Source organism: Mytilus galloprovincialis, chromosome 8 (genome assembly GCF_965363235.1).
Source record: "Mytilus galloprovincialis chromosome 8, xbMytGall1.hap1.1, whole genome shotgun sequence".
NCBI classification, from domain to species: domain Eukaryota; kingdom Metazoa; phylum Mollusca; class Bivalvia; order Mytilida; family Mytilidae; genus Mytilus; species Mytilus galloprovincialis.
In genome coordinates this window covers 94,431,162-94,575,340 of record NC_134845.1, presented here as the reverse complement: position 1 = coordinate 94,575,340, position 144,179 = coordinate 94,431,162, and the positions used below count along the sequence as shown (strand labels likewise).

The 144,179-nt window shown below is 31.2% G+C and overlaps 3 protein-coding genes across 3 annotated transcripts; all 3 read right to left on the bottom strand.

The window, feature by feature from the left end:
* Positions 1-12,355: 12,355 nt before the first annotated feature.
* LOC143043839 (transcription intermediary factor 1-alpha-like) lies at positions 12,356-17,224 on the bottom strand. The gene is made up of 3 exons (XM_076216020.1): positions 16,430-17,224; positions 13,444-13,491; positions 12,356-12,407 (listed from the first exon to the last, which is right to left on the bottom strand). Exons 1-3 carry the CDS (start codon positions 17,194-17,196, stop codon positions 12,356-12,358), a joined length of 867 nt encoding a protein of 288 aa, XP_076072135.1. The 5' UTR covers positions 17,197-17,224.
* An 11,432-nt stretch (positions 17,225-28,656) lies between these two features.
* Positions 28,657-35,445, bottom strand: LOC143042876 (uncharacterized). Its single transcript, XM_076215368.1, has 5 exons — positions 35,252-35,445; positions 33,414-33,569; positions 31,816-31,836; positions 30,914-31,090; positions 28,657-29,882 (listed from the first exon to the last, which is right to left on the bottom strand). Exons 1-5 carry the CDS (start codon positions 35,342-35,344, stop codon positions 29,673-29,675), a joined length of 657 nt encoding a protein of 218 aa, XP_076071483.1. The 5' UTR covers positions 35,345-35,445; the 3' UTR covers positions 28,657-29,672.
* A 6,029-nt stretch (positions 35,446-41,474) lies between these two features.
* LOC143043838 (E3 ubiquitin-protein ligase TRIM9-like) lies at positions 41,475-142,248 on the bottom strand. The gene is made up of 4 exons (XM_076216019.1): positions 141,462-142,248; positions 75,608-75,655; positions 74,449-74,496; positions 41,475-41,694 (listed from the first exon to the last, which is right to left on the bottom strand). The coding sequence occupies exons 1-4, from the start codon at positions 142,226-142,228 to the stop codon at positions 41,475-41,477; spliced, it is 1,083 nt and encodes a 360-aa protein (XP_076072134.1). The 5' UTR covers positions 142,229-142,248.
* Between the last annotated feature and the right edge of the window lie 1,931 nt (positions 142,249-144,179).

Below are 144,179 nucleotides of genomic sequence, written 5' to 3'. Positions count from 1 at the left end.
TGTCCTCTTATATAAAAAAATATGTGGTATGACAGAGGGACGAAAGATACCAAAGGGACAGCAAAACTCATATTGTCAATTAAACAACTCTCCACAAGAGACACAAAAAACACAGAAATAAACACCTAATGGTCACCGTACGGCATTCAACAATAAGAAAAGCCCATACCGCTATAAAAAGCCCCGAAATGATAATGTAAAACAATTTAACCGAGAAAACTAACGGCCTAGTTCATGTACAAAAAATTAACAAAAAACAAATATGTAACATATAAGCAAACGACAACCACTGAATTACAGGCTCCTGACTTGTCACAGGCACGTACATACATAATATGACGGGGTTTACTATAGTTGATGTGTTTCACTCAGTTTTAGTTTGTAACCCGGATTTGGGTTTTTTTCCTAATCGATTTATTAATTCCGAAAAGCGGTGTACTACTGCTGTCTTTATTTGTAGAATAAAGGCAAGACTAGTATACCGCTGATAGAAATTCATAAATCAATAGAGAAAAAATAAATCCGTGTTACAAACTAAAACTGAGAGAAACACACTAAGAGGAGAATTGCAACTTGTTAAAATGTATCACACACAGAAACGAATTATAATATAACAATGGCCATTTTCTTGACTTGATTCAGGACATTTTAAGAAAAAAATGGTAGGTTGGACCTGGGTTTTTGGCCTTCCAAACCTGCCGCTGTTATAACAATGTTAATCATCACAGTAAAATGACAACATCACACGATAGGACTAAACTACAAATAAATGGGAGAGCATAAAGAACAGAGAAACACACGAATAATAGCTAACATTAGTCGCCAGGTTTAAAATTTTATACGCCAAACGTGCACCTCGTCTACACAAGACCAACCAGTGTTGCTCTGATGAAAAAAGTTCGAAAGCCAAAAAAAAAGCTACAAAATTGAAAAGCATTGAGGACATAAAGTTCCAAAAAGTTTTGCCAAATATAGGGTTTTCTGCCTAAGATAAGAACATCCTTATCATTTAGAATAATTCATACTTTTGAAAACAGTATTTTTTATAAAATAACTATACATGTACATGTATAATAGATATTAATGATAAAACCAGCATATACAAATTCGCAGCCGCGTTAGCCAAGTCGATAAAAGCACAAATTTAAGTGACGTCACAGTGGAATTTCGAAAAAAATCCTAAACAATAGGATAGAATTCAAGATTGGGTTTGTAATGTTGATATAACATTTATTAATAACAATAAAAATTGCAATACTAATTAATATCAAAGTGTGATACATGTAGTAATTAGATAAACAATTTATTATCTTAGCTTTGTCGGTATTTCTCTTAATCAAACTGCAAACCAAATATATCGTATAAATTTAGTTGAACCAAATGAAGTGGATGATTAATTATCCTACCATAACACACGAAAACAGAAGAAAAATAAGATTTACAACTACAAACGATAAAACATTTGACAAAATCCGATTAGAATAATAAATATTACATCAAAACTAAATGCATGGATTTCGGAGAGAAAAGTACCGTGACACGTCTATAGCAACGCGAATTCACACTCAGCAAAACAGTCACAATCGGGTATAAGTCACGTTTGGTAATTAACGTAGAAAATATGAATATCAAAAAGAAAAACAGCTGGTATTTTTTTTCCTCTTTCAGTCTTGATTCCTATAGATTGTAAACTTTGTAGTGATATTTCAATCTCATAAAATTGTAAGAATGTCGGTTTAGAATATTTAACATTTACCAAATATTACGATTCCCATCACCCTGTTCGTCATGCTGCCTACCGTCTTTGCTTTAATTCATGTATTCAACCAAAATATGTGTCAAGGAGTTAATTTACCACCAAGATAGCTACCTAAATTCTACAGTACCGTATACAGATTATCTTGCATGGTCATTGTGTTTTTATTATGTGGGAACTTTACATGAATAAATTGTATAACGTGCCTTCTTACGACATTGTTTACAAGACGTTAATACCAATATTCCTAGTGGAACCTTTTATTGGTTGTATAACAATTGTTTCTCTTAACTTGGTGTACCACAGTTTGTTTACACAAAGAAAGAGTGTCCCTTTATACACAGAGGTTTCAGACTTTGACAAGTATCCTCTAACAGTAATAGGTCTCACTTATGAACTCAATGATTGATTGTTGATCATTTGTCATATTTCTGGTATAATTAAATTTTCTTATGTATTATGATGCTTATACTTACAAAGGTTCTTTTCTGAAACAAAATCAATATGATGAAAAATTAAACTGCATCAAATTATAATATAGTAAAACATAATGAATAAAAATAAATAAATTTGTCATAGTTTTTGCCACTTACAACTATGAATAAAATGGATTGTAATACTACAGTATACGTTACAGTAAATGATAAACTATGTCTTACATCTATGATCAGTCCCTGGAGTGGGTGTCCACTCGTAATATAAAAGATGATAGGACATGCCGCTGGAATAGTTCACCTTGTCAAGCTTAATAATATGTGAATAGGTCGGGAAAACAATTAGAAATATATGAAAAGGTCAATAAAGTTCCCATAGCTTTGTCTTTCATCTTTATTGGTGTTCCTGGCTGTGTTTAAACAACCATTATTTTTTTTTATCTTTTGGCACCTTGGTTTTCCACTGTCACATTATACACCAAATAAAACCCAAACAATATGAGAAAAGGTAACATTTTTACCTACTCAGTATATGAAAAGGTTACAATTTTACCTACTCAGTATATGAAAATGTAACATTTTTACCTACTCAGTATAAGAAATGTAACATTTTTACCTACTCAGTATATGGAAAGGTAACATTTTTGAAATTTGAATTATATAAAAAGGTTGAGGTTACAGAAACCAAGCGGCACCCCTATCAACTAAGTATTGAATTGTGCACCAGCCCCCGAGGAGCGGTCGGTCATATTGCTCCTTTAACTCCAAATGTGTTGTGTTTATAAACATTATTTCAACTATAAGATATGATCAATATATTTGTGTTTATGTCAGATACTCAAATATATTAGTATATACTGGTGTTAATAATGTTTTTGTGTGAAAATGTTATTGCAAGATATTCTTTGCGTCCATCAGATAATCATTTTTCTAAACCACGTTCGAGAACAAATTTCATGAAAAAAAACATTTCATATTCCGGTACAGATCTTCGGAACGGTATTCCTGTAGAAATCAAAATGATAGAAACGATAAAACAGCTCAAACAAAGTCATTATAATTTCTTGTTTTTAAACTAAAAATGTAATTATCAGATGAAGTTTGTCTACTTTTAAAAAATCAATATATATATTTGTCTTGCATATCTGACATTTATAAAATATGTTAACGAAACGATTCTGTATGTTTTTCGCTATTTGTTTTTGCATAAAAAGTTGTTTATATGTCAACGTATATATTATATTATTGTAAAATTTTGAGTAATTCAGAGGGCATCGGGGATATTAGTCATGTTCTTACTGAGTTTACCCTCTTTAGATAAGGTATTTATTTTTATTATGTTATATCACCTTTCTGTATCAAGTCAATATGAATTTTCAGTATATTTTTCGTTAATAAATTTAAATAGAAGTACTTACTCAGAAGTTATTTCTGTCCTGAAATGTACACAATTTAGAGTTAAAATTATGTTTGTACATCAAAATACATATCAAAGAACCTAAGACAAAACAATAAATGATAGACACACGTATGTTTGTTTTGTAAAAGTATGGTCTATTGCTATTTATACACACTGATGTGATCATACCATTTATTGTTTACTTTGGGGACGACATCAAAAGATCGATGTAGGATATAAAAAAAACTTAAATCACATTCTACAAGTTTTGTATATCTAAAATCGATTTTTACATATACATGTATCCCTATTGTTACATCAATGTTTCCCAAATTAAGTTAAGAGGGGGGTTTGCGGGTTCAGTGAACAAACTATGTGAATTAAGTTTCTTATCCTACATTGAACTTTTGATATCGTCTGTTACGAGTTACAGGTAAATAAATTTAAAAATACAAAGCTTTCGGATAATACATCCTTCTCCTTAATTAATAAACATTGATCAACATAATAAGATTAGATAACTAAAATAAAATTTTGGATTGAAACAGTTACTTGTAGCTAATGTGGAAAGCACCAAATAATACTTTGCAGTTTATAATGAAAAATGGATCAAGAGCCAGTCTTTAATGTCATTTAAGTCTACCAAAAACTTAAGATGTTTGTTATGCACACAATCCAAAATGTAATGTGCAATAACAAGACTTGTTAAAAATCATTGTATTGAGACTAGAAAATTTAAAAAAAGTCAACGTGAACCATCATATAGAAATAAAAGGATGTGTTATCCTTGTCAATAAAACAACTATTTATCATAGTTAAAATGATGGAGACACAATCCCCTTGTTGTTCAATGTTTCTGTTATAATGATGGAGACAAAATCCCCATGTTGTTCAATTTTTCAGTTATAATGATGGAGACAAAATCGCCATGTTGTTCAATGTTTCTGTTATAACGATGGAGACAAAATCCCCATGTTGTTCAATGTTTCCGTTATAATGATGGAGACATAATCCCCATGTTGTTCAATGTTTCTGTTTTAATGATGGAGACAAAATCCCCATGTTGTTCAATGTTTCCGTTATAATGATGGAGACAAAATCCCCATGTTGTTCAATGTTTCTTTTATAACGATGGCGACAAAATCCCCATGTTGTTCAATGTTTCTGTTATAATGATGGAGACAAAATCCCCATGTTGTTCAATGTTTCTGTTTTAATGATGGAGACAAAATCCCCATGTTGTTTAATGTTTCTGTTTTAATGATAGAGACAAAATCCCCATGTTGATAAATGTTTCCGTTATAATGATAGAGACAAAATCCCCGTGTTGTTGAATGTTTCCGTTATAATGATGGATACAAAATCCCCATGTTGTTCTATGTTTCCGTTATAATGATGGAGACAAAATCCCCATGTTGTTCAATGTTTCCGTTATAATGATGCAGAAAAAAATCCCCACGTTGTAAATGTTTCCGTCATACTGATGGAGACAAAGTCCCCATGTTGTCGGTCAATGTTTTCGTTATAATGATGGAGACAAAATCCCCGTGTTTTTCAATGTTCCCGTTATAATGAATGAGACAAAATCCCCATGTGTAATGGTTCCGTTATAATGATGGAGACAAATTCCCCATGTTGTTCAATGTTTCTGTTTTAATGATGGAGACAAAATCCCCATGTTGTTCAATGTTACTGTTATAATGATGGAAACAAAATCCCCATGTTGATCAATGTTTCTGTTATAATGATGGAGACAAATTCCCCATGTTGTTCAATGTTTCTGTTTTAATGATGGAGACAAAATCCCCATGTTGTTCAATGTTTCTGTTATAATGATGCAGACAAAATCCCCTTGTTGTTCAGTGTTTCTGTTATAATGATGGAGACACAATCTCCATGTTGTTCAATGTTTCTGTTATAATGATGGAGACAAAATCCCCATGTTTTTCAATGTTACTGTTATAATGATAGAGACAAAATCCCCATGTTGTTCAATGTTTCTGTTATAATGATGGAGACAAAATCCCCATATTGTTAAATGTTTCTGTTATAATGATGGAGACAAAATCCCCATGTTGTTCAATGTTTCTGTTATAATGATGGAGACAAAATCCCCATATTGTTCAATGTTTCTGTTATAATGATGGAGACAAAATCCCCATGTCGTTCGATGTTTCCGTTATAATGATGGAGACAAAATCCCCATGTTGTTCAATGTTTCTGTTATAATGATGGAGACAAAATCCCCATATTGTTCAATGTTTCCGTTATAATGATGGAGACAAAATCCCCATGTTGTTCAATGTTTCTGTTATAATGATGGAGACAAAATCCCCATATTGTTCAATGTTTCCGTTATAATGATGGAGACAAAGGCCCCATGTTGTTCAATATTTCTGTTATAATGATGGAGACAAAATACCCATATTGTTCAATGTTTCCGTTATAATGATGGAGACAAAATCCCCATGTTGTTCAATGTTTCTGTTATAATGATGGAGACAAAATCCCAATGTTGTTCAATGTTTCTGTTATAATGATGGAGACACAATCCCCATGTTGTTCAATGTTTCTGTTATAATGATGGAGACAAAATCCCCATATTGTTCAATGTTTCTGTTATAATGTTGGAGACAAAATCCCCATGTCGTTCGATGTTTCCGTTATTATGATGGAGACAAAATCCCTATGTTGTTCAATGTTTCCGTTATAATGATGGAGACAAAATCCCCATGTTGTTCAATGTTTCTGTTATAATGATGGAGACAATGTTGTTCAATGTTTCTGTTATAATGATGGAGACAAAATCCCCATGTTGTTCAATGTTTCTGTTATAATGATGGAGACACAATCCCCATGTTGTTCAATGTTTCCGTTATAATGATGGAGACAAAATCCCTATGTTATTCAATGTTTCCGTTATAATGATGAAGACAAAATTCCCATGTTGTTTAATGTTTCTGTTATAATGATGGAGACAACATCCCCATGCTGTTCAATGTTTCTGTTATAATGATGGAGACAAAATCGTCATGTTGTTCAATGTTTCTGTTATAATGATGGAGACAAAATCCCCATGTTGTTCAGTGTTTCTGCTACATTGATGAAGACAACATCCCCTTTTTGTTCAATGTTTCTGTTTTAATGATGGACACGAAATCCCCATGTTGTTCAATGTTTCTGTTATAATGATGGAGACAAAATCCCTATGTTGTTCAATGCTTTCGTTTTAATGATGGAGACAACATCCCCATGTTGCTCAATGTTTCCGTTATAATGATGGAGACAAAATCCCTATGTTGTTCAATGTTTCTGTTATAATGATGGAGACAAAATCCCCATGTTGTTCAATGTTTCTGTTATAATAATGTAGACATAATCCCAATGTTGTTCAATAGTTCCGTGATAATGATGGAGACAACATCCCCATGCTGTTCAATGTTTCTGTTATAATGATGGAGACAAAATCGTCATGTTGTTCAATGTTTCTGTTATAATGATGGAGACAAAATCCCCATGTTGTTCTATGTTTCTGCTACATTGATGAAGACAAAATCCCCTTTTTGTTCAATGTTTCTGTTTGAATGATGGACACGAAATCCCCATGTTGTTCAATGTTTCTGTTATAATGATGGAGACAACATCCCTATGTTGTTCAATGCTTTCGTTTTAATGATGGAGACAACATCCCCATGTTGCTCAATGTTTCCGTTATAATGATGGAGACAAAATCCCCATGCTGTTCAATGTTTCTGTTATAATGATGAAGACAAAATCCCAATGTTGTTCAATAGTTCCGTGATAATGATGGAGACAAAATCCCCATGCTGTTGAATATTTGTTTTAATGTTGGAGACGAAATCCCCATGTTGTTCAATAGTTCCGTTATAATGAAGGAGACAAAATCCCCATGTTGTTCAATGTTTCTGTGATAATGAATGAGAAAAAATCCCTTGTTGTTCAATGTTTCTGTTAAAATCATGAGACAAAATCCCCATGTTGTTCAATGATTCCGTTATAAAGATGAAGACAGAATCCCCATGTTGTTCAATGTTTTCGTTATAATGATGGAGACAATGTTGTTCAATGTTTCTGTTATAATGATGGAGACAAAATCCCCATGTTGTTCAATGTTTCTGTTATAATGATGGAGACACAATCCCCATGTTGTTCAATGTTTCCGTTATAATGATGGAGACAAAATCCCTATGTTGTTCAATGTTTCCGTTATAATGATGAAGACAAAATTCCCATGTTGTTTAGTGTTTCTGTTATAATGATGGAGACAACATCCCCATGCTGTTCAATGTTTCTGTTATAATGATGGAGACAAAATCGTCATGTTGTTCAATGTTTCTGTTATAATAATGGAGACAAAATCCCCATGTTGTTCAATGTTTCTGTTACATTGATGAAGACAAAATCCCCTTATTGTTCAATGTTTCTGTTTTAATGATGGACACGAAATCCCCATGTTGTTCAATGTTTCTGTTATAATGATGGAGACAAAATCCCTATGTTGTTCAATGCTTTCGTTTTAATGATGGAGACAACATCCCCATGTTGCTCAATGTTTCCGTTATAATGATGGAGACAAAATCCCTATGTTGTTCAATGTTTCTGTTATAATGATGGAGACAAAATCCCCATGTTGTTCAATGTTTCTGTTATAATAATGTAGACATAATCCCAATGTTGTTCAATAGTTCCGTGATAATGATGGAGACAAAATCCCCATGCTGTTCAATGTTTCTGTTATAATGATGGAGACAAAATCCCAATGTTGTTCAATAGTTCCGTGATAATGATGGAGACAAAATCCCCATGCTGTTCAATATTTGTTTTAATGTTGGAGACGAAATCCCCATGTTGTTCAATAGTTCCGTTATAATGATGGAGACAAAATCCCCATGTTGTTCAATGTTTCTGTGATAATGAATGAGAAAAAATCCCTTGTTGTTCAATGTTTCTGTTAAAATGATGAGACAAAATCCCCATTTTGTTCAATGATTCCGTTATAAAGATGAATACAAAATCCCCATGTTGTTCAATGTTTTCGTTATAATGATGGAGACAAAATCCCCATTTTGTTCAATGATTCCGTGATAATGATGGAGACAAAATCCCTATGTTGTTCAATGTTTCTATTATAATGATGGAGACAAAATCCCCATGTAGTTCAATGATTCCGTCATAATGATGGAGACAAAATCCCGATGTTGTTTAATGTTTCCGTTATAATGATTAAGACAAAATTTCCATGTTGTGCAATGTTTCTGTTATAATGATGGAGACAAAATTCCCATGTTGTTCAATGTTTCCGTTATAATGATGGAGACACAATCCCCATGTTGTTCAATGATTCCGTTATAATGATGGAGACAAAATCCCTATGTTGTTCAGTGTTTCCGTTATAATGATGGAGACAAAATTCCCATGTTGTTCAATGATTCTGTTATAAAGATGAAGACAAAATCCCCATGTTGTTCAATGTTTTTGTTATAATGATGGAGACAAAATCCCCATTTTGTTCAATGATTCCGTTATAATGATGGAGACAAAATCCCTATGTTGTTCAATGTTTCTATTATAATGATGGAGACAAAATCCCCATGTAGTTCAATGATCCCGTCATAATGATGGAGACAAAATCCCCATGTTGTTTAAAAGAGGGACGAAAGATACCAAAGGGACAGTCAAACTCTTAAATCTAAAACAAACTGACAGCGCCATGGCTAAAAATAAAAAAGACAAACAGAAAAACAATAGTACACACGACACAACATAGAAAACTAAAGAATAAACAACACGAACCCCACCAAAAACTAGGGGTGATCTCAGGTGCTCCGGAAGGGTAAGCAGATCCTGCTCCACATATGGCACCCGTCGTGTTGCTTAAGTGATTACAAATCCGGTAAATAGTCTAATTCGGTAATGTTTCCGTTATAATGATGGAGACAAAATCCCCATGTAGTTCAATGATTCCGTCATAATGATGGAGACAAAATCCCCATGTTGTTTAATGTTTCCGTTATAATGATGGAGACAAAATTCCCATGTTGTTCAATGTTTCCGTTATAATGATGGAGACACAATTCCCATGTTGTTCAATGTTTCTGTTATAATGATGGAGACAAAATTCCCATGTTGTTCAATGTTTCTGTTATAATGATGGAGACAAAATCCCAATGTTGTTCAATGTTTCCGTTATAATGATGGAGACACAATCCCCATGTTGTTCAATGTTTCTGTTATACTGATGGAGACAAAATCCCCATGTTGTTCAATGTATCTGTTATAATGATGGAGACAAAATCCCCATGCTGTTCAATGTTTCCGTTATAATGATGGAGACAAAATGCCTATGTTGTTCAATGCTTTCGTTTTAATGATGGAGACAAAATCCCCATGTTGTTCAATGTTTCCGTTATAATGATGGAGACAAAACAACCATATTGTTCAATGTTTCCGTTATAATGATGGAGACAAAATAACCATGTTGTTCAATGTTTCTGTTATAATAAAGGGTACAAAATCCCCATCTTGTTCAATGTTTCTGTTATAATGATGGAAACAAAATCCCCATGTTGTTCAATATTTCTTTTTTAATGATGGAGACAAAATCCCCATGTTCTTCAATGTTTCTGTTGTAATGAAGGATACAAAATCCCAATATTGTTCAATGTTTCCTTTATAATGATGGAGACAAAATCCCCATGTTGTTCAATGTTTCTGTTATAATGATGAAGACAAAATCCCTATGTTGTTCAATGTTTTCGTTATAATGATGGAGACAAAATCCCCATGTTGTTCAATGTTTCTGTTATAATGATGGAGACAAAATCCCCATGTTGTTCAATGTTTCTGTTACAATAATTAAGACATAATCCCCATTTTGTTCAATGTTTCTGTTATAATGATGGAGACAAAATCCACATGTAGTTCAATGTTTCTGTTTTAATGAAGGATACAAAATCCCCATGTTCAATGTTTCTGTTATAATGAAGGATACAAAATTCCAATGTTGTTCAATGTTTCTGTTATAATGATGGAAACAAAATCCCCATGTTGTTCAATTTTACTGTTGTAATGATGGAGACAAAATCCCTATGTTGTTCAATGCTTTCGTTTTAATGATGGAGACAAAATCCCCATGTTGTTCAATGTTTCTGTTATGATGATGGAAACAAAATCCCCATGTTGTTCAATTTTACTTTTGTAATGATGGAGACAAAATCCCTATGTTGTTCAATGCTTTCGTTATAATGATGGAGACAAAATCCCTATGTTGTTCAATATTTCTGTTCTAATGATGGAGACAAAATCCGCATGTTGTTCAATGTTTCTGTTACATTTGAGACATCTATTCTTCTATTCAAAGATCTAAAACTGCGATTGCATGGCACTTATATAGAAAATTGAGACAAAAACAAATGGGGATAGTAAAACATTGATCTTAAAACACTGTCTCAACGTTTTTGTGTTAGGAGCATCGCCACCTCCTCTTTTCAAAATAATAATGACCTTTAACTGGGAACATGTACGAGCATGACATATAAATTGCGACAGACAAGTATCGATGTTTAAATTGATAAGCTGTAATCAGTCCCGAGATAGGGAAAAGAGGATATTAATAAATTAATAGATTTTAATATAAAACAACCACTGACTAAGTTACTGAATGAGGACATGTATATTTTATGTCTTACATGTTTGAGGTTCAGTATTCACATAAACAGGGCTTAACATATTAATGCTGTCTGCTATAATCACAATGCTTTTTTTCCAAAAGTTAAAAAAAAAGTTCTACGGCTCTACATTGTTGAATTAACTATTGTGCCCTCTTTATCATGATGGTATAGTTGTTTACTCAAGAACAGTCTTTTATATGTATTTATCAAAGTTCGAACATGTAAACATGTTGTTTGTTTAAATTTGACACGTGTTTTGTTAATTATAGTAATGTCGGTTCAATTGGAATATTTAGTTATATTATCAATTGTCCGGTTTGTAGGCCACTAGTATGGGGAAACCAGTACAAGCTGCCTAATACATGTGTATTTTTACGAACTTTCCACAATATTATACTTATATTTTTGCCATGTGATTATGATGTCCGTTCGTTTTTGATGCGTTTTGTTATTTAATTTTTCCATGTGATTATGGACTTTCCTAATTGATTTTCCTCTGAGTTCAGTATTTTTGTGATTTTACTTTTTATTATGAAATGTGCGCTTGTCTCTTCAAGTGGCGTCTCCCATGTTAGAGTTTATGGTTATTTGATAAATATCTTATGTTCGTTTGAGTTTAGAATACATATTCCCGAATATATCATATCACTTTAAATAGGTAAAAGTCCAAGTCTGACGATAAATAACTAATTAAGAATGATAAGTCGAAATGAGTTTTATCATAAATACTCAAAGATATAATATTTGGACCTATGACTAATAAAGGGTCTAAAACAAAATATGCCATGTTGTAATCTATATATACTTTACACGCGTTTTGATAATATCATTTAGGAAAGTTGAATCAATGTGTATAGTATTGACAATAAAGGTTATAAATTGATAGACACAGATCTGTTTCAATAATTGTTTATAACATCTTTAACATCAAATGAAATTTTGTTAGAAGGGAAAAACTTGCTTCGTGCTTTTCATATCTATGTCTTTCAAATTTGCATATCTGATTTCATAATGAACTGTTGACTTGTACTTAGTCTTTTGTACTCTTCTGAAAGAAAACTACATAACATCACACTTACCAGCAGTTGTAGCATTTGTATCTGTATTGTTTAGCTGTTCTTGTAACTCTATAAAAGATATCATATTTAGATATTCTCAAGGGAGATGTCTAACTTTCATAGCATTTGATCTTATATAAATATTTGAACGTAACTTATTATTTGAAATTTCACCTTTAATATTGATCAGACAATTGAATCTCATATCAAAAAGTAAAATCACAAAAATACTGAACTCAGAGGAAAATTTAATCGGAAAGTCCATAATCACATAGCAAAATCAAATGACAAAATTAAACACATCCAAAAAGAACTGGCAAACTCCTGATTTGGTACAGGAATTTTCAAAACTGTAATTTCATGTCTTTGATCTCTTTTCTGGACAAATTTTTATCATGAATACTTTAAGGTATGATATTTTGGAAAGCTAAACTGAACGAATAACACATATTTACATTGTTTATATATGTCGTGCAAACCTCTAGTCTGATCTATCAAAAGTAAACCATATGTATATTCTAAAACCAACATCGCTAACATTAGTCGATTACGTGAAAAAAGAGACACAATTTAAACCCATTTATGGTACTGCAAATCACTGAATAGTTTTAGGGTTTGCTATATAATAATAACATGTCTGCAAGAGAAAGAACCATTATTTAACATATAATAACTTAGTATTACTTTAGCCGTATTTGGCACAACTTTTTGGAATTTCGGGTCCTCAATGCTCTTTAACTTTGTACTTGTTTGGCTTTATAACTATTTTGATCTGAGTGTCGCTGATGAGTCTTATGTAGACGAAACGCGTGTTTTGTGTATTGAATTATAATCATGGTACTTTTGATAACCAATAAGTATACGTGCGAATGGTTAATATCATACGCATCGGTTCTATTGGAATCAAAACCAATTAAACAAAGGATAAGTATAGAGATCACGAACAGTACAAAGAAATATTATATGTTAATATAACTTACAATGACAAACCTAGGTATTTTGATTAGTTGTATTAGTGTAGCAAAAGTCAAATCCACAGAAGAGATGAACACGAAAACGGGAATAATAGAAACAACTTTGTTAAATGTCTATTATAAATACAAACCTGACGTTCTCCTTAGGTTTTGGGTTTTCTTCTTTTTTGACAGTTTCTCTGCGTAAAAAAAATGATCTTATTAACAATTTCATTCACATCTTATACATGTTGTATTGACGTTAAAATTGTAAATTATTATAAAAATCAAATAAAACAGTGTATTTCTAAATATAAACAAATCGAATTAGCTATGTTATGAGAATCCAAAAATATCGCAAATTAGTTTTCAAATTGCATTTAAAGTACTGCTTTTTTTATTTTTTTTTTTTTTTTTAATTGTTAAATAAAGTTTGAACTACCACTTTTTAATTGAAAACTGCAGGTTCAAGTATGTCTATTATTAGTTTGTACTAACACTTCATATATATGTCTATTAATAGTTTGTACTAACACTTCATATATATATGTCTATTATTAGTTTGTACTAACACTTTATATATATGTCTATTATTAGTTTGTACTAACACTTCATATATATATATGTCTATTATTAGTTTGTACTAGCACGTTATTTATATGTCTATTAATAGTTTGTACTAACACTTCATATATATGTCTATTATTAGTTTGTACTAACACTTCATATATATGTCTATTATTAGTTTGTACTAACATTTCATATATATGTCTATTATTAGTGTGTACTAGCACTTCATTTATATGTCTATTAATAGTTTGTACAAACATTTCATTTATATGTCTATTATTAGTTTGTACTTACACTTCATATATATATCTATTAATAGTTTGTACTAACACTTCATATATATGTTTATTATTAGTGTGTACTAACATTTCATATATATGTCTATTATTAGTGTGTACTAGCACGTCATTTATATGTCTATTAATAGTTTGTACCAACACTTCATTTATATGTCTATTATTAGTTTGTACTAACACTTCATTTATATGTCTATTATTAGTTTGTACTAACACTTCATATATATGTCTATTATTAGTTTGTACTAACACTACATATATATGTCTATTATTAATTTGTACTAACACTTCATAAATATGTCTATTATTAGTTTGTACTAACACTTCATATATATGTCTATTATTAGTTTTTACTAACATTTCGTATATATGTCTATTATTAGTTTGTACTAACACTTCATATATATGTCTATTAATAGTCTGTACTAACACTTCGTATATATGTCTATTATTAGTTTGTACTAACACTTCATTTTTATGTCTATTATTAGTTTGTACTAATACTTCATATATATGTCTATTATTAATTTGTACTAACACTTCATATATATGTCTATTATTAGTTTGTACTAATACTTCATATATATGTCTATTATTAGTTTGTACTAACACTTCATATATATGTCTATTATTAGTTTGTACTAACACTTCATATATATGTCTATTAATAGTTTGTACTAACACTTCATATATATGTCTATTATTAGTTTGTACTAACATTTCATATATATGTCCATTATTAGTTTGTACTAACACTTCGTATATATGTCTATTAATAGTTTGTACTAACACTTCATTTATATGTCTATTATTAGTTTGTACTAACACTTCATTTATACGTCTATTATTAGTTTGTACTAACACTTCATATATATGTCTATTATTAGTTTGTACTAACACTTCATATATATGTCTATTATTAATTTGTACTAACACTTCATAAATATGTCTATTATTTGTTTGTACTTACACTTCATATATATGTCTATTATTAGTTTGTACTAACACTTCGTATATATGTCTATTATTAGTTTGTACTAACACTTCATATATATGTCTATTAATAGTCTGTACTAACACTTCGTATATATGTCTATTATTAGTTTGTACTTCATTTATATGTCTATTATTAGTTTGTACTAACACTTCATATATATGTCTATTATTAGTTTGTACTAACACTTCATATATATGTCTATTATTAAAGACCGTTTAGTTTTTCTTTGGTTCCTGACTTCTTGGCGAGAATCCCAAAGTCTTTTGATAAAACTTCAACTAGAAATGCCAATGATTCAATGAAACTTAAACACCTAATACAGTCTATACCATGTATACGGAATAAAATTATGTATAGGTCTTAGTCATAATAATTTAAAAAAAAAACAGTTTTGAGATGTCTATATTACCGTACAACAGGATTCAGCAGGACCCCAAAACAACCTTTTATAAATTGGAGTTACAGTTTCCTATGAATTCATTTAACAGCAAAACTTTTTTGCTACAAGTCATTCATTTTTTCTTAAATTTGTTATATCATTAATCAAATTATAACTTCATTTTTGGACTATAACTTAATTTGCTGTTCAATTGTGAGTAATTGTAAAAACAATATTAACATAAACCAAAATGTATTCAACGTATTTGTCATTTTGTCTTTAAGATAAAAAAAATCATAATTATAGTATAACGACGTCTTCTTTGTTTTAGAAGCTATCCTTGATCCTACTAGAAATTTACTACAAATTCAGAATCATTCTTTTACTCATTTGGATGTTTAATGTCCAGAAGTAGATACTTGAATCCTGATTTGTACTGGATTTTAATTACTGAAAGTATAAATCGGAATTCTAATTTCTTTTAGTAGATATTGACATTCAAATGTGTACTAGGAAGATTTTGAATCCTACTGAATTCCAATTTAAACTTTAAACATATATTTAGGATTCTATAAAGTAAACGCATAAATTTGTTTGTTTTGTAACTCGTGAAATGCTGGTTATTTTAATCAATGATCCGAGAACACTGATAATTTGAATAACAGCGTATACTGGCATTGCATTATCGCATATTCTATTAAATCTGGAAAACTTTGATTATCTGAGATTCTCATACATAATATAATTGAATCAAGAAGCGGAAATGCCATAGTTATTCAACCATTTGCAGTTGAAAATAGACTGCTTATATACCAAAGTTCATATGAAAAAGGAGGAAAAGACAATAAGAGTTTTCAAATTAATTTCATAGAATCAATAACTGAGAACAAACTTACCCAAATGTTAGTTCCCCAAACAGTTTGTCTATTTCTCCCTCTGCTACTGTCTTTTTGGCATATTTAACTGATGGCATAATAGGAATCTGTATTTCTTCTATTTGATCGATTTGTGACTTTATTTGTTTTAGTTTTTGTAACAATTTCGTAGTATCTTTTATACCCTGGGTGTCTTGATACAATTTCTGTTGCTCCTTTGTCTTATCCAAAGCTGTTTTTAACTCATTGCCAACAGACTGTAGGGTTTTAACATTCCTTGTGTCTTTATCCTTCAACCTGTTAATTAGACCTTCGACTTTCTTATCAATCATCTCTTTCAAGTGTCTGCCTTCTTCTGTTATAGCATGGATAACTTTCTGTACATCAGCTTGATGTGTATGGGTACCTTGATCGATTTCTGCTATATTTGACTGTAGCTTTTTAATTTTCGTTTCAACATCAATTTTTACTTCAGCCTTGATACTTTCAAGTGATTCCTTAATCTCCGACAGATCATGTTTTTTGTGATTTTTAATAGCACATATCTTACAGACTGGTAAACTACATTCCATGCAATAATATATAAAGTTTTCATCATGTTCTTTACAATATAGTTTAACTTCCGGGTTTATATTTGGGCCACTTAGAAATGTGTGATTCTTGCTCATCTTTGTCCGTAAATGAGATATTTTACATCCATCACAAAACAGCTGGTCACACTGTTCACAGTAGTTATGTCCAGGACTTGAAACACAAATTTCACACGTTTTAGAAGCAGCCTGCGCCATTCTGGTTATGTAGTGTATCACAGGTAGATATATAAATTATGTGTAATAGTATATTATAAATAGATGTACAATACCGAAATGACATCAAAATTACGAATCAAATTAAAAGCCTAACAAATACTGACGCTATTTCTATCATACTTATTATTTATATTATTTTCATCAATCAATATTTATAGTTATTATTATTTTTTAACTATCAATACAAAATACTTTAATTTAAATATTTAATAGCGAAATCTGAATATTCATTTATTGCTTTCCCAGTTATTTTATATTTGAAAGGTATATAATTCCTATTCAAAATTTTTAGATTAAAAAAACATGCAAAGGGGAAAATAAAAATTTACAAGTCAAAATAATCATGTTTAAAAATCCCGAAAAGACAAACGATTTAGCTACATGAACGTAGAAGCATATGTTATAAATATATTTTTTTGGTTGTTAGTCAAACCTAAAACAAATAATTAAAAACATCAAAACGTAGCCTCAAAAATTAATATACTCTTTAGAATATGCTTCTTTTCTATATTTATTCTTTTGTTTACGTGAGATATGTATGCTAAATGTGAAAATACAACAATAGTACATGCGGGCAAATTAGCTTTGTAACCGAGGGGTCACAATAGATCAGCCAAAGAACATCTTCCTTAGACTTAGATTATATCTTCAATTATATAACATGTCGTTTGTCCAATCATCAATTGTGTTTACTTGATCATAGTATATGATTTAAAGATTATATACCCTTTTAAATATCAGAAATATGAAACTGGAAGACACTTTGAGTTCGTTCTTATATTATACTTTTTCCCAACCCTCCATATGATACTCGTTTCACTAACATGTATAACAAATATTTCTTAAAATGTCAATAAATAACTTTAGCTATCAACTCCTATAATTTTGCGATATATTATATTTGTTTCTATATAGGCCTGTACAGTTATATAGCTCTTCGAATATTTATGTACGGCTTTTAATTGTTTTGTTTTGAGTGTTACGGGTGTTAGAAGTTCGGAAAACCGCTTGGACATCAATATTGATAACTTTTTTTTTTTTTTATAATAAAAATACACCAAAAGACAAACACACTAAAAAACACAGCATGAAAAACTAAACACTGAGCAAAAAAACTGACCAAAACTTGCTAGAATTTTCAAAGTGTTTCCATGTGTGAAATAGTAATTTGCACGTCAATATTTTTGTGTCTAATTGTACTATCTTGTTAAGCTCATAATGTTTTTATGATCATTTTATGACCAATGTGTATTAGATTTCTTGATAAGATTCACTGAATGAATTCACGTGTAAACGGGGTCATGTGTGTTGTTTTAATTAGTTACCATGTAGTAGATTAAGAAATATGAAATCTGCAGACGATAATGCTAGAATCCAAACGGAAGCACATTTGAGAAATAAAATAAATATTTTTTTTGCATTTGTATATTTAAAGAAAGTTTTTAATGAAAACGTAGATATTTGTAATTGGTTATATTCAAAAATCAATTTTTATATTAATTTTTATTAATCTTATTAATTATTTTCCCGGGTTTTAATCACGTGGGTTAAGTGAAATTTTAGAGATTTTGGGAACTTGCAGCATACGCACGCTGACTGTTCAGATATCAAGAGGTATATTTTGTCAGTAGGAAAGATTCTCATGTAAAGGTCAGTTTGATAATTTTATTATATGTTACTTAGTTACTTTATTGTATAGATAAAATTGAGAATGGAAATGGGGAATGTGTCAAAGAGACAACAACCCGCCCAAATAAAAAACAACAGCAGAGGGTCACCAACATGTTGTTTTATGTTATATTATTCTTGAAACTACATTTTTTAGAATTAATATGTTTTTTATGAAATGCATAAGAATTGCCGAGTAGAAAAGCCTTGAAATTAAGTTTCATTTTTTTCTAGAATTGTTCGTATGCTTTGTAAATCTGTTATTTAATTTTTATATCTTTCCCGAATTTGTTAACTATTATCTTCTTACTTTTCGCAAGGAATTGTATATTTAAAAGGAATGGAAACGCGGCCGACTTCAAAGAAAATATTATGATGCATCTCTTGCTTTGACCGGGTGTTGATTACACCCCATCGCTCTAACTGGCTCATTATCTGGTAGAAGTTATCGAACGTGGTCATTTAATCTGACACTAGTTATCTAACTTGACAATGATATTATTTTCTTCTTAGGCATGTTTCTGTAATAAAAAATAATAAACTAAAATCCTTCTGAGGGGCATTCTTTTTCAATTTGCTTGGTGTAAAATAAATCATAATTGGTTTTTTTTAGAAGATGATTCGAAATACCTATTTTATTGTAGAGTAATGGTACTTACAGTGTGCAAGTTGCGTTGTGCAGTACGAACGCGGTATAGTAGGTGATAAATCATGAAACCAAAAATAAATTAATCCAAGAAAAAAATATAACAATACAACCACATGCAAAGTTACTTATAAAAAACTTTTTATTCTAGATTTTTTTATCTTGATATTTCACGAAGGTATGTCACAATCAGATGATATCGGACATTTTACGAGTTTTAAATAGTTTTCATGCAAAATAAAGGAAATTTTTAAAATGTAGTTAAATGACTTTTCAATTGTGAAATATGACTGATAAAGAAAAAAGTTAATAAATCATTATGAAGGGAAGAAAAAAGTAAACAACTGCAGTATATTATCTAGATAAAATAACTTAGATTACAGGTGTTATAATAAACAATGGCATGCGGGATGTTCCAAATTGCAGGTATAATATTTCATGTATTAATGATAAGCTAATTTGTGTCTTACATACTTAAGATGTTAAAAATTAAAAACGCCGAGCTCACCTGTTAATTAATGCTAAATTATGCAGAGATGCAATAAATTTTCTAATTAGAAACAGTTAAAACTTTCCCACACTCGCACTTTATGTATTTTAACACCAAAGGAATACTTTTGCGACCTAAAGACTACTGCTCTTCGAGAAAAAAGGAAGGAACAGTTTTGCTGTTGCGTATGGTAATTTGCGGCAACGCTTAATAATGGCAAACTGCATTACCAAACAACGATTTAGTATAAAAAAAAAAGTATTTACCAAAAAATAAATGAATAACATCGTATATGTATATAAAAAGGCACAATCAATCCCAATCGTAAGTCTTTATATATATTTCTTGTCTGTTATTTCCAACTTCGTCGGTGTCGAACTTGACTGAACAAAATGGCGTCAATGTGAACTATAAATATGGAATTTTGAAAAATCATAGCAAATTCGTTTTTATCACCATTTTCATAAAACCAACACTATTTGATAGAAAAAAGATTAAGCTTTAAAATTGTATGTCAATGTCACATCTATTTCACGCAGTTATTTAACTCATACCAAAATACAAAGTGTCGATGTATTTGTTGACGCACAACTTCAAATTTTCAACATGTTTCGATATAAAATAATTTATATAGTACCAATTATATTTAGCTTTCATAATTTAGACCAAACTGTAGGAAAATATTTCTTCTTTAAAGTGATATCTCATTTTCTCACTTTTTTCTTTCTACTTTTCAATATTATAAAGAAATCGTAGTGCACTCCCAGTTTGATAGACATATTTTGACAGAATAATGAAACTCAAAACAGAAATTTCGAAAAATTGTAGAAAACTCAGAAAAGTAACAAGAAACTTTAAAAAGAGCTTAACGATAGAATAAGGTTTCAGCTTCATAATGATATCAACTGTTTTGTTTTGCGCTTCGTAGTTATCGAGTTTTTAGAAAAAAATCAAAACACCGTATTTTTTGTTTTGTAATCCGGATGAAACTCCCTCAAGTTTGAAGACAGAGGTCTATTCTAATGATAATTTACTCAATACAATATTACAAACCTATGTTTAATGAGGCATTAAAATGATACCTAAGGCCTTTCCTTTTTCAAGGAATAAAAGTTTATTCTTGATTTCGGCTTTATCTCTCATTTATATCGTCCCAAGCAAGATGACCCCGTGAATTTAAAGACCGATCTATATGACAGGAAATGGACCACCGTCATGACTTTTCATATTATTCATCATACTTCCGCCTGAGCCAGACACGGATTATAGCTCTGCGGGTGCCCTACGGGTATCCCGATTGATCTCGAGCCGCGTTTCCATTCCTTTTAAATATACAATTCCTTGCTTTTCGTAAGCAGAAAAATGAGTAATTAGATTTGTTAATTAATTAAGTCTTTAACTTGTAATCAATTTTATTATCCATTTAACGGTAAAGATTATTTTCTTATCTTAATGTAAATTAAATAAATAATGATCGGTGGTATTCCCTATTGTTAAATGATTATCTCAGGTCATTATTGTTCCTCACACACGTGTTGATAGTGATTAATGTAATCCGATTTCTCATGCGCTCAGCATGGGATACTGCTGAAACCTTCTCTTATCTTTGGTATGTTAGGAATGCAATACGTCACGATGGTAATGACGTGCAATAGATGCCGGCGCATCCTACTTGTTGTAAACATCCGGTAAATTGTAAACAAACGCACGTGCATTTGTTGATAACAGTAGTGAAAGTTTAAGTATTACAGTTGTATTGTATTTTATAGTTCTGTATATCTTTTGTAATCAGTTAGGTTTAGTTATTATATTAGTTGTTATTTGTTTAAACGGGTATAGAGAAATATTATTACGTAACAGAGGGAGTTCTCTTTTTGAACCTGAATTGTACCATACGCTGAGGGTGTGTTTTTGGTTGAAATATATCTTATATGAATAATGATTTGTCTTTTCACTTTATTTCTTTAATGATATTATTAATTTAAAATAACTGAATGATGGGTAATTATGTCATTTAAAATTAAAACAAACTCTTTGTTTTTTTGTTTGTTTATATATTTTGTGTACTTTTATTATAGTAAAGTGATAGAATGCATTACACACTTTGTACTTTTAAATATTTTATTTCATAGGTTGTTACTTATTTAGTCTAGTAAAATTGTAGTTACAAACAATAAAAATTATGTTTATGTTGACTAGGAAACATATTTACTGTTAATTAAATCGATGATAATTTCACGCTAATTGATAGTTGTTAAGAAGATGCATACGTTATGTTGATAATAATTGCTACATGTATTTTGATATTTTCATTTCATGTCAAATTATTTATGTATTCACTATTGTGTCTTTGTAGGACTTTACTTGCTATTACGATTAAAACCATGTCAACGTAAATAGTTTGTTTTTCTGCCATGAAAGATCTCACTTTCACACATGTCTTACTTACACACTGGCATAGGATTGTAGGGACAATTCATTTATTGATACTAACAAATAGTTTATGCAATTGAATAAATTTATTTCTTAATTTGGCATATAAATATTCGCATACGCTTAGACTCGGTTATTCGGTTTTCACACATATATATATCCAGGTTTCGCGCCTTTTCTCTTGTCGAGAAAATTCACTGATTAGATCGACACGTATACTTTACCTTCATGATATGTGATTAAATAGAGTTATCTCTTTGCCTGATTGAATTTTTTATATTTGTAGATTTCCTACCATTTTTCGGAGATCAGGAGACCATGATTTACATGACCAGAGTTGTCACAATTTAGTTATATTAAACTGGAGTGGTCAGTACAATTTCTCATCTCACATTGCTTTTTGTTTTATTTATGTATTATTAAGACAATATTTGTGTTCGTTTGAGCAAAGCGAAGAAGAACATAAAGAAAAATGATAGTGCACTGACGAACTACTAGATTATAAAGACTTTGCAAGGTTTTTTTAATTATTATTTTGTTTCACCGTCACATTCAGTAGGCTAGTACTTTTCAGTCTACTCCTACGCCACTGTTCCTTATGGAATATGTTGGGGTTTTTTTCAACTCATCCCTGATTAGCCTAGCACGGCTGGTAATCTACACACGCAGAACAATTGGTTCTGCAAATGAAAACCGTGAGAGGATTTTCCGGTTGTGCTTGAGTGGATTAATTCTCACCGCATCAATAGGTATGTACATTTCTAAATCGCAATTTTCTGATTCAACTGATCAAAATATTGAAAATCGGAGAATGCTATGCTGTAGTGAATACTTTAACGAAGAGATGCATGTAATATTCACTGTTTTACATGGAGTTAAACTCCTACCAAATCAGTTGGCCAACGAGAAATTGCAGAAATCTACAAGTTCAAATCTAATTTTTTTTTCGGTCAATAGGTAATGAATGTCGTTTTGGGCGGCGTGTACGCTGACCGAAGTTGATAGACGTCTTAATAAATCTAAAAACTACAAATATCATTATTTCATGCGTGAGGGGATCCGTTCTGATTGAGGACATCGTGAATGCGTGAGGGGACGTAAAATCATATCTTTATATCCAAGCTATTAGTCATTGAAAGTTGCTATTAAAACCATTTTAAATGTCACTTTTTTCGGCAATTTCTAGTCGGCTAACTGATTTTGTAGGAGTTTAACTCCACGTACAACAGTAAATAATACATGCATCTCTTCGTATTCAACACAGTATAGCATTCTCCGATTTTCAATATTTTGATTAGTTGAATTAGATAATTGCAATTTAGAAATGTACATACCTTTTTGAAGCGGTGAGAATTAATCCACTCAAGCACAACCAGAAAATCCACCAATTGTTCAGCATGTGTAGATTACCAGCCGTGCCTAGTGCAAACTTAACACAGAAGTGTATATGCTATATTTATAAAACATCACGTGATTAAAATTCGGATTTAAATAGATTTTTCACAGGTAATACAAATATAAAAGTTAAACAACATTACAACATGGCAGTAAGGCATAAAACTAATATCTACAGCATATGATGGGTAAAAGCCTTTCCATACAGTTGTATGCCTTTACGTAAAAGTCTTGTATATCAAGGAGTGTTTATTCATAGAATGGAAATGAAAGAATAAAAATACCAGAATTAGCGTTAAGTAATCAACATAAAGTTTGAAAATCATTAATAACCGCCTCTCTAACTCTAACAAATAAGTGTGTTTCCAGCAGATTATATATACTGGCATTGAAATGAAATAGATCTAACAGCAAGAATTTCAGTCTAAGGGAGACGAGTGGTATCGACAGGGTAAACATTCCTTATTATCAACCTAGCATCTGCATCAAAAAGTAAAATTAAAAAATACTGAACTCAGAGGAAAATCAAATGGAAAGTCCAAAATCACATAGCAAAATCAAATGACAAAACACATCAAAAACGACTGGACAAGAACTGTCATGTTCCTGATTTGGTACAGGCATTTTCAAATGTAGAAAATGGTGGATTAAACCTAGTTTTATAGCGCTAAACCTCTCACTTTGTTGACAGTCTCACCAAGTTCCGTTATATTTACAATGATGCGTGAACTAAACAAACAAAATAGTCAAAATAGGGGTACAGCAGTCATCATTGTGTAACAATTTTAAAAGGAACACTTTAACAGAACTAAAAAAAAAACATCTATGTACAAGCACATTCATTTCTTCGCGTGTCTGACGTCAGAAAATTGTATACGTCGTTCAATGTTTATACAAACAATTTTAAAATTTCACATGGGCAGTGTTATCATACAGGGTTAAAAAATCAAAAGTATGTGAGAATTAATTTCAGAAATAGTCCAATTTAAAATAGTTCTATAGAATTAATAAGATCCCACAAATAGTTCATTCCATTATTAGTAACTGGTAAGAAACTGGTAACTAACTCAGGATAAAAGTTGAAGAAAGATAAAACATAACAATATACAAAATATAATGTCAATATTAAGACTTTTAGTGAGCTTGTGTAACGAAATCAGTTGAAAAATTATTAGTAACTAGATGTGTCGAAACGCCAAGAATGGCCCCGTCTCAAAAAGTTTAAAAAGCTGCAATTTCAACAACGCATGTGGTAGTCTCACATATAATCAAAGAGTAGATTGCTCTGAGGGATACAATTGCCATTGTTTTCGTTAACACATGTATAAATGTAGCTGGATAATATTATTTTCAAAAGTAATTCAACTGCGCATGTAAACATTTTACGTAATCTGTATAGTTACAAAATATCCAATCTCAGATAAAAGTGTATGAACAATGTACTTTACAGGCCTATTGTGAGTTAGTTTTGTACTATACTATCAATTCCAAGTTTACTTTCAACAGCAGTCACTGAGACCCGGAGAGAAGGTATTTCACTTCGTAAATGTATCTTATCACCTATTTTCCTACGTTAATTCTAGGAGGAGCCCCATTCCTAACTTAAATATTTAATTTCCTTTGGGTCAGTGATCGTGACTCCTTTTCGTACACATTCCTCGGTTTAAATTGCGATCGTTTTCAATATAATACGACGATTATCGACAGAACGAGTTAATTTTTCTCGACGTGCTGTTTTGATTCAGAATTCACAGAAGTTACTTCTGGAAGGGAGATAACTCACAACGATAATATGGAAGACTCCATTTCGCCAGAAGGGGTGTTGTAGTTACACCTTTACAATGTGGACTACATTTATTTTAATCTAAATGATGCATATGCTTTAAAATTATGCAACAACAAAAACCCTCAATAGCAGACATACATACAAAGGATCCAATGAGTTATAAATTAATCAATTGAGTGGGGAATCCAGAGCAACCATTCAATCTAATACCCCTTGAAGTCAAGAATAATATACACATGCGCATAATTACCTAAACAAACCCTGGAGCAAGAACGTATATTATTATTATTATTATTATATTTCTTTATGGAAGTTCAATTTCATAACGGTGACATAAAAGAAAAACTTTACTTCAGTTCTTATATGACAGAAATAGATTTATCGCAATTCAGAAAACTCTCGCATTTTTATCACAACTGGGGAAATCCCTTTGACGTGTTTCTAAATTCATAAAAACAATAAAATAAATACTGCTTAATTCTGATTTTCCGTGTTGTTAAAAACATGCATATCAGTCAAGGGAAATATCAAACATGAAGATTATGAAAAGAACATTATAGGAAAGTTGTTTTAAGTTCAATCCCTTTGTTTGTTTTAACCTTTTCAACGAAGACAATCATACGAATCGGAGGGGTTCCTTAATGTTTAGAATAAAACAGTTGACGTGAGAGCATTGCCCCTGAGCCAATAGTATAAGTCTACAGATTGCTTGAAAGCAATTGTATCCCAAAAAATCAGCCCAATAACTGAAGGCGTTTAGAATAATAGTCTGAATAACTTTGATTTTCAACAATTTATCGAAGTCCAAAGCATGTAATTTCGGCCAAAATTAGCAGAGCGGAATGAAACATGCACATGATCTGTAACTCATCATTGTTAACTCACATACCAAATATCAGACCAATATCTGAAGGCGTTTTAAAAAAAAGTTTGTATTATGGTTTTTTGAGGAATGACAAAATGACGGACAAAGGTAAAACTATATGGCACCGACAACTTTGTTGAGGGGCCATAAAAATACTGATCACTTTAGAGTGTAAATAAGATAAAGGGAAATAATATGTCTATGGGTTGCCTTCTGACCATTCCTTTACTTGATTTGTCCCCAGACATTTGATTGCCTGGAAACAAAAACATACAAGAAATTGACGGTTGTGTCAAATCATTTTTCTCCTGTCTTATTCTGTCAACTATGCAATAAGATCGACAACATTCGAGTTATACAAAAATGTGTCAATAGTACACAAATGCCCAACTCGCAGTATCATTTTCTATGTTCTTTAATTTTAACATTAATTTGACATAAACATAAGATCATATCATATGTCAAGGTAGTTTTTGATGAAGTTGAAGTCATTACAACTTAACTTAGTACACATGTTCCATGTGTACTAAGTTAAGTTGTAATGACTTCAACTTCATCAAAAACTACCTTGAGTTCCATGTGTACTAAGTTAAGTTGTAATGACTTCAACTTCATCAAAAACTACCTTGAGTTCCATGTGTACTAAGTTAAGTTGTAATGACTTCAACTTCATCAAAAACTACCTTGAGTCATTACAACTTAACTTAGTACACATGTTCCATGTGTACTAAGTTAAGTTGTAATGACTTCAACTTCATCAAAAACTACCTTGACCAAAAACTTTTACCTGATGCCGTACAGACCAACACACAAACGGACAGACGAACCAAAACATAATGCCTATAAATCAGGCAAAAAAAAATCAGAATATAGGCAATTATTAAAGTTCAATCACGCCTTTCTGATTTGTTGTGAATATCCAGATTATAATTGGAGGAAATAGGTCATTCTTTAGGATAGTTTGTGATAATGCTCCTTAGTCTTTTTTATCATGCCAAAGCCAATATAATTATCTGGGGCATTTAGGGATACTGTCATTCTGTCATTGAGAAAACAAACAGTTGTCCAGACTGTTACATCTTACCTGCAGAAATGTGAACACTGACCCTAAGATCTATTAAAAAATAATAGTATGAAAGATTTTTATCAATAACTGGAGAGGTTAGGGTAAAAGGCAATAAATAAATGTATAATGATGCAGATTCAATAATTTTATTGATAAACAAAAGTAAAATTACTTTGCTTTGTTTCATGCTGTTAGCTTTATTTTTACACATTTTATTTAAAAAAATGATAAACAAATTTTAAAATTTTAAAATAATCAAAGACATAAAAATGACTTGATTTTATTTTACCAAAAAAACTTGACAAAGGTCAATACTCATTCATATAAATATATTTATGCCACATTAAAAAGATGATCAAAATGTACATATACAACTGGACAATGGTCAATTTCGTTCAATATTGTTTCACTTTAATTGACATTTAAATTTGTGGCAATATCTAAGGAATAACAAATAAATTTACATAAAATGAAGAAAGCTAGTCTTATCAGCAGATGGACCACACAAAATATTCTGAGGTCATGAGGTTCTAATTTCCTTGCATGTCTTAGAAATAGGTGAACCACACTTGAAATGTTTGTCAACAATACCAATTTCATAAAAATTTCAATATAGAATGCGTTTGATGCATAAAATCAATTTTAAAGAAAATCTTTCCAAAATTTATAAAAACTGATATCTGTGAAAACAATGGAAGGAAGTCCTTTAGGGAGAAGAGAACAGTGAAAAATTGTAAAAAAAGAAAAACTCATTGTTGAAGGTCCTATGGTGACCTATAGTTGTTCATTTCTGTGTCATTTTGTTCTCTCGTGGAGAGTTGTCTCATTGGCAATCATACCACATCTTCTTTTTGTATCATATGAGGCTAAACGTTTTAATTACATTGTGTTGTAAATGGAATATTAAGCTTCTCAATGATCAAAATTGATGTTTGTCAAACTACTATATAACCAGTGTAATTTTTCTGACAAAACGGTTGGTTCAAAATTCTAAATTTCTATATTTTTGTTAAAGGGTCAAAGTAAATATTTTGACAAAATTTTATGAAAATTAAACGAGCCAAATTAGTTTTAGTGAAAGTGTTGGGTACCACCTTAAAATCAAATAAAATCAAGTATTAGAGTCTAGAGAAGAATGAATGTCTCTGTTTTCTAGTGTATATCACAAGCTATTTAAAAGTCATGTACACATGATTTGTGGAATAAAATAGTGATACAATGAATTACAGCCGGAAATTAAAATTTTCTTCAATGGGTTCATAACATACATTTTACTTGAGCAGAAACTAGATAAAATACTACATTCATTTCAATTATTCTATTTTATAGAAAGTATAAGAAGATAATTTTGTTTCAAATACAAAGTAGGTACATATTAGCATCATGATGAATTCTGATCACATTGTATTACTCTGTATACTAAAGCTATTAAGATGTAAAATAACTGATCCATTTGTCACTCATGTTACATTTTTAGCCATTGGTCAAGTGGTTTCAGAGCAGAACTTTTTGTTTGTTTGAAAAAGTTCATATAAACCGAAACCAAGAGATGAAAAAACATAGCACACATTGCCCATAGGCCACTGAAGGTGACTTAAAAACGTTTGCTGAACAAATACCAAAATAAGATACAGAATTTACAGAATTTTAAAAGGAATAAAAATTGGTAAAATATTGCACAATCTTTTTTTTCAGTAGAGCTGATTTCTTCTCAGATAGAAGACTAAAGTAACCAGCCATTCTTTTTCCCCATGAAAACATAAACATGATATAACAGATAAATGTCCTTAGAGATAAGCTCTAGTTTATTTTTTATGACAGACATTTCCTTAGTGATTACAGATTTTTAATAGTTTCTAGTCTATTTGTTATGCCTGACTGACTGACAGTCATATGGTAGTAATATATTGTCCATTGTTCCTGGATTACAATCTTCTTCTGAATTTCATAAACTGTTAAGGATAACATTAATGTCTTTTCTCGTTTATTTCAGTCATTCAGTCCAGCTTCTGAATCTAACATTGAACTGGACACTACTGACTATCCAACAAAATAAATCTATCACCAACAACCCTTATCTATGAAACATTGTTTATAAATTTACAACTATAGAGGTTTAAAAAAGCTGTTACTGCCAGTGAGTAGTCTTCTCTTCTTTGTGGCTCCCTCTGTGGATGAGCTTATTTCACTAGTGTTGTTTGTTCGAGATTTTCTTTTAGGAATCATTGGCTCCACAAATTCATTCGCGCTGCTGTTTTGTGATGAAATATGTTCTTTCTCCTCTAAATTGTAGGTGCTGTTTAATGTTGTTGAAATCTACAGAAGAAAATGAAAATTACTCCATTTGTATTTAGTGTAAGTTCATATTGCTAAAGTGAGCTTTTTCTATTTTGAACGTTTCAATTTTCTGTCATCCAAGTGCCTTTTATGGCTTATTTCATGCTACAGATCCTTGCTTATTATAAACAACTCTAGGTTACCCTGTAATTATTCATTTTTTTTGTCTTTGGTCATTATAGATAGCTTTACAACTTTATTGGTCTTAAATGCATCCTTGGATTTCAATTATTCTCCTTTGAGCATTCTTGGTAAGGATAAATTCAGAAAAGCTCTTCAGGGACATGTAATTTACTAGGTGTTTTTTTCATCTTTTGTCTCATTGGCAATCATACAACTTTCTCGTTTTTTTAACAATATGAACACAGCCAATTTTCTGAACTGAAACTTGGTTGTTGATCGTCTGGATAAGTTGTTGATCCTGGCTGTTCTATGTTATGGTATTACCCCCTTGTACTTACACTATCATCATCTGGATTGGTTGTTTATCCTGGCTGTTCTATGTAATGATATTACCCCCTTGTACTTAGGCTATCATCGTCTGGATTGGTTGTTTATCCTGGCTGTTCTATGTAATGATATTACCCCCTTGTACTTACACTATTATCGTCTGGATTGGTTATTGATCCTAGCTGTTTTATTTATGATATTACCCCCTTGTACTTACACTATCATCATCTGGATTGGTTGTTGATCCTGGCTGTTCTATGTAATGATATTACCCCCTTGTACTTACACTATTATCATCTGGATTGGTTGTTGATCCTAGCTGTTTTATTTATGATATTACCCCCTTGTACTTACACTATCATCGTCTGGATTGGTTGTTTATCCTGGCTGTTCTATGTAATGATATTACCCCCTTGTACTTACACTATTATCGTCTGGATTGGTTGTTGATCCTAGCTGTTTTATTTATGATATTACCCCCTTGTACTTACGCTATCATCATCTGGATTGGTTGTTGATCCTGGCTGTTCTATGTTATGATATTACCCCCTTGTACTTACACTATCATCATCTGGATTGGTTGTTGATCCTGGCTGTTCTATGTTCCTACACTGACTAGAACATTTACAATGGTCAGAGCACACAATGCCTTGTTTTGGACAGCCACAGATTTTCTTCAGGCAGTTTCCTTTACAGTTACATTTTGTTATAGAATTTCTTGATGGATCTTTTTTTGGCTACAAAAAAAAATAACTACATATTGTAATATTGATCAAGATTAACAGTGCATTCCATTTTTTGTGGGTAGAAACCAATTTTCCTGGATGAAGGAACAATTGTGTTTTCATGGATATTAAAGGTTTCATTATTTTGTCAAACACTGCATACAAGAGAGGGGTTAGGAGGGGTCCGATCCCGAAATCCTGAGCTTAAAAACACCCAATCATGGAGAACTGATACAGGTCCTATCCCCCTCATACAAGGCTAAAGAAAATGTTTACATTGTTGAACATTTATATCCTGAAACAATAAAAAAAATAGTATCCTACAATTAAGAATGAATCCCCTTTATATCAAATTGTATACGTTTTCATTTTTTCTTCAATGCAGATTTTTAGCAAACATGTAAAGTTCAAATATCTTTCTTGTTTGTCATTACATCATGTAATCTCATACCTTAAATCTCCCTTTAGTTAGTTGTCAATTTGTGGGTTAGAACTGTTTCCCTGATTTGAAATAATTTTATAAACAACCTCACTTGTGTATTACACCTACTTTTAAAATTTTTAAGACATTGTCTTTAATTATACATGTTAATCTCCTGGGCTTAAATTTGAATTCTAAAAATGGATTTGACTGATTTAATTTATGAGAATGATTTTGCAGGCAAATATTTTTACTCAAGCTTAAAGCTTGAAGACAATAATTTTTCACTATAGAAAATCAATAAGAAAGTCCTTACCTGAACTATCTTTGAACTTTGCTGAAAAAAGAAAAAAAATCCAGTGTTAGAATTTTACACAATTTAGCTGTTTTCTAGAATGACTCTTCCTACATAAAAATTAATCAATAGTGACAAATACTTCATAATAATAAAACTTCCTCACTGGAATGGGAAACACACAATCCTAGTTTCCAAACAGATCAGTCAAACATTAAATACACTTTATTACTTTTTTGCCAAGTAACATAAATATAGTTTTCATTTTTTCGAACCCCCCTCCCTAAATAAGATGAGTTTGCCCCATTGTTGTCTATGTTTATTTTCTCAAATCTTGGAGTCTACATTGTAATGAATAAACACTAAACATTTACTTTTACTTTTAATGAGAAGGACTTTTTTAACTTAAAAGGGGAAAATTTCATTATATTTTGAACAATTTTTCTAAAAGAGGGGGCCACTTATTTTTAATAATAAAGATATAAGTTCCGGATTATAACAAAATTCTTGGACATGCTTTGACCATATAATACCAGAAAGATGTAGTTCTTATGGAGAGGTTCTTCAAAAGAAATATATGTGCCCTTTTGTACTAAGAAGTGATTTTACAACAAAAACAAAAGTTTTTATAACTTGAAATTGATCGCTCATTTAAGGGGTATTCATTACATTTTAGGGTTACACTCATTAGAGGGGTTGTTCCCAACCTTTTGCATCGATTCCTTCATAATGACAGTTTTATTTCTAGACCATCATAAATGAAAAAGTTGAGATATAAAACTATGCTTGAAACACATTGTGTCACTCAAAGACTTTAAGGTGGTACCCAACACTTTCACTAAAATTAATTTGGCTCGTTTAATTTTCATTAAATTTTGACAAAGTATTTACTTTAACCCTTTAACAAAAATATAAAAATTTCAAAAATTTTGAACCAACCAATTTATCAGAAAAATTACACTGGTAATAACATATAGCAGTTTGAAAAACACCATTTTTGATCATTGAGAAGCTTAATATTCCCTTTACAACACAACGTAATTAAAACGTTCTGCTGATTTTACAGAGTTATCTCCCTGTAGTGTTAGGTACCACCTTAAAGTACTCTTTTTAATCAATTATCTATATCAAAGTCAAAGGATAAAGTTTTAAATCAGAGATTCTTTTTTGAATATTTTTCGTCATAACAACAGCTTTTTCTGGACGATCATTAAAAGAAGGAGAGGAGACATTAAAAATTTGCTTCTAACACATGCGTTGCAAAGTGGTTAATAAATCCTTTATGTGACATGTGACGGACGCCATTTAACAATATCATTTTGTCAAACAATACAATCAACACCTTTATTAATAAGTCCTATGTTGTCAACAGCTGTAAAATGCAATCAGCTGATTATTGATTTTGTGTCAAAATGTTAACGTGTTCAAGGTGAATTCCGATTATTGTCTGATCAGGTAAATCCTAGAAACCTAAAAAAAGTAAATAAACAAGATGGATGAAAGTAAATCGTATTATAATTTCTTTCACCAAATTATTTTGCAAATGACGAATATTAATCGCCACAATTACTATTTTTTCGCGAATTTCCACAGCACACACAATATGATTTTCAACTTACTTTTCGTTTATATTTGGGTGTCCTCCACCATTCCTCATCACTGTTAACCTCCTCATCCTCCTCCTCATCCACGCCGTCCTCCTCATCACTAATGGCTGCAAAGTATTCACCCTCACTCATAAACGACTCGTCTTTTCCCATGGTTTTCCTCTTAGCCTGTCAAGTCAATGATATTAAATGTCATTTATCATTTTGGATTTTATTATAAGTGTGTACGTTTTAATTCGTTTATATTCGTAAATACCAAATTTCAAGGATTAAGGAAAAATTGAGTTTTTCATGGATATTTGATTTCTTTCTTTTGTCAAATTGGTATAAAAGCCTAAAGAAAATTTGTAAATTGTTGAAAACTTTTAAAAATTGATAATTTTGCTATACAAACAATATCCACAATAACTGGTATTCTATGAATAATGATGAATCATATTATGGAGGATTTAGAGCAAGACTAGTAAATTTGGGAGATAAAGTATTAAAACAAGACATGGCTTTCCTTAGCACTGTTACCTTGTAAATAAGATCAAATCAATACTCAGCATTTCAGTGTTTGTATTTACAGCAAGGGGTAGGGTGTTTGAGTGGTCTAAGTAGGTCATCTACCGTATTACCAGCCTATCAACACTACAGTTTTTGATTCCAATCTCAATTGACTAGGATTTCCAGTTTTGTTCAGGTGTAAGATATGGTGATGCAACCTCATCTTTATATAAACAGCTTCTGGTGTTGGTGTAAGGAATGGTGATGCAATCTCATGGGTATATTTACCTAATCTTTGTATTTATAGGCAAGAAATGGTGAGCCCACCTTATGGTTATATAAACATTACCTTTGGTATAAGGTGTAAAGAATGGTGATGCCACCTTATGGTTATTCTTACCTTAGCTATAGGTTTAGGTGTCAGGAATGGTGATACCACCACATGGTTATATTAACCTTAGCTATAGGTTTAGGTGTAAGGAATGGTGAAGCCACCTCATGGTTTTATTTACCTTAGCTATAGGTTTAGGTGTAAGGAATTGTGATGCCACCTCATGATTATATTTACCTTAGCTATATGTTTAGGTGTAAGGAATGGTGAAGCCACCTCATGGTTTTATTTACCTTAGCTATAGGTTTAGGTGTAAGGAATGGTGATGCCACCTCATGGTTATATTTACCTTAGCTATAGGTTTAGGTGTCAGGAATGGTGATACCACCACATGGTTATATTTACCTAAGCTATAGGTTTAGGTGTAAGGAATGGTGAAGCCACCTCATGGTTTTATTTACTTTAGCTATAGGTTTAGGTGTAAGGAATTGTGATGCCACCTCATGATTATATTTACCTTAGCTATAGGTTTAGGTGTAAGGAATGGTGAAGCCACCTCATGGTTTTATTTACCTTAGCTATAGGTTTAGGTGTAAGGAATGGTGAAGCCACCTCATGGTTTTATTTACCTTAGCTATAGGTTTAGGTGTAAGGAATGGTGATGCCACCTCATGATTATATTTACTTTAGCTATAGGTTTAGGTGTAAGGAATGGTGAAGCCACCTCATGGTTTTCTTTACCTTAGCTATAGGTTTAGTTGTAAGGAATGGTGAAGCCACCTCATGGTTTTATTTACCTTAGCTTAGTTAGCTATAGGTTTAGGTGTAAGGAATGGTGATGCCACCTCATGATTATATTTACCTTAGCTATAGGTTTAGGTGTAAGGAATGGTGAAGCCACATCATGGTTTTATTTACCTTAGCTATAGGTTTAGGTGTAAGGAATGGTGAAGCCACCTCATGGTTTTATTTACCTTAGCTATAGGTTTAGGTGTAAGGAATGGTGAAGCCACCTCATGGTTGTATTTACCTTAGCTTTTGGTTTAAGTGTAAGAAATGGTGAAGCCACCTCATGGTCGGCATCTATACTTGGCATCAAAGCAAAACTTTTCCCTTGATACATGGCCTTAGTCAAATGCTGTTTCAGAGATTCACATTCGTCATTTTTCTTTTGAACCTCCTCGTGCAGTTTACTCAATTTATCAATCTCTTCTTGCTGCAATATATTTCAAAGGATTATTTCATTATTTTGCCACTTTCATTGTTTAATAGTATACAAAACAATATAAACAAGAATGAGGGGTGTGGAAATGCTATGCTGACTCGCCCGACTCATACATTTGAACACCTGGAAAAGTAATTAATTTTGTCTAGGTGGCACCAAGACAAAAAGAATGACGAGTCGATTAGACAACATGAAACACAAACGGAAGACAAGGAGTGTATCAAAAAATACAGAAGCAAGAATTTCAGACATTGTGGATATCAGATTGCCCCTTGGAAGGAAATTCAGAAAAAAAAATTGTTTGTCTCATTTATAGATCAAAAGTCAACCTTATTTGTTGTTTAAGTGGTTAATAGAAGGGACACTTTAATTGCCCATCAACTATCAAGAAAAAACGAAGCGTGTCAGTTGAGAGAAACACCAAAAATCATAAATTATTTAGTTTCCATTTTTTCACTCAGTGTCCTCTAAATTCAGTATGTAGACATGTACCTACAGACTAAAATTTTTATTCAAAAACTGCAACAAAATTGTCCTTTACATGTCATTTATTATTAGAGGTGTTCCTGTCTATAGGAAGCTTATATAAAGAAGAAGTCATTTCATTTTGGTTGGTTTGCTGTTGGGTTTCTGTCCCACTGATGTTAACCCATTTCCTACTTCCTAAATATAAACATATGAATTTTATTAGTTTGTGATCCAAAACAGTGCTAAGAACAATATATTAGCTAACATTAAAATACTTCAATATTTATTGTGAGTAAAATTTAGTTGCACTTCCCCAGGGACAAGATCACAACAAATATTTCCACATCCCTGAGAATACTCTTATTGTTGAGCTAAGACTACTTTGTGGTGAACTACAGTGATATTAAAAAAAAAGAGAATTTAAAACTGATAACAAAAGCCAGAAGAGCATTAGTTAAGGAACAACAAATATATTGATAGGTTATGAGCAAAGATGGGTCCGATTACTTGCAATGTAATTGATTAAATTACAATTACTTTGTCATGTGTACGATTAAATTAAATTAATGATTACATCATTTCTGAAAGTATCTGATTAAATTAATGATAACATTGGCAAAGTAATCATGATTACATCTGATTACAATGAATTTAAAACAAAAAATTTTGAATAATGTGAATGAATAAACGTTCAATATATTTATAGCATTTTTGAGAAAGTATTTTTGTTACATTATAAAATGATAACTTCAAACTTCATCTATTTAATAAACACCACATTACACTACATATACATACATGAACATTGTGTCACTGGTTATCATACATTACACTTTATCACCAATGATCTCTGAATTATTTTGAATAAAATTTAGTTGCGATAAGACGTGTCACGGTACTTGTCTATCCCAAATTCATGTATTTGGTTTTGATGTTATATTTGTTATTCTCGTGGAATTTTGTCTGATGCTTGGTCCGTTTCTGTGTGTGTTAGTTACATTGAAGTGTTATGTCGTTGTTCTCCTCTTATATTTATGCGTTTCCGTCAGTTTTAGTTTGTTACCCCGATTTTGTTTTTTGTCCATGGATTTATGAGTTTGAACAGCGGTATACTACTGTTGCCTTTATTTATAAAGAGTTTTTTGTTTGTCTTCTGACCTCTTTCATACTTTATATGTATTCCGAGGTGCAGTTTATGGAAGTTAAGATATGGACGAAATAAAGGTACCAGTTAAAACTATGTTAAATTTTAATAGAAATTTTTAATTAAATTTTAAACAATATATAAGTACTAAAAATCATTGCATTTTACATGTCCATTCCAAATACATTTTTTTAAAATTTTAAACAACATATTTGTCCAACTTTTAATTTAGTTTGTGCTAATTAGATAAATTTTCATGTCTGATTTATCTTTTATCATATATATTTCCCTACAGCTATACTCAATTGTTAATTGCAATAAAAAAAAACTTTAATTAGTCTCCTACTTGTCAATTCAAAGTTGACAAAAATCACAAAAATTAACAAAAGATTATAATTCAGTGTTAAAGAAAAGTATTACTTAAATATATATAACAGTTATTATCAAATATTAAGATGATCATTAAATGATGAATATAATATGTACAATATTTTTTACTAAGACAAAAGGTATATAATTGTGTTATATGTCTCTGCTTAGGCTAATGATGACTTTTCAATACTGTAACAGTTTATTTTTTTACTGAAGAAGACATGCTAAAAGTAAACCAAACCATTTTAGCATGTTAAATATTCATCAAATATGAATAACAAAGAGGTTCATCTAATGAACAAAAACACAATTTTTGATTTTTTTTATTGTAATCAGAATGTAATCAAAAGGTAATCAGGATTACAGGGTATTTTGAAAAGTAATTGATTGAATTAAATTACATGTAATCAGATTTTTGGCTGATTAATGATTACAGTGATTACTTGATAATTTGTGATCAATTATAGCTGATTAACGATTACAATTACAATTACCCCAAGTCTGGTTATGAGACAAAAACCTGACACATCAGATGTTCATATAAAGAAATTAGTCGTCCATGTGCTCTGCTCATACTTTCCATTTTGAGTGAACTCTTACATCAAGGTAAAAAAATAATTGCTACAAGATTTTTTTAAAGGCCACATCATAATGAACATAGATTATACCGTCGGTTTTCCTGTTTGAAAGGTTTTACACTAGTAATTTCTGGGGCCTTTCGATGTGAGCCACAGCTCCTTGTTTTAAAGGCCGTACCTTGACCTATAATGGTTTACTTTTATAAATTGTGACCTGGATAGAGAGTTGTCTCATTGGCACTCATACCACATCTTCCTATATCTATTGGATAGAGAGTTGTCTCATTGGCACTCATACCACATCTTCCTATATATATTGGATAGACAGTTGTCTCATTGGCACTCATACCACATATTCCTCTATCTACATGTATGTGTACAAAGTTTCATGTTGATCTGATCACATCTTCATTGTTAAATTCTTTGAACCGCGCTTTAACCTGATGAAGGACAGATAGACAGACTGAGAGAACAAACATAACATATAATTCTGTACCAGGAATTTAATTCTCTGTCTGACATCTTTATCTAATGTAACATAACTATCAGAAACATAACCTGATGAAGGACAGACAGAGGGACAGACATACAGACAGAACAAACTAAATCTTTACCTGCAATTTGATTCTCTGTCTGACGTCTTCATCTAATAGTTATCAAAGGTACAAGGATATAATGTCACATTACAATCTACAGCTTTCATCTGTCTTAACAAAAACAAAACCTGAAAAACAAAACGGAAATCAGAATTAGAATTCATTAGATCAGCACAAGAACCTTTTTTTGTAACATTAAAATTTTACTGTAATTTCAGATATTATTGCTAGATTTTTATTATTGTGAAAATGGAACTGTGATAGTATCGCATTTTGATTCCTGATATATATGTCTGTATGCATTATTCCTGAAATTGCAATACATAAACTTACATTTTTGTTCAAAAATCCACAACAATTAACATGATAAATGCACGAAATAATTTCTTAATTTACAGTATTCAGTAAAACCTGTATAAACCAGCAGGCTACGGGACTATGAAAAAGGACCGCTTTGGAAAGTGAGCTGGTTTATTCAGGTTTCCGTTCTAACTGGAAATAAATGACTTGTGAATATGATATTTTGCATGTACAAATTCTGTCAGATTGTAAATTACAAAAAATGTATAGACTGATAAAATTAAAATACAAAACTCTATAACGTTTCAACTTCGTATGATCGTTGTTTTGAATCTTCCTATTCATTGGCTGTAAAAATTTCAGGAACAGGTTGTGCCTTCAAATAAACAAAAATAATATTTCAATCGTGTTTTACATATCCTTGTATGTCAAATAGACCTCGGTAGTATTAGTCTCCGACTTGTCAATTTTTCTTTCACTTTGCTTTTCATTTGCATCATAATATTCGCGTTGTTTGGATTGTAAAACGAGAGTTTCATTTCACTTCCATGATCGTTAATTTCCAACGTTAGTATGACTGAATAAAAAACAAGAATATATCAATCGAATGTTATCACAATCAGAACATTGTCGTACAGTGTACACTGCAAATTGATTGTCGTCATCCGGTTGTTTTTCATTGTCAGGGTTATTCGTTTAGAGGTTAAGGGAACCAAGGATTTTGAAAACACGATGTATAAATTTTTCACTTCGCGATTTTAATAAAAAATATTAAAGTTACAACGTAAGTTCAATCCTAAATATATTCGTTTTTTTTTGTTTTTTTTTCGTTTTTTTTTTAATTTATTAACACGTTAATAGTGTTTTAATAAATAAAACAGCTCACTACTGTGCGATTGTAAGTTCACAGTTTAACACCTGGCTAATTAATTATCCTGAAAAACCATATTGTATAAACAATTATGTTTTCATTGCATATCGGTCATTTAAAAATTATTTAGACAAACCAGTTCTGACAGGTAATAATTGATTTAATTAAGAGTATTGGGACTGCATTATAAGACCGGAATTCGTAATATGCAGGGTCCGGTTTACAAAGGATATTCTAAAACGGGACTTCAAATTTCGGCCGGAATGGACAGGAAACCGGGTTATTCAGGGTCCGGTTTACTCAGGTTAGACTGTATAAAAATTAGTTACTTAGTATACTGTGGATTCATTTATGTTCGTAGGTATCAATTTTTCATGGATTGATGAAAACTTTCATATTCCTGGATATTTGATTTCGTGGTTTTGCCATTCTCTGAATAAAAAGCCTATTGAAAATATGTTATGTGTTTAACATATGAATTCGTGGTTCAACTGTATTCACAAAACCCATGAAAATTGGTATCCAACGAATAATAGTGAATCCACAGTAAATAGAAATAAATGGAGGTGCAGCATATATACTATGGACCGCAGATGTTCCTGCTTGTAAAGATTTATAAGTCAACTTCCACATATAGATCCAGGATTCGCCAAATTTAGACCGTTTTTTGATTAATGAGTATAAGTTTATTAACATGAGGCAAACTGAAGTTATAGAACAGAAACGAAACAATTCAGATTGTTTTCTGTTTATAACGGGGGACAACTCATGCAAGGCAAAAGTGACATGGCCAAATTTGCAATTTGATCTGTTTCTTGTGGTAATAGAGGTCGATCATTTACAAACGTTCCAACCGTATCGTATACGTTGACGTAAAACAAAAAAAATAAGGGGTTCTATCAACTACTTTTAAATGCCGTTAAAAAGGAACCAATGTAGGGCAGGTACACGAATATCGTACACAATCCTTAATAATCTAGTTAAAAAAGTATTGCAAGATCTTACACGAATAAACACCAACAAAATCAAATGTACTACTTATATACATGTAAGGAACTTTGAATATTGTTCATTTGTGATGTTATCATAAGAGGTAATAGAAACACCAGTTGTCTTCATATGTCATATAAATAAACGTACATTCAATAAAACAGTACTGAGTATCACTCTATTTGTCAACTAACAATTTGGTTCTAAGTGAGCACAAGTTCATACACAAACAAACGATTTTACCGTATTCACTCCTATCATGCCTGTAAACTGTTTCAAGTATCCGGAATGTCTTCAAAAGTCGGGTTATATATTCCACAAAAACTCGAAATTTCTTTATTGTTTTGTAAATTTCTGCATTAGAAGAAATTAATCAGTCGCCCAATTGCATTATTGAAAGTACATAAAATTAAATTTTGGGATCACATACTGTTTTTTGGTATATCTGCAGATGCGGATACGTCAAAGTATATGATACGGTTGATACGTCTTTAAATGACCGACCTCTAATAAACGTTATGTCAAAGATGTTGGTTTAGGCAAACTAAGTTAGAGATTGCACACCAATTTTGAGGACAAATAATACGTATGGATAAATGGTACAAAGGGTTACATTCAATGCCCACTCCATTATAGTGGGTGCATGAAAATGATGGGTTTTTTGTGTTGTTTTTTTTTTTGGATCGGGGGGGGGGGGTCATTTAAGTCACTAACCTTTATGGGTGGAGCATCCAACCTTAGAAGATGGAGCAAACTCATGTCTGTCACTTAAGTCACTAACCTTTATGGATGGAGCATCCAACCTTAGAAGATGGAGCAAACTCAACTCATGTCTGTCACTTAAGTCACTAACCTTTATGGGTGGAGCAAACTCCTGTCTGTCACTTAAGTCACTAACCTTGGTGGGTGGAGCAACCTCATGTCTTTCACTTTAAGTAATAACCTTAGAAAGTGGAACAAACTATCACTTAACAACCTTAGGTGGAGTAAACTCATGTATGTTACTTGTTACTAACCTTGGTGGATGGAGCTTATTCATGTCTGTCACTTGCTACTATCCTTGGTCGGAGGAGCATCCTCATCTATCATGTCCTTTTAATTATTCAATGCATCACCATTTCCTCCCGATCAGACAGAAGCCTGTTCAGGTGATATTTGGCCTCCTTGATGCTGACCCTGACCTCCAACTCATGACTCAACCAGGACTACAAAGAACATTTTCGTTTTACGTCATTCTGATTTAAAGTTCCTTGTAACGTGGATAAATAAAGATCTGCGACATGAACCCATGATACGCTGTTGTGTCATATCAAAAATTTATAAAAACTAAAAGGGATATTATTTTAATAGATAGATAAAAAATTCACCAATCTGCGCCACTTGACCTGAGAACTATTTGAACTATTTACTTCATACAACAATCACTTCGTCTAAACTTTAACAAGAACCTTTGTGATGTCCAGTAATGGCAGCCAAAGAGCGATAAGGTGTTTCTAACATTTTTTAGGACATCAATCAAAGCATTCTGGAGTAAGAGCTATTCAATTCAAAGTTTAATTCAAAGTTGATATTTTAAAAAACTACATAAACACAAGCTTTAGTGAGCTGCAATTTGAAAAAAAGTTCTGATTTTTCAAGACAAACAAATTACTACAGTATACAAGACTGTAAATTATTGCATGCATTTAGTATTGCGATTTTGTTCTTTTAGAGAAAAATCCTGTTTAATTCATATATGAAAATTGCAATAATAACCTTGTCACATTTTTCGCAATAATAAAAACCTGGCAATAATTTCTGAATTTATAGTAATACCTTCTTCCTAAAACAGGTTAAACATTTAGTACGAGACCACAATTATTTCGTAGCGCATTTCTTTAAGAACAAAAATAACTAGATAAAGGCATAGAAACACAAATATTGACACATGATAACCTGTCAGATAGAAAGTCAGGATGCCATTTATGCATTAATATTGAAAAAGCTATAAAATGCCTATTTTGACCATAAAATGCCAAAATTGGTCATTTTGGCAGAAGTTCTATAGAATAAAAGTTTAAATCCTTTAGTTTCATGCTATTTGACAAATGGACACCATCAAATCATTTAGGGAAGTTGCCAAAGTACAGACTCTATATTTACAGATTTCACCTCTTAGGTCCGAGACCACAATTATTTCGTAGTGCATTTCTTTTAGAAAATAAAAAAAAATCATACCTGCGCTTTCTCAAAGAAACTTTTACAGTGTGTTGTTCTACTTTTGGGACAAATTATATCAAAATTATAGAAAATTTCATCAGCTCTAACTCAAAATATGGACAATTTTATGTTTAGGGCGTCTTGAAATCTTTTGACAGCTGCCGAAGTGCTAATTTTGAACCTTTTTCAGCTGGATCAAATCACTACTTTCCTCTAAAATTCTGGACCCAAATTTGTTTTCAGTGTAATTTCATCCCCTACTTACAATTTGAGGCATTAAACATGCAGAAATTAATTTGGAAGGGGTATAAAAATTAATGGCAAGTAACCTACTGTCAACACTAGGAACTATGTTTGTGAACAACGAAATTCAAGGGACGACAATTGTGGTCTCTGACCTAATAGGATAGAAAGAGTTGACAAATATTAAAAATTGATAAATTATAACACTGCTTTCAAAGTGAAAAATGACAATAGGATGTATATTATAGACAATAAGTTAAGTTCTATACTCATCTTTGCGTGTAAAATTTTTACGTTAAAATTGAAAAATTTCAACTATCAACATTTGGGGCATTAAAAAGTAAAATATTGCAAAAAAATACTTTTTAAATGCCTTAATATATAACTTATCATGTACTTAAAGTAATAGAGTACTCATTTGATTTATCTGACTTGGCATAATTATTCAAAGGTCAAATTTATATGAGCCTGCGCCGAAAAATTGAGGTTTTTCAATGAAGGGGGGCCTTACATGATGATGTTATATTTTCCAGCAATATTGAATTTGTGAAGTTTTCTGGTTATAAATAATCCTTACATATGTATTGAAAGTACTTTAAATGGAAAGAAAAATTACAAATAACATATCATATTAGTTTAAAAGGGTCTTAGGCCAAGTAAGACTGGAAAAAGTTAAGGGTCAATTTAGGCCGTGCCACATATTTACATTAAAAAATGCATATTGAGGCTATAAGAAATAAAAAATTGTGTCTTTTTTGTCATTTCAATACTCATGTGACATGATACAACAAATCTGAGCACAAAAAGACTCTTGCAATTAACTTTTCTTACAAACAGTATGGTCTGATACAAAGATTTTTGCCTTTTTAGGGAAAATCTTGCATGCAATTTATTCTCAACAGGCTTATATTTAAACCCCTTGCTATCCTACAGAAGACAAGAAAGATATTAAGTGAAAAGGAACATGTACAATAGACATTGTAAAGTGCTTTTGATACAAATTTAGTGAGGTCTTTATTATGGACTTCAAGTTTTATGTACCAAGCTCCCCACTTAAGACTTTATCCAAACAGGGCGTTAGACAAAGGTCATTTATACAACACATTTTGCACATATTGTCTAAGATAATCTTCTTTTCTGTAGATTCAGAGTTCATAAATAAGTAAAAGAACTAGATAAAGGCATAGCAACACAAATATTGACACATGAAAACATGTCAGATAGAAAGTCAGGATGCCATTTATGCATCTATATTGAAAAATCTATAAAATGCCTATTTTGACCATAAAATGCCAACATTGGTCATTTTTGCAGAAGTTCTATAAAATAAAAGTTTAAATCATTTAGTTTCATGCTATTTGACAAATTGACACCATCAAATCATTTAGGGAAGTTGCCAAAGTACAGATTCTATATATACAGATTTCACCTCTTAGGTCCGAGACCACAGTTATTTCGTAGTGCATTTCTTTTAGAACATAAATGAAAATAAAAAAAAATCCCACCTGAACTTTCTCAAAGAAACTTTTACAGTGTGTTGTACTTCTTTTGGGACAAATTATATCAAAATTGTAGAAAACTTCATCGGCTTTAACTCAAAATATGGACAATTTTATGTTTAGGGCGTCTTGAAATCTTTTGACAGCTTCCGAAGCGCTAATTTTGAACCTTTTTCAGCTGGATCAAATCACTACTTTCCTCTAAAATTCTGCACCCAAATTTGTTTACAGTGTAATTTCACCCCCTTCTTGTAATTTAAGGCATTACACATGGAAAAAATAATTTGGAAGGGGTATAAAAATTAATGGCAAGTAACCCACTGTCAACACTAGGGATATAGGGACTATATTTGTGAACAACGACAATCAAGGGACGACAATTGTGGTCTCGGACTTGTTTTAACATGTCACATGTTCCACTGCCTATCTCAAGTCTGAAACCACATCATATGCTATCTTATTTTTTTTTTCTATTATTTGAAGGCTTTCTTTATAATCTAGGGAATTTTGTTTTGTATGCAAATCTCAATAATGGTTAAGTTTTATAAACTGTGACTTGGATGGAGTTGCCTCATTGGCACTTATACCTCATCTTCTTATATCTAGATAAATATTGACGCATTTTGTTTTCAATGAATAACATCGGTGGACCCGAAGTCAAACAGCATTAATGACGTCATTGAACAATCGATTCATACTGCGAGGTTATAACATAAGCTTTATGACGTAGGAAAATGGGAAAGTGCATCAATGTGAAAGTCGTATATATAAACGTACGACATTTATATATGTACGAATAGAAGTAAAACATAATATAATGATTGGTTTTGAAATCACACAATATTGTAAGTTTTTTGTTTTGTTTCTTTTTTCTTTTTACAACTTATAATCACATATTAAACAAAATCTGCTCAACCATTCGTTTAGTGTGGGGTTCATGAACTTAGTGTTCAGTTTTCGATGCTTTCGATGTTGTGTTTTGTATACTATTATTTTTTTTTTGCTAATGCAGTGTTAGTTCAGTTCTCTTTTATAGAAAGTAAATTCACAAAAATACTGAACTCCTAGGTAGAGTAAAAACGGAAAGTCCCTTATAAAATGTCAAAATCAAAATATAAAACACTCCAAACCCATGGATAACAACTGTCATATTCCTGACTTGGTACAGGCAATTATTATGTAGAAAATGGTGGATCGAACTGTTTGTAGTAACATATGCGATACTTATGAAACCACGATAAACACTCTCTCAGGGTAAGTTGACCACTGATGATTTTGGCTAAACGTGATTATACTTTAAATTTTCGTATGGTTTTTATGTTTTCTATCAGAATATATATTCAGCTCTCCACAAGTTACTTGCGAAAGTGCATCATAAACGTTATATAAAAGTCAACTAGAAATGAATATGCGGTATGGGCGTTGAAGGCAGTACGGTAACCTATAGTTTTTATTTTCTGTGTCATTTGGTTTCTCGTGGAGAGTGGTCCTATTTGCAATAATACCACATCTTGTTTCATACATAGAACTATTCTAACCGTTTCAATAGTGATAATTTGATTTTCAGATCAAAATTTATGATTATTTGATTATTTGATAAGATAGGACTATATTGTTAATTATTTGATTATATATTATAATTTAGGACTGTTTTTTTTTATTATCTGGTTTAAAAACAATCATGACTATATTATTATATTGGCAACACATCTGTGATAATGTGATAACTCGGACACCTTATGATATTTCATTTGAACAATGAATGATACCAATGAAAGGATTCAAATAGTGTTTTTCACTATCCTATGTATAATATGAATGTTTTATCTTGTCAATGATAGTTATTTTATTCCAATAGTCAGAACGCATGAAACATGTCCATAAACTTTCATTCCAGTGGTATAGTGGCGTAATGATTGATATATATAATAACGCTGATACATGTTTATCGGAAATGACAAACAACTACTTACTAGTAGTCATTTAAAAAACACGGTCAATTAAAAATCGAACGTTATAACAACATTTTCCCTCGGGTAACATTACATTTTGTGTACCAACATAATAATGCTATTTGTATACGGAGATCTAGTACAAGTTTACTTTGAAATGATATATTTCTCGGATTTCCTCAAGACAAGTCAGATTTTGAAAGATTTTTTATCGTACAATATAAATTATATAAGAGTCATTGAATTGTGTCTATATCTTCTTGCTTAATTTTAACTGATCGCTCATGGAAAGTAGTACTATTTTCCTTAAAATGATGATCTGAATAAGTGTGATAGTTTGTATTCTTGAGACACCAACTATTGACACAATCAGGGTTTCCCTTTGGTCAATTTTCTTTTTGGCCACCTCTTATGCAAAAACAATCAACTAACATAACCATATTTTCCCTTTCTAACAAACAAAAAAATCAGTTTGTCCCGTTGCTGTCTATAATTGTTCTTGAAATCTTTTATTCTAATCTACAGTGTAATAAATAATCCCTAAACATTGACTTTTCAAAAAAGATATTATAAAATTGAAATTGAGATCATGACATCATCGGTTTTCCATCTCGGAACACGAGATTCATCTTTGATAACAAAATGGAATATATAATTCCCCGTCTAGTCGGAGAAAAAAAGACAGATATTTTTTTTTACAATTGAATACATTTCTTCGTAGCAACAGTTTTCTTTTCTTAATCATCGTTAAAAGAAAGTGTCGAGACGTTCAACTATGCTTAAAATGAGTGCGTAAGTAACTTAGTGAAACTTTGATTTGATTCACCGAATTTTTCTTGCTTTTGAACAGTTTTTGTCATTACAACAGTTTTCCGTCTGCATCGCTAAATAACAAAACCAGAAAGGCAAAATTTGCTTCAAACACGTGTGCCTTCGGGCTTAAACCTTCATAAAACATGACCAAAAATTGTATAACCTATAAATAATTGAATCTTTTAGGTTACATATGACACCTTTTAACGTAAAATAATACAATACACACCTTTATTAATTAGTCCATTGTTGCCTACAGCTATAACATGTATAAAATGAACTCAGCTGAATTCTGTTAAAGTCATAACGATGTCAAAGTGAATTTTGAATATTGCTGAGCAGGTAAAGTCCAAAAAAATCCGAAAAAAGTATAAAAGGTGGATATAATCGAATTGTTATATTTCTTTCCCCAAATTTTTTCGCAATTAATCAATTTTAATCGCCATCATTTTTATTTTTTCGTATATTGGCGAGAATGGAGAACGCCAGCTGCAAATACTCGTAGATGTTTTGTCTTGTGTTTTTGTTTGTCTGAGTTAATTGTGCTTCGATTTAATCTGATCTGGCAATTCTATTCTTTCTTATCTAGTTTTTACAATTTCATCATATGTTGCGCCCATTCCCCACTGTACAAGGTCAATCATGCATATACACATATATGTCATGCGCTTGTCGAACGTAAGGAGCCTGAAATTTCGTGGTTGATGTTCATACTTTAACTGAATGTGTTGTCTTTCATTTTTATAAGCCTAAATATACTAGTAATTGCTTCGGTTTCTTGTCTCAATTGCTTCACATTTTTGGATGCTGGAATCCGAACAGCTATCAATTTGGTTTCGGTTTTGATTTTTGTTTACGTCAGTACAATGCCCTTGAGCTGCTTTTATTCAGTATCACTTTTTTTCGGAGATCATAATTTCCCTGAGATTTTGTCATTTACCTGGATTTGTATTCAACGAGTTGGGCCCAGTCAAAGCAAATATATAAAATTGGTATTTGCTAAGCATGCAGCATATAAGCACGCAGCATCAAGCATTAAGAGCAAATACTAGTTGGCTCGGAGTCAGATTGATATGTCCCGCTAGGATGACATGTCTTAATGCGGACTATTGGATTTTGAACTAGCATGACGAAACCGACTTTAAGTGTCAATCAAGTACAAAGCAGGGTAAATATTCATATTGTATTAGCATGTTCTCGTCCTAAATATGTATGGTGACCTTAGTCTGTCATCTGCTTTTTACGTCAGATTGTTGTCTCTTTGATTGATTTGATTTAGAATCTTATCTAAAATGCCGTCGATCATTGAACAGTCATCCACCATCTTCTTTATCTAATGTAAAGTTACAAGTGCTTCAACTAATTATATTTAAACGCTGAATAGACACATATTGTTGGTAGATTCAAAATAAAGCAAATCTGTTTATTTATAGTAATGTATAGAAATTATCTTCATATATTGGAAATGTATTTACAACATGTTCAATGCAATAATAGAATAACACTGTTATATGTATTATATAAAGAGTGTTTGTGTGTCTTAAACATACAGTATATGCATATTTTTGACAAAAAAAAAAATCAATATCTAAATCAGAAATCAAAAGAACAAAAACGATCAGAGAAAGTGGGTATAATAAGTAACCGTAACAATGTAAATAATTGAACCAACTTAATCATGTTAATAATTAACATTAGTTATCAATTTAAAATGCACATGCCTCTAACGTAAAATCAAATACACACATTTGATAATACTCCATGTACTATTATTTCTCAAACAGTTTATGTATATTATGTTGTATTCTACTGTCTTTCTATGTATAAATAAAATATCTACCCAGCGACATATAGAGTATTCGAAAGTTTTATGTTATTTATTAGGCAATATGCCATGTAAACACAAAATAACTTCTAAATATCAAATATCGATCCATTTTTTCTCTGACTTTTCAAGAATATTCGATTTACTAAAACAAAAAAAATCAAATTTGAGCCTTTGAAAAATAGAAAATTATATCGTTTTTAGTATATTTATTACATTTTGGGCATACTTACGTATTTACTCTTAAATGTTAATGACTAACAGTACAATACAACAACCACAATTTGGTATTTGTACTGTCTTGTTCTATATTGAAAAATGTATCAAGTGATTATATGAGTTCACAAACATTAGGATTATAGGATAACAAAAGATATTAATTTGAAGAAAAGCTTGAAAGTACAAAATTTCGAATAATATATAGAATGAAATTCAAAACAGTGTGGCTGTGGCCATTGCTTGACACATTAAATTCATCCATTGACTGGGACAATTTACTGTTAACTACGTACCTACGATAGACATTTAAACTGTGGGGTCACCAAAGGTTTCTTAACGCCTTTAATTATAAATTAATTCGAAAAATTAATCAGGAATAACCTTTATGTTTTGATTTATATAATTGGTATAAATCAAACATCGTGTTATTTCTGATTAATTTTTCGAATTACTTTATTAAGGTGTTGAGAACCTTTGGTGACCCCATAGTTTTAGTGTCTTTAAAAAGTACATAGTGAGCAGTGGTCGTTACATACAAACGTTCACCTAAATTGTCCCAGTCAATGGATGAATTTAATGTGTCAATCAATGGCCACAGCCACACTGTTTTGAATTTCATTCTATCTTTCAAACATGTATTTGCAAAACAATTAACAATAATTTCATCAAGTATTAACATTTACGTAACTAATTTTACAGCACCTAGGGCTTACTTCTTCAATTCATTTCTCATTTTTGATCCCCGAGTGCTCTATATTTGAACATGATTTTGTCATCCTAAACGCAATACAAACACAGAAGATCTGATGATTAACAATCTATAAATAACTACTCGTTAGTCTGTCAAAGTAATTTCAGGTGAAATACTTCGCATGGTCATTCTGTATTACTGTTCGCCAATCAAATCATGAATAGTAGAACTTCTAGAAGTAAAAATAAACCGAGTAAAGTACATTGAGCAATATAAGCATACCATATAGTTCTCTATTAAATAATTATAGTTATGTAATCAAACCCATAATGTTTTCGGTGAAATATAATATTTATAACACTAACACATGCTCTTTATGATAAATATATCAAAAAGTAAAATATAGACCATCTCGATTTGTTTTTTTGTGAATAAGTTACACCAGGTTTAATCCACTTTTTTAAACAGACGAAAATGCCTGTACAAAGTTATGATTATGATAGTTGTTATCCATTTGATTGATATGTATGAGCTACTGATTTTTTATAATTTCGTTATGTACTTTCCGTTTTGAATATACCTCGGAGTTCGATATTATTTTTTTTAATTTTTTTTTTACAAAGGTGGACATATCATTCTGCATAGAAAATGTCATTGAACAATAGGTACTTACTGTGGTGAAATAACTTAAGCATTGTGACACAGGAAATGTACCAGAATGTTCACGATAGAGAACGTCGTCTAAAGAACGTACGACACGACATTCGTATATATATCAATAGATGTAACGGAATTTAGTGGTTGGTTCTGAAATCACTCTTATTGGGAGTTTGTTTGTTTTGTTATACATGATTATACTTTAAATGCAAATATATTATATATGCTTTCTATCAGAATATATACTAAGTTCTCCAAATGTTTGGTTGCGAACGTACATTATATACATTTTCCAAAAGTCATATATCAATGTTCTTACATAGTACTAATAATTTGTTAACCTTTTTTTGTTGATATTAGTTGCAAAACACCAAGAAAATATTCGTTAAATGAATAACAAAAATATCCTCAAACGTACTTTCATTTCTTACAAGGGGCAGTGCTGTTGATTTACATCGCCGTTTCAGAATCTTATGCATCCTGGGTAATACTTTCCAAAAAGTCATGATTGGTTAAAAATGTTGTAAACAATGGAAATTCAACTAATGATGTGACGTTATTTTCATTTTGGGGTAAAAATGAAATTACCCATGATTCTTTAGATTCTGAAACGGCCAATTGATAAAATTGGGTTTCTGCTTTGTATTATTATTTTTTCTGTTCATATTGTAACTTTTTCTTTTATCATGTTTATATTTGTCTTTAACTTTGAATCCCATTAAATCTGTTACTATTTCTGTACAATACCAGACCAGTGTTTATGTTTGTCATATACAAGAAGTAATTTTGTAGAAAGATCCTTTGTTTTCCTTTACTTCAGCACATTTATATGTTTTCAAGGTTTATTCTGCTAAAAAAAGCAGCCTTTATGTTAATAGAATGTCTAGTTGAAATATTTTAAAAGGTTGATGTATCACGACTTTAACTAGCTGTAAAACCAGCTATAGCCCACACTTTTATGTCTAAAGATACCTGTACCAAGTCAATGTTATTGTATTGTGTTTCACTTGTTCCGTAGATTGATGGTTTGATTTTGTCAGTTTTTATGGACTTCCCCTTGTTGAATGTTCTTTGTTGTCAAGTGTATTGTGATACTTTTAAAACACATACGATTTAGTTATATTTTCAATTAAAGTTTATGACAAATTTTAATATCATTCTACATCTTCAAAAAAAGGATCAACAAAAACTTACCCACATTTCTCACAATGACTGAAAATGAAAAATGATTAACAACAACTAATATAACTATACTGCACTGATACTAATATACATGTGCAATGTTTTTTGTGTCTTTAAAAAGCAAAATATATTGCAAGATACAAATATGTATATTTATCTTATACTTAGACTAAATAACATATGATTTTTGCTGTATGATAATAGCATTTAATTAACGTACATTCGATATTTTTTCGAATTGGTGCTTTGCGGGCTGATATGAAAAGTTTATCACATGCTTCGATTGTTATCACATGCCTTTCCGTAACGTTCTTGCATGGCATTCCGGTGATACTCGGCAAATTACGGAAAGTACTCCTGAAAGCTACGTTTTCTATGAAAAGCATTACGAAGTAGTGTACAAAAGAATTATTTGGATACTGGAAAGTATATTGTGTAAAATTAAAAAAAAAAACAACAAAAAACCAACAAACAAATTATTAAATAAATGCATTTTAAAAAGTTTCCAACATAATTTAGAAAGTTACTTTAAAAACGTTGACTTTTCCAAACCGTGTTCATTGTATATTTTTGTCGATTCGTCCATATCAAAATATGTTTCTTCTCTGTTGAGGCATATGCTAGAAAGATTTCATATCGAATGTTCTAAATTTGGGGTCCGACGTCCGCGAACTGTTCACTCTTTGAACTTCTATTTGGAAAAAACGTAAAAAGGATCAATGTATGCATCTGTTGTTTTTCTACATTGTTGAAGCATATGATGAATGGATAATAACATGTCATTTTTCATATCTCATGTATTATCAGCCCTAGGTTTAATATCAGTCCAAGTTATTAATGAAAGACACCAAAGGAAGAAAACATCAGCAGTTAAACAAAATATTTTGTGTTTCCTGAATCTAGTATTGTATGTTTATTATTCACTGATTACGTTATATGTTTTGTTTGTTATCTTCATTTGGTGCTTCAATGATCTAATAATTTGATAATAAAAGATAATAAATGAGTTTATAATTTAACGAAATAACTTAATATTAGAAAGGTGACGGACCAGTCTATTTAATCTGAAACTGTCTGCGTTTCTGTTGCAATTTCTTATTTGTATTAACAGCATTAATGGTACAAATTACTGCACCAGATCAAGATTTCGACATTTAATATCTCGTCAGTAATACTGGAGTATTAAGTATTTTTAATATTTTTCGAAAAACGTTGAAGTGCTGATGAAACCAACAAGAACAAGATGTAAAAGTGAAACCCGGATTGAAATGATGTGCTGATCATATTGTAAGACGAACATATACTCTACATCACTGTTTATATGATAGAAATATGCCAGTATTTTAGAACCAAAAGTAAGACTTAGAAATTGTAAAATCGACATAAATATTGAAAATGAGTTTGAGTATTCAAACTTTTACCCGGTAAATCATGATAACACTTTTAAAAAAAATATATCAGGACTGCTACACTCATTAAAGATACCAGCCATGCTTCGTCAATGTGTTACGCATGCCAAGTACAGCTAAAAAAACAAGCAATTTTTGATGTTTGTATTTAAAACAGGGGTTAAAATCATATCATGTAAACACCATATAGTCGTAAATTTTAATGTAAGGCTGAAACATCCATACGGCTAAGAGAACCCTTTGTTTTGCTCTTTTGTTTGTTTTATAATTTGTTATGACGGGCTTTATTACACAGTAAGGGTTTGCTCATTGACCTATAGTTGCGTACATTTACTTAATTTGGTATCTGGTGGATAGTTGTCCAATTGTCAATCATACCACATTGTTTTATCTTTATATTAAGCACTTTTATCGTTTGTTGGGGTGTTTTGTGGAAATTTTGATGCAGTTTAGCGTCATGTGTTTTGCCTTTCTGAAATTTGGTAGTGTTATGATAATGTAATTGTCAAATTATTCATCTTGACCTAATTCGGTGTGTGTGGTCCAATAAGTTGTTTAAATGATTGGGTTGTTCATTATTTATATTTGTTTACAAAAAAAGTTTACAAATCAATGGAGCAATCATTGAAATTGATGGAATGATAAGAACCTTGTATTTGACTTGCATAGTGATTTAAGAACGATCACAATCTACGGTGCGAAATTTAAACTTCTACGGTGTTCTATAAAGCTCAGTAGTAACCATATATGCAGACATATACAATTATTCAAACATGGATATATTCGTATTCTTAGAAGTTCTCTGGAGTTGTTGGATTGACACTGTTAATTGATAAACAAAATCACACTAGTTTGTAACTAATTTTAGAGAATATTCCGTTTAGATTCCGAAAAAAGTCCACAACATAACATGAATCATAATTCTGTGTTTCCTCAATCTAGTAGTATAGGTTTATTATTTACTGATTAAGTTACAGGGATAAATAATGACATCTATTTTACAATTCTTTCATTTTTGTTTGTTATCTTGTTTTGGCGCTTCAATGTTCTAAGAAAAGTAAAGATTGATGAAGCCCAGTAGTCAGCACTTCGGTGTTGACATGAATATCAATTATATGGTCATTTTTATAAATTTTCTGTTACAAAACTTTGAATTTGTGGCACAACCTTTAGGAATGTTTGGTACTACTAATAACATACATCATAATTCTGTGTTTCCTCAATCTAGAATTATATGTTAATTATTCACTGATTGAGTTATCGGGAAAAAGAATGACATTTTTTTGAAATTCTTTCATTTTCTGTTTGTTATCTTGATTTGGTGCTTCAATGTTCTAAGAAAAGTAAAGATTGATGAACCACTTTTGATTTTATTTAACAATCACATTGATGTTATCGTACGAAAGTATTAAATCCAACAGTTTTCTTATAACAAATAATAATAATTGTTTGTTTCAATATTTAAAAATAGTTCTAACAGTTTGTCAGCCTAAAATCTATTATTGACGAATATATAACATTAGGACCGTTTAGAGGAAGGACACGAGCGTTAGATAAGATCCAAGACATAACATGAAATGCAAATACTTATTATAAATATATGCCATAACAATACTTACAATTCTTGGAGTCTGTAAAAGATTAAAAGAGACAATAGATGAGTTTATAATATAACGAATTAACTGAATATTAAAAAAGAAGACGGATCAGTCTATGATTTTGATATAAAAAATAAAAACTGCAAAAATTAAAACTTGGTTCCAAATAACTTTTGGTTTTCTATCTAATTCTAACACTTTAAAATGAGTACATACTTGTAGAACAATACAACCAGATTCATGGTATTTTCCCTGGGAATGCATTGAACTTAAACTTTTGTTTTATCAACACTTTCTGGTTTTAAACTGCTAATTGATAGTTATGTTTCTAATACATTACATAATGTCATTATAATCTAACATTCCTCTGTCTATAAACCATAAAATTTAATCTGAAACAGTCTGAGTTTCTGTTGCAATTTCTTATTTGTATTAACAGCATTAATGGTACAAATTTTACTGCACCAGATTAACATTTCGACATTTAATATCTCGTCACTAATACTGGAGTATATAATTAAAGATACCAGACATGCTTCGTCAATTTGTTACGCAATTTAAACTGCTACGGTGTTCTAGAAGTTTCAGTAGTAACGATATATGCAGACACAAACATTATTCAGACATGGATGTATTCGTATTCTTAAAAGTTCTCTGGAGTTGTTGGATTGACACTTTGACTTTATAAACAAAATCATACTAGTTTGTAAACTAATTTGAGATAATATTCCGTTTAGATTCCGAAAAAGGTCTTGCGTATTAAATTATAATCCTGGTACCTGTGGTAACTATTTACACCACTGGCTCGATGCCACTGCTGGTGGACCTTTCGTCCCCGAGGGTATCATCAGCCAAGTAGTCAGCACTTCATTGTTGACACGAATATCAATTATATGGTCATTTTTATAAATTTCCTGTTACAAAACTTTGAATTTTTCGAAAAACTAAGGGTTTTCTTATCCCAGGAATAGATTACGTTAGCCGTATTTGGCATAACCTTTAGGAATTTTTGGTTCTCAATGCTTTTCAACGTATTGTTTGGCTTTACAACTATTTTGATCTGAGCGTCACTGATGAGTCTTATGTAGACGAAACGCGCGTCTGGCGTATTAAATTATAATCCTGGTAACTATAAACACCACTGGGTCGATGCCACTGCTGGTGGATATTTCGTCCCCGAGGGTATCACCAACCCAGTAGTCAGCACTTCGGTGTTGACATGAATATCAATTATATGGTCATTTTTATAAATTTTCTGTTACAAAACTTTGAATTTTTGGCACAACCTTTAGGAATGTTTGGTACTACTAATAACATACATCATAATTCTGTGTTTCCTCAATCTAGAATTATATATTAATTATTCACTGATTGAGTTATCGGGAAAAAGAATGACATTTTTTTGAAATTCTTTCATTTTCTGTTTGTTATCTTGATTTGGTGCTTCAATGTTCTAAGAAAAGTAAAGATTGATGAACCACTTTTGATTTTATTTAACAATCACATTGATGTTATCGTACGAAAGTATTAAATCCAACAGTTTTCTTATAACTAATAATAATAATTGTTTGTTTCAATATTTAGAAATAGTTCTAACAGTTTGTCAGCCTAAAATCTATTATTGACGAATATATAACATTAGAACCGTTTAGAGGAAGGACACGAGCGTTAGATAAGATCCAAGACATAACATGAAATGCAAATACTTATTATAAATATATGCCATACCATTACAACACTTACAGAAATATAACATTTGTTTTTCTATCTAATTCTTTGTATTTGAATAACACTTTAAAATTGATACAAAATTGTAGTACCATGCAATCACATTCATGTTATTTTTTCCTTTGGAATTCATTGACCTTAAATTTTTGTTTGATAAAAACTGTCTGGTTTTTAACTGCTAATTGATCGTTATATAAACCATAAAAATTTAATCTGAAACAATCTGAGTTTCTATTAAAATTTCTCATTTCACAGCATTAACAGTACACAATTTTCTGCACCAGATCAACATTTCGACATCTTATAGCTCTTCAGTAATGCTAGAGTATTAAGTATTTAAAATGATTTCGAAAACGATGAATTGCTGATAAAACCAAAAAGAACAAGATTTAAAAGTGAAACCCAGATTGACATGATGTGTTGTTGCTGTTTAATAACTCTTTAAAACGGATAATACTTGTAGTACCATACAATCACATTCATGATATTTTTCCCTGGGTATTATTGACATTAAACTTTTGTTTGATAAAAACTTTCTGGTTTTTAACTGCTAATTGATAGTTAGATTTCTAATACACTACATCTAATATTCCGTTGTCTATAAACCTTAAACTTTAATCTGAAACAGTCTGCGTTTTTATAACAATTTCTCATTTGAATAAACAGCATTAACGGTGCACAATTTTCTGCACCAGATCAAAATTTCGACATCTTATAACTCTTCACTAATGCTATAGTATTAAGTATTTCGAAAAACGTTGAATTGCTGATGAAAAAAAAGGACAAGATGTAAAAGTGAGACCCAGATTGACATGATGTGTTGTTGCTTTTTTTCAGACGTACATATACCCTACGTCAATGTTTATTTAATAGAAATATATCAGTAATTCATAATTAAAAAGAAAGACTTAGAAATATTAAAATCGACAAAGTTATTAGAAATAAAGATTTTTCAAATTTTTACCTGGTTAATCATGATGAACTTAATCATAACATCAGGATAATGATAATAATATCAGGACTATAAAACTCATCAAAGATACCAAACATGCTTCGTCAATGTGTTACGCATGCCCAGTAGTGCTCAAATAATAATTGACATGAATTGTTTTAACACAAAGTTAAACAACATAAACCGAAAAAAGAAAAATCATTAAGTTATATGTCTACAAGGCTGTCCTGTGACTGTACTTAATGTACATTGTAATATAAAATACCAGGCTGTCCTGTGACTGTACTTAATGTACATTGTAATAAAAAATACCTGTCTTCTTACACAGAGGTAAAAGCAACTCGTAATGATTGCAAGAGTACCAACCATGATATGCAGAATTGATCAAAGCAACTGTCACCACACCTAAGCATTGACAAGAGGAAAATAATTCTGATGTACAATGAATCAAATAATGGCGTTTTATTTTGTTCCGTTGTATGTATAACAGCGACTGATTAATGTATTGCACCACTTTAGCGACATTTGATGTTTGTATTTAATACAGGTGGTTAACATCATATCATGTAAACACCATATACTTGTAAACTGTAATGTAAGGCTGCAACACTTACACGGCAAAGAAAACCCTTGGTTTTGCTCATTTGGTTTGTGTTATAATTAAGAAATAGTTCATGGCAGACGTAGATTTGTTTTCGTTTAACCATGGGATGGGCATTTATATTCGATTATTTTACCCTGAGCGTTAGGAAAAATTCGGTAATTGTGTTAACCGTGAAAGCCCTATGCATACGATATTGTTTTGGCTGACCGTTTTACCCAATTTTGATAATTTAAATAATATCATATAATTCAATGATTTATTTTTAATCGCATCTTTTCACTTAATATATATTTTCTTCCATTATAGTTTTATTCGTTCTGAGGCGTTCAAGAAGCTTTACAACGCCCGGTATTAACATTTGATTTTTTCTTACGGAAACATATTTTTGACGTTACCTTGTTTCGTTAGCATTCCAAGACAATAACATAATTTCGCGGAATTTTCATTTTGTTGAAATTTTACCATGAAAAATAAATTGAAATGGACAGATTTGTTTTTTTTCTTTGCTTAAGAATTGTAGAATAGAGATAGATATATTTTATCTGAATCTTGGCCTTCCTAAACTGGGGGTTTTGATGTCGAAAATTGAGAATAAATGGCATTATACATAAGTTGGCTGTAACGCGTAACAGCCGTTTTTGTGTATTACTATGTTTGCGCTGAAGGTAGATATATTGGGATTGTACTGGTTGAAAATAATAGGACGTCATATTAGAACTTGCTCATTGATCTATAGTTGCGTGCATTTACCTCGTTTGATGAACAGTAACTGTTGTCCAATTGTAAATCATACAACATTGTTTTATCAAACGTGTATATAAAACACTCTCGTCTGTTTTTATCTTTTTCTGTGATATTCGAATATTGATGCAGTTAAGTGTCATGTGTATTGCCTTTCTGAAATATGGAAGTGTTATGATATTGTAATTATCAAGTTATTTATCTTGACCTAATTTGTTTTGTGTTGCCCAATAAGACGTTTAAAAGATTGGGTTGTTCACTATTTATATGTATTTACAAACAATGTTAACAAATTGCTTGAGTAATCATTAATATTGATGGAATGATAAGATATTTGTATTTGACTTGTATAAATATTTAAGAACGATCATAATCTACGAAGAGATAATAAATGAGTTTACATTTAAACAAATTAACTCAGTATCAAGAAAGAAGACGGATCAATCTTTACTTTTAAGGTAAAACAATTTAGCAGACTGTGAAATTAGTACAGAATTGTATTGTTGTACAATAAAATCACACTAAAGTTATGTTTCCCCTAGGAATTCATTAACCTTAAACTTTTATTTAATAACAACTTTCTGATCTTTAACTACTAATTGATAGTTAGATTTCTGATACATTACATAATGACAGTATGTAAATATTATCTGATATTCCTCTGTCTATAAACCATCAACTTTAATCTGAAGCAGTCTTAGGTCCTATCACAACGATGGTTTTATCTTTTTTTTTCTCATTTGTATAAACAGCATTAATGGTACAAAATAGTTTGCACCATTTCAACATTTCGACATTTCCTAACGCTTCAATAATGCTGGTTTATTTTAAAAGTATTTAGAAAGATTTCGTAAAACGTTGAAGTGCTGATGAAACCAACAGGAACAACGTGTAAAAGTTAAACCCAGATGGATATGATGTGTTCTTACTGTTGTCAGACAAACAAATATCCTACGTCACTGTTTATTGATAGAAATATACCAGTAATTCAGAATTAAAAAGTAAGACAAACATGACAAAGAAAGAGTAAAACCGACAGAATTATTAAAAAAAAAGATGTCGTTGATTTTTCAAATTTCAACGTGAAAATCATGATAAACTTAATAATAATATCAGAACTGCAAAACTCATTAAAGATACCAGACATGCTTTGTCAATGTATTACGCATGGCCAGTGGAGCTCAAATAACAATTGACATGACTAATTTTAACACGAATTTGAAAAGCATAAACAGAAAAACGAAGAATTATTAAGTTATTTGACCACAAGACTGTACTGTTACTGTACTTATTGTAGAATTGTACACAAACATACTTTTCTTTTGAAACAGACGTAAAATATTGCGTGGTGATTAGAATAATGCCAACCACTTTATGCAGAATTCATCAAGTTAGATAAGACCACATAAAAGCAATTATTAGTGACAAGAATATAATAGTTCTTGAAAAACTGGTCATTATCGTGATATATGGACTGCCCACAGGACAGTGGTATTGACTAAGGTAGTGATAATGACTCAGCCGAAGGCGATGTCATTATCGCTGTCGCAGTCAATACCACTGTCCTACGGGGAGTCCATGTATCACGATAATGACCAGTTTTTTAAGAACTATTGTGTTTATTTCATTGAGAAACCATATTTTGGAAAATTGTACAATTTCTATGGCAAATAGTGAAGACCAGTCGTAGTAATACTGCCATTCATTTTAGTGCATTTTTTCAGTATATAAATACTTAATAAAGTTATCTTTAATTTTACAATTAGCGAAAACATATTATAATAAACAATTCAACAACTTTTAAAAATTTAAAAGACAGGAACATGTTTTATAAAAGGTACATTTCTCTAAACAGAGAATCCACGCCTCTCCGATCATTAACAGAGAAATCACGCCCCAGCGGTTATTATCAGACGAAAACCACGCCCCAACGGTCATTATCAGACAGAAACCACGCCCCACCGGTCATTATCATGTAAATGTTCGTTAACGACAGGTTTTCTGGTCCGTTTTGTTTTGTTAATGACCGATGGAATTTATTACTGAAGAATAATGAATGTCATGTGACCCCTTTTTATCCCATTAGAGAATCTTATTCTCAACCGATATGAAATAAATAATGTTAATGGACACATGCATCGAATATTGGCGTTTTATTTTGTTGGGTTGTTGAATTTTGAACCTGAAAGTGATACAGGTTTAGATGTATAGAACCTTTCTTTGAGAGTTAGATTAGATAGTTTATTCTCATAAAACCATGCAAGTACAAAGGTTACAGAAAAGTTAGAAAAACAATATACATAAAAATAAAAAATACATTAAAAATGCATAAAATTCAAAATTTCAAAAAGAGTCGCACAGCTTCAACATATTTAAGTGAAAGCGACTCATTAATGTATTGTACCACCTTGCAACAGCTGGTATTTAAAACAGGGGTAAAATCACATCATTTAAACACCATATACTCGTAATTTTTAATGTTAAACTGTTACACTTATAAGGCAAAGAGAACCATTGGTTTTGCTCTGTTGGATTATGTTATAATTTGTTTTGACGGGTCTTATTACAAATTAAGGGATCTGTTTAAGTGTTGGAGTGCTGATAAAACCAACAAGAACAAGCTTTAAAAGTTAAACCCAGATTGACATGATGTGTTGTTACTGTTGTCAGACGAACAAAACCCTTACGTCACCGTTTATTTGATAGAAATATACCAGTAATTCAGAACCAAAAAGTAAGAATTTAAAATAGCAAAACAGACATAATTAAAAACCAATTGTTCAAAGAACAATTGAAGGTCTTTCAACTAATAAAGATCTATTTTGATATGAAAATATTAAAATTCAGTTAAAAATGTCAGTTCCTATGGCTTTATGATGTATAAATATGAATTTAAAGCAAAGGTCAAAATCTAGAATGTCCAATTAACCTTTGACCTTGGCCTCAATTTCAAGGTCATAGACTAAACATCTCGAATCAAAAGACACTAGTTCCTTAATATGTATGGTTCATTAGTAATATCACTTTACGCATAATTCTAAATATAAGAGGGGCGAAAACTCCCATTTATTGTCTACGCACCCTTGCAAACAAAATTTATAAGTTACGACATGGCGCAACTAACAATTTAGTAAAAATAATTAGTCGATATCTTATACGGTTTATGAAAATGAGTGAAAATAAGCCAAAATCAAAATTTAGAATATGACCTTGACCTTTGACCTTGACCTAATTTTCATTTTCATTTTTTTGGACCAAGGATCTCAAATCAAAAGACCCTAGGTCTCTATCACTTATGGTTTTCCAGTTTAAAATACATTTCAAAATTTCAAATACAAAAGGGGAAATAACTCTCATATGGAATCTCGATACGGCTTCGGTCAAAATAAAACAGAACATCCTGAGGATATAACGAGCAATTTGAAAAAATAAATTTGTCGGTTTCTTATACGGTTGCGAAGCCTTAGAGATAACAAGAAAAACAGTGTTTGGGGAGATAACTCTTATATGGTAAAGTATTTGGTTAAGCAGAGTCGGTTTCAAAAGCGTATAAACTGTTCGATATCATATTCCAAATTTCTAAGCGACATCTTGCGAAACAAAAAAACAGCGAAGGAAAAAAATTAGGCGGAAGAAAAAAAAAATAATAATCAGAAGAAAAGCAATAGGTCTTTCCACGGAAAAGTGGAAAGACCTAATAATCAGAACAAATACAATAGGTCTTTCAACTGAAAGGTTGAAAGACCTAATTATTGACAATGAAGATTTCGTTGAGTATTCAATTTTTTACTTGGTAATTCATGATGAAACGTAGTAACAATATCAGGACTGCAAAACTCATTAAAGATACCAGACATGCTTTGTAAATGTATTACGCATGCCCAGTGGAAAATAATTTTGATGTACACATGAATCAATGGCTTTTTATTTTGTTACGTTGTATGTTGAACTTTGAACCTGAGTTTGATAAAGATTAAGACATATATAAACCTATGTTTGAGAGTCGAACGTCATCAACATAATTTAGTAAAAGCGACTGATTAATGTATAACAAACACCACCTGATGTTTGTATTTAAAGCAATGAGTTCAAATCACATGATGGAAACACCATATACTCGTTAATTGTAATGTAAGACTGAAACACTTATACGGCAAAGATGACCCTTGGTTCTGCTCCTTTGAATAGTGTTATAATTTGTTATGACGGGCCAAATTATACAGTAAGGGATTTGCTCATTTACTTAATTAGATATCTGGTTGGTAGTTGTCCAATTGTCACTGATACCACATTGTTATATTTTTACATTAAGCACTCTCGTCGTTTTTTTCGTTTTTTTGTTGTTAATCGAAAATTTAATGCAATTAAGCTCTATGTGTTTTGTCTTTTTAAAATCGCCGCCATTTTTGTGCTATTGCGACGTGAAGCAACCAACAATTAATCAACCTGTTTTTTTTAATTAGTTAGTGTTATGATATTTTAATTTCCACGTTAATCATCTTTACCTAATGTGTTGTGTATGGCCCAAACAGACGTTACATAATTGGGTAGTTCACCATTTGTATTTGTTTACAAGAAATGTATACAAATCAGTGGAGAAATTATTGATATTGATGGAATGACAAAAAATTTCTATTTATCTTAGCCTAATTTGTTGTATGCGACCCAATACAATTTTTCATGATTGGGCTGTTTATCATTTATACTTCTTCACAAAAGATGTTATCAAATCACTAGATCAATCATTGAAATTGGTGGAATGGTAACAACTCGATCATAATCTACGGTTCGAAATTTAAATTTTTACTGTGTTCTAAAAATTTCAGTAGTAACCAGATATACAGACACAAAAGTTATTCAAACATCGATATATTGGTGTTTATAGATGTTCTTTGGAGTTGTTGTATTCATAGTTTGAATTTATGAACAACATCATATTACTTTGTGAACTAATCTTAAATAATATTCGGTTTGATTTTCGAAACAGTTAGGAGAACAGTCCGGACAAAGAAAAGACATTTAACAGTCTAGGTGGCATTTCAATGTGTATACTATTTCTGGTAAAATTGTACAATAAATCAGGTTAAAATTTATATATCATTGGATCTTTTCATTGTTGGCTATAATCTAAAAGTTATTTATGACAATAACTATTGTTATGATGGAAACCTGATGCAAAGGTCATTGTTGTTATCCAAAATAAATTGTGACTGTATTGGTATTGGTAGGATAAATAAAAAGACAATTATAATGCAAAGCAATGGAATCAAACATTGTCAAAATACAGCCAATAGTGCAGAAGACATAACTATCAAAATTATAAAATAAACTGGTCCTTACATGTTAACACTGGGTGGATTGATAATATTTCTTAAATAATTTTTCAGCTCTATTTTGTACTCCTGCCGTGTAACTCATTAAATAACAGATGACGAAGAGTAACAAAAACAATACATTGATGTGTCAGAATGACATGTGTGGCCTCGTTTTCAAAACCGATTGCAAGCTCAATATGGGAAGGACTTTAGAAAAAAAATTTAATAACTGTTATTATAACGAATTTGTTTCAGCTCAAATCGAAGCTATAATTTCGGCAAAAATCAGAGGAATGGAACCTAATGTATACATGATCTGTAACTCATCACAAAAGACTCACAAACTAAAAATCAAATCAAAATATTTGAATGCGTTTAGAAACCAAACGTATATACATGTATTTTTCACGATATTTAAGTTTAACGCTTAATTTCTGCCAAAATTAGCAGATCGGAACCAAACATGTATCAATCTGTAGCTTATCATATTAGATTCACATACTAGAGAAAAACAGTCTGTAAATGCGTTTAGGAAACATTCCCTCTATAGTTTGTTGTCGAATGATGGAACGATGAAATGACGAACAAGGGTTAAACTGCATGGTCCCAATCTTCTCAGTAGTACATGTATCGATTTATTGATAATTATAACATGAACAGTATTATTGAGGAACAATGTAATCCTTTCGGAGTCTGAAAATTATGGTGCAAAACATTTTGTGAAAATAATGTTTTTTCAGACCTAGTTACAAGCAGATAACCGACTAACTCAAATATAAATATGTAACAAATATTTTACGAAAGGCAAATAAAAATGTATACTTACAAAGAACCTCTACAGTAAATAGAAAAACATTGATCGTTATAAAATGTATAAGATAATGCAATTACAGTAAAATCAAATGATATGGTCAAATGTTATTCTATTGGAAAAATAGATATAGAAATAAGAATGTCAAATCATCTTCGAAAAACTAAATTAAACCAGATTGTCAATCACGTTTCAAGGAAAAACGTTTAACAACGATATTCATTAAATAATATAAAGAAACATTGTCTGTAATAAATCAGTGAATGGATCATGTTATCTTGAATACAGATATATAACTGGTTAAAATTTACAATTGTTGTGATTAAACGAATGTAGTACTTTGGACCTGTAATACAAATCTAGTCACTTCCATCAACAGTGATATCATTTTCTTATAAACATGTTAACCTTTAACAGGTTGAATTTGATATTGTATATAAAACTACAACTCACAAACGGACGTTGTTACACATACGATTCAACTAACAAATAAACAAATGAATAATTCAACAATGACCTGGAAATTGACATATTGATATTAAAGACTAAGACAACAAATGACGAAAATAAAAGAAGTGACAATACAAATAGATGAAAACGATGTACCACAGCTTAATGAAATTCCTCAGTCTTACTGAACAGTATTCTAAACATAAGTTCAACTCTAGTCAATCGAATCATATGGCACAATCAAGGGTAAGTTATCCATATGACTTGTACCACCTGAATTTGACCCTTTTAATTAAATTACTTCCCATAGTTTACGATTGAAATTTTTAATTATATCAATTTTGTGGATAATCCAGTCCATTTTCGTCATGGATCTAAAACTAATGTGTTTTGGAAAACTTCCTTTGACAGATATTTACAAAAAATGTTGTGTAAATTTAAGGGAAAATGCTGAAAATTTGACTTTTTACAAAATGGAAATTTGGACGAAAACTCAAGAAAGCAGGTGTGTTAGAACTTTTTTAGCTTTAAAACTCAACCTACAAGGTTGTTCCCTATATGCAGACAAATCATGAACAATGTCTTTTTGTATCTTGATTCTGTTCTGAACCTTGCGTTTCGACGATTTTTAGCTATTTTATATAGCAATTATCAGTCGGTTACGCGTCCGATTTTCAACTTGAAAAGAATGAAAAGTAGTCAAATAAATGTTCTTTTGAATATCAAAAGAACTCTAAAAAACTGTACAATTAACCTATATTCGAACAAATTGTTGATACAGGAATTGTTGATACAGGATATGATTTGGAATATTGGCAATTTTAATTAAGAGGCATATATAATCCTATTGTAATGGCTGTCGTCATGATAAGGCAAAATAGCCGCTATGCAAATTAGCAAAATACCCCAAATTTTGACATATCTTCCGCCTTTTAAAGTCAGCGGTTTACTCGGTTATGACAAAGGATGCAATACATCCATAGAATTATTATTTAGAAAAATTCACGTTAATGTCATCAAATCAATATATGTCAGTGCAACGCCGGCAATAATACTATTCTCAGTGATTTGGAGAGCCTTTTCGCTCTTCATTACCTGTGACATAATATGAAAATCTGATGCCTCATTTATCTTGTTTATCATCCAATTGATGTGTGGTTTAAGATATGTAGGTTTTTGTTAAGCGAACGTTTTAAATTTTGTATCATCTGACGAAAACATAAGAAGCCACAAACACAATACTCAATTTAGAAATTCCAACCTATCAAACCATTCAGAAAAATACACGACAATGAAATTAATGAATAAAAAAAAATCAGCTTTGAAACTGCGAACTGCACGCAACTAGTTTCCTTGGTCTACACGAAGAAATGTTAGGGATATATGAAAATCACATTTTGAAAATAGTTTAGAAATAAATTTATAAAGTGACTTTTTTCTATATCTTTTTCTTCCTCATGGATTGAAGGCATCATACATACTCATTTATGGTTGCACACAATAAAACTTGCCAAATGAGAGAGAGAAAAACAATACGATACGACATTACAGACAAACAATATGTAAGTATAACATTTTCACTAAGAAAAGTTAATTATAATCACAATACAAGTATACCGATATATCAATAATTAAATTTATCCAGTGATTTTAAGCTTGGAGTTCCAGAATATGATATGTTCATTTACACATTATTTCTTTTTTGGCAAATATGCTTTATAAAGTTAAATAATAAATATGAGTTTTTTTTAAATTTTGCATCATAAATTCAAACAGTCAGATGGAACCAGATTGATTTCTACTACAATATGAAACACCACCCACAGTACGTGTTCTGTAGTCTCTGGTTCTTCCTTGCAAAAGTTTCATGAACGATACTGAACAAGGTTTATTTTTAAAAGTCAATATACTTAGATAAAACCCAGTCAGTCATTCGGTATTGAAACGAACAAAACGCTATTTGTTTTTGAAAAACTTAAAATTACAATTGTGTATTTGTTTGTTCTCAATTGATTGATGAATTACGAATAGCAGTATATTACTGTTGCCTTTATTTGTAAAAAAAAATAATATCAAAAGGAAAAACAGCTGGTAGATTTTTTTTATCTTTAAGAAATGATTCTTATAGACTGTAACATTTTTATTGATATTTCAATCAAATAAAGTTGAAAAAATGTGAGTTTAAAAATAATTCTCATACACCAAATTTTACGATTCGTATCACTGTCTTTGTCATGTTGCCTACTGTCTTTCATTCTCTCATTTAACATAAACATTAATTTGTGTCCAGAAGTACATTTGTCGATAAGATTACAACCCAAGTACCGTTCAAAAATTGTCATCAATGTTTGTTGGATTGTTGTAATGTGGGAACTTTACAAGAAACAACTTTATGACGTGACCTCTTAAAACATTGTTTAAAAGAGGTAAATACCAATATTTCTAGTGGAACCTTCTTAGCAACATTCCAACAGCACCTGCATACGGTGTATGCATCACCCAATTGATACGATATTCCTGTGCTTGCATTTCCTATCATGATTTTCTTGATCGAGGGTTGCTGCTCACAAGGAAGCTATTAAACCAAGAGTTCCAAATAGTGAAGTTGAAATCATCACTTCGTAAATTTTACTGACGCAATCACGAGTTGGTTGACTGTTATGGAATAACTGTTTCACAAATGATATCGTATATTTTCCCTTTCATGAATGTGACCTATCGGATTAGACTATTTATCGGATTTGTAATCATATAAGCAACACGACGGATGCCACATGTAGAGCAGGATCTGCTTACCCTTCCGGAGAACCTAAGACCGCCCTTAGTTTTTGGTGGGGTTCGTATTTGTTATAGTTTTCTATGTTGTGTCATGTGTACTATTGTTTGTCTGTTTGTCTTTTCCATTTTTAGCCATGGCGTTGTCAGTCTATTTTCGATTTATGAGTTTGACTGTAGACGTCCCTCTGGTATATTTCGTCCCTCTTCCAGTAGAGCCTTATATTGGTTGTGTAACAATTGTTTCTCTTAGCTTGGTGTACCACAGTTCGTTTACACAAAGGAAGAGTATCCCATTATGCACAGAGGTTTCAGACTTTGACAAGTATCCTCTAACAGTAATAGGTCTCACTCATGAACTCAATGCTTGATTGTTGACCATTTGTCATATTTCTGGTATATTTAAATTTATAGAATATGATGCTTATACTTACGAAGGTTTATCTCTGAAACAAAATCAATATAATGAAAAATTAAACTGTATAAATTTATAATCTATTAAAACATAATGAATACAAATAAATAAATTTGTCATAGTTTTTGCCACTTTCAACTATGAATAAAATGGATTGTAAAACTACAGTATACGGTACAGCAAATGATAAACTATGTCTTACATCTATGATCAGTCCCTGGAGTGAGTGTCTACTCTTTATATACAAGATGATAGGACATGCCGCTGGAATAGGTCACCTTTTCAAAATTAATAATGTGTGAATAGGTCGGGAAAACAATCAGAAATATATGATAAGGTCAATAAAGTTCCCATAACTTTGTCTTTCATCTTTATTGGTGTTCCTGGCTGTGTTTAAACAACCATTAGTTTTTTTTTTATCTTTTGTCACCTTGATTTTCCACTGTCACATTATACACCAAACAGAACCAAAATAATATGGGAAAAGTAACATTTTTACCTACTCAGTATATTAAAAGGTAACATTTTTACCTACTCAGTATATGAAAAGGTAACAATTTTACCTACTCAGTATAAGAAAATGTAACATTTTTACCTACTCAGTATATGAAAATGTAACATTTTTACCTACTCAGTATATGAAAAGGTAACATTTTTACCTACTCAGTATATGAAAAGGTAACATTTTTTAAATTTGAATAATATAAAAAGGTTGGGGTTACAGAAACCCATCGGCACCCCTATCAACTAAGTATTGAATTGTGCACCAGTCCCCGAGGATCGGTTGGTCATATTGCTCCTTTAACTCCAAATTTGTTGTGTTTATCAACATTATTGCAACTATAAAATATGATGAATACATTTGTGTTTATGTCAGATACTCAAATATATTAGTATGTGCTGTTGTTAATAATGTTTTTGTGTGAAAATGGTAATGCAATATATTCTTTGCGTTCATCAGATAATCATTTTTTTATACCACGTTCGAGAACAAATTTCATGAAAAACCCAGGTGCTCCGCAGGGCGCAGCTTTATACGACCGCAGAGGTCGATCCCTGAATAGTTGGGGCAGGCATGGACAAAACATTTAAGCGTGATACAGCTCTGAATTTGGATTGTGATCAAATTTTTGACATTATATGGGTTTTTTACACAAAACAAATGTCAAGATTTCTTCTTCAAACTTATTTAAATCTAAAATCAAATAGTTGACACAGCATAGGTTTCTGACACAGAACGAATGTGGTCTAATGAACTTAAAAATTTGTTTTTGCCTTTGAGCAATTCACTATGCTGTTGAATATTAATCCTGTCAAAAAAATGTTTGAAGAAATTTATTATAATTTCTTGTTTCTAAACTAAAAATGTAATTATCAGATGAAGTTTGTCTAGTTTTAAAAAATCAATAAATATATTTTTCTTGTATATCTGACATTTACAAAATATGTTCATGAAACAATTCTGTATGTTTTTCGCCATTTGTTTTTGAATAAAAAATTGTATATATGTCAACGTGTATATTATATATTTGTTAAATTTTGAGTTATTCAGAGGGCTTCGGGGGAGATTAGTAATGTTCTGACTGATTTTACCCTCTTTAGATAAAGTATGTATTATTATTATATTATATCACATTTATGTATCCATTCAATATGACTTTTTCAGTATATTTTCGTTAATAAATTTGAATATGAGTACTTACTCAGAAGTTATTTCTGTCCTGAAATGTACACAATTTAGAGTTAAAATTATGTTTGTACATCAAAAATTCAAATCTTAAATCAAATTCTGCAGGTTTTGTATATTTAAAATCGATTTTTACATATATCCCTATTGTTAAATCAATGTTTTGGGGTTGGTTCAGTCCAAAATGTAATGTGCAATAACAAAACTTGTTTAAAATCATTGTATTGAGACTAGAAAATTTAAGAAAAGTTAACGTGAACCATCATATAGAAATAAAAGGATGTGTTATGCTTGTCAATAAAAAAAAACTATTCATCACAGTGAAAATGATGGAGACAAAATCCCCATGTTGTTTAATGTTTCTGTTATAATAGTGGAGACAATATCCTCATGTTGTTCAATGTTTCTGTCATAATGATGGAGACAATATCCTCATGTTGTTCAATGTTTCTGTTATAATTATGGAGACAAAATCCCCATGTTGTTTTCAATATTTCTGTTACAATGATAGAGACAAAATCTCCATGTTGTTCAATGTTTCTGTTATAATGATGGAGACAAAATCCCCATGTTGTTCAATGTTTCTGTTGTAATGATAGAGACAAAATTCCCATGTTGTTCAATGTTTCTGTTATAATGATGGAGACAAAATCACCATGTTGTTCAATGTTTCTGTTGTAATGATAGAGACAAAATTCCCATGTTGTTCAATGTTTCTGTTATAATGATGGAGACAAAATCCCCATGTTGTTCAATGTTTCTGTTGTAATGATAGAGACAAAATCCCCATGTTGTTCAATGTTTCTGTTATAATGATGGAGACAAAATCCCCATGTTGTTCAATGTTTCTGTTGTAATGATAGAGACAAAATCCCCATGTTGTTCAATGTTTCTGTTGTAATGATAGAGACAAAATCCCCATGTTGTTCAATGTTTTCGTTATAATGATGGAGACAAAATCCCAATGTTGTTCAATGTTTCTATTATAATGATGGAGACGAAATCCCCATGTTGTTCAATGTTTCTGTTATAATGATGGAGACAAAATCCCCATGTTGTTCAATGTTTCCGTCATAATGATGGAGACAAAATCCCAATGTTGTTCAATGTTGCTGTTGTAATGATAGAGACAAAATCCCAATGTTGTTCAATGTTTCCGTTGTAATGATAGAGACAAAATTCCCATGTTGTTCAATGTTTCTGTTATAATGATGGAGACAAAATCACCATGTTGTTCAATGTTTCTGTTGTAATGACAGAGACAAAATTCCCATGTTGTTCAATGTTTCTGTTATAATGATGGAGACAAAATCCCCATGTTGTTCAATGTTTCTGTTGTAATGATAGAGACAAAATCCCCATGTTGTTCAATGTTTCTGTTATAATGATGGAGACAAAATCCCCATGTTGTTCAATGTTTCTGTTGTTATGATAGAGACAAAATCCCCATGTTGTTCAATGTTTCTGTTGTAATGATAGAGACAAAATCCCCATGTTGTTCAATGTTTTCGTTATAATGATGGAGACAAAATCCCAATGTTGTTCAATGTTTCTATTATAATGATGGAGACGAAATCCCCATGTTGTTCAATGTTTCTGTTATAATGATGGAGACAAAATCCCCATGTTGTTCAATGTTTCCGTCATAATGATGGAGACAAAATCCCAATGTTGTTCAATGTTGCTGTTGTAATGATAGAGACAAAATCCCCATGTTGTTCAATGTTTCCGTTATAATGTTGGAGACAAAATTCCCATGTTGTTCAATGTTTCTGTTATAATGATGGAGACAAAATCCCCATGTTGTTCAATATTTCTGTTATAATGATTGAGACAAAATCCCCATGTTGTTCAATGTTTCTGTTTTAATGATGGAGACAAAATCCCCATGTTGTTTAATGTTTCCGTAATAATGATAGAGACAAAATCCCCATGTTGTTTAATGTTTCCGTTATAATAATGGAGACAAAATTCCCATGCTGTTCAATGTTTCTGTTATAATGATCGAGACAAAATCCCCATGTTGTTCAATATTTCTGTTATAATGATTGAGACAAAATCTCCATGTTATTCAATGTTTTTGTTATAATGATGGAGACAAAATCTTCATGTTGTTCAATGTTTCTGTTTTATGCATTTACACGTTTACATTGATATGTGTGTACTTATGTAACATAATCCAAATTAAAGCAAACCAATCGGACAGGACAAAAGTAAAAGTCAACATGAATATATTGGGTTAGGATAATTAAAACTGAAATACATCGATATCATTAATCAACAGCCATTTAGATCCCAATCAAAGGTCTTTCAATGATCGTAGCCCCATTCTCGGAATTTCATTAAGAGGACAAACTGAATTGACTAACCAGATCAACACATTACTTGCAGTATAGAGAGTTGACTTGGTATGCTTCTTCTGATATACATGTAATACCCTCCATTTATACCCAGGGCAGTATGTTACTATAGTTCAAATTGCTTTTGAGACATCAATTATCCTATGCAGAGATCTAAAACTGCGATAACATGGCACATATACGGAAAATTGAGGCAAAAACAAATCGGGATCGTAAAACATGTATAATATTAAACACTCTATCAACGTTTTTGTATTAGGAACATCGGATCGCCACCTCCTCTTTTCACACTAATAATGACACTTGAATGGGACGAGCGTGGCATATAAATTGCGGCAGACAAGTATCGATATTTAAATTGATCAGCTGTAATTAGTCCCGAGGTAGGGAAAAGAGGATATGAATAAATTAATAGATTTTAATATAATGCAACCACTGACTAAGTCACTGAATGAGGACATGTATTTTTTATGTCTTACATATTTGAGGTTCATTATTAACATAAACAGGGTTTAACATACATTTGTATTTTAAAATAATGTCTGCAATTATCACAATGCTTTTTTTTTCCAAAAGTTAAAAAAAAATTCCACGGCTCTACATTGTTGAATTAACTATTGTGACCTCTTTATCATGGTGGTATATTTGTTTACTCAGGAACAGTCTTTTATATGTATTTATCAAAGTTGTACAAAATTGAACAGGTAAAAATGTTGTTTGTTTATAGTTGACACGTGTTTGGTTAATAATAGTAATGTCGGTTCATATAGGATATTGAGTCCATGCACGAGTGAACTCAGGTGGTTTAAAGTCATTCGAGCCATTGAAGTCAAAGTGTACAGTAGCATTTTGCCAAAATAATAATACTATTAATTATATTATTCATTTTCAGGTTTGTAAACCACTTTTATGGGGAAACAAGTACAAACTACTTAATACCTGTGTATTTTTACGAACTATCCATACTCAAATTTATAATAAAATGTGTGGTTGTCTCTGCAAGTGGCGTCTCCCATGATAGAGTTTGTGGTTATTTGATAAATATTTTATGTTCGTTTGAGTTTACGAATTATAATTTAACAGTAAAAACATAAGCATAGAATACATACTCCCGAATATATCATATCACTTAAAATAGGTAAAGGTCAGAGTCTGACGATAAATATTTAATTAAGAATGAGAAGTCGAAATGGTTTTTATTATAAATACTCAAAGATATAATATTTGGACCTATGACTGATAAAGAGTCTAAAATAAAATATATCATGTTGTAATCCATATATACTTTACGCGCGTTTTAATAATATCATTTAGGAAAGTTGAATTAATGTGTATTGTATTGACAGTAAAGGTTATAAATTGATACACACATATCTGTTTCAATGACTTTTTATAACATCTTTTACATAAATGAAATTTTATTAAAAGGGAAAAACTCGCTTTGTGCTTTACATATCTATGTTTTTCAAATTTACATATCTGATTTCATAATGAACTTTGCACTTGTACTAAGTCTTTTGTACTCTTCCGAAAGAGAACTACATAACATCACACTTACCCGCATTTCCAGCATCTGTATCTGTATTGTTTAGCTGTTCTGGCAACTCTATAAAGGATATTATATTTAGATATTCTCAAGGGAGTTGTATCACTTTAATAGCATTTTATCTTATATAAATATTCGAACGTAAGTTATTTTTTGAATAACTCATCTTTAATTTTGCTCAGACATTTGAATCTCATATCAAAAAGTAAAATCACAAAAATACTGAACTCAGAGGAAAATTTAATCGAAAATTCAAAATCACATAGCAAAATCAAATGACAAAACACATCCAAAACGACTGGACAAGAACTATCATTTTCCTGACTTGGTACAGGCATTTTCAAATGTAGAAAACGGTTGATTGAACCTGGTTTTATAGCGCTAAACCTCTCATGTGTACCAAAATTATTCGCCCTTAATTAGTCAATCTTTCAAAAGTGTCATTTTATGTCTTTGATCTCTTCTGGACACATTTTCTCTATGAATACTTTAAAGTATGATATTTTGGAAGCTAAACTGAACAAATTACATATATTGATATTTTTTATATATGTCGTGCAACCTTTTAGTCTTATCTGTCAAAAGTAAACAATATATATATTCTAAAACCAACGTCGCTACAATTAGTCGATTACGTGCAAAAAGAGACATAATTTATAGTACTGCAAATCACTGATTAGTTTTTAGGGATTGCTATATAATAATAACATGTCTACAAGAGAAAGAACCATTATTTAACATATAACAACTTAGTATTACTTTAGCCGTATTTCGCACAATTTTTTGGAATTTTGGATTCTCAATGCTCTTTAACTTTGTACTTGTTTGGCTTTATAACTATTATGATCTGAGCGTCGCTGATGAGTCTTATGTAGACGAAACGCGCGTCTGGCGTATTGAATTATAATCATGGTATTTTTTATAACCAATAAGTATACGTGCGTATTGTTAATATCATACTCATCGGTTCCGTTGGAATCAAAACAAAGGATAAGTATAGAGATCACTAACAGTATAACGCAATGTTATATGTAAATATAACTTACAATGACAAACCTAGATATTTTGATTATTTGTATTAGTGTAGCAAAAGTCAAATCCACAAAAGAGATGAACACGAAAACGGGAATAATAGAAACACATTTGTTAAATGTCTATTATAAATACAAACCTGACGTTCTCCTTAGGTTTAGGGTTTTCTTCTTTTTTGACAGTTTCTCTGCGTAAAAATAATGATCTTATTAACAATTTCATTCACATCTTATATGTGCGTTAAAATTGTAAATTATTATGAAATCAAATAAAACAGTGTATTTATAAATATAAACAAACCGAATAAGATGTGTTAAGATACCTCAAATTATTGCTTTTAGTTTTGTTTTGTTTTTTTCCTATTTCACTTATCCAGGTGCAAAAGGGGAAGTATAATATACACTGGCATATGAAATAGTGGTTTTCTTTGTGTATGCCCTGCTGGAATGTTTTCCTTGTGATTGAGGTGATAAGATTTTGATAATAATTGTTATATTAAGTTTGAACTACCACTTTTTAATTAAAAACTGCAGGTTAAAGTATGTCTATTAATAGTTTGTACTAACATTTCATATATATGTCTATTAATAATATGTACTAACACTTCATATATATGTCTATTAATAGTTTGTACTAACATTTCGTGTATATGTCTATTATTAAAGACCGTTTAGTTTTTCTTTGGTTGCTGACTTATTGGCGTGAATCCAAAAGTATTTGATCAAACTTCAACTAGAAGGGCAATGATTCAATGAAACTTAAACACCTTATACAGTCTATACGGAAGGAAATTATGTTTAGGTATTCATCATAATAAAAAAATAAGTTTTGAAATGTTTATATTATGGTACAATAGGACTCAGAAGGATCCTGTAATAAACTTTTATAAATTGGAGTTACAGTTTCCTATGAATTCATTTCACAGCAACGCCTTTTTTTCTAAAAGTCCTTCAATCTATTCTAAAATTCGCTATATCATTAGTTTATAAGAGGTCCTTTATGGTCTTGAAATATATTTAGAGTACAGGTATGTCATAGCTTTTAATCAAATTATAACTTCATTTTTGGACTATAACTTAATTTCATGGTCAATTGTGAGTAATTATCATAACAATATTAACAAAAAACAAAATGTATTCAACGTATCTGACATTTTATCTATAAGATAAAAAAAATTTTTTTTAATATTTTCACGACGTCTATTTTGTTTTGTTTTAGTAGATCTCCTTGATCCTACTAGAAATTACTACAAATTGAGAATCATTCTTTTACACATTTGTGTATTAGATTCATAGATTAAATACTTTATAATATCATATTACTCTAAGTACAGAACAGGTAATTGAAATAAAAACATATTTTAATTGGTCTCCTAACTGTCAATTCCAAGGTGACAATAACCACAAAATTAACAAAAGGATTATAATTCAGGGTAAAGAAAAGTGAAACATGAATAAAACAGTCATTATCAGATAATCATCTTTTAATTGTGAATATACGTATAATACTTTTTAACTAGGCTAACTAGGACTTTAAATGCTGTAACAGTTTATTTTTATAGAATTAAATGAATCAATTAAGTCTAAACTATTACTACCATGAATTATATACAATAAAAACCTATGTTTAATAAAATAGTTATTCCTTGAAAAATCTTTTTTTTATAAAAAAAAAAAATGCAGAATGTTTAGCCTTCACCATGTTCACTTTAAATCTGAATTATATCAGAAATTCAGATTTTTGAATTCTATAAATTGATATCAATATTATTCATATTTCTTTTAATTTATTCGATAAACATTAAACTCTGGGTTTAAATTGTCCTCATTAACCTCAAATATATCTAATGATTCAAACATATTATAATACTAACCATTATCTTGAGATATGTCAAAAAGTTTGAAGTCTTTGTATGTTCAGATATAACTCCTGTACAACTTAACAATGTTCATACAATTTTATAATTTTTTTCCATTTTAATCAGAATGTAATCCAAAAGGATTCATGATTACAATATATTTTGACATGTAATTCATTAAATCAAATTACATGTAATCAGATTGTTGGTTGATTCATGATTACAATGATTACTTGAGAAAATGTAATCGATTACAGCTGATTTATGATTACAATTACAATTACCCCAAGGCTGGTACTAGGATTTTGATTCCTACTGAATTTTAATTGAAACTGTAAACATAAATTTAGGATTCTTTAAAGTCAACCCATAAATTTTCTTGTTTTACAACTCATGAAATGCTGGTTGTTCTAATCAATGATCAGGCGTTGCATTATCGCATATTCTATTCAATCTGGAGAACTTTGATTATTTAAGATACAAATACATGATATAATTGAAACAAGAAGCGGAAGATGCCATAATTATTCAACCCTTTGCAGTCGAAAAGAGACTGCTTATATACCAAAGTTCATATGAAAAAAAAAAGAAAAAACAATGATAGTTTTCAAAGCAATTTCATAGAATCAAAAACTAGGAACAAACTTACCCAAATGTTAGTTCCCCAAACAATTTCCCTATTTCTCCCTCTGCTACTGTCTTTTTGGCATATTTGACTGATGGCATAATAGGAATCTGTATTTCTTCTATTTGATCGATTTGTGACTTTATTTGTTTTAGTTTTTGTAACAATTTCGTAGTATCTTTGATACCCTGGGTGTCTTGGTAGCACTTCTGCTGCTCCTTTGCCTTATCCAAAGCTGTTTTTAACTCATTGCCAACAGACTGTAAGGTTTGGACATTCCTTCTGTCTTTCTCCTTCACTGTATTAATAAGACCTTCGACTTTCTTATCAATCATCTCTTTCAAGTGTCTGCCTTCTTCTTTTATAGCTTGGATAACTTTCTGTACATCAGCTTGATATGTATGGGTACCTTGGTTGATATCTGCTATCTTTGACTGCAGGTTTCTCATCTTCATGTCGATCACTGTTTTGACCTCAGCTTTGATTCCTTCAGTTGATTCCTTGATTTCAGCAAAGTCATGTGATTTGTGTTTTTTAATCACACATATTTTACAAATCGGCGAATTACATTCCATGCAGTAATATATAAAGTTTTCATCATGTTCTTTACAATATAGTTTAACTTCCGGGTTTATTTTTGGACCTCTCAGAAATGTGTGATGTTTGGTCATCTTTGTCCGTAAATGCGATATTTTACATCCATCACAAAACATCTGGTCACACTGTTCGCAGTAGTTATGTCCAGGACTAGATACGCATATCTCACACGTTTTGGACGCAGCCTGTGCCATCTCAGTTTGCTTGTGTAATTTATCTATTGAATAAAATGAAAATTCATTTAAAAATATTAGAATACTTCAAATTCAAGTAATGTATATATTGTTTGTTAAAATAATACTTCGATTTTGTTGTGGGATTTCACAATGGGGTTCCATGCATATGACACATTCCTGTCACGACATTCCAGCAACAAATGTCAAATTTTCTATTACACTTGTGGCTAATCTGATGTCAATAGAAACATATATTTACATACTATAAAATGCTGAATTGATGTTTATTTAATTTATTTAATTTATTTAATTTATTTAATTTATTTAATTTATTTAATTTATTTAATTTATTTTATTTACTTTATATATTTAATTTATTTTACTTATTTTATTTACTTTATTTGTTTACTTTATTTTATCTATTTCATCTATTTTATTTTATTCTTTTTTTTTTGGGGGGGGGGGGGCACACAGAGATATCTGTATCAGAATGAACATTTATTTTTACTTTTTTGGGGGGGGGGGGGGCACACAGAGATATCTGTATCAGAATGAACATTTATTTTTACAGTTCTCTACAAGTTGCTTAGATAAGAACATTGCATATCAACTTTTGAATAAACAGTTTTATGATTCTTATTTCCTGAAACTATTTTTTTCTTGTGAGACAACTCTTTCCAAAGGTATTCTGAATTGCTTATATATGTGATGTATATAAATCATGGTGTTTGAATTGATTGATAATTAGTATTTTGTGGTCTTATGTAACTGAGTATACCGTAAAGGGGTTTGTTTATTATTGAAGGCAGTATGTGACCGTGAATTGTTAACTTCTGTGTCATTTGATATTTTACTGGAGAGGTGTTTTATTCGGACAACTCCATTATTCCCTTTTTGTTTTATATCGTATAAGTGTGGTGATCCAATACAAGTCTTATTCTAGAAAAAATAATATAGGGTTATTGCATGCATATTGGGGAATATTGTCCCAAGTAGAATTTTATAGAGGGACAATATTCCCCAATATTCATGCAATAACCCTTTTATTGTATAGTAATATAAGATTTGAAAGTAAAAATTGGTTTAAACTAAGATTTTGTTGTTGATGACGTCATAAAGTTTTGAAGATTTATTGCACTAGTGCAATATTAGAATTTATTGCACGCTAACTTTTGGTTACTTTCTGTGGGAAATATTATATTGCTATGCAATACTACGAATTACAAATTGTTCGCACTTTATTCTAGCTAGTTTATTCAGATATGTAGCTATTGACATGATACTGATAAGTCATCGATATTAGACGAATCTGTTTTGCAAGCATCTGATGTTAATCGACAGATATTTGACAAAAAGTTATAACGGCTTCTGATAACCAAGTTTGAAAACATACTCAATTTTCTAACTCCATCATATTTATTATGAAATTTACATGCAAACAAACATACACTCAAAACACTTATTATTTATATGATAAAAATTGAGGACAATGTATGATTAACATCAATATTTTTAATGTAAAATAGAAGAACATTAAAGGTTTAGACTTGTGATGATCGAAGTCAACAAATGTTGATACAGGTAATAATTAACTGATAGCAAAACTCTTATAATTATGGAAACTCTTAAGATTTTTTTTCATTATGATAGCCCCCCAAAACGAGTAAAAAATGATGAATCATGGGAAAATCATCAGACTTGTACACTTTAAGATGGTCGTAGCAAAAAAGACGTGCACCATCACATGATTGTTTTCTTCACCAATTTTTACAGTCATATCAACCAATAAATCTGGTTAAAAAACTGGACCAACCCTATAATTTCAAAGAAAACTATCGGTAAATGTTACAAAACAATATAAACCTAAATAACGATGTTTCGAAAGCTCCGATAGCAGAAATGTTTAAGGTCAATCACATTAGTCGATCAAAACGATAAAAGAAAAATGTTATTGAAAGTTCAGGTAGGAGTAATGTGGAGAGAGGTTTGTCATTATTACAATGTAATTCAATTTTGACTGTTTATTTACCTTTGATTTTTTTTTATGATAATCGTTGCAATTGGGGAAACTTTCTCGCTAAAAGGTTGTTGTTGTCCTTTCAAAATATTTTTAGTTTTAAGAATTCCAAACGTTTTCCTTTTGTGCATTCACACTTTTTTTCTATAATGGACACACTAAAATATAATCCGAAAACTCTTGTTTCGTGCAATGATTATTCAAGGAATTTTATTTTCATTCGCTTAACCTTCTATCAAATCCACAGTTGATGATCAATGACACAATGTGTATGGATTTTACAGGGCAAATACATTACATTAAGTGATTTTACAGGGCAAAGACATTAAGTCAATGGAAGCACATTTGATGGTGTTATTTTGAAATAAAAATATGAGTGGATAGCTAAAATAAAAGCTGGAAAAAATAGAAAAGAAATACTAGGATCTCCGTACGTTTTCCAGCCAAAACAAAAAACAGGAACATTTCATACAGATGTCTTTAAAATTATATAATTACTGGATAGCTTTCCCTAATACGCTAAATGAATTAGGATTGAATCAAGTAAAAGTTTTCTGTATTTATAAAAATAAATTCACATAAATGTTTTCATTTAAATGAATAATTCTGTGAGTTATTACATTGTTGTTGTTTTTTTTTTGGACTGAATCGAAAACCTAGACCTATTATGTTCTGCCATTTGACCATCAAAAATAGCGAAAGATTCCCTAACTACGTTAACAATTTAATTAATTCATGATCAAAGTCGATCAACCGCGTTATCAACTAAGTGCTATAACATATACAAGCATTTGACAATCAATAAGAGTGGTTTAGGATAAATATAATCTATATACCAAAATAAGTTATCTTACGCCGTATTTATATTACAACTGATAAAATGATATGTCACACTTTATGACGTTAGTATGTCTGGTGTGTCTGATTATTAAGGCAGGATCATTGTTGACCTAAATCAGCGTTATACTACAATTGCCTTTATTTTGACAAAAAAATCTAAAATTAGTCTTATACGGATTGTCTACTTATTTCTCGTTTCATTGATCTATAGTAGCCTAGAAGAGTTCCCTAATGTTATTCGTTGATGGTACATGTATACAGATGAGAATAAAACTTAAAATTAAAATTACTTGTAACCAGTATGACTAAACATGCTAAATAAATTAAACATACGTTATCGTTTTTTTTTTTAAAATGACGGGAAAATAGGAAATTAATATGTATGTGTGTTTCCTTTAGGCTTTGTTATTCGGCTAATAATGTTAAGTACTACAACTGTGAAGTTGAAAACAAACGTATTCAAGTTTTTTTTTTTATTAAAACAATGTATCTAAATCTGTTCGTACATTAAAGATGTATCGTTTTGACGTTTAAATCTAAATCTGGAATTATTTCAAAAACATGGGCTCTTAATAGTCAGCAACAATGCAACTTAAGGGTGGAATTTGTTAAAAAGTCAGAACAACATATATTTGAACCTTAATCGTCAGATTGCCCTGATTGCACATGCAAAAATATTTCTTATTTAGGTGTTTATTCTATTTTATAATATATTACCAAAACAAACCACCAAAAAATAATAAAAAATATATGCATACATGACTCTGTGCATGCATCATACTAATGGCTATGGCTTGCTTCCATTTAATAAAATTGCTTAGGCGGGCACATTAGATGTTAGTGTACATTTACATTTTTTGTCTTTATTAATGTGTTCATTTTTCTGATGTTTATAGTCATTAGATTATATAAACTGTTTATTTGTAATATTGATTCACTATAAAAATGTATATCTGAAGTCTATGTTTCTTTGTGTAGATCTTTTTTTTAAATTTTGACAAGCATGTTTTAAAACAATTCACATCAATCTTAATTATGTGGTCTACACAATGTAAGTATTATATTATGATGTATAAGTCTTGCTGTGGGTTCTTCAGTTCTTTATTCTTGTTTATATTTCCTATTTCCTATATTCTTTATCTATTTTGCTCATAATAATCTATTCTTTCCATGACTCTCTTTTACTATTAGTCATTTTTATTCTTTAATTTGTTAGCCCTTTATTATACACTTTCTGCCCTTAAAGATTATTATATATTCTGTAAACACCATCCAGACCCTCAGGTTAGGTGAATATATAAGTTGTCTGTTGTATTGAGTCACATCCACTCAATAGTTATTAAGTCATCTTAATTAATAACAAATTGGTTAATCATTGTGATGGGTAAATTCAGTTGAAGTAAGTTACACTTACAAACTTTATTGTACTTCTACAGAAAATATATAAATTAATGAGCTCATTGTAAATCAATGTAGAATTTTTTGTCAAGTTTACTTTTAATTCAATAATAATTAAGGAAAACACAATTTTGACTGAAGTTTTATATTTGTATCATAACATGAATACAAATAACTTTCAAAATGCCACTAAATGATTACATTTTTTTCAGTATATGTATTAAGATGACTTGGACTCAATGGTGTTATACAATTTCACTAGTAGTAATTGAAATTGGAAAAAGTAATCCAAGAAAAAGAGAAACCACTTGTTTCTTTTAAAGATCAACACACACAATGAAATTTTCAGACAAGTTATAACCATCCATCATTCATTTATCATTCATCGATGTGTTCAGAGTGAAGGTGATTTACGTATTTTTGAAGAGACATTCTGATATATTTGTAAAAAGGACGATTCGGCTAGGGAGGTGAGGGATTGGGGGGATACGGCACAAATGTTTCACACAAATTATAGTAAATCTAAGTCGAGCAAATGTCAACGAACTTTGGTAAAACAAACAATTGTCAGCTGATTTTTTTCGTTTGCCATACTATGGGGCTAAATTTTACGTGATTTCATTAAACTGTAGCCTTCTTCATAGAATGGATTGTTACAAACCAATCTAGTTTACGCTGATAGAAATAATGTCCCAAATTTTGACATCAGAATAATGCATTTAATGATAAATGTAATTGTCCCTTTTGATAACAGTGAATGATAACCTACAACACTAAATTTGCATTTTTGGCTGTTTGTTATATTAATACATGTTTTATGTTATTCCTGATGTCTTATTGGCAGCACTTAGAATGGAAACAAAGTGTGTGCAAGAGACAACAACCAGACTAAAGACCAAAATGTTTACCTTACCTGTCAGTCAGTACATACAAAACGAATAGGAAACTAATAAATGATTCACTATTAATTCTTAGTTTTATATTTTATCGTTTTACGTCATGCCTGCTAATAAATTGGATTGTTTCATTTTAGTCGTGTAGATCTTAGATGTTATGACATTATTGATGTTGTTTCATATATTCTGACCGGTTTGTCTGTTAATATACAGTTAGTAAGTGTTGACATGCGTGACTGACGGACTTTGTTTAAAACTGAACGATTCGCATAGAGGCAGAATTATTTTCAAGTATAGAGCCTAATTTTAAAGCTTTCAAAACACCTTGGATTTGTATGCAAAGAAGAGATTATAATTCTTCATCTGTATTTTGACAACAGCCTTCGTAATTTTGTGTCCTTAATGTTCTTTAACTTTGCAATTTAGATGTTTTTGATTCGAACACAACTGTTGAGTCTTTTGTACATGTTGTGGACGAAAAGGACGTTTGATTTACAAAAGTGTAATGCTAGTTACTATGATAAGTTACTTCATAACATATTGAATTTTCATGATTGTTATCTTAAATAAGTTAGTTCTAGTTATTCCATTAATAAAACTTGGTCGCAAAAGAGGGACGAAAGATACCAAAGGGACAGTCAAACTCATAAATCTAAAACACTGACAACGCCTTGACTAAAAATGAAAAAAGACAAACAAACAAAGCACACACGACACAACATAAAAAACTAAAGAATAAACAACAAGAACCCCACTAAAAAACTAGGAGTGATCACAGGTGCTCCGGAAGGGTAAGCAGATCCTGCTCCACATGTGGCACCCGTCGTGTTGCTTATATGATAATAAATCCGGTAAGTAGTCTAATTCGGTAGGTCACATTCATGAAAGGGAAGGGGATTGTAGTTACGACGTAAGGAACATATCCGATATCATTTGTGAAACGGTTATTCTATAACGGTCAACCAACTTGTGATGGCGTCCGTAAAATTTACGAAGGGATGATTTCAACTTCACCATTTGGAACTCTTGGTTTAATAGCTTCATTGAGAGCAGCAACCCTCTATCAAGAAAATCACGATAGGAAATGCAAGAAAGGGAATATTGTATCAATTGGGAGATATATACCCCGTATGCAGGTGCTGCTGGAATGTTGCTACTTAGAAATGGAAAGTTCAGAATTGGAAAGCTGAATTCATCTCTTTTGTCGTAAAGTTTTGTTTTCAACCGACCCTCATTGTCAATTTCTAGATGTAAGTCAAGATATGAAGCCGACGTAACTGTATCTGTAGTATCCTTTATCTCTAGCTCGATTGGATAGATGTGTTCCACATAGCCACCAAATTTTGAATTATTTAGTAAAAGAACATCGTCTATATAGCGAAAAGTAGAGTTAAAGGATATTGCTAACTTATTATCTTTTTTCCTAAGAAGTTCCTGCGTGAAGTCAGCCCCATACTAATAAAGAAACAAGTCTGCAAGTAGAGGGGCACAGTTTGTTCCCGTTTGAATGCCGACAGTCTGTTGAAAAACACGTCCTCCGAACGTTGTATATTTAAAATATTTATTATTAATTAAATGAGTTTGGATGTTTTATCTTTAAAATTATCTAAACAAAAGTATTTCAAATAATTTCCTTTTAAATCCATTGACAGGGGAGGTAATCTCGGTTCTAAATTTGTTTCCTCGTGAAATTGATTTATATTTCCAGTCGCATTTCATTCACTTATGAGGGGGGTTTAACTGTTATGCTGTTATGGGGTAATTTAATTCTTTGTTATCTGTTATTCTGAAAATATATTTATTGTTAAGCTGTTATTGCCTTATTCCTATTATAGGACTATTATTTTTATTGTTATCTGTTATTGTGAGATTGTATTAGCTGTTAACTGTTATTGAAAATTGGAATGTTACCATTTTGACAACCAATCTAAAGTAGAAATTTAAGAAAATTGAACATTGTGATTTTGATGGAGAGTTGTCTCTTTGACTCTCATACCACATCTTCTTATATCTATTGGGGTCTTTCCACTGGTAATATGGAGGTAACGTATTTGCAGAAGGATTCCAGTAACATACATCACATAAACATATTTAAATCAGTGGGGTCCAGGACCATTGCAGTATACATTATTATTATTCTTTGTAATAAATTCCTTTGTCTGTGAACATGTTTTTAGATGTAAAATTTTGTACAATTATAATTTGTACCAAAAAAAGGTACAAATTATAGATTTGTTTATCATTGTTTATTTTACTTTCTACACATTTTTCTTACAAATTATCATTTGTATTTTGACATTGTACACATTTTTTGCACAAATTATAATTTGAAAAATAACAATTTGACTAAAATTTTATTGAAATTCACTTATAACTTTTACAATAACTTATCATATGGATTTTGTTGTAAAAAAAAGCATTGATACACCGTATATAATTTTAATTCAATGACCAAATAATAAACCATATTCTGCATGTGTCTGTCACAAGTCAGGACCCTGTAATTCAGTTGTTGTTTTCGTTCATAATTTTGTAGATAAATTAGGCTGTTAAATTGGGTTTCGTTTGTCATAAGCAAGGTCTTTTATATCTGACTATGCAGTATTGGTTTGCTCATAGTCGACGGCGGTATGATGAGCTATAGTAGTTGATTTCTGTGTCGTTTTGTCTCTTTTGGAGATATGTCTCATTGGCAATCATACCTTATCTCCTTTTATACTTATTTACAAAATACAAAAGTGGTATATATGTATCATTTGTTTGAGCATGTGAGTGAAAAATTGCCTTTAGGAATTACACAACATCTGTTGCATTTAGCATTCACATTTAGAAGTGCTACTCATCCTCTTTGTATTTACATGAAAGAGAACCATGACTTTCAATTTCTTAAAAGCTTTTATCTGGTTCACTTAGTGAAAAGTGAAGCTCAGAAAATGTTGCTTTAAATAAAGATGTGTCTTTAACAGCTTCAATTCAATTTCTTGACAAAATATCCTTGAAATAAGTGATAAAATTGAGAAAGGAAATGGTGAATATGTCAAAGCGACAACCACCCGACCATAGTGCAAACAACAGCCGAAGGCAACCAATGGGTCGTCTTCAATGTAGCGAGAATTCCCGCACCCGTAGGTGTCCTTCAGCTGGCCCCTAAAATATGCATAATAGTACAGTGATAATGGACGTCATACTAAACTCCGAATTATACACAAGAAACTAAAATTTAAAATCATACAAGACTAACAAAGGCCAGAGGCTCCTGACTTGGGACAGGCGCAAAATTGCGGCGGGGTTAAACATGTTTATGAGATCTCAACCCTCCCCCTATACCTCTAGCCAATGTAGAAAAGTAAAACAATAACAATACGCATATTAAAATTCAGTTCAAGAGAAGTCCGAGTCTGATGTCAAAAGATGTAACAAAAGAAAATAAATAAAATGACAATAATACATAAATAACAACAGACTACTAGCAGTTAACTGACATGCCAGCTCCAGACCTCAATTAAACTGATTGAAAGATTATGTCTTCATCATATGAATATCAGGTACAATCCCTCCCGTTAGGGGTTTAGTATCATACTATCATAAAATATATGAGAAGAACATAACCCGTGTCATGCCAACAACTGTTTTTTTAGAAATAAATGTGTTTAGTTCCGATGCAAAGACCCTATCAGTGAATCAATGTTAAAGCCAAAATATGCAATCTTTAATGACCTGACAACAGTATCGTAACTATATCCCCTTTTAATAAGTCTATTTAAAGGTTTTGTTAGTTTCTGAGGAGAATACTGACATTTTTGTGCTTTATAAAGAATATTTCCATAAAATTTTGGATGTGAAATACCTGAACGTATAAGATGTCTGCATGTTGAGTTATATTTACGAATTATTTCCTTATACCGGTGATAAAATTTAGTAAATGTTTTGACCAGTTTGTGATATCGAAAACCCTGGTGTAATAATTTTTCAGTAATACATAAATTTCTCTCGCTAAAATCTAATACATTGTTACATACACGAGCGAATCGTACAAGTTGAGATATATAAACACCGTAAGATGGTGACAAGGGAACGTCACCATCTAAAAATGGATAATTAACAATAGGAAATGAAAAATCATCTCTTTTATCATAAATTTTTGTATTAAGCTTCCCGTTTATGATATAGATGTCAAGATCGAGGAAAGGGCAGTGGTCATTGTTATCATTAGCTTTATTTAAAGTAAGTTCTACAGGATAAATTTCTTTAGTATACATACTGAAGTCGTCATTATTTAGAGCCAATATATCATCCAAATATCTAAAAGTATTGTTAAATTTTTGTATCAAATGTTGTTTTGATGGGTCTTTGCTAATTTTAGTCATAAATTGTAACTCATAACAATACAAAAACAGGTCCGCAATAAGTGGTGCACAGTTAGTCCCCATTGGAATTCCAATAACTTGACGATATACGGAATCTCCAAAGCGAACAAAAATGTTATCAAGTAAAAATTCAAGTGCATAAATAGTATCAAAGCATGTCCAATTGACATAGTTCTTTTGTTTATTGCTACTAAAAAATGATCTAAAAGAGTTTGAACATATGTACTCGCATTCCGACTTTTTAAATGCCCAGTTAATTAGGGATGTGAATTTTTTCTTAATAAGAATATGAGGCAAAGTGGTATATAGGGTAGAAAAATCAAAACTTTGAACAGATTCAAAATCACCAATATATGCATGCAATTTATCAAGTACTTCCAACGAGTTTTTGACACTCCAAAAGTAATTAATTCCACTATTTTCAAAGGCCTTATTTGAACAATTTATTATCAGGTTTTTTATTGTACCAAGTGTACTAGTAAGTAAAACAGACAATTTAGTAGTTGAACAATGGCTGGAAGATGAAATAAATCTATATTTGTAAGGTTTTTTGTGCAGCTTCGGAAGCCAGTACATAGTTGGGACTTTCATTGTGTTTGGTTCTGCTTGTAAAGAAGTAGCTAAAAGTTTATGTTTGTTACAGATGTCGTTTTCTGAAAATGAAGTCAGTTGGAATGTTGGTGAATTGGTGATTTCCTTTTGCAGAACCTCTATATAAAATTTACGTCAAACAATAATGATATTATTAGCAGCTTTATCAGCCGGGACAAAAACAAATTCCTTGGCTAGTTCTGTTAGTTTATTTTTGATACGCGAAATAGGGTTTTTATAGTTTTTGTTGAGGGTAAAATGTTCTTTAAAATGTTGTATTCGAATATCAACTATCTTCATTACTGAATTAAAAAAAGAGTCCAAAGATTTTTTGTCAGCTTTTTCCCGTTTTACCCATTTCAAACAGTAGGCGCGGAGTGAGTCGTTGATGATATTACGACACTCATTCCAGTTAACAGTTGACGGGGGACGATATTTAGGTCCTTTACTGAGGAATGATTTTAACTCTCGGTCGCGAACGATGTTAAGGTCTCCTGTTATAACATGGGAAATTGGTCCATAGGTGTATTCTGAATTACTGCAATTACACGACATAGGTGTATTTTCAGTGATATTTACATCTTTACACAATTGGCTATAATTAAACACATATTTTCGGGTAGATTTCTTGTAAATATAACAAATGAGAGGGAGTTCAGTATTATCAAAATATCCAGGAATTTGGTCTTTAACAGAATGGTCGTTAAAAATACCGGCAATATTTACAAAATCAAAACCTTTATTGACATACTTTATTTTAATAAAATGTTTTTTATGATCTTCAGGGCGATCAATTTTTGGAAACAGTTTAGAATAACAATATGCCATTATAATTTGGACAATTTCATACTTAGGACTGTAATATGAAATTGTGTTGCAATCCTCTAAAATTTTATTTAATTTATTTATAGGTAAAGAACAAAGCTTGGTTAACAGATAATGTCTGCCGTTGTTTTTTGAAATGGAAATTAGGTCCGAAATATTTGTATGGTTGGTCCGAAATTTTCTTTGATTGCGATTTTTTCTGCGTCCATGAGAACGATTTTTACGAACAGTTTTAGAAACTATATCCAAAATGTTAACAGAATCGGTTCTTGATATATTGCCAATTCCCATGATATTATCATTAAGACCGAGAGGGTAGACTGTCTGTAATTTTTTAATCCAATTTAATTCATTTATTTTTCGTGATCGTACAAACTTGGAATGAGATTCACCAGGCTGCTTATTTACTACTTCTAAAGGTTGAACTGTTAAATATTTAATAGGATGACTGTGCTTCTTAAGATGTTGATAAATGATACTTTTGAATTTATTGGGTCTTTTAAAGCGATACATATGTAACTGTTAAGGCCTAGCTGCATTATAGATCCATTCAACCAGTTATATAATAAGAACTATTGTAGTGGTCCTGATCATGAACCGGGCTGATTTTAAGATTTCATTTACTGTTATCTGTTATTGTCCCTTTTCAATTCCTTGTTATCTGTTTTAAGCCAAATCAATTTACTGTTTTGCTGTTATTGGAACCTCCTTGCCCCCCTCACTTATGTACACGGATAAACGGGTTATAATTTGATAGGGTCTACATTCATTTTCTTTAGTTAAAGGTAGAGTTTGCTGATTGTTGGTTGACAACACTGACAGTGTCACTTTAAAAAAAATGTTGCCAAATCACATATGTTCCTTTTACTTTCCCCGACTTCGAAAAACAACATAAACATGAGCAAGAACGAAACAGCTTTTTTTCTTCCCGGCATTGAAGTTTTGTAATTCAATCAAGATAACATGAGTTAAAATAAGGTACTCGAGCAGATTCGGAAATGCAAGTTCGTTCCGGACGTTGGTTCACATATTATCGACGTATCCGTAAAACCAATGAATTTTCAGTGTAGAATTATTGAATTTTAAACATGAGCGGACGCGAGTACCACAAATATATTTTAAACAGTCAATTATTTCCTTACAACAGACAACACATTGAAATATCTTCGTGGTACTCGCGTCCGCTCATAGTTAAAAATTGCCCAAACGGACGCAAACACAGCTGATTTTCATAAAATTTACGTTTTTCCTGAGAAAGAGAGGGGTATTTAATAATTTTTACACACGGAAAAAGAAAAGTTAGATTGATTATTTGTAAGATGAGACACTATTATATTTAGAAATAACCATGCTTCTTGGATAGTATTCATTCTAAATTCAACGAAGATAGTTTCAGTTATTTAAGAAAATGAAGAAACCTTTAGAAAACTTACCTAAATAGTCAGTCAATACAATATGTGTATTATCTCTACTCATAATAAATTTATCTTATTTAGTATTTACTTTATAACTTTACGCTGATAGAAATAGTGTCCCAAATTTTGACATCAGAATGATGCATTTAATGATAAATGTAATTGTCCCTTTTGATAACAGTGAATGATAACCTACAACACTAAATTTGCATTTTTGGCTGTTTGTTATATTAATACATGTTTTATGTTATTCTTGATGTCTTATTGACAGAACTAAGAATGGAAACAAAGTGTGTGCAAGGGACAACAACCCGACTAAACACCAAAAAATGTTTACTTAACCTTCCCTTTAATACATACCACATCTTCTTTTTTATATTTAATAAAAACCAAAACATAACAAAAGATAACAGAATAACTTTTTCTTGTGATGTTTCTCTTTTTACCGGACCAGTTTTGGCGTAATATATTACAAGTCTATCCAACTTATCTTTACAAAGAATTCCGCCGAAGTTGGTGCTAGGGACGTCCTAAACGTGTAGTCGGGTTGGAGTATTTGATCTGGTTTTGGTGTACAAGACTTAAAAAAGACACGCAGTACCAATGTATGGTCTTCATTCCTGTCCACGTAAAAGTTTTAACTTCCAAACATTTTATGGACACGGGATCAATATTCCGTTATTTAAACAACAGACCGTACTGGCCATCGTACTTTTGGGTATCTAAGTAATTCATATCTTATTAACAGGCATAAACTGCCTTCAAATTTACAATTAATTCATACGTTTTTGTTTTTTTTCAAAATTATCATTCAATATGTGTTCTACAAGGACCAACATTTCTTCAACTGTCTCCTGATACCTTAACACTATAATAAATTATACGTGGCTGTATATTTACACCTATATACGGAGCCCCGATAGGGACATGCAAAGAAAAAAAATTAAAAAGTAATATATTGTGCGCACACTTTAAATATATTGTGCACACAACTTAAATATATAGTGCGCACAACTTAAATATATTGTGCGCACAGTCTAAATATATTGTGCGCACAAAATAATGTAGTGAGCATTAAATTCTTTGACATTACACATGGTACGGGGCTTCAATTAATGTCTCCTTTTTTAATTGACAGAATGAAAAAATTCCCCATCAGGTTTTCTTTTGAAATGGGGCTAGATTACATGGAATTACTATTAATAATAGCAAAAAATTGTCATTGCATGTGTTTCGGCTCCTGAAGGTTTCATGTTTAAAATGCATGTTTGCCAACATATTAAAATGGTGTCATTCCATATATGATAAATAGTTCGAATGGTTATGTCATTGCCTTTCTAAACACACATCTCATTTCACAGTTGTATGTCATTTTTTGTTTCATTCATTACTTGCATGGGAAGTGACTAATTGTTTTAAGAAAGAGAAATTTAACAAAACATATGCGGTCAGTTTCAAACCGAACGTTCAAGTATTATTTTTTCCACAGGTTACATTTCATTGTGTGTACCTGCACAATAATTATATCTGTAAACAGATTTCTTGCATCAATTTGTCAGGAATAATATCATTTTTCAGGATTTCCTTGCGCGTTTGAGCGAGATTAATAATTATAATTATACTAATTTCGGAGTCGTGGAAATGCAAATATCTTGTTCCTGAATTGTACATTATCTCTTGTGGAAACTTTTATCATATTCCTCAATATAATAATCTGAATGATTGTTATGTGTTGTCGGCGATAATGATAAACCAATCATAATAAGGGATATCATGTACTCAGTGACGTTTAGGCCTATTTTTACAACGTACGACTCATTATTCCTTCAGAATCTTATTAAAAAATATTCTATTTGTCGGATTATAGTTTTGTTGAGGACAACTATAAATATGTTTAACTACGTTGACTATTTGGTGGTTGAATAAGAAAACAAATATACAATGAGCCGATAAAAAAACACATGAACAATAAGAATATGGAAAAACTAGTCAGGCACTACCTTTAAGTAGCTGTGAATACTTTTTGATCTTTTGTCTTTGAGTTGGTTGGGATTTTCCATACGATTCGATTCTATCTGGCCAGTCAACTCTTTCCCAGCTACTTTTCACCGTATCTTGTGATAAATCACCACTGTACAAGGTCAACGTGTATAAAATATATATTTGGCACAACTTTGTGGAATTTTGGATCCTCAATGCTCTTCAACTTTGTACTTGTTTGGCTTTAAACATATTTTGATATGAACGTCACTTATGAGGCATATGTAGACGAAACGCGCGTCTGGCGTACTAAATTATAATCCTGGAACCTTTGATAACTATATACGTATATAAAAAATATATTTACAATGCAATAGTACTGTTCCATCGTAAAACACAAAATCAAAATAATAAAAACAAACAGTAAAATTGGATATCATATATGTTATCATTTAAACCAATATATATTAACATTTAAACATTAAAATTGGATATTATATATGTACGTTATCATTTAAACCAATATATATAAACATTTAAACAGTAAAATTGGATATTATATATGTAATCATTTATACCAATGTATATTATCATTTAAACTACATTTTAGTTGTACAATACATTGATTTCATTTCAATGTAATATTTAAATGAACTAAATAATAAACATTAGTTACATATATCTATTTAATATACTCTTGTCTCTAAAGCAAAATCATGTTAATGGGAATACTCTATTTAATTTCTTAAAGGTATAAATTATGTACATCATGTTGTATTTGACTGTGACAGGTTTGTTCTGTACAGTGACAATTAGAGTATTTTACAGGTTTTTATTATTTTTTATCATGTGATATACCATGTATGCACAACATGTTTTATCAACTGACTTAAATGCACAATAAAGAAATCATTTATCTGTTGTGGGAATTTACCCATAAGAATAAAAATAAAAATAAATAGCAGATTTCCTATTTCATGTAATTTTCAATCTAAAAGAAAAACACAAAAACATATAAAACACGCAAATACATCCAGTCAATGGTGTACATGTACTTATAAAGCATCCATGTAGGACTCATATCATATTTATTTGATCAAATACTTGTTCTAATAGATACTAAGGACAATCAGTAGGATAAAGGCCAGGAAGAAAACCGCATATCAAATTGCCATATGATAAAGACACTATTTCAGTGTTGAAGATATATTTTTGTTTACTTTTAAAAAAAATATGGATGCCAGGTTGGTGTATACTCAAATATTGTTTTATATCTATATCATCCACTCAAGAATGTTATATGTAATAAACAAGTTTGAGCAAATGCAGATTTGAACCTTTGAAAAATAGAACATAATAGATATAGGAAGATGTGGTATGAGTGTCAATGAGACAACTCTCCATCTAAATAACAATTAAAAGAAGTCAACCATTATAGGTCAAGATACGGCCTTCAACACGGAGCCTTGGCACACACCGAATAGCAAGATATAAAGAGCCCCAAAACCTAGTAATGTAAAACCATTCAAATGGGAAAACCAACGGTCTAACCTATATAAAAACGAGAAACGTGAAACACGTATGAACTACAAAAACAGATGAATAACTACTGTACATCAGATTCCTGACTTAGGACAGGTTCAAACATTTGCAGCGGGATTAAACGTTTCAATGGTACTAAACCCTCTCCCTTTTCTGAAACAATAGTATAACATCACAACATAGAAAAACACACTATAACATATCAACCGAAAGGCTTACCTCAATAAAAAAATGCAAATTAACACACAATGAACGAATACATTTGATCTTCGATACCTGAATGCAAATTTATAGTTAATTAAATGTATAAGGGTTTTATAATTAAGGTCAACTGTTAATTAAAAGGTTTGAACAAAGTTAAAATAAGATACCACTGTGACATTAAACAATTTATAGAAAATCATCACTTTTGAAAAGAGCTGCGTCATATCCTTCACAGGTAAATGAAACATAATTTTGTCAATACGTATACTTGATCGTCTGTGTGTATAAAAATTTTCGTTTAGGAATACCAAGAAATTTCTTTAATATCAATAAAATAATCTAACACTTGGTATATATGGGATAAACATAATGTTTGTTTAAGACCTATTCATTACATTTTTTGTATGTTCACGTACTTGATCTTGTATTTAGCTTTTAGAAAATAAAGTATCTATCTATCTGTCTTCATGTTAATTACACATGTTACACTTAAAATACTACAAGTACAATTTTGTATTTGTACTGTCTTCTTCTCTATTGAAAAGTGTATCAAGTGATTAAAGAAGTTCAAAAACATTAGGATAATAGGATAACAAAAGATAATAACTTAAAGTAAAGCTTGAAAGTACAAAATGTGGATTTGCAAAACAATTAACAAGAATTCATTTAGGTAACTTATTGTACAGCACATGGGGCTTGTTTCTCCAAATAATATATCATTTGTGATCCCCGAGTCCTCTTTATTTGAAAATCCAAAACAAAATACAAACACAGAAGATCTGATGATTAACAATCTATAGATAACTACTCGTTAGTCTGTCAAAGTAATTTCAGGTGAAATACTGCGCAAGGTCATTCTGTATTATAGTTCTTTAATCAAGAAATGAGGACACTCCATTCTAAAAGTAATAAATTACTGAATAAAGTACATTAAGCATTATTCATACCATATATTACTGTATTTAACAATTATAGATATATACTCAAACCTATAATTTTTTCGGTGAAATATAATATTTATAACATAGTACTCATAATTTGTTAACCTTTTTTTTGTTGATATTAGTTGCAAAACATCAAGAAATCTTCGTTAAATGAATAAAAAATATATCCTTAAGTATGCTTTCATTTCTTACAAGGGGCAGTGCTGTTGATCCAATTGATAAAATTGGGTTTCTACTTTGTATTATTATTTTTCTGTTCATAATGCAACTGATTTTTTTATCATGTTTATATTTGTCTTTAACTTTGAATCCCATCAAATCTGTTACGATTTCTGTACAATACCAGAACAGTGTTTATGTTTGTCATATACAAGAAGTAATTATGTAGAACGATCCTTTGTTTTACTTTGCTTCAGCACATCTATATGTTTTCAATGTTTATTCTGCTAAAAAAAGCAACCTTTATGTAAATAGAATGTCTAGTTGAAATATTTTAAAAGGTTGATGTATCACGACCTTAACTAGCTGTACTACCAGGTAAAGCCCACACTTTTGTGTCTAAAGATACCTGTACCAAGTCAAGATTATTGTGTTGTGTTTCACTTGTTCCGTTGATTGATAGTTTGATTCTGTCGGTTTGTATGGACTTCCCCTTTTAGAATGTTCTTAGGTGTCCAGTATATTATGATACTTTTTAAACACATACGATTTAGTTATATTTTCAATTAAAGTTTATGACACATTTTGATACCATTATACATCTTAAAAAAAGAACAAAGGAGCAACAAAAACTTACCCACATTTCTTACAATCACTGAAAATGAAAAATGATTAACTAATATAACTATACTGCACTGATACTAATATATATGTGCAATGTTTTTTGTGTTTTTTAAAAGTAAAAGATATTGCAAGATACAAATATGCATATATATTTAACGGTTTGATGAAAGACACCAAAGGAAGAAAACATCAGCAGTTAAACAAAATATTTTGTGTTTCCTGAATCTAGTATTATATGTTTATTATTCACTGATTAAGTTATATATTTTGTATGCTATTTTCATTTGGTCCTTCAATGGTCTAAGAAATTTTAAGATTGATGAATCGATTTGCTATTATTCAAAAGGCCAACATGCTTGATATTGTACAAAAGAAGTAAATCAAACAGTTTCGTAATAACAAAAAAGTATCATTGTTTGTTTCAATATTTCAAAATAGTTCTAACAGTTTGTCAGCCTGTAATCTATTATTGACGAATATATAACATAAGTTGTTGTTATGCTCTTTAGAAAAGGTCCAAGACAAAACATGAAATGCAAATACGTATTATAAATATATACCATAACATAACAATACTTACAGGGCTCGAGCTCTGTAAAATATTATAAGAGATAATAAATGAGTTTATAATTCCAAACTAAGAAAGAAGACGGATCAGTCTATAATGTTAGTATAAAAAAAATATATCAGAAATTAAAACTCGGTTCCAAATAACTTTTGATTTTCTATCTAAATCTTTTTATTAGAATAACACTTTGAAATGCGTACATACTTGTAGCACCATACAACCACAGTCATGTTATTTTTCCCTGGGAATTCATTGACCTTAAACTTTTGTTTTATCAACACTTTCTGGTTTGTAACTGCTAATTGATAGTTATTATTCTAATACATTGCATAGTTTCATTATAATCTAACACTCCCCTGTATATAAACCATACAATTTAATCTGAAACAGTCTGAGTTTCTGTTGAAATGTCTTAATTGTATTAACAACATTAATGGTACTAAGTATTAAGTATCTTACATGTTTTTCGAACCAACAAGAACAAGATGTAAAAGTGAAACCCGGATTGAAATGATGTGTTGATGCTGTTGTAAGACGAACATATAATATACTCTACATCACTGTTTATTTGATAGACATATGCCAGTATTTTAAAACCAAAAGTAAGACTTCGAAATAGTAAAACCAACATAACTATTGAAAATGAGTTTGAGTATTTAAACTTTAACCCGGTAAATCATGATCAACCTTAAAACAAATATCAGGACTGCTACACTCATTAAAGATACCAGACATGCTTCGTCAATTTGTTACGCATGCCCAGTACAGCTCAAAACAATTTACATGACTAATTTTAATACGAAGTTGAACAGAAAAAAAAGAAAAAAGAAGAATCATTAAGTAATATGACAGCAAGGCTGTCCTGTGACTGTACTTATTGTAGAAATGTAATGAAGATACCTTTATTGTTACATAGAGGTAAAAACAACGCGTAGTGATTGAGTGAATACCAACCCCTTTTATGCAGAAGCAGAATTTATAAAGTCAAAGAAGACCACACAAAAGATTAATGACAAATAATCTTGATGTTCACATGCATCGAATAATGGCGTTTAATCTTGTTCCTTTGTCTGTCGAACTTTGAACCTGATTGTGATAAAGATTTAGAACCTATTTTTGAGAGTCGCACATCATCAACATATTTAAGTGAAAGCGAGTGATTAGTGTATTGCACCACCTTAGCGACATTTGATGTTGGTATTTAAAACAGGGGTTAAAATCATATCATGTAAACTTCATATACTCCTAAATTTAAATGTAAAGCTGAAACACTTATACGGCAAAGAGAACCCTTGCTTTTGCTCTTTTGGGTTGTGTTATAATTTGTTATGGCGGACATTATTACACAGTAAGGTTTAGCTCATTGACCTATAGTTGCGTACATTGACTTAATTTGGTATCTGGTGGACAGTTGTGCAATTGTCAATCATGCCATACTGTTTTATCTAAAGTTTATATTAATCACTCTCATCGTTTGTTCTCTTTTTGTCAATTGAAATCAGTTGAGCTTCATGTGTTTTGCCTTTCTGAAATTTGGTAGTGTTTTGATATTGTAATTGTCCAGTTAGTTATCTTGACCTAAACTGATGTATGTGGTCCAATAAGTTGTTTACATGATTGGGTAGTTCATTATTTATATTTGTTTACAAAAAATGTTTACAAATCAGTTGAGCAATCATTGATATTGACGTGATGTTATCGTACGGAAGAAGTAAATCAAACAGTTTTCTTGTAAAAAATAATTATCATTGTTTGTTTTAATATTTAAAAATAGTTCTAACAGTTTGTCAGGCTAAAATCTATTACTGACGAATATATAACATAAGTTGTTGGTATGCCCTTTAGTGTAAAGGCCTTTTAGAGAAAGAACACCAGCGCTAGAAAAGATCCAAGACATAACATGAAATGCAAAAACATATTATAAATGTATGTCATAACAAAACAATACTTACAATCCTAGACCTCTGTAAAAGATTATAAGAGATAATAAATGAGTTTTTAATTTAACGATTAACTCAATATTAAGTAAGAAGACTATCAATCTTTGATCTTAATATAAAAAATAGCAGAAATTAAAACTCGGTTCCTAATAGACGACTTGTGGCTTTCTATCTTTTTATTTGAATTACACTTTGAAATATAATACAATCACATTCATGTTATTTTTTCCATGGGAATTCATTAACCTTAAACTTTTATTTAATAAAAACTTTCTGATCTTTAACTACTAATTGATAGTTTGATTTATGATACATTACATAATAAAAGTATGTAAATATTATCTGATATTCCGCTGTCTATAAAACATCAACTTTAATCTGGAGCAGTCTTAGTTCCTATCACAACGGATATTTTATCATTTTTTCTCATTTGTATTAACAGCATTAATGGTATAAAATATTTTGCACCATTTCAACATTTCGACATTTGATAACGGTTCAGTAATGCCAGATTATTTTAAATGTATTTAAAAAGATTTCGTAAAACGTTGAAGTGCTGATAAAAGCCAACAACAACAAGATGTAAAAAAAAATTACGTGGTGATTGAAATAATACCAACCACTATATGCAGAATTCATCAAGTCAAATAAGACCACATAAAAGCATTGATTAGTGACAAATAATGTTTATGGACACATGAATCGAATATTGGCGTTTTAATTTGTTCGGTTGTTGAACTTCGAACCTGAAAGTGATACAGGTTTAGATATATCAAATGTAGAACCTATCTTTAAGAGCCGCACAGCATCAACATATTTTTAGTGAAAGCGACTCATTAATGTATTGTACCACCTTACAACAATTTAAAACAGGGGTTAAAATCACATCATTTAAACACCATACACTCGTAATGTTTAATGTTAAGCTGTTACACTTATAAGGCAAAGAGAACCATTTCTTTTATTCTGTTGGATTGTGTTATCATTTGTTTTGACGGGCCTTATTACACATCAAGGGATCTGTTCAAGTGTTGGAGTGCTGATTAAACCAACAAGAAAAAGCTTTTAAAGTTAATCCCAGATTGACTTGATGTGTTGTTACTGTTGTCAGACGAACAAAACCCTCACGTCAACGTTTATTTGATACAAATGTACCAGTAATTCAGAACCAAAAGGTAAGACTTTAAGATAGCAAAACAGACATAATTATTGAAAATGAAGATTTCGTTGAGTATTCAATTTTTTCCCGGTAATTCATGATTAAACTTAGTTATAATATCAGGACTGCAAAACTCATTTAAGATACCAGACATGCTTTGTCAATGTATTACGCATGCCTAGTGAAGCTTCAATAACAATTGACATGACTTATCTTAACACGAAGTTGAAGAGCATAAACCGGGAAAAGAAAAAAAACAACATTAAGTTATATGGCTAAAAGGCTGTTTTGTGACTGTACTTAAGGTAGATTGTAACACAAATACTTTTCTTCTTACACAGAGGTAAAATCAACGCGTACTGCAAGAGTACCAACCACTATATGCAGAATTGATAAAGTCAAATGACACCACACCAAAGCATTGATAAGAGGAAAATAATGATGATGTACACATGAATAAAATAATGGCTTTCTATTTTGTTCCGTTGTATATTGAACTTTGAACCTGAGTTTGATAAAGATTAAGACATATATAAACCTGTGTTTGAGAGTCAAACGTCATCAACATAATTTCGTGAAAGCGACTGATTAATGTATAACAAACACCACCTGATGTTTGTATTTAAAGCAGTGAGTTCAAATTACATGATGGAAACACCATATACTCGTTAATTGTAATGTAAGGCTGAAACACTTATACGGCAAACATGACCCTTGGTTATGCTCTTTTGAATTGTGTTATAATTTGTTATGACTGGCCGAATTACACAGTAAGGGATTTGCTCATTTACTTAATTAGGTATCTGGTGAATAGTTGTCCAATTGTCAATCATACCACATTGTTATATCTTTATATTAAGCACTCTCGTTGGGTTTTTTTTTTGGTTTTTTTTTCTGTTAATCGAAAATTTTATGCAATTAAGCTTCATGTGTTTTGTCTTTTTAAAATTGCCGCGATATAGCATTTTTATGCTAATGCGACGTGAAGCAACCAACAATTAATCAATCTTTTTTTTTTAATTGTTAGTGTTATGATATTGTAATTTTCACGTTAATCATCTTGACCTACTGTGTTGTGTACGGCCCAAACAGACGTTACATAATTGGGTTGTTCACCCTTTATATTTGTTTACAAAAAAATGTTTACAAATCAGTGGAGCAATTATTGATATTGATGGAATGATAAGAAATTTCTATTTATCTTAGCCTAATTTGTTGTATGCGGCCCAATACGATTTTTCATGATTGGGCTGTTGATCATTTATACTTGTTCACAAAAGATGTTATCAAATCACTAGATCAATCATTGAAATTGATGGAATGGTAACAACTCGATCATAATCTACGGTTCGAAATTTAAATTTTTACTGTGTTCTAAAAGTTTCAGTAGTAACCAGATATACAGACACAAAAAGTTATTCAAACATCGATATATTGGTGTTTATAGATGTTCTTTGGAGTTGTTGTATTCATAGTTTGAATTAATGAACAACATCATATTACTTTGTGAACTAATTTTAAATATCATTCGGTTTGATTTTCGAAACAGTTAGGAGAAAAATCCGGACAAAGAAAAGACATTTAACAGTCTAGGTGGCATTTCAATTTGTATACTATTTCTGGTAAAATTGTACAATAAATCAGGTTAAAATTTATCATTGGTTCTTTTCATTGTTGGCTATAATCTAAAAGATATATAGTCTATTGTTATGATGGAAACCTGATGCAAAGGTCATTGTTGCTATCCCAACAAAATTGTGACTGCATTGAGTAACAAAACCAATACATTAATGTGTTAAAATGACTCGTATGGCCTCGTTTTCAAAAACGATTGCAAGCTCAATATGAGAAGGACTTAAAAATAAAGGCAACAGTAGTATACCGCTGTTCAAAACTCATAAATCCATGGACAAAAAACAAAATCGGGATAACAAACTAAAACCGAGGGAAACGCATTAAATATAAGAGGAGAACAACGACATAACACTAAAATGTAACACATATAGACAAAATCCCACGAGAAAAACAAATATAACATATATATATAACATCAAAACCAAATACATGAATTTGGGATAGACAAGTACCGTGACAAAAATAGTCTTAATAACTGTTATTATAACGAATTTATTAAAGCTCAAATCATAGCTTTGATTTTGAAAAAAATCAGAGGAATGGAACCTAAGGTATACATTATCTGTAACTCATCACATTTAGTCCTGGTATCTATTATGAGTTTATTAAGAAAGCAGGTAGTCTTAAAGTTATTAAGCTTTAAAATTCAACATACAAGGTGTTCCCCTTTATGCAGATAAATCATGAACACTAACTTCTTGTATCATGATTTGCGTTTCGACGATTTTTAGCTATTTTAAAGTTTTCAAAGTTACTGTAGTTAATGTTCTTTTGAACACGAACAGAACCCTAAAAACCTATACCCGGACAAATTGTTGATACAACATATGGATTGGCATATTGGCATTTTTAATTTAGAGGCATATATAATGCTAATGTAATGGCTGCAGTTATGATAAGACAAAATGGTCGTTATGCAAATAAGCAAAATACCCCACATTTTGCCATATGTTCCGCCTTCTAAATTCAGAGGATTACTCAGTGACGACAAAGGATACAATGCCTCTATAGAAAGATTAGTTAGAGAAATTGATCAATGTCATCAAACTAATATATGTCAGTGCAACGCCGGAAATAATACTATTGTCAGTGATTTGGAGCTTTTTCGCCCTTCATTTCCTGTGACATAATATGAAAATTTGATGCCTCATTTATTGTGTTTATCATCCAATCAATGTGTGGTTTAAGATATGTAGGACCAACGGGGTTTAAGATATGTAGGACAAACGGGGTTTTGTTAAGATATGTAGGACCAACTGGGTTTCGTTAAGATATGTAGGACCAACGGAGTTTTGTTAAGATATGTAGGACCAACAGGGTTTAAGATATGTAGGACCAACAGAGTTTAAGATATGTTGAACCAACTTGGTTTCGTTAAGATATGTAGGACCAACTGGATTTTGTTAATATATGTAGGACCAACTGGGTTTTGTTAAGATATGTAGGACCAACGGGTTTTTGTTAAGATATGTAGGACCAACGGGTTTTGTTAAGATATGTAAGACCAACGGGTTTTTGTTAAGATTTGTAGGACCAACCGGTTTTGTTAAGATATGTAGGACCAACCGGGGTTTTGTTAAGATATGTAGGACCAACGGGTTTTGTTGAGATATGTAAGACCAACCGGGGTTTTGTTAAGATATGTAGGACCAACGGGTTTTTGTAAAGATATGTAGGACCAACGGGGTTTTGTGAAGATATGTAGGACCAACCAGGGTTTTATTAAGATAGGTCGAACCAACGGGTTTTGTTAAGCAAACATTTTGTATCATCCGACGAAAACATAAGAAGCCACAATAACAATATTCAATTAAGAAACTCCAACCAATCAAACCGTTCAGAAAAATAAACGAATAAAAAAATCCGCTTTGAAACTGCAAACTGCAAGCACATAGGTTCCCGGGACTACACGAAGAAATATTAGGGATATTCGAATATAACATTTTGAAAATATTTTAGAAATGAATCTATAAAGTGACTTTTTTCTATACCTTTTTCTTCTTCGTGGATTGACAAGCATTGTACATATTCATCTATGGTTGCACACAATAAAGCTAGCCAGTAAAATAAGCATAATCAAGCAAATGAGAGAGAAAAAACCAATACGATACGACATTACAGATATAATCATATAAGTATAACAGTTTCACACAGAAAGATAATTGTAATTACAGTACAAACAAGCATATCGATACATCAACATGATCAATAACTAATTTTATTCAGTGACTTTAATCTAGGAATTTTAGTATGTTCTGTGTTCATTTACACACATTTTTTTTTGGCAAATATGCTTTTTTAAGTCAAATTGTCTTTTATAAAATATTAAGTCCCTCTATATGAGGTTGCATCTTTGATATGCACTTTGAAATGACTATTATAGATAAAAGTTTTCATATAGGCCAAAAATTACAATATCCATATTTCATGTATTTACTGGAATATCAATATGTTTTGTTTCATAAATTCAAACATGGATTTCTACTACAATATGACGAACCACCCACAGTAGGTGTTCTATAGTTCCTGTTTGTTCCTTGCAAAATGTTTATGACCTACACTGTACAAAGTTCATTCTTAGAAAAAATCAATATCAAAACATAACACCCGGTCAATTGTTCAAGGGGAATTCTGACAATATTGTAATCTGTTTTAACACCTATGGTTATGAGGATGGAAACATTGTGAAAAGGTCGATGTTATTATCCAAAACAACTTGTGACAGCATTGGCAATAGTAGGTTAAATAAAAGGACAATTATAACACCAAGCAACGAAATCAAACATTGTCAAAATGCAGCAAATATCGCGGTAGACCATCACATGATAAAATAAACTGTTCTTCACACGTCAACACTGCGTAGATCGATTACGCTTTCTTAGATAGGTACACCAGCTCCACTTGGTACTCCTGTCTTGTAACTCATCAAAATGTTGATGACAAAGAGTAAAATTAAACAAAAACAATACCAAGATGTGATGTCAGACAGACACTTAATTATGGTCCCGTTTTTAAAAATGGTTGCAAGCTCATTATGAGAGGGATTTCACGAAAAGGTCTTTATAACTGTTATAACTCGGATTTGTCGAGGTTTAAATCCCGTGATTTCTAAAAAAATAGAGGAATGGAACCTATTGTAATAAATGATATATAGCTCATCACAATAGTCATGATAGACTCACAAACTAAAAAACAACTCAAAATAATTGAATGCTTTAAGGAACAAAGTGTGTATACATGTTATTTTCAAGAAAAGTCCTAAGTGCCTACTTTCTGCAAAATTCAGCGGAGCGGAACCGAACGTGAACTCAATTTGTATCTCATAATATTAGGTTCACATACTAAAGACCAACCATCTAAATGCATTTAGGAAAAATCCGTACATAATTCGTTGTTAAATGATGGAATGATGGACTGATGGACTGATGGAATGAAGAACAAGGATAAAACTACATGATCCTAATGTTTTTCAGTAGTACATGTACCAATTTATTTATTGTTATACTATCAACAGTTTTATAGAGGAACACTGTAATCCCTTCGGGGTCTACAAATTATGGTTATGTGAAAATAATGGGTTTTCAGACTAAGTTACAAGTCGATGAACTCAGGTATAATTATACAACGAAAATCTAAAGAAAGGCAAATAAAAATGTATACTTACGCTCCAAAACTACAATATATAGAAAACATTGATATTTAATCTATAGAACAGTTACCATGATCGGTATAAAATGTATAAGATAATGCCAATACAGTAAAATGAAATGATACGGAAAAATGCAATGTAATTTGAAAAAAAATTATAAAAATAAGAACGTCAAATCATCTTTGAAATACTAAATTAAACAAAATTTCCTCGCACGCTTCTAGGAAAAACGTCTATCAACGATAAACGTTAAATAATTTAAAGAAAAAATGTCTGTAATAAATCAGTGAATGGATCGTGTTATCTTGAATACAGATATATAACGGGTTCAAATTTTTCAAATGTTGTGATTAAATGATTGTAGTACTGTAATACCTGGACCGGCAATACAAATCTAGTCACTGCTATTAACAGTGAGGTTTGAATCATTTCCTTATAAACCTGTGAACCTTTAACAGGTTACATTTCGATAGTTTTGATACAGCTCACAATTGGACGTTGTTAAAATACGAAATAATTAACAAATAAACAAATGTATTAATTGATGACGTGAAATATGACATTCTGATATTAAAGACTAGGACAACAGATGACGAAAACAACAAAAAAGTGACAATACAAATAGATGAAAAAGATATACCACAGCTGAACGAATATTCTCAGTCTTACTGAACCGTATTCCAAACATAAGTTGAACTCTAGCCAATCGAATCATATGGCAAAATCAAGGGTACGTTATTCCTATGATTTGCACCACGTGACGTTGGACTTTTAATTAAATTAATTCCCTTAGTTTTACATTGAAATTATCAATTATATCAAATATGCGGATAATATAGTCATTTCCCGTCATGGATCTAAGACTAATGTCTTTTTGAAAACTTCCTTTGGCGGATATTTACAAAAATGTTCTGTATATTAAGGGAAAATGCTGAAAATTTGACTTTTTACAAAGTAGGAAGGTTGAATTCATCCGGGTCTTATTAAGATATGTAGGACCAATGGGGTTGAAGATATGTAGGACCAACGGGGTTTTGTTAAGATATGTAGGACCAACAGAGTTTTGTTAAGATATGTAGGACCAACGGGGTTTTGTTAAGATATGTAGGACCATCGGTGTTTTGTTAAGATATGTAGGACCAACGGGGTTTTGTTAAGATATGTAGGACCAACGGGTTTTGTTAAGATATGTAATGGGTTTAAGATATGTAAGACAAACGGGTTTTGTTAAGATATGTAGGACCAATGGGGTTTTGTGAAAATATGTAGGACTAACGGGTTTTTGTTAAGATATGTAGGACCAATGGGGTTAAAGATATGTAGGACCAACAGGGTTTTGTTAAGATATGTAGGACCAACGGTGTTTAAGATATGTAGGACCAATGGGGTTTTGATAAGATATGTAGGACCAACGGGTTTTGTGTTAAGATATGTAGGACCAACGGGGTTGTGTTAAGATATGTAGGACCAACATGGTTTTATTAAGATATGTAGGACCAACATGGTTTTATTAATATATGTAGGATCAACGGGGTTTTGTTAATATATGTAGGACCAACGGGGTTTTGTTAAGATATGTAGGACCAACGGGGTTTTGTTAAGATATGTAGGACCAACGGGGTTTTGTTAAGCGAAGGTTTTAAATTGTTTAAATCATCCGACGAAAACATAAGAAGCCCCAAACACAATACTCAATTTAGAAATTCCAACCAAGCAAACCGTTCACAAAGATAAACCACAATTAATGAAATTAATGAATTAAAAAAAATCAGCTTTTAAAGTGTGAACTGCACGCAACTAGTTTCCTAGGTCTGCACGAAGAAATATTAGGGATATTCGAATATCATATTTTGAACACAATTTAGAAATGAATAAAGTGGCTTTTTGCTATATCTTTTTCTCCTTTATGGATTGACAGGCATTATACATATTCATTTATGGTTACACACAATAAAGCTAGCCAAAGGAGAGAGATAAATCAATACGACACGACATTACAGAAAAAGTATATATAAGTATAACATTTTCACTAAGTAAAGTTAATTATAATCACAATACAAGCATATCGATACATCAATAATTATATTCATTCAGTGACTTTAACCATGGGGTTCCAGATTATGATATGTTCATTTACACATTATTTCTTTTTTGGCAAATATGCTTTATAAAGTTAAACTGTCTTTTATCAGTCCCTCTATATGAGTTTTTTTTTATTTTGCATCATAAATTCAAACATTCAGATGGAACCAGATTGATTTCTACTACAATATGAAACACCTACAATTGTTTTCCAATTTCAAACATTTTTATTTAATATATTCTTCACATGTTGATCAGCTGCAATGTCAACTGATTGTGTACCTTGTGTTTATTATCAATGATTTTTGAAGCTTTGTCTGACTTGAAAACTTATAGTTCGTTTCTGTTTGTGTTGCATTTTAGTGTGTCTGTTCTGTTGTTGTTCCTCTCTTATAGTTGATGTGTTTCAATCAGTTTTAGTTTGTAACCCGGATTTTTTTTTTCTTTATCATAAAATTTATCATTGGTTCTTTTCATTGTTGGCTATAATCTAAAAGATATTTGTGGTAATAACTATTGTTATGATGGTAATCGTAGGATAAATTAAAACGCAATTATAAGGCAAAGCAATGGAATCACACAAAGTCAAAATACAGCCAATAGCGCGGAAGACATAACTATCAACATGATTAAATAAACTGGTCCTTACATGTTAACACTGCGTGGATATATACTAATTTCTTAAATAGGTTTTCAGCTCTATTTTGTATTCCTGACGTGTAACTCATTAAATTAAAGATGACAAAGGGTAACAAAAACAATACATTGATGTGTCAGAATGACATGTATGCCTCGTTTTCAAAAACGATTGCAAGCTCAATATGGGAAGGACTTTAAAAAATAGTCTTAATAACTGTTATTTTATCGAATTTATTAAGGCTCAAATCATAGCTTTGATTTCGGCAAAAATCAGAGGAATGGAACCTAATGTATACATGATCTGTAACTCATTACAATAGACTCACACACTAAAAAAAAACTCAAAATATTTGAACTCGTTTAGGAACCAAACGTATATACATGTTATTTTCACGATATCTTAAGTATAGCGCGTAATTTCTGCCAAAATTAGCGAAGCGAAACCAAACGTTAATCAATCTGTAACTTATCGTATTACATTCACATACTACAGACCAACAGTCTGTTAATGCGTTTAGGAAACATTCCGTCTATAGTGTGTTGTTGAATGATGGAACGTTTGAATGACGAACAAGGGTTAAACTACATGTTCCCAATGTTTCTCAGTAGTAGATGTATCAAGTTATTTATGATTATAACATGAACAGTATTATTGAGGAACAATGTAATCCTTTCTGAGTCTTAAAATTAGGGTCCAATACATTTTGTGAAAATAATGTTTTTTCAGACCTAGTTACAAGCAGATAACGACTAACTCAGATATAATTATGTAACGAATATTTTACAAAAGGCAAATAAAAATGTATACTTACACAGAATCTCTACAATAAATAGAAAAACATTGATCGTTATAAAATGTATAAGATAATGCAATTACAGTAAAATCAAATGATATGGACAAATGTAATGTTATTTGGAAAAAAAAAGATATAGAAATAAGAATGTCAAATATCTTTGAAATACTAAATTAAACAAAATTTTTCAGCACGCTTCAATGAAAAACGTTTAACAACGATATTCATTAAATATATTAATAAAAAAATGTTTGTAAAAAATCAGTGAATGGATCATGTTATCTTGAATACAGATCAGATAACTGGTTAAAATTTTACAATTGTTGTGATTAAATCAGTGTAGTACTATGGACCTGTTATACAAATCTAGTCACTCCCATCAACTTTGAGGTTTGAATCATTTCCTTATAAACATGTGAACCTTTAACAGGTTGAGTTCCGATATTTTCTATACAACTACAGATCACAATTGGACGTTGTTAAACATACGATTCAATTAACAAATAAACACATGTATTATTCAATAATGACGTGAATATTAAAGACTAAAACAACAAATGACGAACATAAAAAGAAGTGACAATACAAATTGATGAAAAAGATCTACAATAGCTAAACGAATATCCTCAGTCTTACTGAACCGTATTCCAAACATAAGTTCAACAGTAGTCAATCGAATCATAGGTACTTTATTAATACTATTTGCACCACGTGACTTTTGCACTTTTAACTAAATTACTTCCCTTAGTTTCAGATTGAAATTATAAATTATATCAAATTTGCGGATAATATAGTCCTTTCCCGTCTTGGATCTAAAACTAATGTGTCTTTTAAAACTTCCTTTGGCGGATATTTACAAATATGTTCTGTATATTTTAGGGAAAATGCTGAAAATTTGACTTTTTACAAAATAGTCATGTTAAATTCATCCTGTTTTAAAAAAAAAATTGTCGAAAACTTCAGCAGGTAGGTTAAAAGTTATTTAGCTTTAAATTTTAACCTACAAGGTGTTTCCCTACATGCGAACAAATCATGAAGAATATTTTCTGGTATCTTGACCTCTGTTCTAAACCATGCGTTTGTACGATCTGTAGCTAATATATTTAGCAGTTATCAATGGAAAGTTTCCAAAGTAGTCAATATTCTTTTGACCACGAACAGAACCCTAAAAACCTGTACAATTCACCAATTTGCGGACAACTTGTTGATACAGCATATGAACTGGCATATTGGCAATTTTAATTACGAGTCATATATAATCCTATTGTAATGGCTGCCGTCATGATAAGACAAAATAGCCGATATTTAAAAAAGCAAAATACTCCAAATTTTGCCACATGTTCCGCCTTCTGAAGTCAGTAGTTTACTCTGTTATGACAAAGGATGCAATGCCTCTATAGAATGATTATTTAGAAAAATTCACGTTAATGTCGTCAAATTAATATATATCAGTGCAAAGCCTGTAATAATACTATTCGTGGTGATTTGGAGCGCCTGTTCGCTCTTCATTTCCTGTGACATAATATGAACATTTGATGCCTCATTTATTGTGTTTATCATCCAATCAATGTGTCGTTTAAGTTATGTAGAACCAACGGGGTTTAAGATATGTAGGACCAACGGGGTTTAATATATAAAGGACCAACGGGGTTTAAGATATGTAGGACCAACAAGGTTTTGTTAAGATATGTAGGACCAACAGGATTTTGTTAAGATATGTAGAACCAACGGGGTTTTGTTAACATATGTAAGATCAACCGGGTTTAAGATATGTAGGAACAACGGGGTTTAAGATATGTAGGACCAACAGGGTTTAAGATATGTAGGACCAACGGGGTTTAGGATATGTAGGACCAACGGGGTTTTGTTAAGATATGTAGAACGAACAAGATTTTTGTTAAGATATGTAGGACCAACGGGGTTTTATTAAGATATGTAGGACCAACGGGGTTTTGTTAAGATATGTAGGACTAGCAGGATTTTGTTAAGATATTTAGGACCAACAGGGTTTTGTTAAGATATCAAGGACCAACTGGGTTTTGTTAAGATATGTAGGACCAACGGGGTTTTGTTGAGATATGTAGGACCAACTGGGTTTTGTTAAGATATCAAGGACCAACTGGGTTTTGTAAAGATATGTAGGACCAACGGGTTGTGGTAAGATATGTAGGACCAACCAGGGTTTTGTTAAGATATGTAGGACCAACCAGGGTTTTGTTAAGATATGTAGGACCAACGGGATTTGTATCATCCGAAGAAAACATAAGAAGCCACAATAAACAATTTTCAATTTAGACACTCCAACCAATCAAACCGTTCAGAAAAATTAACGAATAAAAAAACCAGCTTTGAAACTGCAAACTGCACGCAAATAGGATCCCGGGACTACACGAAGAAATATTAGGGATATTCGAATATTACATTTTGAAAATATTTTAGAAATGAATCTATAAATTGCTTGTTTTTATATATTTTTCTTCCTCATGGATTGACAAGCATTATACATATTCATCTCTGGTTGCACACAATAAAGCTAGCCAGTAAAATAAGCATAATGAAGCAAATAAGAGAGAGAAGAACCAATACGATACGACATTACAGAATCAATTATATAAGTATAACATTCTCACTGAGTAAAGATAATTGTAATTACAGTACAAACAAGCATATCGATACATCAATAACAAATTTCATTCAGTGACTTTAATCTAGGAATTCTAGTAATTCTGTGATCATTTACACACATTTGTTTTGGCAGATATGCTTTTTTAAGTCAAATTGTCTTTTTATAAAATATTAAGTCCCTCTATATGAGGTTGCATCTTTGATATGTACTTTGAAATGACTATTATAGATAAAAGTTTTCATATGGGCCAAAAATTACAATATCCATATTTATTGGAATATCAATATGTGTTGTTTCATAAATTCAAACATGGATTTCTACTACAATATGCCGAACCACCCACAGTAGGTGTTCTATAGTTACTGTTTGTTCCTTGCAAAATATTTATGACCTACACTGTACAAAGTTCATTCTTTAAAAAATCAATATGAAAACATAACACCCGGTCAATCGTTCGGTATTGAAACGAACAAAGCTATATTTGTTTTTGAAAAAAAATAATAATCTGGTTAAATCCATCATTGGTTCTTGTCATTGTTGGTTGTAATCTAAAGGGGAATTCTAGCAATATTGTAATCTGTTTAACACCTATGGTTATGAGGATGGAAACATTGTGCAAAGTTCAATGTTGTTATCCAAAAAACAACTTGTGACGCCATTGGCAATAGTAGGTTAAATAAAAGGACAATTATAAGAAAAAGCAATGAAATCAAACCTGTTGGTGACCTTCTGATGTTGTTTTTTTCTATGGTCGGGTTGTTGTCTCTTTGGCACACTCCCCATTTGCATTCTCAATTTTAATGTCAAAATGCAGTAAATATCGCGGTAGAAATAACCATCAACATGATAAAATAAAATATCCTGCACACGTTCACACTGCGTGGATCGATACAGTTTCTAAGTTAGGTACTCTAGCTCTACTTGGTACTCCTGTCTTGTAACTCATTAAAATGTAGACGACAAAGAGTAAAATGAAACAAAAACAATACCAAGATGTGGAGTCAGACAGACACTTAATTATGATCCTGTTTTCAAAACAATTGCAAGCTCATTATGAGAAGGGTTTCACGAAAAGCTCTTTTTGAATGATATAACTAGGATTTGTCGAGGTTTGAATCCCGTGATTTCTAAAAAAAAAAGAGGAATGAAACCAAATGTAATACATGATCTATAGCTCATCACAATAGACTCACAAACTAAAAATCAACTAAAAAAATTTGAATGCGTTTAGGAACAAAGTGTATATACATGTGAAAAATTAGCGGAGCAGAACCAAACGTGTATTCAATTTGTATCTCATCATATAAGGTTCACATTCTAAAGACCAACAGTCAGTAAATGCGTTTAGGAAAAACAATCCGTACAGAGTTCGTTGTGAAATGATGGAATGATGGAATGACGAACAAGGATAAGTTACATGGTCCTGATGTTTCTCAGTAGTACATGTATTGATTCATTGATGGTTATTCCATGAACAGTATTATAGAGGAACACTGTAATCATTTCGGAGTCTAAAAATTGTGGTCAAATACATAATGTGAAAATAATGTTTTTTCAGACCTAGTTACAAGTAGATGAACTGAGGTATAATTATACAAAAAAAATCTAAAAAAGGCAAATAAAAATATATACTTAGGTTAAAGCCCTACATTAAATAGAAAACATTGATATTTGATCTAAAGAATAGTTACCAAGATTGTTATAAAATGTATAAAATAATGCAATTACAGTAAAATTAAATGATATGGACAAATGAAATGTTATTTGGAAAAAAAGATGTAGATATAAGAACGTCAAATAATCTTTGAAATACTAAATTAAACAAAGTTTCCTCGCATGCTTAAAAAAAACGTTCATCAACGATAATCATTAAATATTTTAAAGAAACAAGAATGTGTCCATAGTACACGGATGCCCCACTCGCACAATCATTTTCTATGTTCAGTGGACCGTGAAATTGGGGTCAAAACTTAAATTTGGAATTAAAATTAGAAAGATCATATCATAGGGAACATGTGTACTAAGTTTCAAGTTGATGTAACTTTAACTTCATCAAAAACTACCTTGACCAAAAACTTTAACCTGAACTTCGCACTATCATTTTTTTTGTTCAGTGGCCATGAAATAGGGGTCAAAACTATATTTTGGCATTCAAATAAGAAAGATCATATCATGGGAAACATGTGTACTAAGTTTCAAATTGATTGAACTTCAACTTCTTCAAAAACTACCTTGACCAAAAACTTTAACCTGAGGCGAACGGACGCACAGACGGACGCACAGACGAACGGACGAACGAACGGAGGCACAGACCAGAAAACATAATGCCCCTCTACTATCGTAGGTGGGGCATAAAAAAATGTCTGTAAGAAATCAGTGAATGGATCATGTTTACTATTTTGAATACAGATGTATAACTGGTTAACATTGTACAGTTGTTGTGATTAAATGAGTGTAGTGCTTTGGACCTGTAATACAAATCTAGTCACTGCCACTAGCAGTGAGGTTTGAACCATTTCCTTATAAACCTGTGAACCTTTAACATGTTAAATTTCGATATTTTCGATACAGTTCACAATTGGACTTTGTTCACATACGATTCAACTAACAAATAAAAAATGTATAATTCAATAATGACGTGAAATGTGACATTCTGATATTAAAGACCAAGACAACAAATTACGAAAACAAAGAGAAGCGATAAGTTCAACTCTAAGGCCAATCGAATCATATGGCAAAATCAAGGGTACGTTATTCCTATAATTTGCACCACGTGAATAGTTTAAGATGAAAATTATAAATTATATCAAATTTGCGGATAATATAGTCCTTTTCCGCAATGGATCTAAAACTAATGTGTTTATGAAAAGTTCCTTTGTCGGATATTTACAAAACTGTTGTGTATTTCTAAGGGAAACTGCTGAAAATTTGACTTTTTACAAATTACGAAGGTTGAAATCATCATGTTTTTAAAAAAATTGCCGAAAACGTAAGCAGGTAGGTTAAAAGTTATTCAGCTTTAAAATTCAACTTTCAAGGTGTTTCCCTGTATGCGGGCAAATCATGAGCAATATCTTTTTATATCTTGATCTCTGTTATAAACCTTCCGTTTCTACGATTTGTAGTTATTTTTTTTTAGCAATTATCAATCGATTACGCCGATTTTTAAACAAAAAAAGCCGAAAGTTTTTAAATTAGTAAATGTTCTTTTGAACACAAACAGAACCCTAAAAACTATACAAAAAGAGGGACGAAAGATACCAAAGGGACAGTCAAACTCATAAATCTAAAACAAACTGACAACGCCATGGCTAAAAATGAAAAAGACAAACAGAAAAACAATAGTACACATGACACAACATAGAAAACTAAAGAATAAACAACACAAACCCCACCAAAAACTATTCACCTATATGCGGATAACTTGTTGATACAGCATATGAATTGGCATATTGGCAATTTTAATTAAGAGTCATATAAAATCCTATTGTAATGGCTGCCGTCATGATAAGGCAAACTGGCAACTATGCAATTAAACAAAATAACCCAAATTTTGCCATATGCTCCGCCTTCTAAAGCTAGTAGTTTACTCGGTTATGACAAAGGATGCAATGCCTCTATAGAAATATTTTTTAGAAAAAATCACGTTCATGTCATCAAATTAATATATGTCAGTGCATCGTCGGCAATAATACTATACTTAGTGATTTGAAGAGCCTTTTTGCCCTTCATGTCTTTTGATATAATATGAAAATATGATGCCTCATTTACTGTGTTTATCAACCAATCAATGTATGGTTTAAGATATGTAGGACCAACCGGGTTTGTTAAGATATGTAGGACTAACAAGTTTAAGATATGTAGGACCAACAGGGTTTTGTTAAGATATGTAGGACCAACGGGGTTTTGTTAAAATATGTAGGACCAACAGGGTTTAATATATGTAGGACCAACGGGGTTTAAGATATGTAGGACCAACGGGGTTTTGTTAAGATATGTAGGACCAACGGGTTTTGTTAAGATATGTAGGACCAAATGGGTTTTGTTAAGATACTACTGATACAAGAAGGACTGCTTCATACCTTGATTTTTTCCTCAATATTGATGCAGATGGACGACTCCACACGAAAATCTATGATAAACGGGACGATTTCAACTTCCCAATTATCAATTTTCCATTTCTCAGCAATAATATACCCTCTGCCCCTTCGTATGGTGTTTACATATCACAATTGATACGTTATTCTCGTTCATGTTCACACTATACGGAATTCATATACAGAAGTGTGATCCTAACACAGAAACTGCTTCAACAAAGGTATGAGTAGGACAGATTAAAGTTGACACTCCGTAAATTTTATGGACACCATCACGGATTAGTTGATCCATATGATGTGTCTTTGACCAAACTAGCTAAGGACATGTTTACCACATGGTAGATTGTGGTTTGTCATTACGTTGTCTATTCTTTTAATTACCAAACGTGACTTATTCCCGACCATGACTGTTTTGCTGAGTGTGAATTCGCTTTACTATAAGACGTGTTACGGTACTTATCTATCCCAAATGCATGTATTTAGTTTGATGTTATATTTGTAATTTTCATCGAATTTTGTCAAATTGGTTGACGACTTTTCTATTAAATTCATGTGTTATGGTAAGGAAAATTAATCACCGCCTTCATTTATTAGTTTTGATTTTGTTCAACGTAATCTGTACGATTTTTATGTTTGAAGTTAGATTCAAAACAAACCGGACATTTATATATATAACATAGTTAATTGCTATTGATTAGTATTGCAATGTGCATTGTGTTTGAATGTAATATCAGTATTTAGTTCTTTTATAATCTTAATTCAATCCTATTTCTATCTTATTTTTTAGAAATAATTTTTCAAATATGACGTCATATTTGTGCTGTTTCAGTTATTCAAATGTCTGCATGACGTAATATTGTACCTTTTCAACACTTCGTATGTGACGTCATGGTTATGACTTTTTGCGTTCAGGCCTGGTTTGTCACTGAGTCGGGTGTGTGTATTTTCTGTGTTGGTCTTCAATGCATTATGTATTATGGTTTTGTTTTCTGTAGTTAGTTAAAGTCAGTTTGATCATGTAAATCTTTTATATTCATTTGATAAATGCAATAGCATAAATTGTTCTATATAATAAGAGTTGTTCTTATCACAAGCAAAAAACCCTAGCCGTATTTGGAACAACTTTTTTCAACTTTTGATCCTCAGAGCTGTACAACTTTGTCCACCTTTTTTTAACTTTCGAACTTTTATATCTGGGCGTCACTGGAAAGTCTTGTTTGGACGAGGCGCGTGTTTGACGTAATGAATTTTAAACCTGAGGCCTTTTGTTATCTATTATTCATGTGTTTCTATGCCTAATACGTTCTGCTATTTATTTGTATTGTAGTCCTGTATTATTATGTTGTCATTTTAATGTTATATTTAACAATGCCATCAAAATGCGAGGTTTTGCATGCCACAAAACCAGGTTTAACCCACCATTTTTTTTTCTTTAAAAATGTCCTGTACCAAGTCAGGGAAATGGCCATTGTCATATCATAGTTCTTTTCTGTGTGTGTAACATTTTTACGTTGTGTTTCCGTTGTGTCGTTTGTTTTCTCCTATTTTTGAGTGTGAATTCACATTACTATAAGACGTGTCACGGTACTTTTCTATCCCAAATTCATGTATTTGGTTTTGATGTTATATTGATTATTCTCATCGGATGTTGTCAAATGCTTAGTCCGTTGCTGTGTGTGTTACATTTTAATGTTGTGTCGTTCTTCTCCTCTAATATTTAATGCGTTTCCCTCAGTTTTAGTTTGTTACCCCGATTTTGTTTTTTGTCCATAGGTTTATGAGTTTTAAACAGCGGTATACTACTGTTGCCTTTATGTAGGACCAACGGGGTTTTGTTAAGATATGTAGGACCAACAAGATTTTGTTAGATATGTAGGACCAACGGGGTTTTGTTAAGATATGTAGGACCAATGGAGTTTTGTTAAGATATGTAAGACAAACGGGGTTATGTTAAGAAATGTAGGACCAACAAGGTTTTGTTAAGATGTGTAGGACTAACGGGATTTTGTTAAGATATGTAGGACCAACGGGGTTTTGTTAAGTTGTATAGGACGAACGGGGTTCAAGATATGTAAGACAAACGAGGTTTAAGATATGTAGGAACAACGGGGTTTAAGATATGTAGGACCAACGCGGTTTTGTTAAGATATGTAGGACCAACGGGGTTTTGTTAAGATATGTAGGACAAACGGGGTTTTGTTAAGATATGCAGGACCAACGAGGTTTCGTTAAGATATGTAGGACCAACGGGTTTTGTAAGATATGTAGGACCAACGGGATTTTGTTAAGATATGTAGGACAAACGGGGTTTTGTAAAGATATGTAGGACCAACGGGGTTTTGTTAAGATATGTAGGACAAACGGGGTTTTGTTAAGATATGTAGGACCAACGGGGTTTTGTTAAGATATGTAGGACAAACGGGGTTTTGTTAAGATATGCAGGACCAACGAGGTTTTGTTAAGATATGTAGGACCAACGGGTTTTGTTAAGATATGTAGGACAAACGGGGTTTTGTTAAGATATGCAGGACCAACGAGGTTTCGTTAAGATATGTAGGACCAACGGGTTTTGTTTAGATATGTAGGACCAACGGGATTTTGTTAAGATATGTAGGACAAACGGGGTTTTGTTAAGATATGTAGGACCAACGGGGTTTTGTTAAGATATGTAGGACAAACGGGGTTTTGTTAAGATATGTAGGACCAACGGGGTTTTGTTAAGATATGTAGGACAAACGGGGTTTTGTTAAGATATGCAGGACCAACGAGGTTTTGTTAAGATATGTAGGACCTTCGGGGTTTGATAGGTATGTAAAACCAACGGGGTTTGGTAAGATATATAGGATCAACGGGTTTTTGTAACGATATGTAGGACCAACGGGTTTTTTTTAAATATGTAGGACCAACGGGGTTTTGTTAAGATATATAGGATCAACGGGTTTTTGTAACGATATATAGGACCAACGGGTTTTTTTTAAATATGTAGGACCAACGGGGTTTTGTTAAGATATATAGGATCAACGGGTTTTTGTAACGATATGTAGGACCAACGATTTTTTTTTAAATATGTAGGACCAACGGGGTTTTGTTAAGCGAACGTTTTAAATGTTTTATCATCCAAAGAAAATATAAGAAGCCACAAACAAAATACTCCATTTAGAAATTCCAACCAATCAAACCGTTCAAAAAAATAAATGACAATTAACATGATTAATGAAATTAATGAATGAAAAATCAGCTTTGAAACTGCGAACAGCACGCAACTAGTGTACTCGGTCTACACGAAGAAATATTAGAGATATTCGAATATAACATTTAAAAAATAATTTAGAAATGAATAAAGTGGCTTTTTTCTATATCTTGTTCTCCTTGTTTGATTGACAGGCATTATACATATTCATTTATGGTTGCAAACAATAAAACTAGCCAAACTGAGAGAGATAAAAACAATACGATACGACATTACAGAAAAAAATATACATGTATAAGTATAACATTTTAACATATACAATACAAGCATATCGATACATCAATAATTAAATGCATTCAGTGACTTTAACCTTGTTTAAGTCCCTCTATATGAGTTTTTTTTTTATTTTGTATCATAAATTCAAACATTCAGATGGAACCAGGTTGATTTCTACTACAATATGAAACACCACCCACCGTAGGAGTTCTATAGTCTCTGGTTCTTCCTTGCAAAAGTTTCATGAACGATACTGAACAAGCATGACAAGGTTCATTTTTAAAAGTCAATATAAGTACATAAAACCCGGTCAGTCATTCGGTATTGAAACGAACAAAACGCTATTTGTTTTTGAAAAACTTAAAATTACAATTTTGTATTTTGTTTTGCAATTTCAAACATTTTTATTTAATATATTTTTCACATTTCGATCAGCTGCAATGTCAACTGATTGTGTACCTTGGTTTATTATCAATGACTTTTTGAAGCTTTGTCTGACCTGAAAATGGCTATTGTTATCTTATAGTTCGTTTCTGTTTGTGTTGCATTTTAGTGTCTGTTCTGTTGCTGTTCTTCCCTTATAGTTAATGTGTTTCACTCAGTTTTAGTTTGTAACCCGGATTTTTTTTCTCTATCATAAAATTTATCATTGGTTCTTTTCATTATTGGCTATAATCTAAAAGTTATTTGTGACAATAACTATTGTTATGATGGAAACCTGATGCAAAGGTCATTGTTGGTAATCGTAGGATAAATTAAAAACACAATTAATAGGCAAAGCAATGGAATCACACAAAGTCAAAAGCGGAAGACATAACTATCAACATGAAGCAATAAACTGGTCCTTACATGTTAAAAAAAGAAAAAAATTACGTTAATGTCATCAAATCAATATATGTCAGTGCATCGCCGGCAATAATACTATTCGCAGTGATTTAAAGAGCTTTTTCTTTCTTTATTTCCTGTTACATAATATACATAATGCCTCATTTATTGTGTTTATCATCCAATCAAAGTGTGGTTGAAGATATATAGGACCAATGGGGTTTGTGTAAAGATCTGTAGGACCAACGTGGTTTAAGATATGTAGGATCAACGGGGTTTGTTGAGATATGAAGAACCAACGGGGTTTAATATATGTATGACCAACGCAGTTTTTGTTAAGATATGTAGGACCAACGTTGTTTAAGATATGTAGGACCAACGGTGTTTTTGTTAAGATATGTAGGACCAACGGGGTTTTGTTAAGATATGTACATGTAGGACCAACGGGTTTTGTTAAGATATGTAGGACTAATGGGTTTTTTGTTAAGATATGTAGGACCAACGTGGTTTATGATATATAGGATCAACGGGGTTTGTTGAGATATGTAGGACCCACGGGGTTCAAGATATGTAGGACCAACGTGGTTTAAGATATTTAGAACCAACGGGGTTTTTGTTAAGATATGTAGGACCAACGAGGTTTTGTTAAGATATGTAGGACCAACGGGGTTTTGTTAAGATATGTAGGACCAAAGGGTTTTGTTAAGATATGTAGGACCAACGGGTTTTGTTAAAATATGTAGGACCAACGGGGTTTTGTTAAGATATGTAGGACCATCGGGGTTTTGTTAAGATATGTAGGACCAACGGGGTTTTGTTAAGATATGTAGGACCATCGGGGTTTTGTTAAGATATGTAGGACCAACGGGGTTTTGTTAAGATATGTAGGACCAACGGTGTTTTGTTAAGATATGTAGGACCAACGGGGTTTTGTTAAGATATGTAGGACCAACGGGGTTTTGTTAAGATATGTAGGACCAACGGGGTTTTGTAAAGATATGTAGGAGCAACGGGGTTTTGTTAAGATATGTAGGACCAACGGGGTTTTGTTAAGATATGTAGGACCAACGGGGTTTTGTTAAGATATGTAGGACCAACGGGGTTTTGTTAAGATATGAGCGAAGGTTTTAAATTGTTTAAATCACCCGACGAAAACATAAGAAGCCACAAACACAATACTCAATTTAGAAATACCAACTAATCAAACCGTTAACAAAAACAAAAACACAATGAAATTAATGAATCAAAAGTTTTAAACTGCAAACAGCACGCAACTAGTTTCCTTGATCTACACGAAGAAATATTAGGGATATTCAAATATCACATTTTGAAAATAATTTAGAAATGAATACAGTGGCTTTTTCTATATTTTTTGCTTCTTCATGAATTGACAGGCATTATACATATTAATTTATGGTTGGACACAATAAAGCTAGTCAGAGAAAAATCCCAATCAAGCAAATGGGAGAGAAAAAACAATACGATACGACATTACAGAATAAATTATATAAGTATCACATTTTCACTGAGTAAAGATAATTTTGATAACAGTACATTACTATTTGGAATTACAGTACAAGCATATCAATACATCAATACGTAATTTCATTAAGTGACTTTAACCTAGGAGTTCCAGTATATATTTTGTTCATTCAAACACATTATCTTTTGGGGGGCAAATATGCTATATAAAGTCAAATTGTCTTTTTTAAAATCGTAAGTGCTCCATATGAGGCTTTTTATCTTGCATCTTTGATATATTCTTTGCCAGTAAAGTGACTATCATAGATTATGGTTTTCATATGGGCTAAAAGTAACAATATCCATATTCATTGGAAGATCAATATGTGTTGCTTCATAAATTCAAGCATTCAGATAGAACCATATTGATTTCTACTACACTATGACAAACCACCCACAGTGGGTATTCTCTAGTTTCTGGCACTTTCTTGCACTGTAAAAGCTTCATTCTTAAAAGTCAATATTAGTAGATAAAAACCGGTCAATCATTTGGTATTGAAATGAACAGAGTTTTTATTGTTTTTGACAAATTTAAAAACACAATTATGTATTGTTTTTGCAATTTCAAACATTTTTAATTCAACATTTTGATCATCTGCAATTTCAACTGAACTTTACCTTGGTTTACAATTGTATTATGCATGACTTTTGAACCTTTGTTTGACTTGTAGAAAATGGCCATTGTTATCTTATAGTTCGTTTCTGTTTGTTGCATTTTAGTGTTTTTGTTGTGTCGTTGTTCTCCTCTTATATTAAAAAGAAGATGTGGTATGATTGTCAATGGGACAACTCGCCACAAGAGACCGAAAAAAACACAGAAATAAACACCTAATGGTCACCGTACGGAATTTAACAATAAGCAAAGCCCATACCGCTATTAAAGGCTCCTAAATGTAAAACAATTCAAACGAGAAAACTACCAAGTTGAAAAGCATTGAGGACCAAAAGTTCCAAAAAGTTGTGCCAAATATAGGGTTTTCTGCCTAGGATAAGAACATCCTTATCATTTAGAATAATTCATACTTTTGCAACGAGTATTTTTTATAGAATGACTATACATGTATAATAGATATAAATAATAAAACCGGGGACTGACTACAAAATAACAACTGATAGATACATATCCTATCACAAGCATATAAAAATTCACAGCCGCGTTAGCCAAATCGATAAACGCACAAATTTAAGTGACGTCACATTGGAATTTCGAAAAAATTTCACAAAAAATAGGATAGAATTAGGATAAAATTCAAGATTGGGTTTGTAATGTTGATATAACACTTATTAATAACAATAAAAATTACAATACTAATAAATATCAAATTGTGGTAGCAATTAGATAATTAATTTGATCTAGCTATATCGGTATTTCTCTAAATCAAACTGTGAACCAAATATATCGTATAAATTTAGTTGAACCAAATGAACTGGATGACTAATTATCTCTACCATAACACACGAAAACAACAAAAAAATAAGATTTACAACTACAAACGATAAAACATTTGACAACATCCGATGAGAATAATAAATATTACATCAAAATAGAAAAGTACCGTTACCATGGTTACAACTTACACGTCTTATAGCAAAGCGAATTCACACTCAGCAAAACAGTCACAATCGGGTATAAGTCATGTTCGGTAATTAAACGCTGTAGAATATATGTATATCAAAAAGAAAAACAGCTGGTATTTTTTCCTCTTTCAGTGTTGAATCCTATAGATTGTAAACTTTTTAGTGATATTTCAATCCAATAAAATTGTTAGAATGTCGGTTTAAAATATTTCACATTTACCAAATATTACGATTCCCATCACTGTCTTTGTCACGCTGTCTTCCGTCTTTGCTTTCATTCATGTATTCAACCAAAATATGTCAGGTAGTTAACTTATCACCAAGATAGCTACCTAAGTTCTACAGTACGGTAAACAGATTATCTGTCATGGTCATGGGGTTGTTATTATGTGGGTGGGAACTTTTCTTAGAAACAACTTTGTAACATGTCCTCTTACAACATTGTTTACAAGACTTTAATACCAATATTTCTAGTAGACCTTATATTTATTACAACAAATGTCTTTCTTATCTAGGTGCACCACAGCTCCTTTACACCAGGAGAGAGTTTCCCATTATGCATTAGGCAGGTGCAGATTTCAGACTGTGACAAATATCTGTTGAAATAGACAGGTCTCACTTATAAACTAAATGTTTAAGTAGTTGTCTTATATCAGGTACAATTAATTATTTAATGATATTATACTTATACTTACAGATTAGGTGGTTTTCTGAAAAAAATCAACATAATTATAAGATACTTAGTATAAAAGTGATACCTAACATCCACGTATTCCAACATCAATCCGAATTAAGATAGCAAACAATCTTATTCTGTAGACTCCGTATACATACTATAAGTATTGTATTGTAATTATATTACACAATGTTGATCACATGATGCTAGTATTACTAGACTTTCAATTGCTTTACATCAATCCAATACTGCACAAATTTTGTGAAATATTAAAACATAAAGAACACCTATGATTAAATATGCTGCAGTTTATGCCACTCACATATATCAAGTAGGAATAAAATTGATTGTAATACTACAGTATATGGTACAGCAAATGATAAACTATGTCTTGGATCTATGATCAGTCCCTGGGATGTCCATTTTCTATAAGAGATGATAGGACATGTCGCTAGAAAAGGTCACCTTTTCAAGCTTGATAATATTTGAATAGGTTGGGAAACTATCAGAAACATATGATAAGGTCAATAAAGTCCCAATATCTTCGTCTGTCATATTTATTGGTGTTCCTGGCTGTGTTTAATTAACTATAAGATATGATGAATACATTTGTTGTTATGTCAGATACTCAAATATATCAGTGTGTACTGCTGTCAATAATGTTTTCGTGTAAAAGCGAAAATGGCAAATAATGCAAGATATAATTATTTGCGTTCATCAGATAATAATTGTTATACCATGTCCGAGAACAAATTTCATGAAAAAAAATCAATATTCCAGTACAGTTCTTTGGAATAGTATTCCTTTATAAAATTAAATGATACAAACGATAGAACAGTTCAAACAAAGTTATTATAATTTCTTGTTTCTAAACTAAATCAAAGTCATCATCAGATGAAGTTTATCTTCTTTTAAAAAAATCAATATATATATATATTTGTCTTGTTTATCTGACATTCACAAAATATGTTCATTAAACAATTCTGTAAGTTTTTAGCCATTTGTTTTTGCATAAAAAGGTGTATGTGTGTAAACGTATATATAATATTATTGTTTAATTTTGAGTAACAGAGGGCATCAGGTGAGATTATTAATGTTCTTACTGATTTTACCCTCTTCAGATAAAGTATTTATTATTCTTATATTATATCACACTTCTGTGTCCATTTAATATGACTTTTGCAGTATATTTTTCGTTTATAAATTTGAATAGGAGTACTTACTCACAAGTTACTTCTGTCCTGAAATGTACACAATTTAGAGATAAAATTATATTTGTAAATCAAAACACATATCAAAGTACCTAAGACAAAAATATAAATAATAGACACACATATGTTTGTTTTGTAAAAGTATGGTCTATTGTTATTTATACACACCGATGTGATCATACCATTTATAGTTTCCTTAACGAGTTCCAGGTAAAAGTATTCAAAAATACAAAGCATTCGGAAAATACATCCTTCTTCTCAGTTAATAAACATCATAAGTTTAGATGAGTAAAATAAATTTTGAATTGAAATATATAATAAAAGTAGACCATGCGGAAAGCATCAAATACTACTTTTCAATTATAGAAATGATGGATCAAGAAACAATCTTTAATGTCTTTAAGTCTACCATAACCATATAGTTGTTATGCATATACTCCAAAGTTTAATACGTAATGGCAAACCTGTTTAAAATCATTGTATTGAGACTAGAAAAATTAAGAAAAGTAAACGTGAACCATTATATATAAATAAAGGGGTGTGTCAATAAAAAAAATATCGATCATAAGAGTTAGACATATTCCAATATTGTTCAATGTTTCTGTTTTAAGCATTTAAACGTTTACATTGATATGTGTGTACTTATTTAACATAATGCAAAATTCAACCAAACTAATCGGACAGAACAAAAGAAAAAGTCATATTGAATAAAATGGGCAAAAATAACTAAAACGGACATAAATCGATATAATTATTCAACAGGCATCTAGATCCCAATTTTAGTTCGTCCTTCAATTGTCAACTTCTCAAAATTCCATTAAGAAAACGAATCAAAGTGACAAACAATGTCATCACATTACTTCCAGTATGGAGAGTTGACGGGGTACGCTTCTCCTGACATTCATGCATTACCAATAATGCGAGTCCATACCCAGTAAAGTATGTCACAATATATAAAATTGCAGTTTAGACATCTTTTCTCCTATCGAAAGATCTTTAACTACGATAAAATAGTTCCAATAAGGTATAATAAGACATAAACAAATCGTCTCGGTTAACGAATTCGTGATGGGGATCACAAAACTTCTGCTGTGCATATCTTTAAAAATCACTGTCGAAACGTTCTTGTGTAACGAGCATCGCCACCTCCCCCTTGCAAGCTCATAATGACCTTAAAATGAGAACATGAACGAGCGTGACATATACTTTGATAAATGTCAACGTCACAAGATGCGACAGACAGGTATCGATATTTAAATTGATAAGCTGTAAGTAGTCCCGAGGTAGGGAAAAGAGGATACAAAAACCATATTTCATATCACACAAAATACATATATTTGTTATATGTTTTATTGTATAATGAATTTTACACTTGTACTTTGTTTTTTTGTACTCTTCCGAATAAAACTACATAACATCAAACTTACTTGCATCTGTTGCATCTATATCGGTATTGTTTAGCTGTTGTTCTTACTCTGTAGTATATATTCTCAGTGGGAGGTGTCTTACTTTCATAGCATTTTTTTATATAAATATTTTAACCTAACTTCTTTTTTGATAACTCACCTTCAATTTTGCTCAAACATTTTGCTCTAAAATCAATATCTGCGCCACAATTAGGCAATGTTTCAAAAGTATCATTTGATGTCTTTGATCTCTTTTCTGGACAAATTTTCATCATGAATACTTTAAGGTATAATATTTTGAAAGCTTAAGGTAGATTCATGGTATACCACCATCTTGAATTGTACAATCACAATACAAAATCGGTCTAGTTATTTGCCCAAATCAGCAATTTTGGAAACACATTTGCAATCTAATGGTTAGACTGTTTATTTATATAAAGAAAACTTGTTAATTTATTTGATTATTCAAAATATTTTAACAAATATCAATCTTTTTGGTTTTTAAAATCATTTTTTTTCAAATGAGCCACTTAAGGGGAGGTAACTCTTTTAGTACAAAATTTATACTGGGCTAATAGGGAAATTTTTTTTTTACTTGTGGCAAGAAAACAAGTTCGGTGACATCATGTTTTCTTTTTTATTTTCTTAAAAGATATTATGAAACCTATCTTCTGACAATTTATTTCAAAATTCTATCTCAAGGATTTTTTTTTATGCACTCTAATGTGTTTTTTCATGAACAAACTAACCAAATTTAGGCAATTTTCAACGACTCATAGCTTGAAAAATAGCTCGGTGACCCATACTTTTTATTATATTTTTGAAAAAAGCATAGTAAAATCTTCATTTTGGCAAATTATAAGAAAATTCTGTCTCAAAAAACATTTACTTATGATCTACCTTAACAGAACGAATTACATATATTAACAGTGTTTATGCATGTCGTGCAACATATGAGTCTTATCGTTCAAAAGTAAAACCATATGTATATTCTAAAACCAACGTCGCTTATATTAGATGGTTACGTGCAAAACGAGAACCAATTTTCAACATTTGAAAATGCCTGTACCAAGTCAGGAATATGACAGTTGTTGTCCATTCGTTTTTTATGTGTTTTTTTTTCATTTGATTTTGCCATGTAATTAGGGACTTTCCAATTTATATTTTCCTCTGAGTACAGTATTTTTGTGATTTTACTTTTTAATAAAGCAATTTACGGTACTGCCAAATTACTGAACAGTTTTTAGGGTTTGTTATATAAAACTAGCAGGTCTACAAGAGAAAGAACCAGACAGTAAAGGCAGTATATTATACGCGCGTTTTGTTTATATCACACTCATCGGTTCCGGAAGAATCAAAACCAATTGAACACAGGATAATTATAGAGATCAATAACAGTACAACATGTACAACGTAATCTTATATATAAATATAATTTCGGAAGAAAAACCTAGGTATTTTTATATTTTGCATTATTGAAGCAAAAGTCAAATCCACAGTAGAGATGAACATTAAAAACGGGAAAAATAGTAACAACTTTGTTAAATGTTTATTACAAATACCTACCTGACGTTCTCCTGAGGTGTCTTGTTTTCTTCTTTTTTGACCGTTTCTCTGAGAAGAAATTATGATCTTGTCAACAACTTCATTCTCATCTTATAAGTGCGTCAAAATTGTAAATTAATGTAAAATCAAATAAAACAGTGTATTTCTAAATATAAACAAACCGAATTAGCTATGTTAAAATAACTTAAAAATTACGCAAACCAGTTCCCAAACTGCATTAAAAGTACTGTTTTGTTTTTGTTTTGCGTCCGTGTACATTTACGCCAAACATTTATCATTTTAAAATGAAAAATAAATTTTCAAATTGCTCTGCAAATTTTAAATGTAGTTGGTTTGAAAATTGTAACAAAAATCTATTGAAATCACTTTCGAAAAAACATTTTCTCTATGAGATTTGAAATTTGTTATTTTCATGGAATTGTATTTTTGATTTTACGAAGATATTGAAACAAATAACAATAAGTTTGTGTTAAAAATGATTTTATTTTGTCAAAAGTTTAAATATATTTAAACATTTGGATTTGTTTGCTTTAGAAAACAAACCAGATTTCAATTTCATTCTTACATGTAAAAGCAAATATTGAAAATACTGACCTTAAGCATTTTTCAATTTAGTTTACAATATTGAAAAATGAAAAATGCTCTAACGTGGAGCATTTTTCAATTTGACTTAAAATATTGAAAAATTAAAAATGCTCAAGCATGGAGCATTTTTCAATTTGACTTCAAATATTGAAAAATGAAAAATGCTCCAACGTGGAGCATTTTTCAATTTGACGTTTGATATGGAAAAATGAAAAATGCTCCAATTTTTCATGTTTCATTTTACTGTGCAATATTCAAATTTGAAAAATGTTCATTATTTAAATGTGTAATAATATGAACGAAAATGTAATTTGTTTCAAAATAGGCGTTTTAAATGTTTAAATTGTTGACACTTTTTATTAAATGTTTTACTATTTCCGTTTTCTTTTTTCTAGTTTTAAGCGCAATATATCTTGAAGATCTTTTTAAGGTGTGTGTGTGTATGTGTGTGAACTATGTGTGATATCAACAAATACCGAACAAGAATGGTACAATGACAAGTACGATAATGACCACCAAAAAAAAATCATTCTTTCTATTTATCTATATATCTAGCTGTCTTTGTAGCTACATGTTTTCATCTATCTTTCGATATATCGATCTGTCATTCATTGTATATATCAATCTGTCTATATATCTGACTTTTGTTTTTCTTTGTCATGTCTTTCTTTGAATTGTCGGGGTTGAAATCTTTAATTTAGTTCTCTCGAAGTGAAGAAAGAAGTCATTTGTTTATATACATGTACATGTTGTAAGGGGACGACCATTTGATATTCTGGGGGGGGGAGGGGGGGGTGCAGGAAAATTTTGATCAGCCTTGATAATCACAAAATAAATGGTTTGTTCTGTGGTAGTTTGAAAATAAATTACCTGACTTGAAATGTATAGAAAATAAATAACTCAGCAGTTCTAATCGAAAGTATGAGATGGCACCAGATTCTTCATAAATTCATCTTTTTTCCCCAAAAACAATCGGGAAACACTTCCCAAATTTTTCAATCACAAAAGTATAAATATTATTTAAATATACTTGAAATGTCTGAAAATTGGTTTCATTTAACTTGAGGTATATTGTCTCAGGAAACCTTACCTCACTTTTATTTTAACAGGGCCGTAACTACATGTAGGAAATTTCAAAACCAAACGCTTGTCTCCATATCAAATTGTGTTCACAGCATTGCAAGCAGAAAGTTCTGTTTTCCCTCAGACTTATAGCACTGATTTTTCGGGATCAATGTTTCTTATTTATTTGTCTTGTGTTCATTGATTGCCCTTCTGTATTCTGTTAGTGTTGCATTCCTTTTGTTATCTAGCAATTTTGTTATAAAGTTGATCATGAGTTTAAAAAAAACAGATGCCACAGACTTAACTATGTGATTTCCATTTTTGCTTTATCATGCACATTGGTCTTTTGATGTTGTCCCTAGAAACTTCAGTCTTACACTGAATTTATTCATTTCGCTTTGAGACCAAAGTATTGTCAAAAAATTATTAAAACAAAACTTCATTTTCAGATTATGAAAGGGTCTTTGGAACACCCAGAAAGCATGACTTTGCATCATTTGTTCTATAGCTTCTTGGGCCTTCAGTGGCTCCAAACCCGTCAAAAAAAATGTGCATCGCTCCAATCGGCGTTATGTTTGCCAATACATTTTAAAAAGTGCCTAGTTCTAACTAAACTTTAATACTATGTATGTATACAATACATGTATATGCAGTTGGGAATTTAAAATATTCATTTCTCCAGAGGGGTATGGTTAATCTAATTAAATGGTACATAATGACTTGACTATACTATATGTATTATTTAAACTTGTTATAATAAACAAATCATTTAAAAAATGTATGTTTTCGAATATCAAAAATATAGTGGTGAAAATGAATAATCAGTTCCTTGCTTTAATGAAAATGAAAAATCTTGCTTCAATAGTGCAGAAAATGAATAATCTGTCCTCTTAGTTTACAAAAATAAATAACCGATCAAAAACAAATCCTCCTCCCCCCCCCCCCCCCCCCCCCCCCTAGGATATCAAATTCTTTAGGAATCAAACATAAAATTGAGAATGGAAATGGGGAATGTGTCAAAGAGACAACAACCCGACCAAATAAAAAACAACAGCAGAGGGTCACCAACAGGTCTTCAATGTAGCGAGAAATTCCCGCACCCGGAGGCGTCCCTCAGCTGGCCCCTAAACAATTATATACTAGTCCAGTGATCATGAACGCCATACTAATTTCCAAATTGTACACAAGAAACTAAAATTAAAATAATACAAGACTAACAAAGGCCAGAGGCTCCTGACTTGGGACAGGCGCAAAAATGCGGCGGGGTTAAACATGTTTGTGAGATCTCAACCCTCCCCCTATACCTCTAACCAATGTAGAAAAGTAAACATGCATTAGCGCAAACAATAAGCCGTTTTTGTTCTGAAAATGAAATTAATAGGCGATGCAGAGTATATGGAGGAGCATTTATCTTAACCATATCGTGGCTGAAAGTGTCAAACTTAACATGTTAGAAAAGAAGGGAATATATTAGAATATTAGATATTGTCTATGTCAGTTTTTGTACATGCTCACGGAACAGGGTTCGCGGATGGATAGGGGTGGGGAGGAAGGGATGTAGATGTTATATTATTCTGATAAGTATTTGATTTCAAATTTGTATTTTTCTGCATTGTACAGCATTTCCCATATTTTGAATCTGTTAATGCAAACATGTTTTCCCAAGCTTACAAGATCACAATTCTTTGTCGCAACATATCAAATAAGCATCATCTAATAAAGAAAAATATGAAATTAACTTGCATGCATGTATTTGTGGTAAATTTATATTTCGAAGGATAAATGACTTCTTATATTAATTTGAAAAAATTTGAAAAAAAAAAAAATATTTGCTTTAACCGGAAAAACAAATGTAGCAAAGAATATATCATAATTATGTGAATAGTATTTCAACAAACATAAGACAGTTCCCATGAGGTTCTGTTTTATGTACATTCTATTACCTTTTATTCAATATGATTTTACATCTTTAATATGTGAAAGAAAAACGAGTATTGTCGGACAAATAGGTCGACACAAAAAATGGTCTCAGTCATTGACAATCTTCTTTTGAAATAAAAAAAAAAAAGTAAAAAAAAAAAAATCCAGATCGACACAGATCGACACAAACGTATTCCAAACCATATGCATCATGTACATGGAATATATACTAGTAGTTACATTTAAAACATGATGTGCGCATAGTGTGTGTTATTTTCAAGTTGGACCCACATACGCGGTCGTAAAATGATGACAGGCCATTTATCAAGCAAAGGAATCAACGAGTCTGAGGCTAGAGTTGGTAAAGCATTAGAGACAGTTAATCCTCGCTACCACCATTTACGACAGCAGCAGTGGCGGATCCAGGACTTTTCATTTAAGGGGGGCTCTGACTGAACTTAAAAGGGTGCACTCCAGTCATGCTTCAGTGATTACCTATATAATCAACCAAATTTTCCCCACAAAAAAAGGGGGGGCACCAACGGAAAAACATAGTGTTTTAATTGCTGCAATGATGACAGCGTATAGTACACATTGTCAACGCTTCCACAAAGCCAAGGAGTAAAGGACGACATAAAAAAAAACTTAATTCACATAGTTTTTTCACTGACACCCCCACTTTTTCTTAACTTGATTTGGGAAAAATTGATTGTAAAATATGGACATATGTAAAATCGATTTTGGATAAACAAAATTTGCTGCAATTTTACACCCCTCACCCTCTCCCACCCAAACTATTTGATTGAAGTTTTTCATCCTACATTCCGTCTGCTTTCGTGACTGTTACCATGATCGGTCATGGATTTTGCGTTTTATTCGGGACCTACAACATCTCTTTTAAATAGCCTTAATTTTTGTTTGCTAGTCAAAAGAAAGGTCAATAAAAAGTTAATATTTAATAGATAAATCATTTGTCATTGTACAAGTTTCGTGTGTGTGTGTAAAAATCGTCTTCTAGTGAGTCATGTCGCTTTTTTCTTATGTATCATTATCTTGGTAGTGTTCTTTTCTACTCCCAAATGACATGACAGAGACTTGAACCCGGAGGTTGACATAATATATGTATAGAGACCCCTGTCATCTGTTAAATACAATATAAGTGCTTCCCAAGAGACTGTAGATTATATGTTTAGTTGGGTTGTTATTTCGCTGCCGTGTAAGCGACATCTTTTTCTGTTCATATCAGTTTATATCAAATCATCGTGTTTCGATGTAATAGAAAAAAGGTATGAAGAGAATTATAAAGCCATAGTTTTAATAGAGATTCTGCTGAGAATACAAACTTACAGAAAAAGATTGATAAAAATTAACTGTCGATCTATTTGATACACAATTGATTTATAATCCTAACAGGTGTCGATAATAAAATTATCGTATTTTGTTTTTGTCAAAATCCATTGCAATTCTACTGCATGACTGATTTTGTAGACTCAGACACATGATGGTTTATAGGTTGTTATTCGCTTAGAACTTTATACCATCACAAACTTCAAGCACGTTTGTATCTGTACTATGCGTTTAGCCTTTTTAATAACTTGTTTCTTGGTTTTTATACGCCCGTCTAAAATGGGACATATTATGGTATACTGTTGTCCGTCCGTCCGTCGCCCACACTTCAGACAATTAATGAAAAAAGCGCTTCCACCAACTTTTATGAAACTTTGTTGAATTGATTATTGACTATTGACGTAAGCTCCCTTTCGATTTTTATAAATTTAAAATTTTTAGTTTCCATGTTATGAAATTTTATCCTTAAAAAGGGGTGATTTTCCAGTTTTCGGACAATAATTCAAAATTGCTTCCATCAACTTTAATCAAACTTCGAATAATTGTTTATATCTATTGACGTATGCTCCCTTTCGGTTTTTAAAAATTTCAGATTTTACGTTTCCGTGTCATGAAATTTTATGCTTTAAAAAGTTTTTTTTCTCCAGTGTTTGGACAATCACTCATAAAAACTTTTACAAAATTTTATAAATCTTTAGTGAATTGTTTATAGAATGAAATTCAAAACAGTGTGGCTGTGGTCATTGATTGACACATTAAATTCATCCATTGACTGGAACAATTTAGGTGAACGTTTGTATGTAACGACCACTGCTCACTATGTACTTTTTAAAGACACTTAAACTATGGAGTCACCAAAGGTTCTCAACACCTTAATAAAGTAATTCGAAAAACTAATCAGAAATAACACGATGTTTTGATTTATATCAATTATATAAATCAAAACATAAAGGTTTTTCCTGATTAATTTTTTGAATTATTTTATAATTAAAGGCGTTAAGAAACCTTTGGTGACCCCACAGTTTAAATGTCTATCGTAGGTACGTCGTGAACAGTGGTCGTTACAGACAAACGTTCATGTAAATTGTCCCAGTCAATGGATGAATTTAATGTGTCAATCAATGGCCACAGCCACACTGTTTTGAATTTCATTATATCTGTTGACTTACATGTAAGCTACCTTTCATGTTTTTCAGTTATTAAAATAAGTACCCTTTTGGTTTTTTTATATAATTTCTGATTTGATATTGTACAGTTGTGGAATTTTTCTTCTGTAAAAAATGTCGGAAACGGCCAAGGACATTTATTCGTTGAGAAAATTCATTTCAAACATAAGGACAAGGGGAGTATCATGGGCTTACAGCGTAGCCCTTTATTTATTTATTTATTTATTTAATGAGTCAAGTCTTTTCAACTGATTTTATAAGAAGTTTTATAGTGCTGTTTATCACTGTTCAATGTTAAGGGGATGGTTGTGCACCTAAAACGAGTTTCGTGATCTTTAATCACTTAGAGTTCTATATATGAGCCGTAAAATTATTTTTTTCAAGAATGAATTGAATTGTTTTAAATTTTTCATTTTGAAATCTTTTGTAGCTTGCTTTGAGGTATTGGTTTTCCTAAATGTTGAAGACTGTACCATGAATTATATTTGCTTACTTCATCATCATTTAATGTCTGGTGGGGAAAAAATGTTTCTCTGGTAATCATACCACATCTTTTTTTTTTATGAAATTACACTTAGTTTAGTACTCGTCAGGTCAGTTACAAAGCACGCCATTCACGAATAGAGTAAATGAATACACGGAGAGCGTGCGGCAGCGTTATATATTTTCATGTGCCATATATATGAATTTTTATAAATGTACATGTATCAATTGATGATGATAATGGGGAAACTAAGAAAAAGTAAGATAGCAACGTTTCTTCTGTATTGATTATGTTTATTGATTGCGTTACGATCAATAACAATAAATGAAATTACTGAACTATAAGTGATATATATTTCACGATTATTAAAAAATGTATTCTGACACGATGAAAGCAGGTTACGTATGGTAGCAAAAATACAAGACGAGAACCAGTTTCTCATTTTGAACAATAGGAAAGGTAGAGAAACAAGGAGCATGTTTTATGCCCAAATCACACTAGACCAATATTGCACAACGCTCACCGCGATCTAAAAGGTGAGATCACGGTACGAGCAGGATGAAGGTTTGGATTTTCATTGTTTTCCCGCTCTAACAACGATCAGTCTAAGACCTTTCCACTTTCATACCGTGATCTAACTACGCTCTCGTCAATATCGTCAACATCATGTTCCATATAAATACTGTTCAATTTAATTCCATCTAATTGTCATTTAAAATACGTAGAACTCTCGAAAACAACACAAGCATTTTAACAAAATGTACCAGAAATAGGGGTTGTGATGGTAGGGATAGATGTAGAATCAGAGGAGCCTCTGAATCGAATTTTGATCCAGTAAACATGCCGGATCAACCAATCCAACCTGAGTCACAACGTGTTGCTGGTCCATCGAGATCGAATGACGATATTTTATTGAACAATAACGGAAATGATATAGATGTGTCAAGCATGATAGTGGTTATCAGACCTTGATCAAATTTAATGGTTAAGTGGTCAAAGTTAAGTTTTTTTTATATTTGGTCTTTTTTTCTAACATATGCAATATGTCATCTTTATTTGGTGTATGGAAATATTTAATGATGTGCATGTCAGTCTGGCAGGTTTTATTTAGCCTTGACCTCATTTTCACTGTTCATTGCTCAGTGTTCAGTTTTTTTAGTTTTGGTCTAATTTTCTTAAACTATTGTCATGTTGTAAAAATGCGTGAAATTGTGAATTTTAGAATTTTCATCTTTTTGTGTCGTGTTTGGCATCAACTTTTATTTCTTGTGCGTAATTTAGTTTCAATATTTTTATTACGCTAGAAATGCGTTTTATTAGGAAACAAGATTTTGAACTATTTTTCAAATAATTTTATAAAAGACATGTATTAGTCGTTTCAGCGTTACTAGGAAATATTTATGGATTAAGATTATGTCGTGAGAATACTTTTTGATAACAATGGTCATCAACCCTTTTCTGTTTTCATTGGTCAAAAACGTTTCTATGATCATATTTTATAAAGGTTACTTTTGAAACGAAAAGGGGATAGAAATAGAGAGAACCATGTGACGCACCGGTTTGCCCCGCTCTCGATCTACGAGCAGCGGCGGGTTAATGTATGTTGCCATGATTAATGTTTTGTAAATATGCTTTATGAACTGTGATTGTTCATATACATGTTAGATGGAAAAATAAAGTATGTGAAAGTTCATGTATCCAGTCTCGTGTATTGATTTATAACTTTCCGGAATGGACCCTCTGTCATCTGAAACGGGCCTAGATCATTTTGATTGTCAAATACTGTTATTCATTTCCGACGGACTATAGAGTTAACAAAAACGAAACACACCAACAAAACAACCACATGTATATATAATCGACAACTCTAATTACGACAAACTAGGATTTTCTATTCACGTCAAATATTTAGGAAATTCTAAACGTGTCACTATAAGCAATTATATGTTAAATATATTTGCTGTATGGAAAAATTGTAAGCTGTGCACCTCTGCCTGCCAAGGTTCGGATCCTTGACCTTAATTTCATGGTTCGTGTGTTTAGTTTTCTCGGTTAAGTCTGTTTCTTAGAAACTATAAGAAAAAGGTCAATTATACTTAGTGATTTATTGTAAGGAGTACATGTATTTCTTGTTGTGTTTAAATGATCTTGGCCTAATTTTCTTGGACCATGTTAAGTTTATGTGATCGTTGTAGGATAGCTTTATATTTAGGACTATCAACATAGGAGTGGGCAGAACCTTTTTCGGGACCTCGCTATTTCATGTTTTTACGTCCATGATTTCGGAATCAGGACCCCTCCGACCCCCCTCACCATAATATCAATGATTAGTAAAGAAGTAGAGACATTTCAGCGCGTGCACTCTTGTAATTTGAGAAATTTTAAATAAAATTGAGAAAGGAAATGGTGAATATGTCAAAGCGACAACCACCCGACCATAGAGCAAACAACAGCCGAAGGCAACCAATGGGTCTTCAATGTAGCGAGAATTCCCGCACCCGTAGGTGTCCTTCAGCTGGCCCCTAAAATATGCATAATAGTACAGTGATAATGGACGTCATACTAAACTAAATAATTTTATTAAAACATTTATCGATGTTGCCGCTTTTTTATACTATTATATTGTTTGTAGCTCATCCGCTCCCATTTTATATTCGTTATGTAAACAGAAAGTCATAACTTTTTTGTTTTTTTTTACAGGGATCACGAAACTGTTCCATATCAGGCTGATAATTTTGGGCATAAAAATTAATCTTGCAAGTAGCCCTCGAAGTGGGATATAGAGAGGGTTGATGTTGAGGTTACAAAAAGGGGATGTTGGATATAGGATTATAAAAATTGGGTAATGAAATAAAGGGGACACCAAAGGTGGGATCTGGAGAACAAAAAAAGAGGAATTTATGTATAATTAGGAAAAGGCGCATACCGAGTCACTCAAACATCATTCACGTGAATGAAATAAAATTTCATATGTAATGTCGGAATAAGATTTTAGTGTTGTTTACTTTTTTTTGGAGGGGGGAGGGGCGGGCATCATTGGAAGATTTCCCATCTCTGACTCAAAATATTGATAATTTTTATCTTGTCCCTGACAGCTTCAGACATAATAATTTTGAACCTTCTATTTTTTATATAGACAATACCCTTTTCTAAAATTGAGAATGGAAATGGGGAATGTGTCAAAGAGACAACAATCCGACCATAAAACAGACAACAACATAAGGTCAACAATAGGTCTTCAATGCAGCGCGAAACTCCCGCACCCGGAGGCGTCCTTTAGCTTGCCTCTAAACAAATATATATATACTAGTTCAGTGATAATGGACGTCATACTAAACAAACTAAACACAAAAAAATAAAAATAAAAATAATACAAGACTTACAAAGGCCAGAGGCTCCTGACTTGGGACAGGTGCAAAAAATGCGGTAGGGTTAAACATGTTTTTGAGATCTCTCCCCCAATACATCTGGCCAAAGTAAAAGAGTAAACGCATAACCATACGCACAGTAAAATTCAGATCAAGAGAATTCCGAGTCCTCTGTCAGAAAACAAAAGAGAATAAACAAAATGACAATAATACATAAATAACAACAGACTACTAGCAGTTACTGACATGCCAGCTCCAAGCCTCAATTAAACTGATTGAACGATTACGTCTTCATCGTAGGAATTCCAGGCAACTCCCGTTAGGGGTTTAGTATTATACAATCATAAAGTATTTAAGAGGAGAACATAACCCGTGTCATGCCAACAACTGTTTTTTTTTTAAATAAATCTGTTTAATTCCGATGTAAAGACCCTATAAGTGAATCAATATTTAAGCCAAAATATGCAAACTTTAATGACCTGACAACAGTATAGTAACTATATCCCTTCTTAATAAGTCTGTTTAAAGGTTTTGTTATCTTCTAATGTTAATTGTTGTCGTTTGTTCATGTGATTCATAAGTATTTCTCGTTCTGTATATAGATTATACCGTTGTTTTTCCCGTTTGAATAGTTTTGCACTTGTCATTTTTGGGACACTTTATAGCTTACTGTTTGGTGTGAACCAACACTCTGTGTAGGGACCGTATTTTGACCTATAATGGTTTTTATCTTAAAAATTGTGACTTAGAAGACGAGATGTCTTATTGGCACTCATGCCACATCTTCTTATATCTAAAGAAACGTAAACTAGCTTCACATTTGAAGTTCATTTATAACTGAAATGCCACCTCACATTCATTCTAAATAATAGAAAATCTGTCTCAAAATGAACAAAGTAATCAGCAATATCAGTCTTGACAACATCAAACCTATTTTACTATACATTTACCAAATAAACCATAATATAAAAACAAAAGACAACATGAACAATTATACACCTAAGTTTTCAAAATTTCTCCTAACGACAGTCGTATCTTTAGTCGACTTCATTCCTGATTAGTTTTCCCAAAATAATGTATTTCAGTTAAAAACAGAAAAAAAAATCAACACCCTGTTCGCGGGACCAAAAAGTAACCCGAGTAATTCTGAACAGCTGAGACGATGGATGTCAAATGTTAAAGCACTATTGGTATCTGAATAGCTTTAGTAAATAATTAAATCAAAAACAGTGAAAAAATTAATGTTATCTAGATAAAAAATGACTTCAAAAATAAGCCGTATTTGGAAGGAATATATGGAGATTGGGAAAAGAACAGCTTTCCTAGGTGTTGTTTTTATCTTTACATCTTTTCTAGGTTGTCACCGAGGATATTACCAAACGCGTAGCCAGTGCATGAAAGTACGAAATTTTAATTTATTAAAAGTCCATCTTACATTTTTTTTACTTTACATTTGTGAATAACTCTCTCTTCTGTCGTTGGGGCTTAGATCACTTTGTTATTGTTACCAGCTTTGCATACTCATTTAAAAAACCTCAACTTCGTTTTCAAATCAGGCATAGTTATACCTTGATCATAACACTTATAAATGGCTCAGATCTTATATTAAATGTTTATTAACTTTTAAAACAATACTAAACTTGAGAGTAAAATTAAATATCTTTATCAATGAATTCAAAATACCAATATCTATTTGATTTAACAGATACATATAGAATATTAATAAAGATTGCATGATATTCTGTGCCACATCAGTAAAAAATTGCTGGTGCGTTGCTCTTCACCTATCTTTTCGGGGTTAGGTTATAAATGTGCATTTACGGGTTCACACATACACACATGTGTATTATATTTAAAGCATAAAAACAAAATTTCTAAAGTGTTAACAATGAATGAAAAAATAATTTGATTATCTATTTTTCAATATCTTTTATATCAATTTCTTTAACCTTTTTAGAACATTTTTCATTTTGTCAAACGATTACAAAAATCGAAAAATGCTACACACAAAAACATTTTCATTTTTTAGAACATTTTCTAAAAAATGAAAATTCAACCAATATGGGGCATTTTTCATTTTTCAATATTTCATGGCAAATTGAAAAATGCTCCAAGTTGGAGCATTTTTCATTTTTCAATTTTGAAAGACAAATTGAAAAATGCTCCACGTTGGAGCCTTTTTCATTTTTCAATTTTTTAAGGCAAATTGAAAAGTGCTTAAGGTAAGCAATTTCAATATTTTGTTCTTAGGAAGGAGATTGAAATTTGTTTTTATCTAAAGCAATCAAATTCAAATGTTTTTATTTATTCAAACTGTTGATAAGATGAAATCTTTTAAAGACAAACTTATCATTACTTTTTATATTATCCTCGTGAAATTAAATATTGTAATATCATGAAAATTACAAATTTCTAATCTCATAACGAAAATGATTTTTCAGAAGTGAATTCAACAGTTTTTTGATACATTTATCAAACCAATAAACTTTTAAATTTGTAGAGTATTTTGCAAAATCAATTTTTTCAGCTTAAAATGAAAAATGTTTGGCGTAAATATACACGGTCTGTTTTGTTATCTTTTTGACTTTTTCAAAAGATAATGATAAAAACATAGCCATGATAACAGTTTTGAGATGTTTATGTTACAGTACAATAGGATTCAGTAGGATCCTGAAACATCCTTTTATAAATAGGAGTAACTTTTTCCTATGAACTCATTTCACAGCAAAGTTTTTTTTCTAAAATTCCTTTATCTTTTCTAAAATTCGCTATATCATTGGTTTATAAAAATTCCTTCATGGTTTTGAATCTCTTTAGAGTACAGGTATTTCATGACTTTCATTCAAATTATAACTTCATTTTTGGATTATAACTTAATTTGTTGGTCAATTGTGAGTAATTATAATGACAATATTAACAGAAACCAAAATGTATTCAACGTATTTGACATGTTGTCAATGAGAAAGAAAAACAAATCATATTATAACAACATCTTTTTTTGTTTTAGTAGTTCGCATTGATCCTACTAAAAATTTACTATAAATTCAGAATGATTCTTTTTCACATTTGGATATCCATTTTTCAGTAGAAGATATTGGAATCCTGATTTGTACTGAATTTTAATTACTTAAAGTATAAATCGGAATTCTAATTTCTTTAAGTACATATTGAAATTTAAATATGTACTAGGCGGATTTTGAATCCTACTGAATTCCAATTTAAACCGTAAACATATATTTAGGATTCTATAAAGTCAACGCATAAATTTGCTTGTTTTGTAACTCATGAAATGCTGGTTATTTTATTCAATGATCCGAGAACACTGACAATTATGAATAACAGTGTATATATAGGCATTTCAGTATCGCATATTCTATTAAATCTGGAGAACTTTGATTATCTGAGATACAAGTATATAATGTAATTTTGAAACAAGACGGGGACAATGCCTTATTTATTCATCCATATGCAGTTGAAAAGAGATATCCAAAGTATATTAAAAGACAATATTAAAGACTTTTCAAAGCAATTTCATAGAATCAATAACTAAGAACAAACTTACCCAAATGTTACTTCCCCAAACAGTTTCCCTATTTCACTCTCTGCTACTGTCTTTTTTTCATATTTGACTGATGGCACAATAGGAATCTGTTTTTCTTGTATTTGATCGATTTGTGACTTTATTTGTTTTAGTTTTTGCAACAATTTCGTAGTATTTTTTATACCCTGGATGTCTTGATAAAACTGCTGCTGCTCCTTTGCCTTATCCAAAGCTGTTTTTAACTCATTGCCAACAGACAGTAAGGTTTGAACATTCCTTGTGTCTTTCTCCTTCAGTGTATTAATAAGACCTTCGACTTTCTTATCAATTATCTCTTTCAAGTGTTTGCCTTCTTCTCTTATAGCCTGGATAACTTTCTGTACATCAGCTTGATATGTATGGGTACCTTGGTTAATATCTGCTATCTTTGACTGCAGGTTTCTCATCTTCATGTCGATCACCATTTTGACCTCAGCTTTGATTCCTTCAGTTGATTCCTTGATTTCAGCAAAATCATGAGATTTGTGTTTTTTAATAGCACATATCTTACAGACTGGCGTACTGCATTCCAGGCAATAATATATAAAGTTTTCATCATGTTCTTTACAATATAGTTTAACTTCCGGGTTTATATTTGGGCCACTTAGAAATGTGTGATTCTTGCTCATCTTTGTCCGTAAATGAGATATTTTACATCCATCACAAAACAGCTGGTCACACTGTTCACAATAGTTATGCCCAGGTCCGGAAACACAAATTTCACACGTTTTAGAAGCAGCCTGGGCCATTTTGATGTTTTGTTTGTAAGTTGTTATGACAAGATTATTTAAATCCCGGTCATATACGGAGTTAGAATAACTTTTTTCCGGATCATCAATGAATTTTCGTTTAATAAAAGGTGAAAGTCTTAATTATTCCTATCATAAATCATTATTGTCATTATTGTTTTTAAAGGATTAACCGCCATTTGTTAGAAGGATAAAATTAATGTAATCAGTTGATACTGTTGTAAATTATCACTTCAATCCAATAATTTAATATACAAGTAACAATTAGTGGTTATCCTATATTTAATATGTTTTAATAGTAACATGGCAATTGATATATTTGAAATTGGGCTACATTAAAATAAGACACTGGTTTTAAATTTTGACTAAAAGATAAAATGTTGTTGCTTCGTTTACTCTACATTTATTTCAATTCAAAGTAATTTTTGAATATCGTGTAATTTACAGTGTGGCATTAAGGAATTGAAAAAGCATCGAAGTTTTGTCGATGCCCCGATGGTACACCTGGCCAACATTTTGTCATATGTATAATATATTTGGGCACCAAAGCTTTTCGCTTATGACGTTCTTATTCCATTTAAAAAAAAAAGACTAAAAATTATTCTATTTATAGGAAATTTGACCGACTTCAACTGTTTCTTTGTAACCATGTACACATGAAATAGGTAAAACATTTCTTGTGATAAAATAGTCAGATATAAATAGTCGATTAACAGTTGATTTACCTTTGAGGTCAACAACATTGAATATGTTGATTGATTTAACTACTCCATTTTGTGTATTTGTTAAAGGGATAATACAGTAAATAAAATAACGACGATTGCATTTCTATAGCATATCAGGCGATACACTAGTCAGATATAAATAAATGTATGTAACAGGTATTATTGATGTTATACATGTTAAGACATTACACATGGCTATGTATTCAACTATCCCTATATTTGTTACTGTTAAATGCTAAATATGGTGATAATAGAGAACACATTTTCATATCAAGTATAAATCGATTAGGAAGAGACAAACAAAAGTAAACACAAAAAGTAATTGAATTGCATAAGCTCTTGATTTTAAAAAAGTATAATATAGTTGCATAGTAAATTGACAAATAACGCGGACAAAATGACTTTCCTTAGAAGATTGAAATGGACCATTATAGCAACAAGTTGTTGTGATATAATTACTGAGTTATGTCACATATACACATGATATATGCATTTGTTACTTTTTTATACTTTTATTTTGCACTGATGATGTTGACAAGTTCACGGTAGGTATAGTGTCCGGCTTGGATCGTGTTTTTTCGAGTGATTCGGTTCATTTTTTTTAGTGTAGTTCTGGCATTTACGAGAGATAATACATGTGATAAGTTCAATTAACTGCTATTTTGTAATGATTGTAGTTTTTTACATTACTACCCATCTTATATTGAAAACTATCCATGTTTTGTTCAACAAAGTAGCACAATTTCCTTGAATTTAATCACAGAAATCAGAGTTTGGTATTGTCCGGGTTTTTTTTTAGAGTAGCTGTGAAATAGTCCTTGTTTTTAAACAAATGGTCCGGTTTTTTTTATCGAAAATTTGAATAAGAAAACAGGTATCATAGACTTTAAAAAAATACTTTTTTAGTTTATAACTTTTATTAAGTGAAGGACAATATCATATATTCCCAAAAAATCATCAAAAAAATATGACTACGTTAATCAAAATGACGCTTTTTTTCAATTTAGTGCAATATTTTCTGTTCGAATTGCGTTCTACAACTACTTCAAAGTGTTCATTAAGAAATTACCTTATCCTTTAGTAAACGATGTTCAGGAAAATAGTTCAGTGAACCCATATTCATTTTACCTTCATTTCGTTACTTTTGATTTTACTATTAATAATATTTCCTATGGTGAAACCTGGAGATTAATCTAAAAAGGAGTAAAAAGCATAACAGACAGCAG

What these genes read in the sequence shown, in the direction of transcription:
- LOC143043839 (XM_076216020.1), bottom strand. Translation starts at nt 17,196, where the DNA reads ATGGCGCAGGCTGCTTCTAAAACGTGTGAAATTTGTGTTTCAAGTCCT. An exon ending in TTTGGGGAACTAACATTTGG is followed by an intron (nt 13,492 to 16,429) that starts GTAAGTTTGTTC and finishes TTTTTTACGCAG; the next exon opens with AGAAACTGTCAAAAAAGAAG. An exon ending in AAACCTAAGGAGAACGTCAG is followed by an intron (nt 12,408 to 13,443) that starts GTTTGTATTTAT and finishes TATCTTTTATAG; the next exon opens with AGTTACAAGAACAGCTAAAC.
- LOC143042876 (XM_076215368.1), bottom strand. Translation starts at nt 35,344, where the DNA reads ATGTATCAAGGGAAAAGTTTTGCTTTGATGCCAAGTATAGATGCCGAC. An exon ending in CACTTAAACCAAAAGCTAAG is followed by an intron (nt 33,570 to 35,251) that starts GTAAATACAACC and finishes TTGACTTGACAG; the next exon opens with GCTAAGAGGAAAACCATGGG. An exon ending in CACCCAAATATAAACGAAAA is followed by an intron (nt 31,837 to 33,413) that starts GTAAGTTGAAAA and finishes TTCTTTTTTCAG; the next exon opens with CAAAGTTCAAAGATAGTTCA.
- LOC143043838 (XM_076216019.1), bottom strand. Translation starts at nt 142,228, where the DNA reads ATGGCCCAGGCTGCTTCTAAAACGTGTGAAATTTGTGTTTCCGGACCT. An exon ending in TTTGGGGAAGTAACATTTGG is followed by an intron (nt 75,656 to 141,461) that starts GTAAGTTTGTTC and finishes ATTTTTACGCAG; the next exon opens with AGAAACTGTCAAAAAAGAAG. An exon ending in AAACCTAAGGAGAACGTCAG is followed by an intron (nt 74,497 to 75,607) that starts GTTTGTATTTAT and finishes TATCCTTTATAG; the next exon opens with AGTTGCCAGAACAGCTAAAC.